Source organism: Castor canadensis, chromosome X (assembly GCF_047511655.1).
Source record: "Castor canadensis chromosome X, mCasCan1.hap1v2, whole genome shotgun sequence".
Classification (NCBI taxonomy): Eukaryota; Metazoa; Chordata; class Mammalia; order Rodentia; family Castoridae; genus Castor; species Castor canadensis.
This window is the reverse complement of record NC_133405.1, coordinates 100,894,952-101,039,130: the sequence shown is the minus strand read 5'-3', so window position 1 is coordinate 101,039,130 and position 144,179 is coordinate 100,894,952. Positions and strand designations below refer to the sequence as shown.

Here is a 144,179-nt window from a genome sequence, read left to right as displayed (position 1 = left end):
ATTTACTTCTAATCTTTTATTCAGTTCATTCACTTCTCTTCAAACACACTTACAATGGATATTGGTCTTAATACTCCCATGACCCTGTATTTAAGAAGATAAGAAATTAAATTTGCCTTCCAAATATGCTTACCGAACTTAGAGAAAACATTTTCCTACAGTTTATTTGTGAAAAACTTATTGCCTCTTAAAATTTGATAGTGAACAAAAGTACTATGAGCAAATTCCTCTTCCAGCCAAGATGGAGTAACAGGAAGATTCTCCCTCCCATCTTAAAGAACTGGACAAAACACATGAAACAACACGGTTTTCAAGACATTGAATACCAGGCAGAGACAGTGATTCCTGTGAGGCAGGAAACAAAAGAGATGAGCCCAACACTTACCCTCCAACTTCATGCCTGGAGAGAGTGTCTAGTTCCCATTGTAGAGAAAGGGAACTCCAGGGGACACAGCAGACTCCTTGTGTTGAAGAAATGGAGATAAGAATCTGGGGAGACCAACATAGAGTTTGTAGCATAGGGAAGAGAAAAAAGGATCGCCACAGAGGCTTCTCTTTGAGTATTCAGAATATCAATCAGCAAGTGCATGAGGAAACTATGTAAAGCTAGGGAAAGAGTCACCTGAAAGGTCACAGACAACAGTACTTACAGAGCCAGGAATAATAAATGGGACCTGTTCCTACCTGCCTGGGGATGGGTAAGAAAGGGGGTGGGAGAAAAGGAAGGATTATAAAAGGGCAGAGTGTCAGGAATGTTGGTACATACCTGCAATGTCAGCACTTCAGAGGTAAAAGCAAGAGGATTCCAAGTTCAAGGCCAGCCTAGACTACATGGCAAGACCCTATATCAAAAATAAATGAATGAATGAAAGAATGAATCAATCAAGGCAGGAAGAATGTTTGAGAGGTGATGCAACTGTTCATTTTCTTGATTGTGGAGATGATTTCATGGTTATGCAGATATGAGAAAACTTGTCAATTTGTCCATTCTACATATGTGTTGTATATTTTATGTCAGTTATGCCTCAATAAAGCTATTAAAATACAGTGATTTTACCATACTAGTATAGAAGGGTTTTTTTTCTTTTGGTGGTACTGGGGTTTGAACTCAGGGCTTCACAATTCCTAGGCAGGCACTCTACCACTTGAGCCACTCCTCCACCTCCAGTATAGATTTTTTATAGATAATTATTTTCTGTTTTGCTTGGAATTAATGGTTTATGATAAATAATTCTCATAGCTGGACATCCACCTGTTAATTGTAAAAGTGTTTGATACAAATAAAAATAACTATAATTTTTTTTTAAAAAATCAAACAGCTAACAAAAAAAGAAAAAAATTACATACCAAAGTAAAACAGGAACAACGTCTTAGTCCACTTTGGCTGCTAGAGCAAAATATCATTATCTGGGTGACTTATAAACAGCAGACATTTATTTCTCAGTTTTCCAGGCTGGGAAATCCAAGATCAAGGCACTGGCAAATTTGGTGTCTAGTAAGTATCCCCTTCGTCATAGATGGGGCCTTCTTGCTGTATCCTCACATGGTGGGACAGGCCTCTATTTTAAGGTCTCAAATCCTAATCATGACCTAATCCCCTCCCAAAGTCTCCACCTCCTAACACCATCACCCTGTGAGTTAGAATTTCAACATAGGAATTTGGGGGAGACCTAAGCATTCAATCCATTGTAGGCAGTAAGACACGAATAATCCAGAAGGAAGATAGAAAGTGGGCTCCTTCTGCCCCAGAGAGAACACTGGGGTATAGGATACTACCTTTCTACAAGTTCCTCTTAGCCTATAAGAATGGAAGAGTCCTAAAATCAAGACTCAAGCTGGGTCATCTCCAAAAAGAAAATCTCAGCATTTTTCACAGATTCTCTTTTTTATGTGAAATAGCCCAATTTTATAGACAAGCAGATTGAGAAGCTCAGCTAATTCCCCAAATCACAAGTAGGGCTGAAAAAAGGGAGAAATCAAAGCTGCATGAATATCCAATTTATTTGGGTGGATAATATACTTGAACTTATCTAAAAATGCTTTGCCTTCGAATGAGCAGGTGCTATTCACCAGAGTGGAGGGAGCTGTGACAAGCACATCTAAGAGAGAAAGACTGCATCTGAATTAGGAGTGAGTGCATTGACACACATTTTTCGGCTGAAGGTGGGTCATGAGGCAGCACTGGAATCAAGCAGAACAGAGCTGGAAAGCTACATTTTTTCCTAATGGTATCGATATATTTTACAGTTACTAAAAGCTGGGAGAGGGGGACAGAGGGATGTGTGTGGCTGGGCATTGCTATGCAAGCCTTTTCTCTTTCATTAGTTTTTAATGGTGTTTTCTCATTTTACAATATTGAAGTTCCATTCCTTTGTGTTTTTCAAAAAAATTATTGTGTTTTCAAAAAAAGTTTTGATTCTAATTCTCATTTCTTTTTCACATATCTACTAAGTACTTGGCCTTCCTTGGGCTGCTCTTATGAGTCTAACCACAGGCATAGATGTCAGATGAAGGATGGCTTTCACCTGTGTGAAACAGTGCAGTTCTAAACAAAGAATAGTTTTTAGGAATTCTCTAGGGGTTTTCAGTATTGTTTCATTTGCTTTTTTTCTTGAATAATAGAAAGATAATCAGAAATAATTATTGGGGCCAATCATACAGAAAAGGTCAATCAAAATTGGAGATGCTCAATTTGAATCACCTTTTATTGAAGCTGCCAGGTACATTGGACTGTGCTTGGCACTGTTGGAATATACAGGTATAAGACGTAGGCCTTACTTTGAAAACATCAGTGGCCTCTTTGGGAAGAAATGACTAGTAGAACACAAAACAATAGAGACTTAAGATTAGAACAACAGATTTAAGCTGGGGAAGAATTCTGAGTTCTATCCAAGTCTTACAGGCCATAGTCAAATTACTTTAACGTGAACTCCAGGGCCACCATGACAGATAGCCAGCCACAAAATAGCTTCAAGGGATGTATGTGGAAGAGCAAAGGGAAGGCTTGGCTGCTGGAGCCTGCTGGTAGGAGTTGTGTAGATTGTTTCACATGTCCTTCCATAAATCATGTCTTCCTGTGTTCACGTCCCTTTGCAAAATGACTTTGCTGCTTCTCCCATCAAAAGGTGGAGTTATTTCCCCTCCTCTTGCATATGGGCTGGTTTTATGACTTGTTTTGATTAATGGAATGGTCAAATTTACATCCCATGAGCAGAACTTGTTCACCATAATATTTCCTGAATCCAGGCTTTATGAATCCAGAGAAATACATATGTTCAATGCTTAAGGACTGGGGCTGTAGCTCAGTGGTAGAGTACTTACCTATCATATATGAGGCCCTAGGTTCCAACCCCAGTGCTGCAAAAACAATTGCTCAACCTTCCACCCCTTTAAGGTGTTACTTCCTCTGCTACCGTCAAATATTTGCTGCCTCTCTCATATCTATGTGGGGCCTTGTGATTATTCTCATTTCTGAAAGTGTGTGGAAGTGATGTTTCACTTTTGGGTTGAAGCAGTCAAGAGGTGATGGGCCTTCTCTGTGTTTTCTCCACCCACACCCTGTCTGTGAGTAGATATTCCAAGGTGACTATGAAGCCTTGTGAAGATAGTGGAGCCCCACAATTGAAAGGAGTTTTATCCCTGATTTATTGGCCATAGTGGAGTTCCCCTTTCAGATGGCATTGCACTGTGATACGGGGGAGAAATAACTGTTTTTGGCAGTACTAGGGGTGGAACGAAGGGCCTCACACTTGCTAGGCAGGTACTCCACCACTTGAGTCATTCCATCAGGACTTTTTTGTGTTGGGTATTTTCGAGATAGGGTCTCATAAACTATTTGCATGGGGCTGGCTTTGAACCTTGATCTGCTGATCCCTGCCTCCTGAGTAGCTAGGATTACAGGCATGAGCCACTGGCACACAGTTTGCATTGGTTATTTTTGAGATAGAGTCCTGATTTATGCCTGAACCAGTCTGGCAGTGAACCTCCAATTTGTGCCTCCCCATATAGCTGGGATGACAGGTGCATACCATCACATCCAGCCATTGGTTAAGATGGGGGTCTCATGAACTTTTTGTCCACGCTGGCCTCAAACTGTGATCCTCACAATCTCCACCTCCCAAGTAGCTAGGATTATAGGCTTGAACCACCATGCCAGGATGAAAATTAAGAATTTAATATATGAAGTCACTGGGGCACTGGGATTGTTTGTAACAACATCTCATTTAAAGAGTTATGTGCAAGAAAATGTTTAGCACCAGGATCTTCATATGAAACAAAACAAAATATAAAGCTCTAATTTTTAGTGTTTTCTGATTTCTGTAGTGTAAATACACCCTGGCTTATTTTAAACTATCAAAAGTGATGTGACTGGACTTTGGGAAGAGATGCTAACTGTTTGCTTTTGTGTGCCTGTACAAACCAGCCCCAGCACACCACTGTGCATGTATAACTTACCATGACTAATTTACTCTGCTATCTTTAACTCTGGCTGGGGTTGGTGAGAAGCTAACCAGTCTATCACATGGAGCCCTAGATTGAAAAAGGCCCAGGTCATTCCTTGGCCCTACCTACACTTGCTGACTACATTGGACTGTGACTTAAGTGTTTAGTTACTGAGATTTGGGGATTGTTAAAAAAAATTTAATATCTTCTTAGCACTTCACACTGTGCCTTGCAGGCGTGACTGAAAGTCTACAGAACTGAATTCACAAAACTAGTTCTTCACATAATTTGGGAAGCATTTGAGCCTCATATCTAATTTTTGTTATCACTCTTAAGACTGTAGACTAGCTAGGTGCCAGTAGCTCATGCCTTTAATCCTAGCTTCTAGGGAAGCACAGATCTGGAGGACCGCAGTTAGAGGCCAGCCTGGGCAAAAGGTGAGACCCTATCTCAAAAATACCTAACATGAAAAAAGAGTGGTGAAGTGGCTCAAGTGGTAGAGCACCTCCTTAGCAAGTGTGAGGCCCTGAGTTCAAACTCCAGTACCACCAAAACCAAAAAAGATTATAAACTAAAAATTTCAGAATCCAAATAGTCCAACTATTCTCTTCTGAAATTTGAATATATACACAGACATGCAGTATAGATAGGGAAGAGAACTGTCTCCCGGACCCCTGTGAATATCAAAGTCTGTGGATGCTCAAGTTCCTTATAAAATGGTGTAGTGTCTGCATAAAACACACACACATCATCTCTTATCCTTCAAATTATCTCTGGGTTATTTATAATAGCTAATACAACATAAATGCTGTGCAAATAGCTGCTATCCTGTATTATTTAGGGAATGACAAGAAAAAAAGAGTCTGTACATGCTCAGATACTATTTTTTCTGAATATTTTGATACATGGTTGGTTAAATCTATGGATCCAGAACTAGTGGGTATGGAGGACTGACTGCATTATATATATATATATATATATATATATATATATATATCAAGACATCTTGATTTGCTAGCTGCAACTCAGTACCTGCCCCTGTAAAGTGAAAGCGATTCTATATTACAAATCTACATTCTCAAGTTGCTGGCATCTCTGGACCTGTAAGAGTTGAGAAGGAAGAATTTATTAAAAATAATTTATACAATATACTCTTGGCTTAATTTTCTAATTTTTTTTTGTTTCTTCCAATCTATGAGGTTGTTTTGGAAATGGGACCTTAAAAAAAATACAGAAACCAACAAAACTGGGCCCTTGAGATATTGGAAAGAAGCCCAAAGGCTTTAAACATACCCTAACATGCACAATTCAGAACAGAGGGAAAATAGATTGTCAAATTCCCAAAGAGGGATTTTTTTAAGCCATAAATCTTCCTGCAAATGGCATCAGGGTTAGGATTTTCTTTCATTCAAATCTACTCCTTAATCTGATATGCAACTTTGCAAGTTCCTATCACCAGCTGAGATATATATGCTAGAGCTTAAAATTTTCTTCAATTCTATGTTTAGTCTTGTAAGTAATTAAAATGTGAATATGGATGCATTGCAGGGTGTATGTAGATTTAGTCATTGAAAAGTGGGAGAAGGACATTTCTACAAGAGATCAAGTACAAATCTGAAGGCTAATTTTGACCAGAGGCCATGTAAGTCACATAACAGACAAAGACATAGGAAATTACAAGATAGCTTCCTACAAAGCTGCAGAAAATGTAGCTTGAACAGTTTGTTCAAAAATGTCACCTTAAATTTTGAGTCTGGGTTTATTCTGTTTTAAAAGTTTGAAAAACATGGACTTGAGGATGTTTTCTTGCATTTCTGAAGCAAGCTCCTAAAACATATAATACTAGTTGCTAAATAAAAAATGGTATTAACTCAGTAATAGCCATCCTTTAGGAAAGAACAGTGTGAGAATGAACTTTGTTTATTCCTTAATACAATAACATTGAATCTGACAAAACTCCTTGCATCTGAGATGAAAATACAAATGAGAAATCCAATGGGCCAAAAGGACTTAAGAATTCATAAAACTTATTGAACTTTGACTCAACTGTTAAACATTCAGGACACATAAACTTGCTACAGAGAATTTCAGGGCATGAAACAAAATTCATAGCACGTGAGCAAAGCCTTTCTTGGCTAATGGGTGAAACCCTCTCTGGTGGCAGCTTTCATGATGGCTCTGGCTCACCAACATCTGCTAGGGCAAAATTGTCTTGGTGTATCTTCTCTGCACCAAAGGGGAAAGAAAGTTTTTATTCACATAGCAATTTGAAGTCACAAGTTTTTTAAATGGAGAATAATCGATATAATCCATTTGGTCATACTTATTCTATTCCTTTAATTTGTGAGTGAATATGAATTATATAGCTATTTATATCTTGATAACATACTTTCTCTTTGTTTCTAATGATGGATCTTTTTTTAGAACTCATTTAAGTTTGCCAATTCAATGCTAAAGAAAAAAGTATTCTTTGCAAATAGACTTTCAACCAATCACTACTGTCCTTGCAGCACCCCCCATAAGACCATGTGATGGTCTTGAGCACTTTGTAATATTTTTTGAAGTTTCTGTAAATAAACAAAATCATACTAAACACAGTCCTACTGTGTTACATAAAACCAACATATATTCATTGAATAAAAACATTTTGGCAGTATGTGAATTTAGAGGACAGTCTCTTTTTTTAACCCTTTAAAAATATTTTTATTAGCATACATTAATAGTAAAAGGAGGTTTCATTGTGATAACACATAAATTTGTACAGTGTACTTTGAACAAGGTTATCCCCTCAATTATATTCCCTTAATCCCCCTCTCTCTTCACCACCTTTTTCAAACAGTTTGATGGTTTTCATTATGCTATCTTCATATTTATATGTAATAAATTTCAATCCTCTTCACCTTCTAGTACTCTCTTTTTTCCCCCCACATGGATTCCACCCCTCAGAAAATCTCCCTTTTACACTCATGTCCCATTATCACTATCATCATCATTTTAGGTCTAAATTCCACTTATGAGAGAAAACAGGAGATTTGGCTTTTTGAGCTTTGCTTATCTTGCTCAACATGATCTCCAGTTCCATCCATTTTCCTGCAAATGACAAAAATACACTCTTTTAATGGCTAAATAATACTCTGTGGTGTACCACATTTTCTTTTATCCATTCATCATCAGTTGTTAAGCACCTCAGCTGATTCCACAGCTTGGCTGTTGTGAATAGTGGTGTAATTAACATGGGTGTGCAGGTATGTCGCTTGTATATTGATTTATACTCCTTTGGATATATGCCCAAGAGTGGTATATCAAGGTCATGAAGTAGGTTTATTTTTAGTTTTTTGAGGAGCCTCCATGCTGATTTCCATAGTGGTTGTACTAATTTACATTCCCACCAACAGTGTATAGGATTGCTTATTCTCCTCATCCTCACCAGCATTTGATGTTTGTTTCCCTTCTGACTGGGGTGAGATGGAATGTCAAAGTAGTTTTGATTTGTATTTCCTTTAGGCTCAGGATGTTGGACACTTCTTCATGTATTTATTAGCCATTTGTACTTGTTCTGAGAATTGTCTGTTCAATTCGTTTGCCTATTTAATAATTGGATTATTTGTTCTTTTGCTGTTTAATTTTTTGAGCTCTTTATAGATTCTGAATATTAATCCTTTACTTGTTGAATAGCCAGTGAATATTTTCTTCAAATATGTGGGTTGTCTCTTGAATCTGGAAGTTGATTCCTTTCTTGTATAGAAGCTTTTTAATTTGATACAACCCCATTTGTAAATTCTTGCTATTATTTGATGGAGAATTGGAGTCCTAATCAGAAAATAATTGACTATGTCTGTATCTTCCAATGCTTTCCTTATATCTTCCTGTAGGAGTTTTAAAGTTTCAGATCTTCACGGGAGGGGCAGGGTAAAAGAAGGAAACTAAGTGAACATGGGTGATATATACTCTCTAAATGAAAAAGAATATAGAAATCTTAAACCAGCTGAAACCACCATAAGAAAGGGACTAAAGAAGAATGTAGATGCCGGGTGCTGGTGACTCACACCTGTAATCCTAGGTACTCAGGAGACAGAGATCAGGAGGATCGTGGTTCGAAGCCAGCCCAGGCAAATAGTTCTGTGACACCCTATCTTAAAAAATCCCTCCACAAAAATAGGGCTGGAGGAGTGGCTCAAGGTAAATGCCCTGAGGTCAAGCCCCATTATTGCAAAAAGAAGAAGAAGAAGAATGTAGATATGTAGATAATTAGAGGAGAAAAATCAATTGGGGGTATAACACATATATACCTGGAAATACCACAAGGAAACTCCCTGTGTAGCTACCTTTATCCCAAACAAACAAAACGTCATGTTTTTCTTTTTATCTTTTCTTTTCTGTAAAATTGGAGAAGAGGAGAGTGGAACAGGTCCTGCCCAGGCTGGGGAGGGTTGGCACCAGTGAGAGGGGGGAGGTGGTGGTGAAAGGGTACAGGAGGGTGAATATGGTTCAAAAGAAGTATACACATGCATGTAAATGCAATAATGATACCTGCTGCAACTATTTCATGAATCAGGGAAGGAGGAGATAAAGGAGAGCAGTGGAAGGGGTGAATCCAAGTATGATAAAGTTGATACATTGTAAGAACCTTTGTAAATGCCACAATGTACTCCCACCCACCACAACAATAAAGGGGAAAAAAGAAAGGAAAGAATGAAGAATGGAAACCATTAAAAAAAGTTTCAGATCTTACATTAATATTTTTGCTCCATTTTGAATTGATTTACAGGTCAAGAGATAAGGGGTCTAGTTTCAGTCCTCTGCATGTAGATAACCAGTTTTCCCAACACCATTTGTTGAAGAGGCTGTCTTTTCTCCACTGTATGTTTTGGACTCCTTTGTCAAAAATCAGATGGTTATAGTTGTGTAGGTTTATTTATGAGGTTTAGTGTCTGTTTTTATGGAAGAACCATGCTGTTTTGTAACTATGGCTCTGTGTATAATTTGAGGTCTGATATTGTGATACCTCCAGCATTGCCCTTTTTTGCCTAGGATTAATTACTTTGCTGTTTGGGGTCTTTTATGTTTCCATATGAATTTTAGGATTGGTTTTTCTATTTCTGTGAATAATGACATTGGGATTTTGATGGGTATTGCATGAATCTGTAAATAGTTTTTAGTATGGCTACTTTCACAATATAATTCTGCCACTCCATGAAAATGGGTGGATTTTCCATCTTCTGGTATCTTCTTCAATTTCCTTCTTCAAGGTTTTATAGTTTTCATCACAGAAAAGTTAAATATATTCCTTAGTTAAGTTTATCCCTAGATATTTTATTTTTTGAGGCTATTGTGAATGAAATTGTTTTCCTGATTTCTTTCTCAGTCTGCTTGCTCTTGGTGTATAGAAAAGCTACTGTTTTTTGTATGTTGACTTTATATATGTTTATATACTTTGCTGAAAGTGTTTATCAGATGTAGGAAGTTTTTTTTTGGTGGAGTCTTTGGGGTCTTTGAAGTATAGGATCATATCGTCTACAAATACGGATAATTTGACTAATTCCTTTCCTATTTGATTTCCTTTTATTTCTTCCTCTTGCCTTATTGCTCTAGTTAGGAATTTTAATATTATGTTAAGTAAAATTGGGGAGAGTGCATATCCTTCTCTCCTTCCTGACTTTAGAGGAAATGATTTCAATTTTCCCCCATTTCGTATGATGTTGGCCATATAGCCATTGTTATGTTGTTGTATGTTCCTTCTGTTCCTAGTATTTTCAGAGCTTTTTTTTTTTATCATGAAAGGATGTTGAATTTTGTCAAAGGCCTTTTATACATCCATTGTGATGATCATGTGGGGTTTTTTTTTGTTCTTGATTCTGTTATGTGCTGTATTGTATTTATTGATTTTTGTGTGTTGAATCTTCCTGCCATTCCTGGAATTAAACCAACTCAATCATGGTGTAGGATCTCTTTCACGTGCTGCTAAATTCAGTTTGCAAGTATGTTATTGAGAATTCTTGCATCTATGTTCATCAAAGAAAACAGTCTATAATTTTCCTTTTTTTGTTGTGTTTGTCTGATTTTGGTATCAGAATAATCCTAGCTTCATATAATAAGTTTGGTAGTGTTCCCTCCCTCTCTATTTCATGAAATAGCTTGAGGAGCCTTGGTATTAGTTCTTTCTTAAAGGTCTGGTAGAACTTGGCAGTGAATTCATCCGGTCCTGGGCTCTTCTTTTTTGGGAGACTCTTTATTACTATTTCAATATCATTGCTGTTATAGTTTAAGTGGTTTGTATCCTCTTAGTTCAATTTTGGTAGGTCAAATGCATCTATAAATTTATCCATTTCTTCTGGATTTTCCAGTTGATTAGAATGTAAGTTTTCAAATATTCCCTAATGACTCTCTGGATTTCATTGGCATTTGTTTTGCTATGCCTTTTTCATCTCTAATTTTATTAATTTAGTTCCTTTCTGTACTTCTTTTGGTCACTTTGGATATGAGTTTATCAATCTTATTCATCTTTTCAAATAACTAGCTTTCGTTCCAGTCTCTCTCTCTTTTTTTTTTTTTTTTGAACTCAGGGCCTCACGTTTGCTAGGCAGAAGCTTACTGCTTGAGCCACTCTGCCAGCCCTTTTTTGTAATGGGTTTTTTCAAGATAGGGTCGCATGCACTATTTGCCTGGGCTGGCTTTGAACCACAATCCTCTTGATCTCTGCCTCCTGAGTAGCTAGGATTACAGGCATGAGCCAACAGTGCCCACCTGTTTCATTAATTCTTTGTATTGTTTTTAAGTCTCCATTTCATTAATTTATGCCCTAATCTTTATTATTTCTTTCTGCCTGCTAATTTTGGATTTGACTTGTTCTTTTCTTGCTTTTCTAGGAATCTGAGGTGCATCATTAGGCTATTTATTTGACATCTCCCTGTTTTGTAAGGCATCATCTATAGGACAGACAGAATTAAACTTAAAAAGGATTCCAGGTAATCCCCTAAGAACCTCTCCTTCAAAACATCTTAGTTGCTTAAATTTGGCCCAAAGGGTCTTATTGGCAATGACTCCCAACTAACCAACTAACCTATCTCCCCTTCAATGTGGGATCAGAGCAAACCATCCAAGAAAAAGCTCATCTTGGTGATGAGTGACCATTAAAGCTAAACCACAGAGTGGCTAATTGGCAGAATCTGCAGAGAAAACTGTTCAGAGACAAACAATTTAAAATATTGTTCAGACAAGAGGGGATGTTATCAAAATCCAAATGAACTCACTGTGTTAACCCTTCCAAAAGTAACCACAGTTGAGAGATTGTTAAAACAAAAAAAAAAGCATATGCATGGATACCTAATACACCTGTGACAGAAGGCAAATTCATATTTTTGGTCAAGGCCTTCTATTTAAGTACAGACAAAAATAAGTCTTTGTATTGGCTCCAAATGACTTTTTAGTAATCTATACTCATGGAATTATTCAAACAAGGATCTCCTATGCAATTTCTTTAATTGGATGTCTTCTAATTTTCACTCCTTGCATTCTGCTTTATAATGGCATTTCTAGTTTTAGGCTTAAACAATGGGTTCTTTTGATTTATATACTCCAACTATTACAATTTTCCCCTTCTCATGTACTAATTTATCCCTGGCCAGAAAATCTGCAAGGCCAGATTGGCTGACACCCTAATTTCCTCAAGACTGGAATGTTCAAGCATAAAGGGGTATTTATAACAGGTACTTAAGCTGCCCTTACTGAAAAACACTGACTCCTTACTTTGGTCCGTGAATTAACTGAAAGCAGTAAAAAAGCTAGGCATCACATCCTCCATTTTGTATCTGTGCCCTTTGCTCTGAGCTATTCCCTCCTGCGGTCATTTTGCAACCATCTTGGAATCCAGGAAAACCACCTGCTAGATGTCAATGACTCTTACTATAAGAAGGCTCCACCTGACCAATCTTAAGACAATGAGCTGCCAGACCACCTGCCACTACCTGTGACCATCAGAACACATCTGTGACTGGGACTGTTTAATAATTATGCATACTTCTCCCCCTGCCCCTAATACTTCCTTCTATTTAAACCTGTAGCAAATGTCTCTTCAGGGAAGATGGGTTGAAATGCTATCTTTCTTTTTGTGCAGTGTAATAACCTTCCTTTCTTTGCCCTTCAAAAAATTGCACTTCTGTATTACTTGCATGGATCAATCATTGTGTAGGATTAACAGACTGTAATGTCATTAGTAATGAATGGCTTCTAAGACAAGAATAATTTAGATATCAATATTGTCATATTCCACCAACATGAAAGTCACACATTTTGGAGAATGTATGAAAATTTAGTGTTAGATGACCTTTTGACCATTCATAGTATTAGAGTCACCCCAGAAAAGAGGGAAATCTATGGAAGACTATAAGCAGATTAGCAAGGAAATAGGCTTTCCAGGACACTGGGAAGATGAGCACAGAGAATGTTCAAGGACACCTGAGCACTTTCTCAGTTTTATCTTTTATATGAGCATGAGTTGCTGAGTTTAGCTTAAGAATCACTTGGCCATCTACCCTCCAGCTTACATCTAATGTTCCAGGATATCTTTAAATATTTCCTTCTAAGGCATTATTCTATAAATGTTTTCTCAGTGGTAATGTGACATAGTTTAAAAATGAATTTCTCAGATCAAAAACAAAAATAAAATCAAAGTTTGCATGTTCAATGTCATTGGCAGCTTCTAAGAAATGCTAGAAGGAGGGAGGAAGACTCCTTGTTCCCAAGAATATTCTATTTTCTCATCTAAATAAAGTACAGGTTCAACCTAATTATTCTCTGTGTGTACAGGTACACATGCTCACACATATGGTTTATTCCTACAATTGCATGGCAGTTGGCAGCTGTCATTCAGAACATTATGTGGGCATTGTGAATGAAGTTTAACATTTGAGCATATGGCTAAACCGAGGGAAGAGAAGGAGCAATGGGAGAAAATAAATGTATCAGAAAACACATGGATATCATAATCTGATCAGTTTAAGGAAAAAAGATACTAGCATCAGAGACTTCCGAATAAATTAGATCAGGTATATTACTATGTAGTTTCTCCCACAGTTGAAAAGTTCTCTTGTATACACAAAGCTATATAATGTATTCACATTAGTTAAGGCAATCAAATAACAGAAATATGAACCAAAGGCAAAAACGAAGACCAGACAGAAAAAGCAGGAAACAGTCTTTACAGAGAAAAAGAAACTTTTTAAAAAGGATTATTCACATCCTCTGAGAGATATATCCCATGAAACAAGAACAAGATGGCATAAGAAAAGAACATTCAGAATATTCAAAGTTGAAGCGCTGTTGGGAATAAAATAAAAATGTGACAGAAGTTGAGAAAATATCTCATAAAACAGAACAAAAAGTATTAAGAATTGAAAACAGGAAAGAAAGGATCAATTCTGAAGATCCAAAGCGATTAACTTGTGTTAATTTTGCAGAAGGAAATCAAAGTATCTTAAATAGCCTGCTGATATATTCTTATGAGTTCTTAAGTTTTATAAATTGTTCCTTTTCATTTTTTCCTTATTTATAACTTGGTTTTCTTAAAGTTGTAGGGGGAATAGTTTAAAAGGATAATAGGTTGTTAAGATCTACAGAGAAGAGGCTGTCCCTTTCTCCTGTTCCTGTGTCTTCCACAAACAAACTAGGGAAAAACAGATGGAAAGACATCATCAACAAAATATTCCAGAATCTTCCTCCAAATTGAAAAACTGGAATCTCCAGTTTGAAAAGGCTCATCCCAAAGTAGGAAAATAGATCCACATCAAGATAGAGTTTTAAATCATTTAGGAAAAGGAAAGCTCTTTTAGAGAGAAAGAAATGGAAAAACAACGGGAAGAAATGCTTTTCATATAAAGGATCATAGATCATTACAGTATTTTATTTTTCCCCAGTAATATTTCCAAAACAATGGAAAAATGCCATCAAAACCTGAAGGAAAAATAATTCCCTACCTACAATTCCACATCCAGTAAAACTATGAATCAAGTATGAGGCAAAATAAAGATACATACAATCTGAAAAGGTTTCCTATGTCTTCATTATTGGAAAATGATTGGAGATGTACTCACCAAAAAAGATAGTAAAGCAAGAAAGAGGAAGATATAGGCCATAGGAGAAAAGTCAAGAAGAAGACAAGAGCTGACTGTTGAAGCACGCCTTTAATCCTAGCATTTGAAAGGCTGAGGCAGGAGTGTTGTAATTTGAGGCCAGGGTAGGTAACATAGTGAGACCCTGTCTGAAAAACACAAAAAAGAAAGGTAAAAAAGAATACCTAAGTTGATGAGGAAGAGCATCAGCAGGTCTATGAACAAGATGTCCATATTTAAGTAGTTCAGAAATCTTAGATTTCTCTGAAAAAAATGATGAAATTTATAGAACATACAATGTATTCAAACCTATTGAGAGAAGGGAAGGAGAAGAGTCTGGATTGAAGTATTTTTAGGCACACAGAAAACTAAGTAAATAAAAGAAACAAGAAAACTAATCTAGGGCAAACAAAAAGTTATGCAGTAAAGAAAAAGTGGTCATAGTGAGTAGAGGGGAGAGAAATATGGCTCTCAAATATCTATAGATTCTATGTAATCTCAATCAAAATCCCACTAGGTTGCTTTGTAGAAATGGAACATCTGGCTTTAAAATTTATAAGAAAATATAAAGAATTAAAGTAACCAAATAGAGAGCACACATACCTATCCCAGCTGTCCTCACTGGGAGGCCTCCACAGGACCAGGGACACAAAAGTGTCTCTAAATCCAGCACATCCACATTGAAGCACATTACAGAATTTAATGTGAAGCTTAGGAGCCGATAATGCCAATTAACAAGCAGAAGCTGGTCCACCTTTGGAGAGAGGAGCAGCATTTCTTTCTTTCACTGCCACCAAGATGGCAGAAATTACTTGAATTCAGTATGAAATGAATACACTAAAATGGTCAGTCAGCCAATGAGGGTCTCAGAAAAATTAGGAGAATCACCATCAAATGCTGACCTGGAATAAGAATTCCAAGGATTCCAAATGCTAATGTAATGATGCGGGTTCCAGAGGGTTGTCATGGTAGGAAACAAGAACATTCCGTTTTCAAGAACAACAGATCCTTATCTTATTTAGTTAACTACCTTTAGGCCTTAGCACTCCAACACAACTTCATGTCCTTACAATAGTGAAAGATCACTAGATTTCTGGATTTAGAAAGACTTCTAAATGAAGAAATCCACGCAGTAGGAAGCTAAAAAGAGAGGACTTTCTGTGTTGAAATGGATCATTAGTCATCAGTCATTCCACCATACCACCATTACCCAGGAAGCTCTGGGCTGTCTTCTCCAGATGTTACCGGGAGATAGAGCTAATCTTTCCTCTGCTTGTGGCATTTTCTCACTTATCCAGTCTTCTACTCATCGGGCTTACCACCATATCATCAATGTGCTAGATGAAAATCATAGACCAGTGTTGGGTGGTGGGTTTCCCGCTGCCACTTCTAATGCCCAACATGACAATCTGAGGTATGGCAATTCAAACACAGATACAGCAATCGAAGGGATTCCAGATGACATGACTGTTATAGATGCAGCTTCATTAAGACGACAGATAATCAAACTAAATAGACGCCTGCAACTTCTAGAAGAGGAGAACAAAGGACGTGCCAGAAGAGAAGCGGTCATGTCTTCAATTACTGTAGCGTTCTGGCTGCTTAACATCTGGTATTGGTTGCGTTGCTGGAGGTAATCTCAGCTCTCAAAAAAAAAATCACTCAACACCTAGAAATACAAAATTTGCAAGCTTATTTGTTTCTGGTTTTGCTTTGTATGCCATTTTGTAGGCCATGCCCCAATAATTTCTTCTGGAAGGTGTGAGGAGGGGGCAGTAATGGTGTATCTTGTCACTCAGCTATATTCACTTTTAACAAATTCTGTAGTAATACCTACTTAAAATTCTCTTTTTGCACCTTTTGTAAATAGACTCTAGTCTGTTTTGTTTGTTTTTTGAGAAAGGTCTCACTGTGTAGTCCAGGCTGACCTGGAACTGAAGATCCTTTTGTCTCAGCTTTCCAATTGCTGTTATTACAGGCATACACCCCAATTCCTGGTTCTAGTCTTGTTTTTAAAGAATTTAACTAATAAAGAATTTAACTAGAAAATTTAACTAATTCACTAATTCTCTGAATGGGAGAGAGAGATCAGAGAGAATGGATTTAGAAGTGTCCATAAAAGAAAAGTAATATTTTGTCCTGTTTGTCAAACACTATTAGACTTCATAGTTTTCTTATTTTTTGCATCCACATTCCGACATCAACAGGAAATCATCACCTAATAATTCATGAGCACCTATGCAGATCAAATTAAAATAATTCCTAACATTTCAGCAGTTTATTTAATATATGTGTTCATATTTTCACTTTAGTTTTACAGCCAATTTTCTATAAGACACATTTTTACTAATCCTGTGTATGAATGATTTTTAAATCTACAAAATAAGGTACAAATGTGGTGTATTTAATTGATTGTCAGCCAAAACATAAAATATGAAATAGATTTTGAAAGAGAAGAATAAAGTTGATAACTATCCATAGAACACAATAGAAAGCAAAGAAAGATCCATGCTTATATGGTAAACTGATTTTTTTAAAAATAGAAGTCAATGTGAATAAATATAGTCTTTTCAGAAAATGGTGTTCAAAAATTTATGTGGAAATAAAAAATCTTAATCCTTATTTCATGTCATACACAAAAATTAATTAGAACTAAATCATAAAACCTAAAAGTTTAAAATTATAAACATTCTGTAATGAAACACAAGAAAATATTTCTTTAGTAGGATACATAAGGCTCTTAAAGAAATGTGAATGGATAAAGAAAATATATATGTACACAATGGAATACTATTCAGCTTTTGAAAAGGAGAGAGTCTGCCATTTTCAAAATGTAGATGAACACTGGAGGCCATAATAATGCTAAGTGAAATAAGTCAGGCACAGAAAGATAAATATTACATGATCTCACTCATATGTAGAATATAAAAAGTTGAACAGAAGTACAGAGTAGAATGATGGTTATTGGAGGCTGGGAGAGAAGGTAGTTATGGAAAAGGAAGGGTTTTTTTTGAGATAGGTTCTCACTATACAGCTTAGGCTCAGCTCAAACTCATGATCCTCCTGTCTCAGCTTCTAGAGTGCCAGAATTACAGGCATGAACCACCATGCCCCATTCTGAAAGGGAAGGTTTTGATCAAAGGGTACATCTGATAGATGGGAGGAATAAGCTTTAGTAATCTATTGCACAGAAAATACTGACTGTGATAAATAATAATGTGTATTTCAGCATCACTAAAAGTAAAATTTAAGTGTATTCACAAAAATAAACATAAGTATGGGGGGTGATAGACTTGTTAATTAGCCAGATTTAATCATTCCATGTTGTAAACAAAAATCAAAACATCACATTGTACCTTATGAATATATAATTATCATTTGTCAATTAAAAACAAAACATAAAAAGAAATCTAAGTAACAAAAAGAAAAGTGCATATATTGAACATCAAAACTTAAAACTTCTGTTTTTTTTAACATTACTGCTAAGAAAAAGAAAGGGATGGAACTGAGCGGGAGAAAACACTTATCTAATAAAGAATCTATATCCAAAACATATGAAGAACTCTTAAAACCCAATATTGAGAAGACAAACAATCCAATTAGAAATGGGAAAAAGATATAAAAAGACATTTAATAAAAAGATATATGAATGACAGATAAACATACAAAAGAAAGTCAGCATCATTAGTCATTAGGGAAGTATAACTTAAAATCACAGTGAGATACAACTCACACCCACTGGTTTAGCTAAAATTTTAAAAGGACTGCTAATACCAAGAGTCAGCAAGAATGTAAATCCAATAGATTGCTCATAAAGATTAGGTGAGAACATAAAGTGATATAATCATTTTTGAAAACAGTTTAGCAGTTTCTTATAAAATTAAAAATACGCCTGCCTATGACTCATAGGTATTTTCCCAAGAGAAAAGGAAATATATGTCCACACAAAGATTGAAGTTCATGAAAGCATTATTCTTAATAGTCAAAACCTGAAAACAACCCAAATGTTACTAAAAGAATAATGAATAAGCAAATTGTGGTAGATCCACACAATACAATTCTACTCAACAATAAGAAAGAATAAGCCACTAACACATGCAATACTATGCCAAGCCAAAGAAGACTGGTGTAAAACGTTACATATTGTATGACTGCACTTACAGAAAATGCTAGAAAAGGGAACTCAATCTGTAGTTATAGAAAGCAGATCAGTGTGTACCGTGTGTGTGTGTGTGTGTGTGTGTGTGTGTGTGTGTGTGTGTATGTGTGTAGAGGGGATTGGGAATTGACCTAAAAGAGGCAGAAGAGAGATTTCTAGGGTGGTAGAATGCTTTATATCTTGATCGGGATGATTGTTTGTCAAACCCCTTCAAATTATATATTTAAAATGGATGCATTTTATTATATATAAACTACACCTCATGAAGTTGGTTTTTTTTTTAAAAAACCAATGAAATTCACCACATGAACTAAATAAAGGAGACAAAAACCAGATGATCATCTCAATAAATGCAGAGAAAGCATTAGATAAAATTCACTATTGACTTATGATAAAAATCTTAACCTCAGAAGAGTTATACTTCACTAAACAGCTTTGCTTTAGAGAGAATCTAGGGCAAACATCAATAATCACTGATGAGATGTTGAAAACTTTGCCTTTGAGACTGAGAATAAGACAAGGATGCCTTCTCTTCACTATTCTATTTAACACTGTACTACATGTTCTAGTCAGTACAATTTGTAGGTAAAAAATAAATAAGTGTGAGAATAGAAAAGAAAGAAAACTTACTTATAGATATATTTGTGTTCATAGGCGAGTTCAAAAGAATTCACAGTTGATGTTAGAATTAAACAAGGGAGTTTAGCAAAGTTGTTGAATACAAAGTGAAAAAGTCTCTGCATTTTTATATAGCAGAAAAAATCCATTATAAAGTGAAATTTTAAGAAAATTCCATTTGTAGTAGCAGCACACAAAAAATTGATCTAATGTATGATATGAAAGAGTTCTGCAACAAAGGCACCTGCATACCCATGCTTATTGCAGCACTATTCACAATAGCTAAGCTATGGAAACAGCCAAGATATCCCACTACTGATGAATGGATTAAGAAAATGTGGTATTTATACACAATGGAATTTCATTCAGCAACAAAGAAGAATGAAATTTTGTCATTTGCAAGTAAATGAATGGAATTGGAGAACATCATCTTAAGTGAAGTTAGCCAGGCTCAGAAGGCCAAAGGTCACATGTTTTCTCTCACATGTGGAATATAGACCTAATAGAAATACAAGCAATATTATGAAAAACAGGTCATGCCAAGGGGAGGTCACTTAGGAGAGAGAGTAAAGAAGGAAGTTAAGAAGGTGAATATGGTTGATGTACTCTCTGTACAAAAATGAATATAGAAATTTTAAACCTGTTGAAATCACCATAAGAAGGAAACTAAGATAGAAAGAAGAAAAATAGAGGAGATGAACCAATTCGGGTTATAATACATATATACATGGAAATGTCACAAGAATATAACTCCCTGTATAGCTATCTTAAACAAGCAAAAAAGTCATTTTTTTTCCTTTACAAAATTGGAGAACAGGAGGGTGGAACAGGTCCTGTCTGGGGGGGATGGTACTAGTGGGAATGGGGGAGAAGGTGGGGACAGGGTGTAGGAGGGTGAATATGGTGCAAATACTGTGTACACATGTTATGTAAATGGAAAAATTAGACCTGATGAAACTATTCCAGGAATGGGGTAGGAGGGGGTGAATTCAAGTATGATATATTTGACATATTATAAGAACTTTTGCAAATGCCACAATGTAGCCCCAGCACAATAAGAAAAGCAAAAAAAGATCATTCTTGCACAGAAAGTTATGAAAAATAGTGAGAAATTAAAGACCTAAACCAATGGAGAGATCCCAATTTTCATGTATCAGAAGATTCAATAAAGTATAAATATCAATTCTCCCCAAATTGATTAACTACAATTCCAATTAAAATCCTAATTTTTTCTTCAAAATTGACAGTGGATTCTAAAACTTGTAACATGAATGCAAAGAGCCTAAATTATCTAATGCATATCAAAGAACAATGACTCTACTGCACGTCAAAACTTGTGTAGCTACAGTATTAAGAACAATGTGGTACTGGCACAAGAATGATCAGATAGATCAATAAGAGAATAGATATCCCAGAAATAGACATAAACATCTAAAGACATTTGATTTATTATGAAAGCTATACTGCGGAGCAGTGGGGAATGTCTTTTCAACAATATTGGATATGTTGTAAATCCTTATATTTGAAAATTAAATTTATTTTCTAATACATCCAATTTACAAAACTCAATTCCAGGAAAAATATTGATTTAAATGTGAGATGCAATACAATAACTTTTGAAGTGAGGAAAGATTCTTAATCATTCTTAAGGAATGATTGATAGATTGGAATGCACTCAAATTAAAAATAATTTGGTGTTGCTGTAGTTTGAACTCAGTGCCTCACCTTTGCAAGGCAAGTGCTCTACCACTTGAGCCACTCTGCCAGCCTTTTTATGTGTTTGCTATTTTTGAGATAGGGGGTTGTGAACTATTTGCCTGGGGCTGGTTTTGAACCATGATACTCCTGATCTCTGCCTCCTAAATATCTAGGATTATAGGTATGAGCCACTGGTGCCCAGCTTCAAATTAAAAATTTTGATCATTGAAACCATTGAGATCATGAAAGACAAATCATAGAGTAAAAGATATTTGCAATAAAATAACAAAAACTTACATCCAGAAGATATGAAGAATTCCTGTAAATCAGTAAGTAGCACTACCCAATATAAAAATGAGCAAGATTTGAACAAGCATATCACCAAAGTGGATGCCAAAACAGTCAATAAACATATTTTAAAAGTTCTCAACTACATTAGTCATTGAATTCAAAGCACCATGACACCAGTACATATTTCAGAGTGGCTAAGATTATAAAAGGTTTGCAATATTAAGTGTTGATGGGAATGGGGAGCAACAGGAACTCCCACATATAGTTCCTAAACTATATCAGTCACCATGTAAAACTGTTAGGTATTACCTACTAGGGTTGACTTGTCCATATCCTATGACCTAACAATTTTACCCCACAGGTATACATCCCACAGAATGAGTGTGTATGTGCCATCGAGTTACAAGTGAAAGAACAATCACAGCAAGATTACTCAAAAGAAGCACACAAATGAAAACATGTGAATGTTTACTAACATGGGGCTCAGGGTATGGCTCAGAGGTACAGCATTCAATCCCCAGCACCACCAAATAAATAAATAAATAAAATAAGTATTCGCTAATGTGTATTAAAGTATAGGAATGAAAATAAGCAAATTTCACTTACACACAGCAAAATAAGTCAAACACAAGATTATGTACTTCTGCTTATGGAACTTTCATTAACAAGGAAAACTATGCCATAATGTCAAAAGTAAGATGGTAATTATCTTTGTGGAAAGAGGATAAAGACTGGGAAAACACATAGAAGCTGAGTTCAAGATACTGTTTATATCCCATTTCTTGACCTGGGTGGCAGTTACACAAATCCACTTAGTGAGATTTTCACTCGTTTATTTTACCTGCATTTCCCACATGCTTAATACACTTTTAAAGTAAAAATATTGGGAAAAAAGACATTAACAGGCAAGTTAAAAGAAAACCCAAAAAGTTCAAATCCATGTGAAAAGATGTTCATAATCACTAGTAAGCAGGGAAATGAAATATATCACTTCACATATTTGACTGACAGGAACAGCTTCATTATATGAATTATTGGCAGGGCTTGCATAGCAAACCTTATTGACTACTGTTAGAAATAGAGTATCTCGTATGACCTAACAACTTTAGTCCTCATTATATATTTCATATCATTTCCACACAACTTCATAAGGAAATTAGAATGATCACTACAGTGTTGTTTGTGGTGGCAAGGAATTGGCTCCCATTTGAGGTCCAGCACTGGAAATGACATAGGTGAGATGTGATATACACTCTATGCATTAAGAAGCCAAATTAGAAGTAACATAGTTGAGCTTTCAAAACAGTGCTTAATTTTTAGAAATAGAATGAGATACAACACAGTATCGCTTATGTAAATTAAACAAATGTAGATACCAAAACAAAGTACACTTTCAAGAACACATAGAATCAAAATGAGGTAACTACATATATATATATATATATATATATATATATGTATATCATATGTAGATTAAACATAGGTGACTATGTGTAGGAAGTGAGAAATTAAGTGCACAATGGTGATAAAAGGAAAACTTGGGGGACTGGGGCATAGCTCAGTGGTAGAGTGCTTGCCTAGCATGTGTGAGGCCCTGGATTCAATACCCACTATTGCAATTATTTTTCTATAAATAAGAAAGTAAAGAATGGTTAGGATCAGAAATCATCTTAAGGAAAAGATCAAATAACATCACCAATAGTGAGAAAGATTGGCCTCCTGACATGATGCACTAGAAAGGACATAACTTTGGTATTAACAAACATGTGTAACTCAAACTTGGACAGAAGGAACCATCTGAGAAATCCAAATTGGGGGATATCCTACAAAAAACCTCGCCTGTAGTCAAATAGTATCAAAGTCATGAAAGACAACAAAAGGCTGTGAAACTGTTCCAGGTTAAAGACATGCTAGAAACATGCTAACTAAGAGTGGGGTATTAGACTGGATCCTAAACCAGAAACAGGACAATAGTGAGACAAGCGGCAAAATCTGAACAAGATATGTACATTATACCATGTCAATGTTAAGTTACTGATTTTTATAATGTACACAATATTAAGATACTAAACTGGGTGCTGGTGGCTCATGCCTGTAATCCTAGCTACTTGGGAGGCTAAGATCAGGAGGATTAAAACTAGGTGGATCAAAGTTTGAGATCAGCCTGGGCAAATAGTTTGTGAGATCCCATCTCCAAAAATAACCAGAGCAAAATGAACTGGAGGTGTGGCTCAAGTGGTAGAGCAAAGTGTGAAGCCCTGAATTCAAATCCCAATCCCACATAAAGAAAGATACTAACATTAGGGAAATTCAGAGTGTGTAGGCACTATCTCCATTATTTAAAATATAATCTATATATCATGAAGCTCACCCATTTAAAATGTACGGTTCAGTGCTCTTAGTTTACGCAGTATGTGGCTTTTTGTGTTTGGCTTCCTTCATTGAGCATACCATTTTGAGGTTCATCCACATTGTAGACTAAATATTCCATTTATAGCTGTATAATACTAAACTGTATGGGAATAACACATTTTGTTCATCGTTCACCAGTTGAGGCACTTTGGGGTTGTTTCCATCTTTTGGCTATCTATTGTGAGTAGGAATAGGGCTGCTGTGAATATGCGTATTACATGTGTCCAGTTTTTGTTTTCAAGTCTTTCAGGTATATGCCCAGGAGTTAAAATTCTCAAATGGTAACTGTCAAACTTTTTGAAGACTTGGAAAAGTTTTGCAAAGAAGCTGCACCATTTTAAGTCTCCACCAGAACTTTGCAAATTATTTTAAATGAAAAGTTAAAAAAAATATACCCAGGTGGCTATGCCACTCTCTTCTAAAAAGAGCCCAAAACGAATGTTCACCCTTTCCTGGATCCCACAAGAGTGACAAGAAATAAAGTGGAGAGAAAGTGAGAATGCCAGTCTCTGCTCATTTGCACTCTTTTTTTTATTTTTCATTTATTCATATGTGCATACATTGTTTGGGTCATTTCTCCCCCCTACCCCCTGCTCCCTCCCTCTCCCTCCCACCCCCCCCACTTCCAGACAGAACCTGTTCTGCCCTCTTCTCCAATTTTGTTGAAGAGAAAACATAAGCGATACTAAGAAAGATATAGGATTTTTGCTAGCTTGAGATAAAGATAGCTATACAGAGAGATTCCTAGCATTGCTTCCATGCATATGTGTATTACAACCCAAATTGGTTCCATCTCTACCAAACCTCTTCACTATTTCCTGGTCGCCTTCCCATAGTGGCCTCTGTCAGTTTAAGATTACTTTTTTCGCTCCTCTACAGCAGGCACATGAAATACTTTCAAGTTTTGGGTTTCCTACCTTTCCCTATTCCTCCTGTATGCGTTCTCCCCTTAGTGTGTGACCCATGTCTAATAATATCACTGCATTTGTTTTAGGTCTAAAGTCTGCATATGAGGGAGAACGTATGATTCTTGGCCTTCTGAGCCTGGCTAACTTCACTTGAGATGATGTTCTCCAGTTCTATCCATTTACTTGTGAATGACAAAATTTCATTCTTCTTTGTGGCTGAATAAAATTCCATTGTGTAAAAGTACCACATTTTCTTAATCCATTCATCAGTAGTAGGGCATCTTGGTTGTTTCCATAACCTGGCTATTGTGAATAGTGCTGCAATAAACATGGGTGTGCAGGTGCCTTCGGAATAACCTGAGTCGCATTCCTTTGGGTATATCCCTAGAAAATATTCACTGGCTACACATCAAAGGACTGATAACCAGAATATACAGGGAGCTCAAAAAACTAAACTCCCCCCGAATCAATGAACAAATAAAGAAGTGGGGAACTGAACTACCCAGAACTTTTTCAAAGGAAGAAATCTAAATGGCAAAAAAATAAATAAATAAACACATGAAAAAATGCTCACCATCTCTGGCCATAAAGGAAATCCAAATCAAAACACTAAAATTCCACCTCACTCCTGTTAGACTAGCTATCATCAAAACCACCAACAACAAATGTTGGCAAGGATGTAGGGAAAAAGGAACCCTCATATACTGCTGGTGGGAATGTAAGCTAGTATAACCATTTTGGAAAACAATATGGAGGCTTCTTAAAAAACTAAACATAGATCTGCCATATGATCTAGCAATGCCACTCCTAGGGATATACCCAAAGGAATACACCTTATTTCTGACACCAAATGTGTAGGGTTTTTACACCAGCTGGATTACTACAACTCTGGAATTACATTCATATTGTACACAAGTTAAGGGTTCAGTTCCACAAGACCGGCCCTACTTTGCTAGTTCTGGGTCCTTTGTACTTGTCTGACTGCCACAAATCAAGTTCCCAAGAAACCTCGTGCTTGATAATTTGCTTCAACCCTTACAGAACCTAGTGTAACAGTTTACTTTTACTAGATTATGAAGGATTCAAGTCAAGCAACAGCAAATGGAAGAAATGTATAGGGCAAGTTATGTAGGAAGGGGACACTGCTTCCATTCCTTTCCAGGTCATTCTACCCTCCCAGTACCTCCCACTTAGCAACACAGAGGCTATCTGAACCTCATAGTTTGGAGGGGTTTATGTAAGTTTCATGACATACACAATAAATCATTAGCCACTGGTGATTACTATGGTCCAAATGTGTCCTTCCTCCCCTAAACTTATGTTGAAACTTAAATCATAAATGAAATAGTATTAAAAGGTAGAGCTTTGTGAAGGTGATCTGCTGGACTTTTATGTCACTGGAACAAGATTTTGGAGGTTACTAATATAATGAATGCATTTTTCACATGAAAAGGACATGAATTTGAGGGGGTGGTCAGGGGTGCAGTACCATGGCCTGTAAGTGCCCTTTCAAAGACCCATGTTGAAACTGCAGCAATGTGAAGAACCAAGAAGTGGGGCCTTTAGGACTTAATTAAGTCACAAGTGGAATTAAGGCCCTTTTAAAAGGGCTTGATGGAAGGGATTCTCTAGTCTGCTCTTCCACTATGAGAACACACATTCAGCTTTTTTTTTGCCCTTCTACCATGTAAGCTCACACCAAGAAAATCCTCACCCATATAATGAATGCCAATGTCTTGGTCATTGAGTTCCCACCCCTCAGAACTGAGAAAATGCTGGTTTTATAAATTACTACGTCTTAGGTACTTTGTGATAGTAGCAGAAATGGACTCAGATCATGGTTAATGGGCTGCCGGGTCTCAGTGGTAGAGCACTTGCTTGGCATACCTGAAGCACTGGGCTCCATCCCTGGTACTGAAAAATAATTAAGATAGTACTAACAACTCAGTCTCTGGAAGTCAGGGAGCAGGGCTGAAGTTCCAACCCTCAAATCTTATTTTAGTCTTTCTGGTACGCAGTCCCATTCCTGAAACTAAACAAGGGTTCCCAGACACGTCATCTCATTACCATACCAGTAACGCCAGAGATCTCAAGGATCTTAGATGCTCCTGTCAGGAAGCACGACTAAAGCCAAACACTAAAAAAAATGTTCCTAACATCCTTATCCTCAGGAAAACACAAAGATTTTAGAAGTTGTGTCAGGAACTGAGGACAAAGTCCAAATATGGATTTCCTATTGTATCACAATCTTCAGCCTTACTTTGGAGAATCAATCCAGTATTGGTACATCAGACTGGAGAGGGAAATGAAAACTTGACTATGGACTTAGGGAATCTTCTTTGCACCCAGCACCACAGTCAACACCATTTCTAAAAGAAATTTTTTTATTTTTAAAAATTTTTTAAATTGTGCTGGGTGGGGCTACGTTGTGGCATTTACAAAAAATCTTACAAACTTACTTATAGATATATTTGTGTTCATAGGCGAGTTCAAAAGAATTCACAGTTGATGTTAGAATTAAACAAGGGAGTTTAACAAAGTTGTTGAATACAAAGTGAAAAAGTCTCTGCATTTTTATATAGCAGAAAAAATCCATTATAAAGTGAAATTTTAAGAAAATTCCATTTGTAGTAGCAGCACACAAAAAATTGATCTAATGTATGATATGAAAGAGTTCTGCAACAAAGGCACCTGCATATATCAAATATACCATACTTGAATTCACCCCCCCATCATTCTCCTTTGCCCCCCTCCCCTCATTCCTGGAATAGTTTCAACAGGTCTCATTTTTCCATTTACATACATGTGTATATGGTATTTGTGCTATATTCACTCTCCCACACCCTTTTCCAACCTCCTCTCTCCTCCCACTAGTACCAACACCGCCAGACAGGACCTGTTCAGCCCTCCTGTTCTCTGATTTTGTAAAAAAAAAAATGTTGTTTTTTAAGATAGCTATGCAGGGAGTTTCCTTGTGACACCTTCTTCCTTAATGATATGCATAGGGATTCAAAGAACTTTTCTTATGGGAGTGGAGATGGGAGAAGAGAAACACTGTCCCTTTGATAGCTATGATTTATTAAATATAACTATGCTGCACAGAATCATTTATCACCCTTCAATGGCTGTGAAATACCTCCAGAAGAATGACTTTCTCTTCCCAGGACATGAAAGCCAGTGACTCAGTTACAGAATAGATGATGGAACTGAACGGTAGGAAGCCAAAAGACACAGACAAAATTTCCAACTCATTACCTTTATTTTTATTGAATTTATCATGGTGTGACAGAAACACATTACTATAAGTGACTATTACATACAAGTATTGATCTTTGCATTCCTTATACTCACTTTATGCCTTAAATCTGTTAATCCATATTAATTGAAAAATACATGACTTCTTACAAATCCCCAGTTCATGTAACTTACAGTTAACAAATTCTCTTTAAAACATTTTTCTTTATTGAGAATTAGAGCAAGAAAACAAACCATATCGCAAAACTTGGGTTTTCTAGAAGCTATTTTCATTCTTCTCTTCCTTTTACCCTGCAAACTGATGTTTTGCGCTTTACAAGTTTTCTGTCATTCTGTAAGAAAGCTGTTCTTCCTTACCCAAATTCCAGAATTAATTTTTAGGAATGAACAGTGGAGTGTGATGTTAGGGCAGAGGGAAAGATACAGATCTTATGAAACTGAGGGTCATTCATAAAAGTTACAGGGTGATGGTAAAGGGGGAACAAAAATAGACCAGGTTCCTGCAGGTGAATGAGAAGCCAAAATGAGGAAGAATGGTAAGGTAGGAAGGAAGTGTGATTAGGCTCATGGGTGTTACACTTTCTGATAGTAATTACAAATAGAAAGCAAATAACAATTCATAACATGTGAGTGATCAATCTTTAAGAGTTGAGAGAGGGGCTTGGGCTGCTTTCCTCCAGCCCCTCCCATACAGGAGTCCCTGCTTTCCTAATAAAACTTTCAAAAAAAAAAGAGCTGAGATAGGAAAAAGGATCATTCCATTTATGAACAGGTATGCAAAACCATTTTGGGCAAAATCATTCTTTACTAAGGTAATCAGCTTTCAATGGAGTCTTTCTCTTTACTCTGTCCAATGAGAAATTCCACTGATTTATGGCTCCTGGAAAAAGAGTTATTCAAAAACATGATAGGTAAAGCTTGATGAGACAGATGGCCAATGGAGAACATGATTCCAGGTAGCCTGAAACCCAGCAGACAATGTAGCTGTTGCCTAACAAACACAGAAATCTACATTGTATGCCAGGTTCATGCCCCAGACCTGGATGTTTGGCCTGCAAGTCATTCCTACATGTGATTAACACAATTGCCTGCTGCATTCAAGATATCAAAATTTGTCTTTTCTATCACAAGGAAAAAGATAGGTAAAAGTTAGAAATGCTGGGATTCATTCTACTACAAATGAAATTTTCTTAAACTTCTGTATCAAGTTGTCACTATTTAATCAATGTGTTATTTTGAGAATGCCATCTAAAGTCGATGGTTAGGTAGCTAGGTAGGTGGGTGGGTATCAAATTAGATAGACAGACACCAAGTGATACTTTTCATAGGAGGAAATGAGGGGAGGGAATCCATAGATAAAATACACAGATGTTAAACCCTTACAGTATTGAAAGCAAATAGACTTTATTCGCAAAATCTCCGTGGTTCCCAAAACCCATTAATGGAGGACTTAACACCTCATAGAATTCTCTGTGTGTAACTCCCAGTGAAGCTTTCATTATTAGAAAATGCCCCCAAACCTTTCTCAGGACACCATGACAAAAGCAAGAAGATGCCATCAGAGACCCAGTAGCCAGATGTAGCTGCTGATTACAAAAGACAGGATCTACACTGGCTACTGAGCCATTGAGGGCACCTACATCTTCCAGCAGCTGGACAATCTGTGGTCTTCATGGGAGGGACTCTGTGGAAAGAAAGTAAAGATGTTAATTTGATAAACAATGCCTACAGATTTCAGTTAAATGTTTTCTTTGGGCTATGAATACACACTTTAATGATGAGTCCATGAGTGCAGTTTTAAATAACCTCCAGATTCATTTACTTATTCAACAAATGCCAATTAAGTGATATTGAGTAAAGTGCCTGATATTCTCTCAGGTGCTGGCAATCCAGCAGCAAACAAAAAAGATGGCCATCTAAGAGTATACACTACAAGCCCAGAAAATCTACAATTGATTATTTTAGATATTTCACAGTAAAATATAAATATATACAGAAGAAAAAATAAACAAGTAAACAAACAAAAATGCCAATCCACCATTTTATTGTGACCATGGAATATTTTTGTTGGTTTATAACACTTTAGCTTGGGTAAGTTAGCAATGATGTACATCTGTAATTTAAAAATTTACATGTTAATTGTATAACAATTATTTCCTATCTAAATGGAAGATGATATAGTTATTTGTACTAAATGTCTAAAACATCAAAGAAAATTACTAAGTACTCAAAGCTCACCCTTGTATGTCAGCTCCACATTTCTTACCCATAATTCAAATGCAGGTATAAAATAAGTAAATGAATAAGTGCCCACCCTGTTGATCCATTCATTTATTCATCTACCCAGAAATACTTACTGAGTCCCTTCTCTGTATTTTATTGCAGACATTGGAGATGCACCACTGAACAAAGTCCTGGTACTGGTGGAACTGAGACCATGAGGGTGGGAAAGACAATACCTCCCAATAGATATAGTCACTTCACAGAGCAATAGATATGTAGAGTCATTTCACAGAGTACTAAACAGTTAAGAGGAATGCTACTGTTCCTAAAGTGGTCAGATAAAGCCTCCTTGAGGGCCTGACATTTGAGCAGCCTGAAGGAGGAAGAGGAGAATCATACACATACCTGGGGAGGGAAAGGATACCATGAGGAGAGGCAAGGGTCAGAACAAAGTCACCAAAGCAGGAAAATGTCTGATGTCTCGGACAAGGCATTTTGACATTAGCATATGGCCACTGTGGCTAATTATTGGTTTCTCCTTTTAGGATTATTCTTGAATGAATACAAATTTGCTCTAAGTACAGACATCTTAGAAGCCAACCTACTTATAAATTTAAAATGCTTCAGTGACCGCTTAGAAAAATATTAGGAGAGTTATCATCAATCATAAGAAAGTTCTCCAAGGATTTGGAACTTTCTATTAGTACGATTTGACTGGACATGCAGCTGGGCCACAGAATGACAATCAAATGTCTACAATGGATTTTAAAAATGTGTTTGCTATAAGAAAAGATAAGTAGGCTTTCTAGAAGATTTAAAGATATTCAATATTTAGGAAATGATTTAACTAATCACAGATGCCTAACTTTAAGAGGCTACCAACCACTTATCAAGTTACAGTAACAGTTTCACCAAAGTGTTGATTGTTTGGGATTTCTTCTTTTAATAATTTAAAAACCAACTTCATCTATGAAGTATAATTTAGCATTACCTACAAACTACAGCATACATACTGAAGTGGGAGAAAAAGAGGTGTTCAGGTCTGCCTGTATCTTAGGGTTAATATAAAATAAAACATTTAGTGAGCACACAAATTTACATTTTACATACGGTAACAACTATTCCTAACTTGATTTTTATGAATAAAACTAACAAAGTGAGGCAAGTGTTTGATTTGGTTAGTTGCAATGCCAAAATCCAAAAGATTGAGTTTTATAAATCTGGTCTGTCTTTAAAAGTAGTATTTTTAATTCTCCCAGTTTGCCCTATCTATCCTCTGAATCTTACTAAATTTAAGGAAATAAAATTAGGGTGGTCTGTCCTTCTTCTTTCACAATAGGAAAAACTGTACATAAAATCTTACTGAAGGTTATTCCATTACTGTTGACCACAAAAAAATCTAAAAATCTAATAAATGGTATACATTTTTCAAGGTTAGTAAAAACAGAATAGAACATACAGAAAATACACTGACATGGATTATTAGCCAATAACACATTTTCAAGGTTTCTAAATAAAAGCCAAAGGAAAAAAAGTAGTATTAAACTAGAAAGTTGAGTTATATAATTCTATTATCTAATAATTAAGCCTCAGTGTGGCAGAAAGAACAGTAATGAAGGAACTTGGTGCCAAAACAAAAACAACAAAAAAATCACCATCCATTATAGCTAAAGACCATGTATTTGAGGTGGGCAAAGAGTTTAAAAAGGAAAGCCTGCTACCTGCTGTCAGGAAGCCTGCTTTGAACTGAGATGAAGCCCATTACTTGAAAAGTTACCCCTGGATTTGAAGAGCCCATGCTCAACAGTTAGAACAGGGTGACCTACATGCCAAACCAAGAAGTCTCTTATGTTTAAAGTCAAGGTGCCAGACAGAAAATGACATTCCCATCAAAGTTTTCCTAGAAATGAAAGAAATGCACTTAACTAAAGGGAGAGTAGAATTACCCAATCTTTTTGAAGGATTACCCGGACAGTTCTATTTTGCCTTCAAAAAGCATCCCTAACTTTAGAAATTATAGTTCTGGAAGGAAACTTTGATCCCAAGGACTATATGTGGAAATACAGTCCCTAAGTCAAAACTGTCCCAATGATTTTTTTTAAACTAAAATTGAAAGTTTTAAATAAGCAAATTCTACATGATTTCCAATTCCATGAGTTTCTATAATCCCAAGAAGTTTGGTCCCACATGTCCTCCTAAGCCCCACTCCTGACAATTCACGTAATTCAGTTCATGTGCCAGCAGCCTTCTGTTAATTACAGAAGAATACAATCAATTTCTATTAGAAACATATTTATATGGATTTCAAAAAGAGCACAAGCCAGTCCATTATTCTGACAGAAGCCAAGAGTTTACTTTAAAAGGGAACAAAAACTGCCTCTCACTGGACAGGTTTCATGCTAAGTGTTGTCTCAAAACAACCCCAAAAACACACAAAGGGACAAAAGGAAACTTTGGGAGGTACTAGGCATTCTATTATCTTGAACGTAGTGATGACATCACAGGTGTTTGTGTATGTTCAAACTCATTAAATCGTCCATATCAAACGTGTGTGATTCTTTATCAATTATACTTCAATAAACCTATCTTTAAAAAACTGCCTCTTACATGGTTAAAAACAAGAAATCTAATGATTAACTCAAAGTATAGACCAGGAAAGATATGCACCCATGTATATACAGTGCACCACGGGATGAAACTAACCTTTTAAATACAGGTATCTAAAGTACATTCTTGTGAACTTGGATTCCTTCTGTGCTACGTTAGAGTACTTGAGCCAGGGTATCACCATAACTATGCACGTGGTTGCAGCCTGTCCAACTTTTGCATACCTGCGATCCTGTGACTACACTGACCAAAAACATTTATACCAGCTGATGGTCACTTGATCCTCACATCTCTCTATTTAGTAAATTGCTCTGCAAGTCAACTTCAAGATTAAGCTGAATATTTTCTGGGACGTTCCTGTTCAAAACACTTTAAAAGACATTCTCTGCCAAATAATTCTAGTCTGAACAGGTCTGGGTTGGCACAAGAAACTAAAACAAGTTTCTAAGCGCAAAACTGCTCACAGCCCATAAAGACAGACTCAGACCAGTTTGTCAAAAATAATATTTAGCAATTAGGTACAAGTCTATAATCCTTTTCATTGAAAATCAATTTTTTTCAACAATCACTGGATAAAAAAATGAGTAATTTTGCTCAATGAAAACACTGAAAGAAAAAAGATTGTTTTAACCTAAGTAACACATGGCCTTTTGGTGGACTAGTTTCAGAAATTAATTGTCCGTGTACACCCCTGTGCATCTCCACCCCCCACCTCCATCTCTGGAAGAAATCCCTAAGGCTAAGGCACTCTCTTCATACAATGTCAGCAGTGTGTAACACAGTGAAAAATTCTTGTCATTAAAAAAGGTAAAAAAATTTGCATTCCATCAATGATAACAAAAATTAAGGCTATCAAGTAACTTTTTCTGAACCCATAGGTAAGAAAAACACCAGTAAGTTCCTCCAAAAATTCATAATTTAGACTTTGATTTAGTCGTACTTAACCCATTTCTATTACTGGGATCATTCTATAGTTGGTCTTGTACTATTTTCTAAAGGCACATGTCTAATATTATAGGACTCATTTACAAATCACCACCCTCAGCTTTTGTCATTGTACACAGCTCCTTTTGTCACCCAGGGTTTTCATGTACAGAACTCTTTGTTTGGTCTTCCCTAACTCTTACCAGTAAGTTCCACTCAGCTCTGACAGAGTGAGGAGAAGCAAATATTAGGCCTCTGCATGCTGCCTAACTCCTCTCTCTGCTGAGCCCACCTCAAAGACTCTTCTAAGATGCTAAGGGGCCTTTCTGGAACCTCTGGAAAGTTAGCTGGTACGCTACTCAAGGGTGGCTCCCAGATCACTCAGCTTTCATCACGGCCAGAAACATAAGCCACATTGCTCTTCTATTATTCACTTAAAAAGGAGCTTCCCTAAAAGAATGAGGGCTCTCTGAGGGTAACAACCAAGTCTTGTTCTTTTCAGATTCCACTGGTACCAGGAGAGAACCCTAGAGCAGAGTAATCTTTTAGTAAACGTTTGTCAACTAAAGTAATGAGTCAATAGACTGTAAAATGACTGGCACCTATACTGACACACTTCAAAAAACCAAGAACAGTGGAAGAATATCTCCATTTCAGGAAAACTCTTGTATTTAAGTATTTGTTAGCTTTTTGTGTGTGTGTGTTGGGGGTCTTCTAGCTATATAGCCCAGGCTGTCCTTGAACCTGATATCCTCCTTTCTTAGCCTCCTAAGTGCTGCTGGGATTATGGTTGTGTACCAATCACACCTGGCTTCGTCTTAGCTTTATCATACCTTTTAAGATTTGTGGGTGCTTATGGGATGAAGCTATTTGTAAAGTAATGTATGTTCCTTTTAATAGTGAAAGTATTGTCTTAGAGTGAATGTATATACACAGCACAGAGACTTGTAGTACCAAAGATAGTCCTTAGGGCTCAAAAAGGCTATCCTAACCTCCTCCATTTCATACAATGAGGAAATAAGACCTACTCTGGTGAGACAACTGAACAGGTAGCTAAGTGGTAGGGGAAAAGGAGAACACTCACATATGCAACTTCTTTTGCTTGTGATCATTATAAGACAAACAATATTATAATCACACAAGGTCTCTTCCAAAAACCACAGACGTCTACCAGAAGCCAAAGTTCTATGATCATATGTCAATTTTTTAAGTCAGATGGTTTGTATAGAACATTTCCACCACAAAGGGAGAAAAAGGAAGGTAAGCTAACAGATGAAGTCTGAAGATTTGGAAGGACTAATAAAAGGTGACATAAATAATGAAGGGCTAAATCTATATATTTACAGATACCAACTACAGCACACTTAAAACATTCAGCAAAGAGGAACAGGAGGAAAATGTGGATTCTACCTGCGTAACAAGGAGAAATTTGTAAAGTTAATTAACACTTCAAAGAAAGACCAGTCCAAAATGTGTTAAATGAAGGGAAAGGAGGAGGGTAAGCTAAGTATTTTTAAACTTCTAGAGAATGGAAGACAGACAGTAGTAATTGCAGTATCAAGTATCTGCTCCCAGAGTAGTTGACACAGAGTACATGTTTGTGCTCAGTTCTTCTACTGGTTGTAAGGAAATCAAAAGTATTTTGATGGACATAAGTACAGTACAAACCAAGACCCACACCAAGGCTTCACAACAGTTGTCTTATCCTTCATCTATCCTTAGTTTAGTGGTAGGTACTGGTTTGTGCCTATGCTGACAGCAGAAGGGTTTTGACATTATGTGGCCACTTCTGTAGAGCAAATTCAAGTGCTTAAAGAAACACTATCAATTCAATTAAAAAAACAGAATAAAAGTTAAGACTTCAAAAACATAACAGAGGAAAATATCAAAAGATCAAGAGGTTAGCCTGGCCCAAAAGACCAAAAATCGTATGTTCTCTCTTATATGCGGACATTAGATCAAGGGCAAACACAACAAGGGGATTGGACTTTGATCACATGATAAAGCGAGAGCACACAAGGGAGGTATGAGGATAGGTAAGACACCTAAAAAGCTAGATAGCATTTGTTGCCCTCAACGCAGAGAAACTAAAGCAGATACTTTAAAGCAACTGAGGCCAATAGGAGAAGGGGACCAGGAACTAGAGAAAAGGTTAGTTCAAGAATTAACTTAGAAGGTAACACACATGCACAGGAAATCAATGCGAGTCAACTCCCTGTATAGCTATCCTTATCTCAACTAGCAAAAACCCTTGGTCCTTCCTATTATTGCTTATACTCTCTCTTCAACAAAATTAGAGATAGGGGCAAAATAGTTTCTGCCGGGTATCAAGGGGGTGGGGGGCAAGAAGGAGGGGGTGGGGGGGTAAGAGAGGGGAGGTAATGGGGGAGAAATGACCCAAACATTTTATGCACACATGAATAAAATAAAAATTAAAAAAAAACATAACAAAGGAAAATATCAAAAGATCAAGAACTCAGCTTACAGTTGAAGATGGTCTATAAGGGTATGCCCTTGTAGTCTATAATATAAAAATGAAGAGGGATACTGAAGCGGGAAGGCCACTATAAGTAACAAAGAATAGGGATAAGAGATGTTAGTTACTGCAGCCAAAGCAGAAAGGGCTGTAAGAGAAGCCCAACACCCATCCAGAACACCTGGGCACTCCTCAATGGGGCAACAGCTTCATGGGTGGCAACTGTTATCTACATAGAAAACAAAGTTTATCAAATAGAGAAAAACAGAAGATTGAGAGGGAAAAGGGAGTAAAAAAAATGTTATAAAAGGTGAAAGTCCAGAATCCACAAGAAAGGGAAGATTATTCATAGGCCTGGGCAAGGGCAAAAGATGAAGGAAGGAAGTCTTTCTTCCTGTGCAGGGAGTGGGGAGCAGCAGTGGCCAACATCATCACTCAGTTGAAAGGGGAAATAACAGAAACAAAATTGCTGTTTATATCGATGGTAAGTAACAGGGAAAATCTGGTTCCTCTTTCTATGAGAGGAGAAAGAGGTCAGGAGAGGTACGCCCTGAAAGGACTAGCTAGAATTCCCAGTCAAAAGGGAATAGCATGTCTGGGGATAAGAGCTCAGTGTAGCACACTTTCCTAGCATGTGCAAGGCCCTGAGTTCTATCTCTAGTAGCGCCTTCCCCCACCACCACCAAAAAGGGAGGAGTAGCAAAACCCTCTCATCTGGAAAAAATGGCAGGGTGTAAGGAGCTCACAAATGAAGGATAACCTTCAACTTCTAACGATAACACACCAGATGTAATTCAAATGGCAATACTGGAACACTGAGCCTCAGGGCCAGGAACCTTCCTGGAGCATCCAGCCTATGACTTGTCGACATGTTTTATGTAGATGTGGCAAGCCAGGAAGCATTCCAGTTCACCTAGGTCTGTCTGCAATAGCCTGATCTGGCTCAATGGCCCTAACCTCACGTTTGTTCTCCTGCTGTCCATTCCCAGCTGGCACATCATGGCACCAAGACTGTTCAAATTTCTCACAATCACTATTCATTCTGACATTATCTCTCCTCTAAGTCTTATTCTGGTTATCAAACTCTCTGTAGTCTCAGGAACAAAATTTTTTTAAAAATCCCTAATATGATCATTCTTTTCACGCTGAGAAGTAAAAATCACTAGTAATAAATGTAAACCCTACATAGGTAAGAGAGAGCTGTAGGGTACATGAAAAAGTCAAAGTTTCCTTTGACTTTTACCTTCAAACAAAACCTTACTTTTTTGTGCTCCAGTATTATTACATCCACTAATTTTTTAAGGCTAAAATACACCTGAATGGGTTTCTAAACCATGAATAAAAAGTTTAGAAACTGGAACTTTCAAGATCCAGTCAAGAAAACATGACTTTGTTTAAGTCATGTTTTGTTTTAGATGTGCCAGTGGGGACAGATAGAAAGCTCTTAGGAAAACTGTCATTTTACCAATATATCAAACAATATGCTACAAAACAGCATTTCCCAAAGTGTGTTTTTTGGAGCATTCAATCAGCAGATGTTCCACAAAAAACTGTTCTTTTAACCTATTAAATCTGAGAAATGCCTATGTACGATATGCTCTTCTTAAACCTTCACTACAAATATAAAGGGCACTGAAAAATCCTGTAGGAAAGAAAACCTATTTGATTTTGTTTGGCTCAGCTTTTCTTAAACTTATATAATCACCAAACTCTTTTTCCTGCCTCTTGAAAATGTGTTTTGTTAAATGTTGTCCTAGAGTACTGAAAGCTATAACTGGTCTCCATGTAGTTCATCACATAAGCTAGGGAGAAGTTTGGGTGGGTAAAGATTAAGGAATTCTCTAAAGGCAGCTGCCTCCAAACCATGAATGTAAAGGAAGAGCTAAGCGAGAAGGCCATTGAAAGTGACAAGAATAAGAGAAGAGTTGTACTATCAATACAATCAAAGAGGAAAGAGGAGTGCCGGGCATGGGCCAATCTTCTAGTCTAAGAAATCTCAATGAGACCTGCCTTTGCCTTCATTTTGTGAGTCACTGGGAACCAACTACTGATTATTTAGTCTCCTTTAAAGAAAAATTTAAAATAATCCAGCATACTGAATTCATTTATTGTGCTGTGAAGGAAGGTGTAGGGCAACTAACAGAATTAAACTCCCATGTGTCCCTGTTGGGTATATAGGGCCACACACTAAGTACCATGCTATCAGTAATCCAGGCTCAATGTACGTGATCACACACAGTCAACATCAATGCTTGATGGGGCTGTTCACTTTCCATGGCTTTTTGATGCTTAAAACAACCATGGAAAGCTGGTGGTTGTGTTACTATCCGTTTACAGATAGGGAAACTAAGTGTGAGGGGATCATTGCCTTGAATACCATATATACAAATTGAAGGTAGTCCGACAAACTGATGAAGTCAAGAGTCTTGGCCAAAGACTCAATAACATGAGTTTGGGGAAGCAGATGAATGCAGTAGGGTAAATGGTGACCTTTCTCCTGAGATGAAGGGACATGAGGTCTCTGTGGTCCAGGCAAGCAGCTTGGCTTCTCTGGATCTCAGTTTGCTCCTCAAGCAAATGAGAGTACTACTGTCTCCCTGCCTCTAACAGGACTATGAAGAGGATCGCACACCATTAGATTTATCCAAGTACTTTATAGTTAGTAATACTTGTAAACCTACTGTATACCTGAAATTTGTTGAGTACATCTTCAACTGATAACACTGTGGAGTGACGTGGATACTATGAGCTTGGCTGCGGCAATCATTTCACAATGCATACACATATCAAGACATCCCATAAATATATACAATTCTTATTTTTCAATTATATCTCAATAAAGCTGAAAAATTAAATCAACAATATTTCACATGCTCTGCAAACACAAGAGCTTTATTTCTAATAAGGGCAGAACCTGAGAGTGAGCGTTTTCAGGTCTTCACTTTGCAATCTCAAGCCAGCTTCCGATGTTCATTGTACAGGAGTATGACAACAGCAGTGTGTAAGTGCAAATGCTTATCACTCAGGCAGGCAGTCAGCCCCATCGAGATAGAAAAGTTACTGCCTGAACCACTTGTTTAAATGCCTTGTAAACAGTAGAAGCTGAAAATATCATATTTACTATGTTCACTGTTTCAAGCTCTGCATTTCTAGCTGTAAACCATTAAAACTCTCATTAGTTTTTTTCCTCCAAGAAATGCTTACTTTTATTTTGCCAAATAAGGGCATCATTAAACCACCTGTCATACTCATACTCTCTCATCTACTACAATGGTTTATTTTATTTTTTTAATTTGAGGAATAGCCAACATACAATAAACACATTGAAGGTATATGATCCTTAACCAACAAATGGATCAAGAAAATGTGGTATTTATACCCAATGGAATTTTACTTAGTCACAAAGAAGAATGAAATTTTGTCATTTGCAAGTAAATGGATGGAACTGGAGAACATCATCTTAAGCGAAGTTAGCCAGGCTCAGAAGGCCAAAAAACTTATGATCTCCCTCATATGCAGATTATAGACTCAAAACAAATGCAGTAATATTATTGGACATGGGTCACACACTAAGGGAAGAACACGCATGGGAGAAATAGGGAAAGGGAAGGAAACCTAAGACTTGAATGTGGTTGATGTGCTGACTGTAGAGGAGCGAGTACAGTAATCTTAAACTGGCAGAGGCCACTATGGGAAGGGGACCAGGAAGTAGCAAAGAGGTCTGGTAGAGATGAACCAATGTGGGTTGCAATGCACAAGTGCATGCAAGCAATGCTAGGAATCTCTCTGTATATCTATCTTTATCCCAAACCAGCAAAAACGATATGTCTGTCTTATTATCTCTTATGTTTTCTCTTCAATAAAACTGGAGAAGAGGGTGGAACAGGTTCTGCCTGGAAGTGGGGGTGGTGGGGAGAAGTGGCCTAAACAACATATACCCATGTAAGTAAATGTAAAAATGATAAAATAAAAGGAGAAAAAAAAGAAAGTATATGATCTGGTAACTTTTGACACACACATACATTTGTGAAACTATCACAATAACGCAGAAAGTAAAATTATCCAGCAACCCCAAAGTTTCTTTGTGCCTCTTTGTAATCTCTCCGTTACCATCTCTACATCTCCCTCCCCAGACAACCACTAATCTGCTTTCTGTCATTACAGATTTCTTTGTGTTTTCTAAAATTTTATGCAAATGGAATCATACAGTATGTGTTCTCATAGGTAGGAATCACTCATGTTATTGAAGACAGCAATAGTTCATTGATTTTCATCATTGAGTAGTATCCATCATGTGGATTCATTAAAATTTACATATCCTATCCATTTACCTGCTATTGGATATTTAGGATTATTTCCACTTCTTAGCCATAAAGAATAAAACTGCTCTAACCATCTCTGTGAAGTGGGACATCTGAATCACAAGGTAAGTTATGTTCAGCATTTGAAGAAACCGCCAACTTTGTCTTTCAAATGTTTGTATCATTTTACACTTCTTGTTCTCTACATTCTCAGCCAACACTTGATGTAGTCAGCCTTTTTAATGTCAGTCATTCAAATAGGTATGTAGTCTCTCTCATTGTTTTGATTTGTTATTTCTCTAAGGACTAACGATGTTGAATACTTTTTCATGTAATTATCTGTCATTTGTCTATCTTCTTTGGTGAAGCATCTGTTCAGATCCTTTGTCCACTTTTTAACTTTGCTGTTTGTCTTATTATTGAAAATTCAAGGCTCAATGAGTGGTGCCAAAATGGTAACTACGAACTCAATCAAAGCTTTATGTAACTCACAGTATCCATGAAGATTAAAAAAAGTCCCAGATTATTTTCTAAAACCAATGCTATAATTATTCTCTAAATGTTACAGCTTGAATCTCTTTTTAAAGCATGAAAAGGACTTAATTATTTACATCAATATTACTGCTAAGTCTACATACAGTCAGAACTTAATCAGTAATCCATGTCCATGTGCTTTGTTAAGTACATGAACCACTACCTTGGTTATTCCTTAGTGTATTAGTTAAGTTAGCAAAGTTTCTACCCCTAAGCCACATTCCATACCTCCTACTAATTATACTCTAGTCCTACAGATTCCATTTTACAAAAATAATTTCTTATGTCAAACTTGGGCCCACATTCAAAAATGATGAAGGTCAAAACTCTACCATGTTGTTTGTGCAAACAGTAGCAGATAAAACGTGATGTGCAAACATGAAGCTGAATTCCCCTTTGGGATGTATAGAGAAGGTTAGATTGGAGCACAGCTCCCATCTTTGCTTTGAGGAAAAGCAGGCCTGGTTCTGTTGTATAGCACCATCAGTTCGCAGCTCAATTGTTACAGTTGATGTGGGTTTCCTTTTAGATGCCTGGAAAATGACTCTGCTGACCACATCCACATTCTGAAATACTTTTTGAGAACTTGTAACCGAACTGCAGGAACTGACTCATTTTGCAGTGCCCAGCCACCACACAATCGTTTCAGAAGAGACTCCAGTCAAAGGCAGAAATAGCAAGGTTTCAGAACACAGGCAGCAAATTGTCTACATTTATATGGGGGGAGGGGAGGGGAAGTCCCCAGGCATAGGAGGCAAAATGGCTCAAACTCTGGTAGACCAAGACTGACCCACCTTAGAGGAAGGGTCAAAGAGAACACACTACTTCATGGGTAATACACATAATGCCCTCAGGCAAGACAGAAGCTACTGGGAAAGAAATCTTAATGCCTACCTCAATATTACACTTAGAAAATAGATTTAGGAGAGGGAGATGAATTTACATTACATGGTGCCTTAAAAGGTAATTCCCAGTTCTGCCTGGAAGTTGGGGGTGGTGGGGAGAGATGGCCCAAACAATGTATGTGCATATGAATAAATGAATAAATAAACAATAAAAAGGTAATTCCTGAATTCTTTGTCCTCCCTGGCTCCTAGGCAAAGGTTATGTTCAGTAAGTCATAAGCCTGACCTTGTCTCATACGACATAGTCAGGGATGCGGCAGCAAGTCTAGTACTAAAGGTTGACATCTAGGCTTAGGACCAGAGATTTATTGATAATTATAGGCCCCCCCTACATCCTCCCTTGTTTATTTCTATATCTTCCTCAGCTTCCAATGCAGCTCATCCAAGGAGTAAATTTCCTAATAGTCCCAACACAGAGGACCACACTCTTTCAACAGAGTTCCTGCCTCAGGCCAAACTCAGCCCTCCTCCCCACCACACTTCTGTTCCCAAGTACTCATTTCTCCTCCCCACAAGTGAAACTGATTCAGTCAGTCAGTTTCAGCCAGAGGCTGTGAGGAAATCCGGTCCAGTTGAACTAAACTATAAATGACAAAACCAGTAATTCGTTCTGCAGGTGGGTCCCCAGCTAAAAAGAATATGAGGGTTAACTTCCATGTACCACTAACTAGTAGAAAGTCAAGCTAGATGGAAGAAGTAAAAGGCTCAAGTGGTGTGAAGTATGACAAACCCAGACAAGACCTACAAAGAGCCATCAAGCTCCTGCTAAGCCTCATATGTTGTCAGGTCTGGTCACATGGTCACATAATAAGTATTTTATGTCTATTCTCACTCATGTCATGTAAACTCCTAGATGATAGAAATTGAAGAAAAAAAAAACAACCTGTCCCTTACACAAAAAGTAGGGACTTTTAGTATCTAATTATTAAGACAAGAGAATGACAAGGAACTTGAATCCCTTTATGGCAATCAACTGCACATTTAAAGAAATTACAAATATGTCCTCAACACAAACTTAAAAGAGAAAAAGTACATACAATTCCACCTTTCTGCCCCCAATTGTAAAATGAGCACTATGTAACACAACTTTCTGACTTGTATAACACAGTAAAATTTCCTACAGAATTAGAGGAAACTTCTCAATTGAATATTAAACTGAAGATTACAAAAACTACATTTTAACATAGAATAACTTAAAATTCAAGCAGCTCTAATTTTTAAACAGCTTATTACTAAGTATGAAATGAGCAAAGATTGCTCTGTGGAAGATGAGTTTTTGAGAAATCAAGTCAAATCCAAACAGTCCACTACTAGATTCTTGGGTACCTCACATCTCTTAGTAGCCATGATAGGAAGAATTATCCACTTGGAGCTCCTTAGCTGCATCTGTGTTTCAAATAGTTCAACTTTATCTGTCTTTACCAAGGTCTCATATCATTATAATTTAAATTACACAAGTAGCACTGTACCAAAAAAAAAAAAACTCTACAAAATTTGTATGCCTTCTGGTTATGAGGCACGAAGGGCTCAACTCTCTAGGCCCTTACATGAATCTCACCTATACCCTTAATACCCCTGCCCCTGCCTTGTAATTTTTACCTCCTACCTTCCAGCAGATTCTTACTATAGCCAATGGAATCCTACATGATCTGGTATGACGTGTTTCTTGAACATACCAAACTTGCTCCCACCTCTGTTTATTTTCTCTGCCTGGAATCCTCTTCCTCCAGGTACTCCCATGGCTGGCTCCTCACTTTCCATGAGTGTCTAAGCAAATGTTATGACATCACAGGGGCCTTCCTGCCAGCCCTGGATAAAGCAGCTCCATACTGACTCCTTGGAACTCCCTGTGTCCAAGCTGGTTTTGTTCTTCTCCATAGCATTTACTAACACTAGCACACACATATTTGTTTACCCCTTCCATATGAGCAGGGACTTCGTTCACTGCTATATTTACAGGCCCAGAACACTGTGAAGCAAACATTTCTCCACGTGGCATCCTTATCCATTGTTCCTCTACAAACTTAGGAAGTCCAGTTGGCAGCTAAGACAATTTTTGTTAACACCTTAGCAAGATTCCATGTGCTTTAAGGGCCAAGTGGACAGGAGCTGTAGGAAAACAACTCACTTTCCCAGCATTAAGAGAAATCTTGCATGGGTGACAAAAGAATAATCTTCCTGTCACATTAAGTAGAAAAATAAGGAGGGGGGGTTCCTTTTGTTGAACTGCAGGTATCAAACCCAATAGGAAGAAAAGTAGAAATTGACTGTCTTTACCAATCAAACTTGTTCCAAACAGTCCTTATTTGATCTTGCTCAGAGACAAGAACAACTATTGAGGACTTTTAGAGTATGTGTGATTTTGTTTGCTTTTAAATGTACATAGGATTTTCTTCCTCTGGGCCATATATGCCCACTCGTTTGGAGAGTTCACATTTAAGGCTGGAAGACATAACATTTTCACAGCCTTTGTTTCTGGAGTCAAACCATATAGATGAAGTCTATGCCATTTAAAACAATTCAATGGTTGCACAGTTTTCAAAAACTATGGGAAATGACATCAAGTTTTAGCTCACTACTGAGCTATGAATAAGGTAACAACTCCATCTTTGGGAAGAGTGTTCCCAACTACATATGGTGACAACACTGTTTGAAGTGGTTGTAGTATAAAGCCTCTCCATTTCCCCCAAAAGGGAAACTATTCCCCATTTTTCACATTTTAGAGATATTTTCAAAACTTGTAATAAATTTGAGTGGAATCAGAATAAGAGTTCTTACCTTCAACTTAGTTTAAACTCTATTTTAAAATTACTTTCCAAGATAATCTCATACAGGCATCTTTCTCTTGATTTCCTTTAGGGAAATGATTTGAAAGTTCAGGAATTCCCCAATCATATTTACTGACACACATTAGCCCTTCTTAACATCTTAGGAAAGAAAGGAAGAAGGAGCATTTCTTTGCATTGTTTTCTCCTCACAAAACATTTTAAGAAAGGAATCTGGCTGCCAAAGGAAGATGCTTAAAGACTGTAAAATGTACACTACCTCAACAATAGTATATGATCAAGTAAAAGGCACAGTTACTGAGGTAAAAGGAACCTCATTGAGAGTTTATAGCTACTCATCCTTTTCCCTCTCCCAATGGACCTCCTTTCTTTCACTTGTCTGTAGGTAGGTGGTGAATTAGTTATTATGAAAATATAGATAAATGAATGAATTTACAAATAAATGAAGGCAGGTCTAAAGTAGTATTATCTTCCTAGGGTCAGGTTCAATCCAACCCAGGGAAAAGTTTTGCACACTTCTAAGCACTATGAACCCATGGCCTAGGGTAGCCTGCCCTTGCCTTTTCAGTCCAATTCTTGACCTTCATTTGAAATACGAGGAAGTTGTTAATGTGCCCATAGTCTGAAAATGAACTCCTTACCCAAACACAAGTTTTGATGTGCATCAACACAAGTTTTGGCGGCTTCTTCTAATTCTTTACTTAGAAGCTTTGCTCTTGCAGAGTGCCTCCAGAAGTAGATGGAGATAAAGAAGAAAATATTAGTAAAAGCAGATTTTCTCATTTTACCTTTCTTCGAATTAACTCTATCACAGAGAAGAATCTCCAGAAATGTTGCTGAAAATGCATCCTGAAGGCTCACATACTTCTCCCTTACACCCTCATTTTCAAGTGAAAACATTAGAGGAAAATTATAGGGGAAGTTACATGAGTAAATCTGTTAGTATATGAGATCAACTGAAAATAAGGAATTCCCCTCCTGGACTTCAGTGGCATAATTAAAACTCATAAAACACAAATGACTAAGACCGCTCCCATTGATATGTGAAATAAGAAGCAGAAAAAGTCAATTTTGCATCTCAGTACCGAGAGGACCAGGCCTGGAAGATGTGACACTTTATAGAATAGAAATGAGAAGACCATTACTGAGAGTTTCAGGTTCAGTCAACTTTTATTCTGCTTTTCTGCCCAAAGTACTTATCATCTGAACTGGCAACAGCCTACTTAAATTCAGATTCTGTTTCCACAATAGATCAGTGACCCTAATTTCTTTTGCCTCTTTGTGCCTCAGTATCCTCTTCTATGAAGTGGTCATGGTGACTGTACCAACAGGTTGTCATGAGGATTAAATGGGTCAACGCAGGTAGGGTATTTACATTATCTACCCAAGCACACAGCAAGTGTAGGATAAATGGCAGCCACCATCACTGTTGCTGGTCATATAACTTGGCATGGACCCACAGCCTTGGGAATAAACTGAAAGGATTCGTGAAAGGAACACAAGTGGGTTAAGCACTACTGCTCACATGCTTCACATGTGTGATCTCACGCAACTACCCCAGACACTCATTCTGATACTCCTGTCTCTGGGACTTGGGGAAACAAATGGACTCTAGCATTAGGTAAAGTGAACTAAAAGCATTATTCTACCAGAAGCTGCAAACAGGCAACTCCATGGGTCCAGGAGAACCAGTGTTGTAACCTTGATGCTAAACAGAACTTGCCTAGAGGTTTGGAGATTTTCCCCCCAGGTAATCAATACTAGGTATTTTCTCTGCCAAGCTTTACTAGACCTGTACAAATTCATTACATTTTTCAATTTTAAAAACGCTAGTCTCATATATATCACATACTGACTGTGAAAGAGAACCAGTGAATTTTCATTTTAAAAGTATTTTATATATCTCGGCCTGGGGTATGGCTCAAGTGTTAGAGTGAGGCACAAGGTCCTGAGTTCAAACCCCAATACTGAAAAAAAATTTTTATATATCTCTTTTTAAGAAAGGCAGAAAAACTCCAGTAACACTACTGACAGGAAACTTTCAGCAGAACAGACACTTCAGGGCAATTAAACTTTTCCACAGCAGAAAAGGCGGGGGATCCTGGAAATAAAACCTTAGCTTGCTTGCCCTTCATCATCATTGACTTCATGCTGTATCTTAGAATAACTACTTACACTGCTTTTAAAAGCAAGTTGCCATTTTACTAGATTAAACATTTAAAAGAAAGTGATTTAGAAGTGAAATACTTTGCTATTTACTACAGCTAAGGAAAACAACTCAATCATTATACAGACTTACAAAAGTATATGAAATTCAACTTTTATATCCATCTATTCTGTTCCTTTAAAAAATTAAAAGTAAATGAACCATAATGATGTATTTACATAGCCACATAGTTTACAGTTAATAATATGTGTGTGCATGTTATGCTTTATGTTTTAGATTAGCCTAAATACTTTGGAATGTATAAATTAGAATAAATATAGCAGTGAAAGATAATAGGTTACAGTTGAGAATTTCGAGAACTTGAGCCAGAGATGCCAAGATTAAATCACATTCTTTATATAATATGTAGAGCTTTGTTTTATATGGACATTTTTTTTTACTTTTCAAAGAAAAAGGGGTAGTAAGTAGGTGGTTTTAAAATGTTTTAGCTGAAACAGATGGTCAAATACAGTTGCCCAGTTCTATATAAATTGAAGGTAGTTCATAAAATTTAAGTTGTGACTTTGCATGTACTCCTTACTAATTTAAAATCTTCCTAATGTCAATAAAACACCAGTTCTTCCCATTTCTATAATTATATTCAAATCTGGCTCAGTTTCCACCCCTGAATGAAGACTTCCATTCTCTAAATTCTGACTATACAGTCAGAAGTTTGAGAGAAAAGTTCCTATAGCTATGAATAGAAAAATAATAACTAATAATAAGAAAAATCCAGTGGGAAGTTTTCTTTACTTACAGCAGTCTGAAATTGACAGGAAGAATTGAATCTAGAACCTTTAAACTTGTTCAAACATAACAATACTAGTAGTATTTATCTAAAATGTCAAACAAATAAATAAGCAAAATATACAGTTATGTCAGAAAGAAACAAGTGCTTAGAAAAATTAACCAGGGAAGGAGGGAGTAAAATGGGGAGGCTGCCATTGGTTTGGAATGAACTTTTTTAATCCCTAGAAACATATATATGCTTTTTTGAGAACTACAATTAAAAATGTCGTTTCATGGATTCAGTCATACAGCTCAATTTCAGTGAACTGCCTGATTTCTCCCAAGGGCCCATGCTATGCCACAGTGTGACTCCCACACCAGAGTCACCCCCTCCAAGGTAATCTGCTGCACCTTGAAAGCTCAGACCTCTTGCTGTGGAAAGGACCCAGAAAATGTCTATGAAAAGACGTCTTCTAACTATGCAAGAAAATTCCCCTGAAGTTAAGGAAAGAGTTACTGGCTATGTCTTAATTTTTCAAGGTTCAATAAGTTAGGCTGATTCACTGGTGGAGGTCAAATCCCCGGAAGATCCATAATCCCACTTAGGAGGACCTGTTGTAAGCAAGAAAATGCAGGGCTCTGGTAATGACCACTGTGGTGAGATAATCAGTTTCTGATGACACCATGCACAGGGTGACCAGAAAAAGGAACTAGCTGAAACACCCTTCTGATTCAGTCAGGAGTTCAGTGTCTTGTGCTTATCTGAATTGGACTCATTAAGGGGAGACTGCAGCCAGACTGCTGGCTTTCCGATCTTGGCTTCATTCCTTCCACTGTCATTTTGGGCAATTTGTTTCACCTCTCCGTGCATTAGATTCTCTATGTAAAATGGGAATAATAATCATATTGGCCATATACAGGTTTTTTCATAAATAAGTTAATACATGGAAAGCATTTTATACCAAAACGTATCTACTGAGGACCTACTATGTGTCGGGCACTGTTCTAGATGCCAATAACACATTTAGAACAATGCCTGGCATATAATATGAACTCACAATGTATGTTACTAATTGGAGGGCCACAAACCCTTATCTGACGCTCAGATGATGATAATTAAGATTATTAATTTTATAGAGATAAGAGGGTGACCAGTCTCACTCTTTCTATTATACATATGTAACTCCAGGGAGGTTTAGTACAGTACTCCATAATCAAACACAATATTTCTATGATAAAACATATAAAGACTCATACTTAGGAGGTAAATAAAGACTACAACTAGCCTTACATAAATTCAGGTCAGATTTGCTATCAATTTGTTATATGAAAAAATTTTGATTTTTCAGGACTTTCTGGATTTCACAAGAAATGGCATACCTGTATGTATTAAGGGGCAAACCCCATAAAATCTTTTCCTTGCTGACTTTCTGAAGGTACTGGTTACAAAATAAATAGTCAAAACCACTTAGGAGCAAAAAATAGGAAGCCATTCAGGCATGGAAAATCCACAACTGCATAATTAACCTATGCTACTTATTAGTCTAACGAATCCTTCCCCTCTAATACACTATTTCATAGATCCTCATTCAATCAGTTAATTCTTACAAACAGGTCTCAAAGAATCTTTAAGGATTTCTTCAAAGTAACTTTTGAATATAAACTTAAGCTTTCTCACTATTTAGTAGTATAACCTTGTCTTTGCCACAACAAAAAAAAAAAAAAAGAGGACAAAGGCTATTAAATGATAAACAAAGGATTGGTTTAAAAACACATGTCTTGCAAAAACACAGTACCCTCAGTAGTCAGCCTAGGGGAGATGAATAAATGCTGTGCAAAAGTGGTAAACCATCCTGCTGCTACCAAAGGAATTTTCTCCACATTGCATTTTAAAGAACTATTGAAGAGATATGCAGTAACTGGTTCAAGATGTTCTCACTGCTGGTCAGTACTAGATAAAGGATTTGCACAAACCCAGGGAGGCTGACTTCTCCACCTCTTTATTAGCCCCTTATGTTATTTATCTTCTCCAACTTTTCTGACCCCTTTCCATTGATTTTACCCTGAAGTATTGCTTTGATCAAGACCTATGTTTACCACTCCCATGGCGATCCTGTACACAAAGGCAAAGTCAGGAAGATATGAAACGAATGGAGATACTTATGTTGCTTCATGGTTTTTCCCCTTCTCATTATCCTCCTACTCAATGAGACTGTAGTGGGAGGTCTGAATGACATTTCCAAACCGAGAACTTAAAGCTACATTTCAACACCCAACCACTCAGTTGTCATAGGAACAACACTGTAAGGCTTATCTGGGTTCTAACAAACAGCCACTTGTTTCGCTAGCGATTAAAGCACCCCTTCCAATCAAATATATGCACACATACATAGACATAGTCCCAAAAGAATAACTGAATTGGGTGAAAGTGTGTACCACACCAAAAACTGAAGAAAAGAAGCCCACAGGAAGTGTTTCTATTCCTAACAATTATCAAAAACTATTAGAGATATATTATTTGGAGGTCTGTCTCTTGACCCTATTCCCTTCAGTTTGCTGCTTTACATATTCACAAAGATAAATGCATGTCATTAATATCTTTTTACAGAGTATACCAAAAATGCTAATATTTTCAGTGACCCCCCCAGGGAGAATTCAGGGCAATGCTATGTCATTCATTTTAGATGTACATTTAAAAATTAATAAATTGAGAACAGAGCATGGCAAATAGAATTAAAAACATGAAACTCAAGTAATTCTTCTGGCTTATACTTTTTAGCATTTACTGTTCCAACTGTACTTCCATTACATTTCTTATCACTGAAAACGATGGTTTCTAAATGTATGAAAATTATCTAGAGGTTTTTTAATTCTATCAAGCATAGCAGTATTTAGTCAAATTATTAAAACACCATGTTTCACCCAAGTATTTACATGAAATATAGAGCTCAAAATAATTGTTAGTCACTGAACACATGCTAGCAGTAGGATATAAATTATCTGGAAACACCTTCATGCTTCATGCTTCATCACCATTTTTCGGTCTTCAAGACTTGAAAACCTATAAATTCATGGGCTTGAGTGGGGGGACACCTTAATCGAGCTAAATGACTTGTGATACTCACAAATTTGCATCACTAATTTCCTGGTTTATTGGTAGTCCTGCCCTTCACAGTCATGCTTCTCTGGTCTTTTTATCTTTTGCTTTGAAAATAAATACTTAAACATAAGTCTTGACAGCTATTAGTCTAAGAAAACTGGTCTTTAAAACCCTCAGTATTAAAAGGGGGGGAAGAAAACCAATTAATAGATCCACTAGACTTGACTTCCTCCCCCCAGCTTTCACCCCACTCTATTGCCAACAGAAAGAAACTGCAACACTGTTTTCCTGTTTGATTGTATATTTTTTCCTTTTCAAATTAATGATTTTAAGATTCCAAAAGCAACAGAATGAGAACCAAAAGTCGGAAATGTAGATTCAACTTTTAATTTGGTTTAAAGTACTTAAAAAGAAATAATATTACATCCTATATGATCCAAAACATAATTCTGTTAATAAGCGTTCATTATATATTCACATTCATAAATGAAGACTGCCCAAATTGCCCACAAAATTGCTGGAAGTTAAAGACAAATTATTTTTCCATCTAATTCTATAAGCAGAAATCACATGATTACTTCTATTGACCAATAAGGAACTGGTAAAATCAGGTAGCAATCTCCCATTCCAATACTCTTTTCTTATTTAACCTTTTGGGCAAAATCATTCTTATGGTATCAGACATCCATGACTAATATAAAATTGTGTTACTTTACAATTCATGAAAAAGAACATAAAACCAGGTATTCAAAGCTTTATTGCATTTTTCTGGAAACCTTAAACATGGGAGCAGCTCAGATTCAAAATTAGAAAACTGAATTTAAGGTTTCAGAAAAAGAGGGACAGACACATGAAACCAGTAAGAACTGCTAATCAGGATCTCCCAAAATGGAATGGACCATATAAAAATAACCATTTGCTTTATAATATAATAAAATAGAACAATCTTAAAATCCATGACACACACATGCAAAAAAAATCACTATCATATTCTGCCCTTTACAGTCAGGAAAAGATGTTTCCCATGTATTACTTAATTCAACTTTCATTCTGTGAAATTCTAATCACATAAATTCTTGACATCCGGAATAGAGGGAGGCAAAGAGAGAAAGCCGACTAATTCTGAAAGCATGCCTTCAAATTTTGTACATGCTATTTAGACTAAATGCAAATCTATATCCATGGCAAGTTAATGGCACAACTCCACCAAACAGCCCATTTTGATTTTTATGCTCCCCCTACCCCCAACAACGTTTAGAAAGTAAGATCTACTTGTATTACGTGTGTTTAGCTAAACTGGTAACACAAAGATCAATTTTTGTTCATTACCTGGTTTCTCAGCCACCATGCTATACTACTGGGCCACTCCTTTTCAGAATTCCTTGCTGTTTTATGTGTTCTCTGGTCTACATAGTTGTTAGGGGTCTGTGAACAATTTTGCAATTCACACACACACACCATATGATATCTATTAGGGAGCAATGCCACTTTTCACTTACCAATTCTGGATAAAGCAGTGTTTCCTGGTGACACAATGCTGCTGCTTCCGTTCGCTAAAACTCCCTCTTCGCAGCTTGAAAAATCTGATTATAAAACGTCTTTGTTCCAGATCACACAAGGCGCTTTTCCTACAAAAGTTTTCTAAAGAGTTATCTGTATTTCATTCCTGTGACAAAACGAATCAGAACAAGGGGGAGAGGGGTAAGTCCACACAAGCTCCTGGCAAAGATTTTCAGCTGCATTTTTCTGAGTTTAATCAGTAAGCTATATTAAAGTGACAGTTACCAGTTCAGGAAGCCAGAGTTTGATCAAGTCAGCCACAATCAGTGAGTGTCTTCCACTGGTGTGAGGACCCCAAGGAAGCAGTCACTTGGTCATCTATCACATGTGGCTGAATCACTGGACAGACCCACCCCCCCCCCATCCCGTCCCTGTTGAGGAGCAGCTAAGGCCTGGACAGATGCCTAACCGGGACTTCTTATAGGGACCCGCCAATTAGCTGCTGACCAATTGCAGCCAGCACCTAGTACCTAAGTCACATGACAGGGCAGTCCCTATGACTGCAGGATTTCTGAATTACTGGGGTTACACAAAGGACACTCATTCAGGAAAAAAAGAAAGAAAGAAAAAAAAAAAAGCCCTAAGCTGAAACAGAAAACGCCCCGGCTGTGACAAGTCCAGCTTTAAAACAAGGAACACCCTAGCTTCACACAGACAGAGAAAGAGCCACAACCAAGCCAGGATAGAAATCGGAAGAATGTCTGGCACCTATTTAAAAAATAGTCCCAAAGCAGAGCCTGAGTTTACAAACCCACTTCAGCTATAAATCTACTCCTCACTCCCCTTCTTCTAGTTTCCCAATTTTACATTCTAAATTTTATTTTAAAAAGCTAAGCCACTGTCGGAAAATGGCAAAGCACATAAGAATCTCTTCCCATCCCCTCAAAATACCCCTAAAGGAGATTTGAATTTGCCACTTTTCGTGGTTCCTAAATGAAACATATTTCTTTAAAAATAGCTGGGTAAATTAGGCAAAATTAAACATCATCAAGACAAATTTTTATGGTAACTACCAAATCATACTTTCTCTCTCTCTCTCTCTCTCTCTCTCTCTCTCTCTCTCTCTCTCTCTCACACACACACACACACACACACAAAATCATTTGACTGTCCACATCAAGAACATTCTTAAGTAAACAAGCTCACTTCATCAACTAGCTGCCAATTTATTTTAACACTCACAATTTATCTCTTAAATACCTCTTATGTCCTAGGAAGAAAATTTAATCATGAATACCCAGACCTCCAAAACACAGTACTTACAAAATGTTCTTTGTTTGGATCTCTAGGTTCCTTCTCCCCCTCCCCTGACATCTGAAGTCAAAACATGGGCTCAGCTTCATCCTTCCAACCTAGAGGTCCTATTTTGATCGTGTGAGGCTGCAGCAGTTCCTTCTCCAAGGCAAGTCTGGAACACTGTGCTGCTTTGCCATTCCCAATTTATGGAAGGAAGCGTATGTCACACAAACCAGGTGATGACTCAGATTGCCTCCCCCGGCCACATTTTCCCTAGAATGGGAGGATAGTGTAAGAGCAGCCCATTTGGATGTGACTCAGTTTTATTAGACTGGTGGTTGTAGTTGATCTGACAAGCTCACGTTTTTCTTCTATAACTTGTACATTTAAGGATCAGAAGGTACGTATGAATGAGTTTCAAAGCACTGGGCAACATAAACAAAAAAAAGTTGCACGATTATCCTTTAAGCTTCTGCAAGACTACGGTCCCATTCCCTCATATGTAACATTTCAGAATTGTGCACTGGAAATTTTACAACTGAGCCAACCAAACACTTGAGTTCACATTAACAGCAGTAAACAGGTTTTACACATTTAGGATTGCCTAATGTCTTACCATAGGGGACATAAGACAGTATCTATCCTGAACACCTAAGTTTGAGACTCAAGTCTGGGGCCCACGTGGCGGGTTCTTCAGGAAGTGGTCAGGGACATGAGAGCCATGTCGCAGTTTTCACTTTTGCATTTACTGCAATTTGCACTTGAACCTGGGCTACTCACACACAAGCACATTACACACAAAAATCTCTAGAGACTTTTAGTGTCAACCTGCCTAAAAGCTGTAGACAAAAACTTGAAAATCAACAAATGGCCTCTGTGAAAATTCCAATTAAGTAAATTGACATGGCCTAAAAGTCTTCCTCTTCAGTAAAAAAGTTTACTATCAAGATAGGAGTGGTGTTACATGGGGTAAATTGTTCTCAGGTATTATGCACACAGGAAGAATCCAATAATAAGAGTGCAATTCCCCACATGAAAAATCTGGAAGGCTCGGCCTGAGCAATTTAACTACAGTTATCTCTTTTCAGCATACTTCCTTTAACCTTGAGCAAAGTCAGCAACTGGCTCTGACCAAGGCTTGGCATTTATTGTTGATTGTGCCTTGATGGATAACTGGTTTTGTTACAATGTAGAATATACATTCTATCTTTACAACATAGGAAAATCCTCAAATATTGAATTCTCAAACTCAGAGATGAAGGCAGAGAAAAGGTATACATACTAAAACCTTACAAAACAGTTAATTCAGGAGTTGACTATTCACTTTTCACAAAGAGTCCCTGTAGGGTTTTACTGGAATAAACACATTAAATTTACATATAGAACTGGTTTTCAGAAACTGAATTTACATAGAACTATTTGGAAGTGCATTTCCAAATTACATTTTTGAAGTCTTTCTATTTTAACAACGTGCACATATTTCTCACCCAGTTATTAAAACTTATTCATACTTCAACAGGGATGTATTAATCTAGCCACTGGCTTTTTCTGAGTAAAATTTTATTGGCTTAAAGACAGTTACCTTCCTATGACACACAGAGAACATAAAATCTGTAATTTTATGGCTTTCAATAGAAATAAACGCAGGCTATAAAAACAGAATGATAATAAAATCAAGCAACTAAAACTCTGACATCTAAAAGGACCTATAATATATTTTTAAAGTCTGGCTTCTGGAGCCAAACTTGCTGCGGTTTGAATTCTAGTTCTGCCATTCCTACCTGCGGCCCCTGGATTAAAAAGTTATGACATGTAAAGGCTGAGAATAGTGCTTGACAGATAATTCTGGAGTCAGACACAGTCTTAGTATTACCTAAATAAGATTTCTGAATAAGAAAATCAAAATTCCACCACTTTTGAGGGAAAAAATTGTGACTACTTTACCAATGAAAAAACACCTAGCCAATCCATATTTTCCTCCCAATGTTCCAGTGGTTGAAATTCTCCTGCAGGTTTACATCTGAGATCTGTTTGGGCTCTTCCCTCTCAACTTTAGAGTATACTAAGGCCAGTGCAGAATGGAGCAGGACCCAGCCAGAGAGGACACTGAACAACTCCCACTGGGTCCAATGTCTCAGACAGATGGGTCAAGACATTGGAATTGTCATTAACCAGGAAAGAAGGTGATTAGGTCAGAGACTGGGAGGAACATTATAGTCCTGTTGGGGGCAGAGCACTGCCAGTGAGACCCATATGGACCCCCCCAATCATAGACATGAGGAGTGGGGTACACAACCAGAAAAAAAGTACCTGGGGTCCATTGTTTCTTTTCTCTGCAAGGTCCTGACATAAAACCCCAGCACATTTTTCCTAAGGAGAGCCCTGGGAATTGGGTTGGGACCTCAGAATACATTTTCCTCTACACTGTCTTTCATTAAGAAATTTCACTTCCTAAAGGAGCAAACAGCACAAATTTCCATCTGAAAACTATATGATGCCATTCAAGCATCTTACAAACCCTTGGGTAACAAACGCTAATCGTTTCCAGTCAGCCTATAACATATTTGAAAAATGATAAAAAGGACAGTAACCAGACATTGCTGAGGCGCAGGCAAGCTTTATAAATATGCAACTCCTCAAATATGGTGCTCAGCACTGCTCTGGGGGAGAAGAGAAGCACTGTGTTTTGAGGGCGAGCAACTGCTCCAACTTGTCTTTACCCAGGCAATATGTTTCAGAGACAGATGGTAACAAATTGGGGGGTGGGGAGGAGCCAGAAAAATGGAGAGAGGGTGGTTATGATTCCACATGAGTGTTGGGGGAAGGCTCAGTGCTCATTCTCTGTGTGGGAGCTTGGTTCAAGGATGCACACAGACCTGATTCAACAGTTCAGTTAAAGATGGGTTAGAGATCCAGCATAGAGCTTCCTCTCCACAGGCAATCTCTAAAATACCAAATGATCCAATTGTGTCAGGTTCCTAGAACCTAAATGACTGATCAAGGTGTAGACAGACATGGGTTCCAATACTGCCTCTGAGACTACTATGGGGACCTAGAAGAATTATTTCCCTTCTCTTTTACTTCATCTGGAAAATGGGAATAAGAGGGAAAATGTGAGAAAGAATCAGAAATTGCTGCCTCAATAATGTTCATTATTTCTATCAGCTCACTAAGAATGAGCAGTCCAACCATTCCAACATTAATTTTCTGCTGGGGGATAAGGGGGAGACACGACATAGTCCCAGGTTTCCAAGTCACACTGCTGATTTGAAGGTAGTATCAGTTATGTTTTATAGCAATCAAAAATATTTGGAGAAACTGGGCACGGTGGTGCGCACCTGTAATCCCAGCACTTGGAAAGCTAAGGCAGGAGAATCATGAGTTGGAGGCCAGCCTCGACCCGGGCTACATAAGAAGACTCTGTCTCTAAAATTAACAAAAACATCTTTGGAGAACTTCACTTCTGGATTACAGCCAAGTACCACCTACTCTGAAAATAGGTTAGCTTTGTATGTAGTCTATATAAGACTCTTGATAGAATTTTCTCATAGAAACCTGCCTCCGCGACTATGTGAACGCCTCTACAGACAGGCACACAAACTACATCTAGATTTATATAAGATGCTGGGAACATTTCTTTATGAGGACTGGCCTCTGTTCCAAACTTTTCATGTTATATAAGTGAGCTGCCTTGCCTGTCTTCCTTGCCTGTCTTGCAATGCTTTCAGATCTAAGCCGTATCCTTCACTTACAAAGTTTTTATTAGTTGTCTTCTTTCCCCACCCATTTTAAAGAACGAACTGACTCAGTTTTTTGATGGCAACACCACTGGGTGGGAGTGAATATGGGAGTGGGCAGGGTGGGAGAAAGGAAGGAGGAAGAAGAGGAGGAGGAAGAGGAGGAAGAGGAGGAGGAGGAGGAGGAGGAGGGAGCCAAGAGCTGAATCACAGCCATGTGAGTAATCTTAGGCTTTTTTTTTTCTTCCTAAGGGTATGAATCAAATTAAGCTTGTTTTGCTGTGGGTGAAGGAAGGAGAATATAATAATAGTGTGAATCAGAGCAATTATCAAATATGCGGCATTCACTAAAAATTAATTACAATCACTGCTTTCTCTCACAAGTCTGCCAGAGAGCATTTATTAATCGATATAATCCTTGACAAAAATTCCTGGAGTTTAAACTCAATTATCACCCTCTTCCCTTTAAAAATTTCCTTTTACATGTGAATTTCTGAAGCAGGAATTATTTCGGAGCTTCTGGGCAATAATCTTTGGCCCTTGGAGATAAGTAGGAAAACAATGAGAGTAATACCAGGTAGAAACCAAGTTATATATTATCTACCCAAAAGCAATGCAAGCAAAATACTAGATTCATGAAAAAAACTGTTCAGAAAAATGAGTTTCACCTCTCAAAAGCATTTCAATGGGAATGCTGCATCCAACAATGAACCCTCAGGGGGAAAAGTGGGCATTCCTGTCCTAACAGTTTGTGGTGAGAATAAAGGGATCATGATAGGCATAGGCTCAAATAGTGACTCTTCATAAATTTAGGAATTTACTAGGAGTAGTATGGATCAAAACATACCCCCCAAAAAAACCAGGCAGCTTGACTTTATATACAGATACCATTTGGGAAAAAAAAAAAAACCAACCAACCAAAACCTGGCTAGCTAAAAAAGGGGAAAAGTTCAAAAAGCCAAGTTTTATATTAAGACATTTTCTTTTTTTGGAGGGGACATGGTAGTGCTGGGGATGGAATCCAGGGCCTTGCATGTGCTGGACAAGTGCTGTGTCACTCAGATCCATTCCCAGCCTAAGAAGGCATATTTTGAATTCCACTGACACTGTGACATTTTTTGCTTTTTTATCTTTTTAGTGTCGTTATAGATATTCTATAGGTAGAATCACTTACATGCAGGAGCTCAAAGAAAATAGTGTCACTATTCAGGTTTTCCAAAGTTAATTTCTATTTGTAGGACATTAATTTTGTGCTGTACCTTTACTAGGATCCCCACATAAATTATTTCAAATAATTTACTCTAAATAAGCTAAGATTTTGAAATTTCTCAGTTTATAGGTATCTCTCAATTGGGAAATTGCTCTTTGCAGATGACAATTTCATTGCCCAAATTTACATATCTCCTAATCTGCCCATATAACATTAACATTTGGAAATCTTACATCTTTAATTGGGTTCATATAAAATAGGCAAGATCTATTTTCAGACTGGGTAACTTGGGTATCTCTACCCCCAGACTTCAAGTTGTCTGCACCCCATCTTAGCCAAATTAATATCTTGTTGTATTTGATTTTCTTTTTTTTTTTTTTTTGGTGGCGGTGGTACTGGGGTTTGCAGGGCCTTGCGCTCACTAAGCAGGTACTCTATCACATGGGCCATACCCCCAGCCCTTTTTTGCTTTAGTTATTTTTCTGGTACAGTCTCTTTTTTATGCCCAGGGGTGGCCTCAGATTCCTACCTCAGGTCTCCCACATAGCTGTGACTATAGCCGTTTTCTACTACTGCCTAGCTTCTTTGTTGAGACAGGGTCTCTCTTTTTGCTTGGGTTAACCTCAAACCATGATCCTCCCAATCTCTAACTCCCAAGTAGCTGGGATTATAAGTATGAGCACCACATCCAGCTGACTTTCTTCTTTTTAAGTCAGTATTCTCTATGTAGTGGAAACAATATTCTCAAGTCCAATTTTATTACAGTCTGATTTGTGTCTGATTTAGGCCAAAGGAAATTTCAAATTCAGAGTTTGGTTCCCTTGTTCCCTTTTTTAAATTGTTCTAAATAGTAATTGCAGGGAAGACACTGAAAATTAAATTTCATCAAGTCTCAGAATTCCAGTCCAGTCTTCATGAGTTGTTTTCTGTTCTCAAATATGACAAATGTTTGAGGCTGGGTAGAGGGGTAAGGGTGAAGGGCTGCCATTCCAATATTTTAAGTGAAGAGAATCAGAAGTTTCAAAGGCATCATTGAAGACAAGTGGAAATGAATTAAAAACTTTGTTTTTTCTCTCACTCTTTTTCATTATTGTTGTCCTTGGGGTACATTGTGACATTTACAAAAGTTCTTACAACATATAGTTGAATTCACTCCCAATTAAAGACTTTACAATCAGTCACTAAGTATGCTAACATGACGGTCCTCACTTAATAATAAAAACCAGCCCCTAAGACAACCTGGACACCAGGCATCTGAGCAAGGACAGTGGTTGCGCAGGTAGAGGAGGTCCTTGGCTGGGAGGTGACAAAGAGTCAGTGGATTTGGACTATGGAGATACACATCAGGGTCTCTCATAATGCAGACCACACCCTAAAGTCTGGCTTTGAGGGATAGAAGACAATACAGAGTGTCCAAAAAGGCAAAGGAAAGGGAATGGATAATATAAATGGGAAAGAGGAACAAGAAAAGTAAGGTATTACCTCATTTGAAGAATTCAATTTTAATAATGAGCTTTCATTTCTAACCTTGAACCTACCAAATACCTGCTGTCATAGTTTTCCTGTAATGTACCTTTCAACTCACCCCATAATTTACCTGGATCCATCATTATCCTCTCTCCAGGATGCAGCCAAGCTATGAAAAATGACAGCCAAGCTATGAAAAATGGCAGCCTGCAGAGAGGCAGCAAGCAGGATGATGGCGGGGCCTGAAACTACCACAGGATTAAAGGACCTGAAAGGAGGAAGGAAAAGCACTGAGGTACCTGTGTGTCGCCTAATGTGTGCGTCAGAAAAGTCCAAGCATGGAAATCAGACTGAGGCCCTAAGCAGCAGAGAGGCTTGAGAAGTGCTAGATGAGGGATCAGGCAGAGATTTTAAGGGGGGAGTCACCCTATCCAGTGAATGGTTGACCTTATGATCCCTCCAACTGTAATTTTACAATTCCACACTGCCCTATTTCAAGTTTCTTAAGAGCATTTTAAAAATCACTCTTAAAATGACTCCTTCAAAAGAAAGCTATGCTAAAACAAAAACAAGTCAACGAAGAGTCCTTGTGTTGGGGAGGTTCAGGTCACAAATTTTTTCTTTTTTTTTTGAAATTATTTTGTGGTACTGGGGATTGAACACAGGGCCTTGCACATGGTAGGCAAGCACTTTACCACTGAGCAACACCCCCAGCCCTTTTTATTTCTGAAACAAGATATTGCTAAGTTGCCCCAACTGGCCTCAAACTCCTGGGCTCAAGTGATTAGCCTCCTGAGTAGCTGGGACTACATTCATGCACCACTGTGCCCAGCTCTACAAAGAAATTCTCAAATATGTTTTAACCTGCAGTGTTCTTTACTCAATGCTGTGACAACCAATGTTTGAATTCCTCTATAGCCCCCTACCCCACCGCTGGTCTCACATTCTATGACAAGAAATCCCCTAAACTAAGGTGGTAGGAATAGAGAGAAAATGCCTTTTCTTTTCTCTCTATTCCTACCCCAACAGGTCATTGGAAGAGAACAAGATAATCTGTTAACAACCACAGCTGCATTATGGTCTGTGAGATGTCCCCATGGGAAGAAACTGGGTAATGGACACTTGAGATCTCTTTGCAAAGCTTCTTGGGAGCCTATAATTATTTCAGAAGAAAAAAAATTGAAAAGCAAAACCTGCATCTGTCTGAAAAAGTTATCCTCAAACTAACCACAATAAACAAAAGTCAAATCTCACTACTGGATAATTAGTCCCAAAGCTGCCAGTTCTCTACTTAATGCCAGGCAAAACTATTCAATGGGGAAACCAAGAAAGCCTAACACAAATGCCTGGCTAAGCCTCTCCTTTCCTTGTTTAATTCACATGGAAAAGTAACATGTGTTATCTTAGAAACTAAAACGTAAACTCATAACAAGAAATGACAAAATTAAGATGTATAAATTAATCTTATGATACTAAGATCTAGAAAAGGCATCTAAGCTGAAACACTATCGACTTTAAAACACTCCATTATTTTAGGTACCATTAGGAAAGATACAACCTTTGCCAATTAATTATGACACAACACCTTAAAGACAGTCTTGGGTGACAGTCAAACTAGTTTTTCATTGCTTTGTTCTAGGGAGCTTGGTAATTTCTTCTGCCTGAATTCATTGTACAGTTGGTCATATGATCAGTCCTTCCGCATGTAATGTGGTAACAAAACATCACATGGCTTCAACTTCCTCTGTCTTCCTAGTTGTTGCTTTGAAAGGTGAAATTTCAGTCATTCCCAACAGTGAACATTCACATCCCTAATACTAAATTCAAGCCCTGCTGTACGCCTTTCTGTATACAAAATAACATGCCAATAAAATTTTCATTAAGAGTACTTTTACTGAGAGTTTATTAAATGACTCGGTATACAGAGAACCAACAATAGAAGCAACTCAATTAAACTATTAGTGATGTGAATACCTAGGGCCAACGTTGGGGGGATGCCTGGGCAACACCAATATTTAGATGGCAGATGACACTGAAAGGCCCTGTCCATCCCAATATGCATCCCAATTTTAGAAATGGTTAAATATCAGGGAATGGACAAGGAGGTGCCTTGGAATGCATGAAATATCACAGATGCTGTAACTTCTCCTCCAGCCTGGGCAAACCCACCTTCCCTCTAATCTATTTCTGACCATTTTGCCCAAGAAATCACTCAGTCATTGAAAAACTTACCGAGTACTTACTAACTTCCAGGCACTGTGCTAGGTTCAGAAGATGCAGCAATGAGCAAGAGACAAAGTCCCTGCTCTAAACTGAGCTTCCAGTTGACAGGGGAAGGCAATATAATCAAAGCAATGCAGAATATACTAGTTGGTAATGAGTGTTCAGGCAGCTAGAGAAGGTAGGTAATCCCAGGGTACAGATCAGGATAGAGATGGGATGGCTGTTATTTTGTGCAGAGTGACCAGTGAAAGATGACTTTTCTGACTGAGCAGGCATGGAAGCAGGTTCCATCAATACCTGGGCAACTCATAAATGAGAAGGGGAAGGCAGAGAGAAGAACTTGTGTAGGTGCACTGAGGTAGAGTGTACCTCATCAGTTACAGGGAAGGTAGAGAGGCTAGTGTAACCACAACGAGCAAGGATAAAGAAGGAAATGGGATTGATTAGGCTGGGCAGGCACCGAGAAGCCAATCACACAGGACTTCCTTCTCCCTTGTCTTTACAAGGGTTATGAGTCTTTACTCTGTGAAACAGAAAACCATATGAGACTTCTGAACGGGACAGTGGAATGAATGTTCTAAGGATCTCTGGAGGGTATGTTAGACAGCTTTCCACTACTGTAACAAAATACCTGACATAATCAACTTATAAAGGGAAACAACGCTTACTTTGGCTACTTATTAGGTTTTAGTCTATCATCAGTTGGCCCTATTGCTTTTGGCCAGTGGTGGCACATCATGGTAGCAGAAGCACATGGTAGAACAAAACTGATCTCTTTGTGGCCAGGGTTTCACAATCCCTTTGAAAGGCATGCTGTCAATGACCTAAAAATCCTTCACTAGACCTCACCTCCTAAAAGGTTCTGCCACCTTCCCAATGGCACCAAGTTGGGAACCAAACCTTTAACACGTGGGCCTTTTGGGACCAACATCCAAACTACAGCAGAGGATAACTCCAAAGGCCAGGGTGGACTAGGCCACTCACTTGATTAACCTGGATGACAGGTGACAGTGGCCTGGGCTAGGTAGTAGAAAGTAACTGGTCAGATTCTGGATGTAGTTGAAAGGAAGAATAGACAAGATTTGCTGAGGTGAGGCATAAGCTAAAGAGGCATCTACAGCAACTCCAGGGTTTCTGGCCTGGGCAACTGAAAGACAGGGCAGGCTGGGCATGACAGGTGGGAAGGTGTGGAGAGGGAATTAAGGAGTTGGGTTTTAGACATGCCGGGTTTGAAGTGGCCATTAGACATCCAAGCAGAAATGCTGAAAAGGCCACTGAAACTGAGCAGAGTTCCAAGATGAAATCATCAGCAGCAGTGTTTAAGTGGCATTTAACACTGAGAGATGAGATCATTTAACTTTGGGAGTGAGGACAGTTAAAGAAGTGGTAGAAGGACCAAGACACTTGAATATCAAGAGGGTAAGGCAATGCCAGGGTGATCAACAAAAGATCCGAAAAGGAATAGCTTTCAGGGAGGCAGGCACTGAGTGCAGCCTCAAGAGACCAAGTGATGAATGATTTCAAGAGGACATGATTAGCTCAGGCAGACCCTGCAGTAGGCTGAATGAGACAAGGACTGTGGTCTTCTCATTGAATTTGAAATGTGGAGATACTGAGCACTCTTGTAGGGGTAGGGGGACAAAAAGCCTAACTAGAGTGAGGCTTACAAAACATTGAGAAGCATGCAAGGCAATACTGAGATAACTCTCTCAGGAAGAAATCACACAGCAGCTGGAGTGAGAACAGACAACATTAGAGAACACAAAGCCAAATGGGGGAGCCTGGATTAACAGATAGAGGATGACATTCATTGTACCATGAAGATGCTGGCCCTCAGTGGGACGGGACACAAAAATAATTCACGAGCACCCATGGAGCTACTCCAGGAGCTACAACATGTGGGTGTTTCTATGTCATATGTCTGTTTAAGATCTTCTCTTTAGGGGCTGGAAGTGAGGCTTAAGCAGTAGAGTACCTGCCTAGCAAGCACAAAGCCCTGAATTCAAACCCCAGGACTGGAAAAAAAGGAGTGATAGAAAGAGAAAGAGAAAGATCTTCTCTTTGGACACAGGTTACTTTGTAATGCTCTGTGACTTCTTATTATTGCTGTTGCCACACTGGATATGGTAAGGCCATGGTCCTAATCCACATTTTTATTCTTTGGGGTGGGGGGCAGTATTAGGCAAGTGTTCCACCACCTGAGCTCCACCGCTCCCCCTTCCCCAGACCTCAATCCACAATTTTCAAGATAACTGAACAGAAAGACTTTGTTGTTGATGTCACCCAGAGTAATCTGTGGCTATATACTGAAATATGTGGCAAACATTAAGACCACAAGCATTCAACAGAGTGGTATTTGTTTTTTCTTTACACAGCTAAGAAACAAAATGAGCTCAAAGCAAAGTACATCAATACTAATTAATACTACAAAGACAGTTATCTATTCCGTTTGTATCTTAGTCACCTTGTTTAAAACCATGTAAACATGTGGCTGATTTAGATCTGTCATCTGAGGGACCTCAATTGCTCCAATCTGTGGCAAACCCCTAGTGGCGCCTTTCAGAAAGCTGGGAATTGGGCAAGCACTAGGTGGAGTCCACCTGTGGACACAACAGAAGCTGGCCTTAGTTCGTGGAAACTGAGGACATCAGACTCTACCAGTGAGCTTCTTCAGTTCTAGACAACTGAGTAAAGAACACAGATTGGCAGGTCTAATTCCAGCTCTACAATTTATAAGCTGTATTAACCATAGACAATTTACTGAACCTTTTGTGCCTCAGTTTTCTGTCTCTACAATGAAGGTGGCCAAGAGTACATATTTCATAGGGCCATGAGGGAGGTTTAAGTCAATTATGATACACAACAATTATGGTAAATTTTAATAAATTTTAATTAATCTTCTGCCATCTTGGAATTTAAAACTTCCCTCCAAAAGAATTAGCTAGGAGTAGCATAAGGACCATTTAGAAAATTTGAAAAACTGTAGGATAAGGGTGCTACATATCCTTGGAGCATCAATTGTACTACAAGATCTGAGGACAATAAATAATTCATTTGCAAAACTAATTTTTAAATTGCTTTAATGTGTAAACATAGCCATAGTCAAAAACAGAATAAAAAACTCCCATTTTAGGATAAGGCAGAGACTGGAATTAAATTTTATACTTGCCTCAGATCCTTTTGCCCTCATCCCCACTGATCTTTAGTGATCTCGTGGAACTTGGAATGCTGGCATAACACACTGTCTACTGAGTCAGAAAGGAGAGTCCAATCTACAGGAAAATTGTCCCATATGGAATCCCTACAACTACAAACAGATCTAGAAAAGTTCAGTGCTCTGCCCAAGGTTACATAAAGAGCAAGGAGTGGGGTTAGCAAGTAAAAAGGGCAACCAATACCCAGTCCAGACACCATTTCTCCTTGGAATCTCTCCTAAATGGTACTTAGCTGCCCAATGACAGGCACCAGGTTAAAAAGTAGTTTATTTTCTTTTTATTTTTGCTGTGCTGTGGATGGAACCCAGGATGTCATGAATGCTAGGCAAGCAATCTAGCACTGAGTTACAACCTAGAACTAAAAGAACACTTTCTTAGTGGAGTATCCTCAGGATATTTTTCTGAGGACTGTAGTCTCTACCCTAAATCTTGTACAAGTACCCAATCCTCCCTGATTTCTCTAATTTCAGGTGAATCAGAGCTCCCAGGGATGCTCCAGCAAGCCCTGTCCCCACCTTTCCCATATCATCAGCCCCAGATTTAAGAGGCAAGTGATGGGAGCCTGATGGACAAGTGAAACGAAGACAAGATGGTATGGATAGCTCCTATCTTCAAAACTACACCTGTTGTGGAAGGAACAAGGAATAAATAGATGTACCCTCAAAAGGGGAGTAGTCTCAGGGTCTAAAAATGTAAATTTGTATCACCTACAGTCTCTGTGCTATGAAGATCAGTAAATATTAGCTTGCTCCTGGCAAAAGATGTTTATTTTAAACCTTATGATATATGGTGCCATGCTTGAGGCTCTAAAACAATAGAGACATACAATGACAGAGACCTATCCCTCCAGAATTAATGAAGATTAGGAAAGATTGGGCTGGGGGCATAGCTCTAGGGTAGGATGCTTGCCAAGTATGTACAATACCTTAGGTTCCATCCCCACCACTATTACAAAAAAAAAACCCTACAAAGAAAATGAAAGACAATGAACAACCCCAGAAAACACATAGGCTTCAAATTAATGGTACAAACACAATACCTTACGCTTTGCAATGCCTTCTTCAGGCGAAAATTATGATAAAGTACAACATATAAAACAAATAGAGGCAAGTATTCTGGTAGAAGACAGAGGAGCCCCTGTAGGCAGCTCTTGTTCTCTCTGGTGCCTGTCCCCAGCCTCACACCTCCCACAGTGCCCAACCTTCAGAACATTCAAGAAGGAGAGACAGAGTGTGTACATTCAAAGATGAGCAACACTCCAATGAGTAAACAAAGGACCCAATTAGCAGAAAAGACCATTAAGACACAGGAGCAGGACAGGCGCAATACTCCAGGTGGACTTGGGAAACAGCAACAGAGCACAGCTGTCAGAAATGAAAACGTTTTTAAGGCTTTCTTTTTCTTCACCCCCCTTGCCCCTGCCTTTGCTCTGAGCTGTATAGCAGTGGCCTGGGAAAGACTGGGTGAAGAACACAGCTAAGAGACATTGCTCACCAGCAGGGATTCCCCACCTCCCACCCCAACCCAGCTTCTTGGCCCAGTTCTCGCCCAAGGCTCCCCATCCCACAGGATGATCCCTGTGAAGACAAATATGTGAAATAGGGGGATACCAACCAAGATACTACAAGATAATAATGCAGATAAAAGGGAGAGGGAGGCCAGGGCAGGGTATAGAACCTCAGCAGGCATTTCTTGGCACCCTCCCACCACCTTCCTAACTTTGTCATGTGGGGACACAGGTCCAGAGGACCAAATCTGCTAGTTCATCAAGAGGAAAAAACACTGCAATGTTTTATCACTGTGTAGCCCAAAAGAAAATGCCTATAGGCCAGTGTGCAGTTTCTACATTAGAGAGGCATCTATGTCTGCCTTGCCTACTGCACTGACCCCAGCATCTTGCCCAGGGTCTAATAGAGATATGTGCTGGATACATAACTATTAAAACCAGCACATGAGAACCAGGTGTTACATTAGATAGCAGTAGAGAACATGCCACTTAGGAGTGGTAGATGGAGTAGTAGGTTCTAAGTAATGGAAAACCTGTAAGTAAATCACTCATCAAGTCATTATGAACAGTGACAGAGTACAGTATTTGCTGTCCACACCACAGTTCTTTAAGCTCTTAAATTGTGCTGTTATGTTTACCTCAATCTTAATCTAATCCATTCCATTCTCTTCTCCCTTTTCACTTTCTTCAAAGACCTCACTCAGGGTTCTACCAATGGAAAAGAAGGTGAATATGGTTGATGTACTCTCTATACAAGAATGAATATAGAATTTTTAAACCTGTTGAAACCACCAAAAGAAGGGGACTAAGGTAGAAAGAAGAAAAACAGAGGACATGAACCCATTCAGCTCATAATACATATATACATGAAAATGTCACAAGGAAACTCCCTGTGTAGCTATCTTAAACAAACAAGGTCAGGTTGGGGACAGGGTATAACTCAGTAGCAAGGCAGTCATCTAACATGTGCAAGGACTTGGTAGCACTCTAAACTAACAAACACACACAAGGGCAATGGGGAATGTATGTGCACTTGCATGTCAGGGAACACTACATCTATCTCCATGCCTCTAAAGGGATTGGACTCTCTCTACCCTTCAAAACCCTGGTCCTTGCCAGAGAATTGGAAAAACTATACACCTATGCCTGGGGTTGCTAGAAGCAAATCTTTGTAACTCCTCTGCCAATTTGTATTTGGAGATGTATCCCGAGTCTCTGCTCTCTGAAGCTCTGGTTGGAGGGGTTGCTCTGAAATGGAAAGGCCCACAGTTCTACCCAAGGTAGATCCTATGTCAGAATGAAACAATGCTCCAAAGTTAAGGGGAAGTAATAAGAAGACTCCAAATAATCCAACCACTGAAGTAAGATACATAATCACAGCTTTAGGACAAAGACCAAAACAAGCAGACCCTAGAGTTGCCAGGAGTCTTGTTCAATTAGTTGAGAGCACACATGACTTTGGAGATGATACTATAGCTGGTGGCCATGCAGGACAACTTTTACAGGAGAGGAGAAAAAATGGGGTTGAAGTGGATGAATAGGGAACAGCTACATAGAACAAGTTCCTTCAGTGGAGGGAGCCAGGTCCTAGTGAGTCAGGACTCACGCACCACAGTACTTCTATGTGCATCCCTCTGCAAACTCTCATTCTTACTCCGTTTTCTACTCATGCCACACAGGACCTGAGCCCACCCCACACCCTGCTGGCCAAAGTACTCAGAGAATATTCAGATCTATCCCATGACCTTTCTGAAGTATAAGACAGATAGTCCTGGTACAGTTTTAACTATTTCTGATGCCTCTTTTAAAAACATTTACTTGTAGAAAATTTCAAAGCATAGACAAAAATAAAGAGAATATAATGAACCCCATGTAAATCTTCAATCAATTTCAAAATTTTTCCTCATTTTGGTAATCTTGTTTTATCTGCTCCCATTGGATTTTCTCCTTCATTTTGAAAGTTAATAAAATTATAATTAAGAAGGTAAGTGCCTCACTCTGAACCACCTTTTTATAAGCATATAAGATTATAATTCAGACCAAGTTTAAAAAATTGTGTGCAACAAGGTGTATCTATTCTAACATTCCTGTGTTGTACACTTAGAAAGGGTCAGATGATAAATTTTATGTTATGTGTTTCTGACTGTAATTCAAAGAAAATTGTTAAAAGGTCATTTTGAAAGATTAAAATTCAGGAAAAACAAAATTAAAAATACCCTAGTGAAAGCCACTTGCCACCCTTCAAAATAGATTCTCTTACCCCAGGAAGTTAAACATATCAGCAGAAAAGCAGATAAGCAAATTGAATATGTAAATCTTTCTCAGGTCAAGAGCTGACTTTTTAATGATGATTGATTTGATTTAATCATTTCATATTGTACACATATATCAAAACATCACAATATTCTCCATGAATATATACAGTTATTGCTTCAGGTGAGGATTCTCCTGTGAGTAATGTATTAAGGGAAGGCTCTAAGAAGACACCCTCAGGGGAGCAGGACAGGGGAGGGAGTGAAGCTGGCCACCCACGTGGGCTATAGAAGTTCAGCTTACTTAGCTGTCACCCTCCTGCACCTGTCAGAATTTTTTCTTAGGCAGGTGAAACAGCTGAGCAATGAATACACCAACTTTGTGAAACAGATAGGAGGTAACTAACGTGGCCACTACCTCACCCCTGTTACCTGATCAGGTATGCAATAATCATGAACTGATGCAGATAAAGCCCCAGGAGGTTACTGGGATTTCCTTATTACATAACCACTGCAATCTTTGGAATTCAGGAAAACACGAACCCTGAATGGATGAGTGAAAGTCTCATGGCTAGATTTCAAAGCCAAGAGATTTTAAGACATCATTTTCAATGAATAATTAGGTTGTTTTATAGGCTTCTGTACAATTTAAAGTGTTCACAAATGAAAGGTTACTATTCAATGAACCCTAACAACAGCAAAAATCTTTATGCCCATGTTCCACATTTTTTAAAAAGGGGATTTATGAGGGGAAAACTGCAGTTTTAAATATTAAACTTGAATGTTGATAACTGAGAAGATGACTCCATTAGTGATATTTTATATCCTCCTATATATACTTTTTTGTTGGAAGTGGTGACAACCTCTTTTTAAGTATAATTTTAAGAGGACACAGGTCACTTCTTTACCAGGTAACTAAAGCACATATCACAATTAAAATTGAGAAGCGAGCATCTGGTCTTCTTCCAGGACTAGGATAAAATGTCTTATTTTATAAAATCAGCAGAAGCGATTGAGGTATTTGCAGTTTGCTCTGTCTGCCCTTTGAGTTCTGACTAAATCCCATCCGTTCTCTCAAATATCACCTTCCTTCAAGTTCCTGACTTTATCTCCCTCATTCACCTACCACTGCCAGGTACAGTTCTCCCTCTTCTCGTTTCTAACACAATGTAATGCTATGTAAATAGTTGTAGTGCTATGTAAATAGTGAATTGTTTAGGGAATAGTGAAAAGAGAAGAAAGGGTATATGTTCAGTACAGGTACAGTGTTTTCCCAAATATTTCAACATTCAGTTGGTTGAATCCACGGATGCAGAACACCCAGATATGAAGGACAGGCTATACTCTCTATGGAGATTTCCTCCATCTTGAATGTAAGTTCTATATATGGGCCTTGCTCTCTGCTGCATCCCAGTGCCTAAAGCACCCCCAATCACTCAATGCTCCAAACTATTTCTGGCATGCAAAATGAACTTGTGCTGGCCTGTGTGACAGTTCCACACAAGGCCATCTTCCTAAACCTTACCTTTCTTTGCTTTCTAGGTTTCTTCTTTCCTACCAGCTCCACCCACCCCATCTCTTCACTGACTTTAGCATCTGACATTTTAAATGATGACAATCCTTCTGAAATGTCTAAGAATGATGGAATGCACCAGATGCTATGGTTAAGTTACCTTTTACAAGTCCATGGCCACTTGGAATGCTGTAGGAGGGAAACTGTTGGGATGGCAGATGGACCACAGTGCCTCTAAACTGCGAAGGCCTTGCAACTCAAAATGAATCTTGAGGAGCAATTTAAACTTTTGGGTGGGGAGGTGGTACTGGGGCTTGGATTCAGGAACTCAAATTTGCTATGCCAGTGCTTTCTATCAATCACTTGAGTCACATCACCAGCCCTAAATGTTTAAAGGTAGAACTTAAGAGTGTTTTATTAACAACCCGTATTAATGCCATTTGATGCTAACAAATCACTATCCTATGGTATACTACATTCTGCCTTTGCCAACCCACTAATTTTGAAATACTGCTAATACAATGAAGCCCTCCTTGCTGATTGATGTGATTTAAAGCTCTGGAACAATTTTACAGTGATTTCTATATACCTTGTACAATGTATACCTCATGCAGAATGGACATTAGCTTATTATTACTTCTATGACAAAGAGATCAAGTAGAAGAAGCCCAAATGATACTATGAGAAATTCAGGCTTGAGGTGGGCACTGGTGACTCACATCTGTAATTCTAGCAACTCAGAAGCTAAGATCAGGAGGATAGTGGTCTAAGACCACGCCAGGCAAAAAGTAGTGGGATTTCAACTCAACCAATACCTGGGTGTATTGGTATGCACTTGTCATCCCAGTTATGGTGGGAAGCATAAAACTGAAGGATTGCAGTCCAGACTGGCCTGGGCAAAAGTGACACTCTGTGTCAAAATAGCCAGAGGAAACAGGGCTAGAGGCATGTCTTAAGCAGGAGAATCCCTGCCTAGCAAGCATGAAGACCTGAGTTCAAACCCTAGTACCACCAAAAAAGAAAAAAATTCAGGCTTGAGAGAAAGAAATAAATCTTAAAAATGAAAACCTAAAATCACATGTAAAACCTTATTGTTAGTAAACCATACTTTTTATTTCTTGAGACAACTAGAAATAATATTTAGGCATACTTGCTAGACAGGCGCTCTATCACTTGAGCCATTCCTTCAGCCCTTAATTTCTTTTCTGCGTTAACTTTATAACATTGGTTGTTAATTTTATATCATTGGTTGGCTCAACGTCACCACTGTTGGCATTTGGGGCCAGCACGTTCTTTGCTAGAGGCTAAGGGGAACTGACCTGTGTGACATTGAGTGTTTAGTAGCCACTAGATGCCAGTAGCATTGCCACTCCCCAGTCATGACAACCAAAAACATCCATCACCCAACATGTCCCCGGTGAACAAAGTCCACCCCAACTGGCAACCACTGTTTAACCCCACTGGCAAACATACCTATCTGTGTGCCCTTTCCTCCTTATTATCACCAGCCTGACAAAAGCCAAACCCACCAACCTATGAATTAACTATCTCTCAAATCTACACATTGACTCAGCAAACAGTTGTGAAAACACAGGCAATATGGGTAACCTGCTTCATGGGGCACTCAAGAAATGTTTCCTGCTCCTTCTTCCAGACATCTTATTTCCAAGGTAAGCTCACATATGTCAAATATGATACTGCATTCAAAATAATACAACAAAAGATCATGATTCCTTCTATTGTCTCTTTCCACAGCAGGAATGTAATTCTTAAGTTTTAGGGCGACCCTGTACTAAATAAATACCTGAAATGCTTTTACACTTCAATGAATTCTTGCCTGGCAAAGTCTTAAAAACTCAACACCTTCAACAATGATGTCTAATAATAACAGCTTCTATACCCCACAGTACTTATAGCCTCCCACCCAAGTTTCTATGGTGACTCTCATTCTTTTCCCTCATTCCTTCAAGCAAATTTTGTAATTTGTTGGGGGAGGGAAAAGACTAAAACCCTTTAATTTATTATGATTTCATAACAATTTTTTCTTTCTAAATTAAGAAATTAAAATCTTTCATCTGAGACCTTCTCAAATCCCAGGATAAGAATTCTAGGCTGCTTTTCTAAGACTCTTCTACTTTTTTTACAGACAGAAAACACTAGAAATTTTTCAAGTTGAGGCAGAGTTTAAGCATGCCATGTAGCTGAAAAATCATCAGCAAAATATTAATCATACCCGAAACCTGACACTCTCCCATGTTCCTTACGTATAATACATTCCAGTGATTAAAAATACATTCCATTTCCTCTAAGTGCAAATTCAATCTGTCAAACTGCATGACAACACCACAAAGCCGCTGACATTCTGGAACCCAACCTGCTAAACATCCTAAACAGCCCTTCTCCTAAATTGAAAGGCATACAATGTATCCTTCTCAGATGTGGAAAGGTCTTAAAATTACATAAAATTTCAAAATAACCCCCTAATAAACTGCCAAATAGGAATGGTACTGCAAATTCTCAAATTAATTTTAAATCTCCTTATTTTTTGTTAATGGTACCCAAATAACAATTTTCCTTGTGTTCCTAAGAATGCTGAGGGTTTTTAAAATCTACTGCAAGATCCCTCTAAGCAGACATTGGTATAAACCCTTGAAAAACTGTGGGTTGTATCTTTAAAAGGTGTCAAAGGAAAAGCAGATGAAATGCTATAATCTCCACCCACTGTCACTTAAGATTCACTACCCACGCTCTGCACAGACCCAGTCAGCATCCTGCATCCACCCTTTCTTTCAAGCCCACTCCATTAGACCATGGAAACTCAGGATGTGTGGCCACAGCAGCCTCTGCTCTGGATCCAGCTGGCCCACCACGTGGCAGGGCCTTGACCTTAGTCACACTTCCCCCTGACATCCTGTGAGTGGGCTCAAGCTGGAGCCAGACCTTCCCAGTGTGCATCCCGCCCTGCTCCTGGAAATGACAAACCCCCACTCCCAAAAACATTCCATTCTCGCTTCCCTGACAGAACTTCCTGCTCCCCACCCCTCCTGAACAACAGGTCTTTGAATATTGGTCACCACCCTGGGAACACCTTTAACCATTTCTCCATTCTTGTTACTAAGGGCAGCATTTCCAACTTCCAATCATCATAGAAGTGGTTTCTCTGATTTTCACTAATAGATTTTAACTACTATAACAATAATCCGTTCTACTGGAATTCTAAGTACATTGAACATTCAAAATCCCAAGTGTGGCACTCCAAAATTTGCACAACAAAGCTCTCTTCATTAAAGAAATTACCTCTTTATTTAGGAGAGAAGAGGACCTGCAGCGTTGGATTTACATAAGCATTATCTTCCCGGTCCTTTAAAAAATTGGACTGAAAGGATTTCAGAAATCTTTGAAATTCTTTTTTGTAGTGCTGGACACAAACATGGGACCAGGTGTGGGGCCTTTCACAGGCTAGACAAGGGTTCCACCAATGAATGTCGCTCCCAGTCCCCTCATTATAACAAATAGGTTAATGAGAAAGAAAAAAACGGAAAAGCCTCCCAATTTCATTTTAGTTTGAGTCAAGAAAAAGCAAGTTTCGTTTCATGGGTTGATGAAGACAGCACTGTTTACTGGCAATATTTACCAGGCCTTCCTCCTACAATTTGTAGGTGATTCCTAAGGATGGTTTTGTTTTTTCAAGGGAAGATACAAAAGTGTGGGGAGGACACTACAGAGGCGGCCAATGTACCCATTGCTTAGCCTCACACTATTCTTGGAATTGAATCAGACATGGAAGTTGCAATTCTGCATAGGATGGAGTTGGTATCTTCCACCCTGTCTTTCCCAGCACCCACAACTATAAAACCTAGAGCAGCTATGTGAGGACTCTACAAAGTAAACAGTAGCAGGCAGATTAGGCAAGATGACCACAACTTGAAATACCAGCAAACCAGCAGTGTTTTTTTCATTCCTTTTACTCCAGTGTGTCCAAGCTTGGGCTCAACAAACTGTCACCAGACACTGGGTGCTGGCAGAGACAGAAGCAGGAGATGCCTAGAGCTCTGGCTTAAACAGCAGGAAAGAGAACTCTTGCTGCTCAGAGACAGTGGGAAAAATTCTCCACTTTACCCTTCTCTCTTCTCTCAGGCCATAGTCCCCAAGTAACCTCTGCAATAGAGATGGCAGCCAACAGCAAGGGCAGCCTGTAGACCAGAACTCTAAGGGGAGATAGTCTTCCTCTAGTTCCAAGGAGGTGGGGGCTGAATGCTACCGTGTTTAGTGTCTCTGTCATCCAGACCTTTGGCTCCAAGGACATGGGCACAACTATGGAAATACATGGCAAAGAAAAGTAAATGAAGTCCAAAGTTTCCTGGCTAAATGACCAAAAAGAGAAGCCCCATGGAGCTGGAAGGTACTAGAAGAATTGTGGAGGAAGACAAGCTTCAGAAAGAGAAACCACTCAAAAAAAAAGTTTTTTTTAATGAACTCCCAGGCCCACCGCCCCTCTCCCAGGGTTTGCATATGTGGATCTCATCCTAAATGGCCTACCAAAGAGTAGTTTGAAAATTAAAGTGCTGAGGTTCCAGATTGGCCAGCAGTGAGGCACATACACAAATGGGGCATACTGGTAAGGGGTGACACTGAGATGACAGGTCATGGTAAGTGGATTGGTACTTGCTCCCTGGACATAATCAGGTCAACTGCCTGCTAAAATGACAATATTAGCATTTTCCATAGGATTTGAACAAGATCTAGAGTCTCACAACATAGTATTCAAAATATTCTGGATAGAATCCAAAACTACTCAGCATGGGAAAAGACAAGTGACAGATGCCAATGCCAAAAAGACACAGAGGTCTGAATTGTCTGACAAAGTAGTGATTATAAAAATGACCCAGCCACCAGTTATAAGCAATCTTAAACTCTGTGAAAGAGGAAGTCTGAGCAAGAAAATAAAAAAGATATAAACAAGTACTGCTGGAAATTTTAAAACAAAATAACAACAAAATAAAAACTTGAAGATATGTCCATAGAAATTAGCCAATCTGAACAACAGAGATAAAAGGTTTATAACAAAATAAAACAGAACTTCTCTCTGATGCCAAGAGGACAGCGCCATGGGAGAGGAGAAATACTGCTGGGCAGTTCAGAAAAAAATATTTGACAAAATCATGGCTGAAAACTTGGTATGTCTCACAAGCCTTAAATCTACAAATTCAAGAAAAGCAAAGTGAACCTCATGGAGAATAAATTCTGCTCTCCCCCTTAAAAAAAAAACACCCATACGGAAAACTAGAAATGAAGCAGACAATTATGAATGCAGTAAAGGGGGAAATGACACTATAAGGGTACAAAAGGTCAAATCGCTCTAGGTTTCTCACTAGAAACCATGGAGGGCAGAGAAAAGTGGCACAATGTTTTCTTTATTTTTAAGTACCGAAGGAAAAGCACTGTAACACACTATGGGCGCTATGCCCAGAGAATAGTTCCTTTAGAAATTAAGCTCAAATAAGATATCCTTAGATTCAGAGAAAAAAAACTAAGATAATTCATTATCAGCTGATTTTCCTCTAAAGTAAGTAATAGCTAAAGATATTTTTTTAGGCAAAAAGGAAATGATACTGGGAACATCATCAGGAAAGAAGGAAGAACAACGGAAATGGTAGATACCTAGATAGATACAAAACACCAAAACCCGTATGTTGCTTATGATGGGATAAACTTTAAGAAATATGTATTTAAGTGATTTACTCATTGTTTAAACATCATAGAGTATGCTTACACAAACTAAGATGGTTACTAGGTCACTAGGTCATATCCTATGAAAACCACCATCATATACATGATCCATCATCACTGAAATGTCATTATGTGAAGCATGACTACTTCTGTTGAGTTCTTTGGCAAAAGCAAACTTTATTAACATTACTATGGAACTGTCAGTGTATGTAGTTGTAACACACAAAAAAATTGTAACAAAAGAGGAAGACAAAGAAACCTGTTAGATGGTAAGATTTTAACAGTTCACTTAAACTGATAAAATATCAATTCTAAGTCATTCTAAATCAATGTGAATAAAAGATACAGTAATGCCTATGGTAGCCACCAAAAAAAATAAACACAAGAGATAAAATAAAAACACTATAAAATATTCAAAAGACAGAATATGAAAAACAGGAACAAAAATAGAAGGAATAAATAGAAGGCATAAATTTCAACAGATCAACAATCACCTTAAATTCAATTGGTCTAAAAATAAGAATGAAATAAAGGCAAAGACTGTGAGAATGAGTAAAAGAATATGAGCTCACGTACATGCAATTCTAACAAAAACTCACTCGAAATATAATATATGCAAGTAGGTTAAAACCAAAAGTATGGAAAGAGATACAGCATGCAAACACATTCAAAAGAAAGCTAGTGTGCTTGTATTTATATCACACAAGTCTTCAAAACAAAGATATTATATAATAAATGGATCAATTTACCAAAAGGACATGACAATCCTAAATACATATACACCCAACAACAGATCTCTAAAATGCAGGAAGCAAGTGGGGCTTGGTAGTGGCCCAAGCCTGTAATCCCAGCACTCGGGAGGCTAAGGAAAAAGAATTAGGAATTTAAGGCCAGTCTGGACTACCCTGCAAGTTCCAGGCTAGCCTGAGCCACACAGTGAGTCCTTGTCTCAAAAGAAAAAAAAGCAAAAACTGACAATTCAAAGAACTGGGTAAAGCAACAGCTATATTTGGAGGCTTCAATACTCTTATCTCAATAATATGCAGACAAAAAAACACCATCAACTAATTGAAGCTAATATTTATAAAACATTTTAACAGAATATGCATTCTTTCCAAAGAGCACATAAAATATTCATCAAGACAAGCTATACCCTGAAGTATAAGCCTTAAGTAAATTTAGAAGAATTAAAATAATACAAAGTATGTCTTTTAGAAATGATAAAATTAATCTAGAAATTAACAACAAAAGAAATGAGAAATACCCAAATACTTGAAAACTTTACAACATACTTCTAAATAATCGATGGGTCAAAGAAAGCCTTAGGCAAAAAAAGATTTTGAATTGAACAAAATAAAAATAAAACATATCAAATTTTGATTCAGCTAAAATGGTGCTCATAGGGAAATTTATAACATTAAATATTTGTATTCGAAACAAAGGAAAGTCCTTAATCAATGATTCAAATATCCACCTAAGGAAACTAGAAAACAAAGAGCAAAACACCATCAAAGCCAGTACAGAGGAACAAAAATTAGAGCAGACAGCAAAGAAACTACAGAGAAAAATAAGGGGGGGAAGAGAAATCAATGAAACAAAAGCTGATTCTTTGACAAGTTAACAATGCAACTGTTAAACGCCCAGCAAAAATGATAAAGGAACAAAAAATACAGAGCACACAACTTACTAAAATCAGGAATGAAAGAAAAAAATCATTACAGAACCTAGACATTAAAAAGATAAGGGAATGTTATGATCAGTGACTTTATACACATAAATTCAAGACCTAATACCGATGATTTTCTCATAGACATGAAAGCTATTGGTCTGTAGTGCTACTGTCACTGTTCTGTTGGTTTTGGCTAACCATGATTGGTATCAGGGTAATGCTAGCCTCATATGATATGGAATGTTTCCCTTCTTCTTATGAGAGACTGTCTTAAAACTGTTGTTATTAATTCTTTAAATGTTAGGATTTACCAGTAAAATCATGTAGGTGTGGAGATGCCCTTTTCATGAGGTTTTAAACTACAAATCCAGTTTTATTTAAGATTATAGGACTGTTTGGGTTATCTGTTTCATCCCAGGTGAATTTTGGTAGGTTGTAGTTTTATTCAGGAGTTTGAGCTGTAAGAAATTCTTATTGAATTCTTGAAATTGATTCAGTTACATGATCCTCTTGATCAAAGAGACCCTCTGGCCTTGGGTCTTCCAGACTGTCACAGAGAGGTTTCCAATCTTTGTAGCAGTAAACAGACAGTAGTAGTAGGGGTTGGAGCACACTTGGGGTTCAGGGGAGGCTGTTGATGAGGTAAATTTTAGTCTCCTGGCTTCAAAAACTGGGCTGTCCTGCACCACTGTGCTCACCACCATCCAAATCCCTATTATGTGGCCAAGGCAAAGGATTCAAATGTCCTAGAAATGTGCTGAGAACTTGGGACTGGAGGTCGGGCAGAGGGTAGAGGTGAAGGAGGGGCCAGGTCTAAGAGTAAAGCAGGCAGGGAAAGGCCAGGGAGTTCTGTCCACTCCCTCTCCAACCAGAGCAACTTCCTTCCATACTGCCTTCTGGGAGTCTCCTTTTTGGAATTCACTATCTTCCGGCACAGGTTAAATGTTCACATGGCTACGGTCCACACATAACAAGGATTTTAATTCTTTATTCTTTTGAAGGGAATTCAGCTGCTACAGAAGTTGTCTGAAAAAACATTGCCCTCAGATGTCCCAAAGGAGGTGACTCGAATTCTGGCATGGGCTCCTCAGGAAAGCAATGAGCCAGCTATTCCCAACCCAAGGCAGGGCACTTTTGTGGAGTCAGCTTGAGTTTGGAAACAAAGTTGTGGCCATCCAACTGACTGGCTGCAATTCTTCCGCCATTTAGTCAGATACAAACTGAGACTCATAAAGCTGAAAGTGACCTCATAAATCTCCCTGCCCATGCCCTTATTTCACAGATGAGGAGACTGTGGTCAAGATACAGGAAGTGACTGGCCCAAGATCATATACCTTGTTGAGGCAAAAAAAAAGGGACTGAGCCCAAGTCCCAGGTCCCAACACAGTACTCTTTACACTACAAATACAAACAAGCATTGATTGGAAAGCTACTACATGTGAAGAAATGGACTGAGGGTTCCTATTAGCATGGAATTTGAACTCTGATGAATACAGATGTTAAATTATTTCACTGATAACTAATATGGAAATGAGTGTTAGTTATTAAGGAGAAATACAGAGTATAAATATCCTGTCTTCAGTCCAAGACTCAGCTTACCCCACCACCATAACCACAGTTACACTGATCCCAAAGGGAAAATTTCATCTTGGAAAATCAGAGACTCCTGTGATCCTTTGTTGATGAAGTAAAATTTCATGCTGATTAAATCACAATCTACAGAGTACTTTTGTCCTACATCTGAAGCACAATCTCAGACAGGCAGATGGAAGAAGATGTTGCATTAGTATACTGAGGAGCTAGGCTGCACCCCTCTCCCCAAAAAAAAGGGTATAAAATGAAGTCATGATTCTAGGCATGGACGTTTTGTTAGACCAAGATTAGGAGCCACTATGCAGTGATTCAAGTCAAGCATGACCCAGATACCATCTGGGAGATAACCATGGAACCAAGAAGGCTTTGCAACAGGCCTCAGCAACCAGCATGATATACTCTGGAGAGCAGGAGCTCTCTTCTTGGTAAACCAGGTAGTTCTGCAGAGCAGGCAATGAATTAATCCAACACTCCACATTTCAACACCATAATAGCAGAGAAGGACATGATGAAATATGCACAGATAAGGCTTGTTATTTTTATCTCAGAACCTGATATAAATAACTTCTAGTGGGAAATGTCTATCAAGGTTTAACAAGTCATTTTTCTAGACGTTTCCTCCCCAGCTGGCACCCTCATGATAGGAAGCATTCTAACCATCTCTGACGTTTCCTTATGTTTTCAAGAAATAAACACATCACAAAATCTGAAACTTGAGTTGCAAGTGGCTACCATTTAAGCTTTACACATAGCAAATTGTCACACGGGAGATTTAATAAAACAAGACTCCAGTCTACAGTCCATGAATTGACAATTCTAGTAAAACATTAACTCTGCTAACCATAATGATGAACAGACAAACAAAAACTTGGTACACAATTACATATAAAGCACAGAACTTTCTGGAAGAATAAAGAAAATGAAGTACCCTACAAGGTGGCTGAGATAACTACTAAAAGAGACCTTCCCAGAAGCTTCTAAACCACACTGTAAACTCACAGTTTGGAACAAAAAAAAAAGGCAAGAAATAATGTCAGGTATTGTCACCACAGTAGATAGGACTCAGGCCAGAACAGTACCAAATGTGTCCACCTGCCTGGGGTCTTTGCTTGCCATCTCTTAATCTCTAAAGGTGCTTATTTTGGTTAAAAGCATAGAATTAAAAGAATTTTTAAACTGTTTTTCACATATTCAGCTGAAAGATCACATTTGCTCCAGCCAACTCTAATGGGGCAGAAATAATTTATCATTACATCAGGTTGTAAGAGTCTAAAAGCAGCAGCTACCACAAAGCCTTAATGAAATCCACCCCCTATCAAAAATTATTAATAATGGTTTAGGTTGGCATTCCCCCAACACCCTCAGAAGCTGGCTTAGTAACAGAAGTACTCTGCTAGTTTAGTATTCTGTGGGGAAAAAGTGGAAAAATTAGAACAATTAATCTTGGGATCTATGTTTCAATGTCTTACTAGTGGAGAAAGGACATGATGAAATATGCACACATAAAGCTTTTAGTTTTATTGCAGAATTTGATAAACACTAATTTTTATGTATGCTCTCTGCTACATCCCCAGTGTCTAGAATAGGGTCTGGCACATAGTGAGATCTCCATAAATGTTTTCTAAATATATATATGTAATTCCAGTATTGAATAATAATTTTGCAAAAGTAAAAATATCTGCCTTGTCAAGCATCGTGGCGTACATCTGTAGATTCAGCTGCTCAGAAGGCTGAGGTGAGACAATCACTCAAGCCCAGGAGTTTGAGGCCAAACTGGATAGGGTAGCACAATGAAACCTCTGTCTCTTAAAAAGTAAAAACAGGTTCCTTAAAAAATCTTTTTTAAAAACTTGGACTGAGCATGGTGGTACACATCATAATCCCAACTACTTAAGAGGTCAAGGAGGATCATGATTCAAGGACAGCCCAGGCAAAAAAAAGTTAGCAAGACCCTGTCTCAAAGTAAAAGCTAGACATGGTGACACACACTAGTAATCCCAGCTATGTGGGATGTGAAGGAAGGAGGATCACAATCATAGGCTGGCCCAGGTAAAAGTGAGAGACCCTGTATGAAAAATAACTAGTAAAAAAAATTTTTTTTAATAGAATGATTGCATAGTAAGCATGAGGTCCTATGTTCAAATCCCAGAACCATCAAAAAAATTTTTTAAATGTATATTGATATACAAATAAAAAAGGAAATACCAAACCCAGTATCTATTTTACAGTATATTTTCTTGGTATGGGTATGCAAAATCAGACAAGTGAAGGCAATGTACGGCTTCTACTGTTTACTAGCTATGTGACCTTGGGCAAATGACTTGAATGCCTCTTTTAACTACCTATGACCTCACATCTAAAATAAGACCAATCATCTCTTTCTCCTGGGTAAAGATATGAATGAAATGTGGTCATATTGTTTTAGAGCCCAGCACATACCAGATATTCAACCACTGTAACACCCACGAAAGACTATGTTCAAACTTTTTATGTTCTCCATTGACCTCAAGCCTGGATTCTAAATAGAGATTTTTATCACTCATGTTGCTCTGAATTTCTTCCCAAAGAGATGAGTCCTTTGTCACTGTAGCAATATTCTCCACCTGCCTGTGATCAGAGGCCCCAGGGGAGCTTTCTAGCCAGGTGACATGCTGACTATGACTCTCCAGGGATAAGTGGGAACAGAGGGACTGCCTGGTCCTCCGCCTGACCCTGGGCACTTGGACTCTAGCTCTGGGCACTTGGACTCTAGCTCTAGGCCCTTCAGAAGCTCATGTACTTAGGGAGTACCAAAAGGAAGGCCAGCTCAAAATGAAAAAATAGAAGGTGCACTGCACAGAAGCAGCATTCATTTACTTAGTAAATAAAAAGAAGTTTGGAGATGGCTTCGCCAAGCTGTGATTTGACAGAAAGTTCAAGTGAATCTATATCTAAGATTTCCAAAAAAATAGTTCTGAACCTGGCTGGTTAATTTGGCCAAGTCCATAACATATGGATAGATCAAATTGCTGCTGAAAACCCTCCATTTTAAAAGCCAGCATATCTATTTTTTTCAATACAGGTTTAACATTTAAAAATAAATCATGAATGATGTAATCAGAAGGTTGATACTCACAAAGCTGAGTAGAACCATTGATACCAATCAAATACAAGCCTTGTCTTGACCTCCACAATAAGCTCCATGCTACTTTAGTTTCTGGGTGTAACTTCAAGGATGGTGCAATCTTTCAGGACTCAGTTTCACCATCTGTTTAAAAAAAGCAGGCAGGGATGGATCTAACTCTAAAACATTATACTTCTCTTTTGAAAACAGAAATCACTGTTACCCCCCTCTAGGTGAGATGTTTCATTATAGGTGTTATATGCCTGTCTTTGAATATGTTATTCCTGAGAAAAGGGAACTAGTTTAAAAGCTAACATGAGTTAACAGGCTTCAAAGGAAATTTTTTTAGATACCTTGTTCACCCAAAGCAGGACAGCCCACCACAATACTCACCCCTCCAATCCTTTTAATCAAATTTCCATAACTCCATCCCAATTGTCACAAACCTCTGTTACATCAGCCAAGGCTTTTCTTAAGATAGAATACATCTACTTACTGGCTCAGAACTCTCTTACTAAGTATATAGTTGTCATAATCACATAAGATGAATATAGCATTGAGTCAACAGCTTCATACTGTGGATGGTAGGAAAAGCATCCTGGGTCCAATGCCATGTGCTAATCAACAGCCCTCCTCAGCCATAGCAAGAAGTGTGAGATAAAGACAATGAGAATTTGCTTCACCTTAGTATTGGCGATGGGCAATTCACATATATTTTAGGATATATGCAAATCATAATCAAGTTAACATACTAACAAACATCCCATTCTGTAACATTCTCAAATAATAATGGAGGAAAGGTCACAAAAACCATTTATAGCCAAAACTGACTTATTTTTAAAGTATGGGGGATTTAGAGTAAGAATACATAAGAAAACTAATTTACAGCACATAAGGGAAAACACTGAGGGTTGGGGATACAACACAAGTAGTAGAGCACTTACCTGGTAAGAGCAAGGCCTTGAGTTCAAATCTCTACTACCAAATTAAATATAAATACTGCACTAATTCTTCCATCAGGCCTTAATATTACATGCTTTGGAAATCCAAACTAATTACAGAATATTTAACTAAATACTAAAAGTTACTGAGTACATAGTGAGACTTGCTCTCTTACAGAACATAGGGGTTCAAAGACATATAAAAACAACCTATCTAGTCAATAGTTTAATTTGTTACAAGTCATATTCTATAACCACTTACAGTGCTCTTGGTTTACAGTAACAACAGTCTATTTTTAAGGACTGGAGAACTACTATAACCAAAGGTTAACAAAGCACCTATGTTGAGAGTCAATAAAAGAAAACTAATTTGGAGTAAGATGATTTGTACTAATGATTTGTATCAAGTATCTGAAAGGTAAAATTTCATCTCTTAATATTTTTAAAGGGAGCATTACCTCTCTTTTCTCACTCCAATTCATCTCTTAATATTATGTATAAAATGTCTAATATATCATTTTGAAAGCGTTGTCCTAAAAATATGAAGCAAATTTTAATTATAGACAACCAAAAGAATAAAAATGTTCAACTTACTATAAGAGGAAAAATGTATAAAGGGAGCCAAAATTTTATTCAAAATGTTTAATAATAAACTCAAACTGTCAAAAGAAAAAGGAGGTTCATGAAAAATAAGCATAGTCCTCCTAAACATTAATGAAAAAATGATCTCTTAAGAATCTAGTCTCCAGTAAAAATATAAAGTTCTAGAAGTATAGAGCTGAATAGGCAAATTCTTGATTTCTTCCATTTCCTTCAGAAAATGTTCATATTGCTCTTACAGTTCAGTTCACAAGATGTAATATGATCTAACACATTGTGTAAATGGATTCATTTGGAAAGCCTCCATTCATTCAGAGGCCTGAAAAAATGCTTGCTTCCTGTGTTCCAGGAGGGAATATTTATAATTAGGAATTTTTTTCAGGTTTACTTTGTATGCTTCCCATGTGATTAGACACTGGCGGGATTGGCCCTGATGTGGAAGTAGCAAAATGCTTACTTGTGTGAAAGTCTCCAATGATCAAACCTTGGCCTTCAGTTATAACCTCCCCAAGGCTTCTGACTGGCCTCCCTAAAGCTTCAGTTAAGTTTCAAGAATCCTATCTAAAAGGAATCGCAGGAGAATTTATTCCTGTCAACTAAAAGAGGGCATCAGGTGGCAAGAAACTTTAAAGTCCTCCATGGCCCACTTGGGTTGCCTGGGTGGCAAAAAAATGAAAGAGAAGGGGAAAGTTCCTAATAGTAGACCAGAAACCAGAAAGATTAATATCCCTACTTCTCCAGCTTGCCTTAAACGTAAGCAATTCTGTTTTGTGTTTGTTTTTACTTAAAAACAACACATTTCTCCCAGTCAAGAAAAGCATCCTGGGAAAGCAGCCAGCCTCTGCAACTTAGCTACTTCATGGCTGACCAGAGCTCAAAGGCCTGTTGGCATCTTGGAACCAGGGCACATTCACCCTTCCCTCTTGCCAACATCAACCTGATAGCAAGTTTTCCAAAGAAGTTGTCTTCCTCTGTATCTGGAAGGCAGTTTCATTTCATATAGCATCACCACATTTAATGGAGCTGATCTGGGAAAGGTAGGTGTGGAACAGCAATAAAGGAAAACACTATATCCTCTGGAAATTCCAGGCCTTTCCACTGCTTTAGGTCACATACCACGGTTTCTGTGGTCATTACATTCAGGAGACTTACACAGAGCGAGACTTACACAGAGCAAAAGGCAATATTCTGGAGAACAAAGCCATAAACCAGTAAAATAACCAAGACTGTTTCCCTGATTTATTATTCTAATCTCTCAAATACAGCCATGTTACCTAGGGGCAACAAAACCAAAAAGTTGTTTAACGATCAAAAATCATTTCTATTTAATAATTTGTAATATTTCTTCCGATCACAAGGCAGCAAAAAGTCATCTCTTAAAAGAGATGCTCCAGACTATAACTTTAAAAAACTAGATAAATATGTATGATGTTTAAATGTGTCAAGTATTTTGAAAGCACTTGAAAGGCAATTGTTGGTATTAAAAAGATGAACTTACAAGGAAGAAAATTTTTATTAGGTTGTGTGATTTTAGAAAATGACTTATTTTCAAAAGTCAGTTACTATCAGAATAAGAAATGCTGGGAGAATGAAGTTTACTTTTCAATTGCTTTGAGATTTGTCACCCTTTCCTCTACCTGTTGGTATGCATGGGATTGCTATCCAGAAGGCAAAACATAAAACTCTCCTATGGTTCAACTTCCGTTTAAGTTACATGAGAAAACTGTCAAAGATTAGTTCCTAATTCTTAACTTTTCAGAACAAGAAAAACTCAAAAGCACTTTCCAAATATTTTTTTAAAGCTACTTTAAAAGATACAAGGTAAGGGGAGATATACAAACAGGATAAATATTTCTAAATCAAATTTCTTACTTCATGATTACCTTTTAATTTTCTAAGTCTTTTATATTTTCAAATGGACTGTACAAAAGCCACAATCCCTAGAGGAGTTTCTTTGAACTGAGGAAGAATTGCCTCAGATTTGGAGCCTAAGGAGACATGAGTAAAAACACTGTGGGATCCAGGATAGGCTCTTAGAACAAAAAAAGACATAAGTGGAAAACTGGTGAAATCTGAACCAAGTCAGGAGGTTAGTTAGCAGTTTTGCACCAATGTTAATTTCCTGATCTTGAAAAGTACGTATACCAACTTAAACAAAGGAAACTGGGCCAATACAGAAACTCTATTATTTTTTGCAAATCTTCTCAAATGAAAAATCAATTCAAAATAAAGTTTTTAAAAAACTAAACACTCTGAGAAAGAAAATCAATTGTTACATGTTGTATTAAGACCTATATTGTGTTTACTGCAATACACATTTGTGAAATGATTCCACTAGATGGCACTCTATTTTCTTCAGTGACCAGAGAGACACCTCTTCATTTATTCATCATCCATCAGCTGATGTAAATTTGTTTTTTGTGCTTATGACCTAGCTCCAATGGGAACATTTTTTTCTGCAATAGATTCTATGTTTCACTCTTATTGTATAGTGTTTATTTTGTTGAAATCTCTTCTTTCAGGATTCAAGCTTCATTATCATTCTGAAACATTAAGATAAGGTTTATGAATCCAGTCATTCAATAAATTCATTAAGGCCTTACTTTGTGCCGTCTACAGTATGAAGGAACCCATTCTCTTTAGCACTGGTCAACATTAAAAACTTTCCGTCCTCCCATACACAAAGAAAAACTACACACAATCCAAACAAATTTCAGTAAAGAACAATTAAATGAGATTCCACCTTGTTTTCACTACTCTTTGATGATGTAGGACACATCCCATTGATCTCTACTCCTCAAAACAAAGAGTTAGGTATTCAGTAACACCATCTAGATTTCTTTATATCAAAGACTATTTAAGTTAAAAAAAATAGCTAAGAGTCCTCAAGTTCTTGGACTTCTCCATTGTACATATCCATAGCATTTTCTGACCATCCATTCAATAACCTCCTTATAAAACATATGATCACTATTGCTCCCTACTCAAAAAGAAAAAAAACTAATAAATCCAAGACTCTAAGTTCCAGTCAGAACTCAAGTTTCATTTCAGTAAAGATATTTCAAATGCCACCAATGCAAATTTAAAATAACAAAAAAATTGAACCCACTCTCAAGGTGTTTATGTGTAAAAATGAAAACAGAGCTATGCTATTTACTAACCTATTCCCAAGGATCTAGGCTTAGGTGAGATGGGAAAATGTTCAATCTCTTAATTTTATAGAATAAGCACTTATAGTACTTAAAAGTCAACTGCAAGATGGACATGATGGATGGACACCTGTAATTCCAGCATTTAAGAGGCTGAGGCAGAAGGAGAACAAGTTAGAGGCCAGCCTGAGCTACAAAGTGAGACCCTGTTCACCCCAAAAAAGAATTGGCGATAACAATTCCACATGAGACAATGCTTAGACTATCTTTAGAATATCTGGTCCTGGCTAAAACCAGAAGATACAGAAACAGGAGATACCAGTAATTTGGAGTAAGATGTCAGGCAAAGGCCTAAGGCAATTCTTAAACTAAATGTCCATATAAATGCCTCCCTCTGCATTCATTTTTCATTCTCATATACCAACAACACCTGTGAAGAGCAAAATACAATAACCAAATTGGATTTTTAAAACTCTTTCCTTTTAAAACCAATTTGCTCTAATTATGAAAACAAAATTCTTAAATGAAACTTTTCCTAAATATAACACTAAGTGCTACAGTTTGATTTCTCTGGAGCTCTAAAGCTCATCTAAATTTACCACCAATTTTGAAGGAATGGTATTAAGTTGATCTGTTCTAGCATCTCTAACTGAACAATGAGCTTGTTAAATTGAAGACAAAATTATTTAAATTATGTCCAACTTTGAAAACAAAGACATATACTTCCTCATGCTGAAAGTGAAATTAAACTGAAGGAAACTCATAATACATACTTTAATAGGAATTTCATTTCATTATTTCTAAACCACTAGATTTCTCTACAACAAAGCAAAACTGTGCATCAACTTGCCTATGGACTCATTTATTCAAATAAATGTCCCATTCAATTGTTCAACAATCTTCAGATACTATCTTCACCAAGAAAACCTAAAGTTTTGTCCTCCTTATTCATGCCATTAAAACTCATTTAGGATCATTTTCTATTTATCATATTAAAGGGGAAAGTGATTTATCCAAATTATTACTCAAATAAAAAATGGGGTTGCCTTCCAATTTTATACACACACACACACACACACACACACACAGATTTTTAAAAAATCAGTGAGAGGTCTCTAGAAATCCTAAATAATGAAGGGAAAAACTAAACATAAAGAACAATGAAAATAAGCTCAATTAAAGGTTTTAGGTAAAAACTGAATACCCAATCATGTCCAAGGTTCAGCTGAATTTGCTATATTTCTTAGGAAAAAAAACATCAGAAATGACATCATAATCCCCAAGACACCACTTGATAAATTCATCTTTCATGTACGATTCATAATCTTATTTCTTTGAATGAATTGTAAGTACCTGCTACATGCCAGGTACTGGGTTAGGTGGGTACCAGTAATGACTAATATGGTATCCTTAGAAGTTTAAGTCTAATGGCGACAAGACACCAGTCAATAATCAGTATCAATAAAAATAAGACAGATGCTATGGTAGGAGAAGACAGTAAAATCCCTTAACTAGCCTAGGGTCAAGTAGAGTTAGGGAAAAAAACGTTTCAGAGAAATTAGTAAATACTCAAAATTATTTTCAGTAAGGATGAAAACAAAACAGAATGCAGTGGAAATATTAAGTACTCATGTATGTAAAAAGAAAAACGAGAACTGTTGCAACTATTCCAGGAATGGGTAAGGGGGGATAAAGGAGAATGATGGAGGGGGAGATATGATATATTGTAAGAACTTTTATAAATGTCACAATGTACCCCTAGTACAACAATAATATAATAAAAATAATAAATAAAATGCAAGTTCAAATGATGGTGAACCATAAGAAAACACCCAGATTGAAAATTCAACAGACTAACTACCCTATATTTACACCTTTTGGCCAGCTATATGTTTGCTCTATTTATATGCTATAATATTTTATTTTTAAAATATCACATCTATTTTTGTGAAAAGGATGATCAGTTCTTATACTTTTATACCATGGTAAGAAAATAATAACCTAAGAAGATAAATTCAAGCAGACCTTTTGTGTTTCCAGTTCAGACATCACTACCAACCTTGTTTCAATCAATTACATCTTTGGTATTTCTTCAATGTGAAACTGCAAGCAAGACCATTTGCCAAGAATTCCTCCCAGAAAACAAGTGGAAAAGGAGCTACACTTCAAAGAATTCTAAAGGAGACAGAACTTTGTAGGGGTGAACTGAACTACTTCCGAATCTCCCAAAGGGAATCCTTACTTGTGACCAACAATTCAGCTGCCTTTTGTACTAAAACAACCTTTAAATAGCTCTCCTTCTACTTATATCCCTTCTAAATTCACTATTGTTACTCATTATGAGTTGACCAATATTAGTCAGCACAAGTTGGTTAATCACCCTATTTTTTGAACCACCAACCACTCTACCCCTTTTCTGGTTTTCCTTTCCCTTCAATATTTTGCAACATTTGAGATGAGTAACTATACCCAAGAACTGCTGCTGGGCTTTTCTTGTTTGTTTGTGGTCTATACATACAGAGAGCAGCTCCCCATTAAAAAAAGGGGTGTTAATTCTTCATGGTCACATTGCTTCTGCGAAAAGGGGACATCTAGGTTTTAGGGAGTTACCTTCTGATTCAGAAGTTTATTCCACATGTTTTGTTTTGACCACTGTTTCTCAAACTTACACAAATATAGATGGCATAGTCAAATTCTTTGTCTCTTCATTCAAATAATAGGTGCTGTTCTTCATTCTTTCTTTTGACAAAAAAAGCCCTAATTTTTTTTTGGTGTAGTACCAGAATTTGAACTCAGGACTTTCATGCCCTGAAAAAGGCTACAGTTTAGTAGAGGATCTCTGTCAACCACAGGTAAGGAATGAAAACCGACCTTTCAAAAATGTCTGTCAATTAAAGCCCTGCAAAAAACCTCCAACTCATCTTTTCTTACTTGCCAAGACTTCCCCAGGGCTGAGAGCATAGCTCAAATGGCAGAGCACTCTAGCATGAGGCCCTGAGTTCAATTTTCAGTATGGCCAAAAAATAAGAAGACCCCCAAATCTGCCATCATAACATGCTTGCTACACTGAAAGAAAAGGCATCCTTACTGTGAGCTATCCACAGAGCCCATGAAGGCTCCCCTCCTCCCCTCTGTCTATCAGTCTTAAAGCAGATGTGTCCCCAGAAATGGAAAATTCCCCTACCACTGTGGCTGTCAACCCCTCCCTGCTCTCTGGGCTCACAGAACATTTAAATCCTCATCTTACCTGACCCATTTCTTCTCTTCCCAAGGAAACTGTTTGTACCTTTTAGAGACTTTCCTTAAGGTTAGCTGTTGTCCTCACAGCACCTGGCATTTGGATGCACACACTAAATATCTGCAAAGCTGAACTGCCTCCACCACCACCACCACCTTTTTTAAGGCAGGATATCACAGAGACCCAGAGGAAATTCTTGTCCTTACACATATTTAGGGTTCCTTTTACATCATTCAAAACAGCTTGGCATAGCAGGGATGTAACATGTAAAAAAATATGCAAGTAAGGCTTTCCCAGTGAACCACTAATAAAAACAAACATCAACATCTCCCCATTTTCTTAATGATCATAAAAATTGTGTCCTTCATAATACTAAGGTAATCTGCCATTTCAGAGGCTACGGAATTCCACATGGACAACCGGCAACAATGAATTGCCATGGAACTGTCTGTTGGGCTTTACAGAAATACTACATTCAATCAAGGGAGGGGTTTATTTGTAATGAAGTATTGTATAACAACAAGACAATTTCTGGGTGTGTTTTTTTGGGGAGTACTGGAGAGGGTTTGAACTCAGAGCCTCACACTTGACAGGCAGGTATTCTACCACTTGAGTTACTCCACCAGCCCTTTTATGTGTTGGCTATTTTCAAGATAGGGTCTCACGAACTATTTGCGCAGGCTGGCCTGGAACCACCATCCTCCTGATCTCTGCCTTCCAAGTAGCTAGGATTACAGGTGTGAGCTACCTGTGATCAGGTGAGTGAATTTCTTAAGGAAAAGAAAAATGGAAGAAAATGGCTGCTAATGTGCAAATGGCAGAAGCTAGAAGTCACTTTTTAGCTAGTCCTTCACATTTAGATCCTGAGAAAACCTTCACCAATTAATTGCTAGGCTTTCTCCTGAAAGGGGGGCGGTGAGTGGGCACCCATAGCCAGGAGTGTTAAGAAAATGAACCTGGGTTAGAGTAAACATGACCTTTCCAATATGTTAGTAATAGTGTATCATTCTCTACTACCTTACAAACTGTATTTCTGAAATAATTTAAAGAAATCTGTGACCAGCTAGCAGCTTAGTTTTGTAACACGGAAAGCAAAGTAAGGTTTTACAAAATTGGACAGAATGATAAAAATACAGCATTACAAAGAAAAAGAATGCTCACTTGAGACTTATGCATTAAATTATATGTAAATTTTACTTCAAAAGAAAAAATTTTAAAATAAATACTAAACTTACAAGGCAGAAGCATTTAGAGGAAAGTGGGCATTTTATTTTAATTTTTACTTTTGGTGCTGGAGGCCCCAAGCACACTAAGCACCTGCTCTACCACAGTGAGCTACACCCCAGGCTGGGAAAGTATTGCTTAAATGCATCAGAAAATAAGCTGGGTTAATGGATGGCTAGATGGACAACTAGATAGTTAGACATTTGATAAAGCAAGTATATTAAAATGCTAGTCCTCTAGGTAATAGGCATATCTGTGCTCATTATAAAATTCTTTTAGCTTTGCTGGAGACTGTCAGTGGGAAAAAAAACATGTAAACTTATTTTTAAAGTCATACACACATTCAAAAGGGTTTGATAAAAATTTCTTTAAACTGGGCATGGTGGCATACACCTATAATCCCAGCACTCAGGAGGCTGCTAGAGGAGGATCTCAAGTTTAAGGCCAGCCTGGGCTATGTAGCCAGACCTTGCCTCAAAAAAAAAAAAAACCTCTTTCAAATATTCTTCTGGGGCTAGTGGAGTGGCTCAAGTGGTAAGAATATCTGCCTAGCAAGCATGAGGCCCTGAGTTCAAACTCCAGAGCCACCAAAAATTAAAAAGAAAAAAACCTAAGTATTTCTTCTGGTACCCAAATTGGCATCACTGAACAAGGTACCATTGGCTTCCACCTGCATTCTTTTTTTTTTTTGCTTACCACAATGTACTTTTTTTTTCTTTTATTATTCATATGTGCATACAAGGCTTGGTTCATTTCTCCCCCCTGCCCCCATCCCCTCCCTTACCACCCACTCCACCCCCTCCCGCTCCCCCCCCCTCAATACCCAGCAGAAACTATTTTGCCCTTATCTCTAATTTTGTTGTAGAGAGAGTATAAGCAATTCTTAAAAGGACCCCTCACTTTGGGGAAAGATCATTCCAGGTGCTCATCTGACTCACGCCTGAGAATCAGATGACTATCCTGTCAATTGGCAGGGTTTAAGTGTATGCTTCTGCCCCAGCATTCTGTCCTTCCTAGCCTTCTGTCACATGAGGCAAGACTAAACCAGCTGCCACTGCCACAGAATGTTGCACCTAGTTTGAAGGCATACCATTCTCATATCCATAACTGAAGCATCCAAGGACATACGGTTGCCAGGAAGCCATGTTCTACAGCATATAAATATTTCCCCAGGCCCCTTAGGTGTGTCTGTCAGCTCTGGGCCCTTCTCAAAGCTTTTCTCCCCTCACCCACTCAGGGACACATGCCTTACTTTCCTAGGAGGACATCAAAGAAGACACACAGAAAGGCAAGGCATCTCCCTGCTCCAAGTCCAGGCAGGAAGGATGGAGGGAGGCCAGTGCTAGAGCAGAGACCACAGGACATGTAATCCCAACTCATAGATGGGTCTCAGCAACCTGTAGGGCACAGAAAAAGAGGGACTCCCACACCCTTGTTGCTTCCCATACTTTTCCCCAATCATAAAAGGGACAAAGAGGGGAAAAGGGCTCTTTCTCATAGTTTCTACCTGCCAAAGACAGGTAATCAAAGACATTGGGCACCTGTGGAACCAGAGACTCTAGCCACTATTCGAATCTAGCCTCCAGCCTATCACGTGGCCTCATCATTTTCCTCATAGGAAGCAATAGACTCAAGAAAAAAAGTGAAAGTAACACTGTGATTCTGATCCTTCCCTACCAAGTGTTCTTCCAAGTCAAACCTTTGCCGGCAATATGTCTCAGACCACAGAGCATACTGCTGGTGTGGTTTTGCTTGAGCCTGGGCTGCTTCAACTCTGAGTTTGGGCTGGAATCTATATAGATAATGATCTATGAGAAAAACTCACAGTGTCCAACGTGAAAACCCATTACAAACCCTAATGATCTCATAGGTCATCCATCCTTTCCTGGCCATAAGAGCCCCATTCCTGCCCTGCCCCCTCATTCCCCTTATCTTACCCCTCTAGACATTCTATTGAACCCCAGACAACTTCAGGAGAAAATGCTATTTACCATGCTTTCCAGCTAGCAGTTGAGCACGTGCCATCATGTGCCCCCTGAGGGATAGTCTAAGGAACTATAATTCTAAGAAGGAGCCCAATGGGGCATGTGGGGAGGGGGTTCTTGGAGGAGTGTGAACCTAAACCACTTATACTAGAATGTCAGCCGAGGAAATTCCATGTTTTGCAAGTATGAAAGTCTGATATTAAATAGTAAAAACAAAAATTCCATTTCTTAACATTAATGACTCAGATTTGGTTTTTCTGAGTTCTCTGTGGTTTGACTGTTTTACTTCCCAAGAAAAGCTTTCATGGGAACACTTTACAAAAAGACACAATACCTTCACAGATGAATGGAAAAGGAAAATGTGGTGTGTACACAGATACATAATGGAATAGTATTCAGCCTTAAAAACAAGGAAATCTTATCATCTGTGACAAAATGGATGAACCTGGAGGTTATTATGCTAAATAAAATAAGTCAGAGACACAAAAGGGCAAATACTGCAGGATTCCACTTATACTGAGCGTCTAAAGTAGTCAAACTCAGACACAGAAAGTAGAACGGTGGTTACTGGGGGCAGTGGGGAGGGGAAATGGGGAAGCTGTTCCAAGTATATACTTTCAGTCCTGCAAACTGAAAAAGTTCTAGAGATCCGTGGCATTACAATGTGAAAATAGTTAACACTGTTACACTGTATACTCAAAACGGTTAAGATGATAAATTTTATGTTATGGTGTTTTTGCCACAATTAAAGATAAATGCACCATCATTCTTTACTACAGATACTCTAAATCTCCAATCTGACATTTTGAAATTTAAAAATAAAACAAATATCTGGGCAATTTTTCTTCCTGAAAAAAATACCTCTAAAGTTAAATTGCTCTAAAGACTCAAAACAAGAAAAAAAGAGTAATTACAAAACACTTGCAACCATTACTCAGGACAAACTTTGTCATTTTAAGCATGCGTGACATTTTCATAGCAGGAAGCATCCAGACATTCTTCTTAAATGGTATGTGTGGTATGCTGAATTGGCTTCTAAATCAAATGAGGCTGCTGATATGTAGCCATTTAGCAAAAGAAAGATATATCACAAGACAGTGTTGGAGACTGAACACTGTGCCTATTATAACAAAAGCATCAAAATGAACCATTCATGCGTAGAGAGGAAGGCGTGTACAAGCATTACTAGCTATAGTTCAACTTTCTCAATGGCTCCAGCACTGGCTCCCTCTCGACTGAAGGTCTCTTTACTTTCTCATTACTCTAAACACTGATCCATCATCCATTCCTCTGAAATGTACAAGTTACTCTAAGGAAAGAACATTTGTAAGAACAATAAACTTAAGCTGACAGATCAAAAAGGCAGAGTAAACTTATTCACCCAGCCTTCCTTTCAAGAAAATACTAAACTCAAAGGAAACGGCACACTTTTTGAAGCTCATGATTCCAACTTTTCACTATAAAAAATATTATATAAGGGAATGAATTGGAATTCCCAAGAGTATTTCTCTTGTAACAGAAAAGTAATGAACATCTCTGTATCTTGGCCTTAGAGCTTTAAAAACAAGTACTATAGAACTAAACTTCCCTATAGCTCAAGACTCCTTGGCTTTTCAGATCTATGATTCAGAGGAACAATCTTCATTTGCATTTTGCCAGAAGCATTATTCAGGTATACGAAATCATGAACATGATGGAAAATATATTTGCTTAGTTTCTATGTGAATTGCATACTCCTCCATGTACTATTAGTTTATTGAAAAACAAAACAAAAAAGGTAAAAGTTTGTAAAATGCAAAAAGGCATGCCATGAATTTTCTTGCTTCTGAATTTGTACCTGGTGCCACTCTCACACATAGGGCACCACCCCAGAGGTATAGGAGATGAAAGACAAGCCTGTGAGACTTTTTCCTGTGCAAGCCCTCAGTGGAGACACTGGCCTAGCAAAGACTGCAGGAGATGCATGCCCAGGGATATGCTGGAAAGGGTTTGAGGAATAAAGGAGAAGAGATCAAACAGTACAAAACACTCATAAGCTCAAACTGAAATGAACATTCTCTCCATAGTCTCCAAATTCACCTGATGTTAAGCATACCAGGGGATGCAACTATGAAGTATCGAAGGCCTAACCCCACCCATCTCATCTCTCCTTATCCAAAGGCTTTCTCCTTGCTTATGCTTGTAGCCTATCTGTTCCCCTCTAGCCATAGAAGCTACTAATACATAAATGACCCTTGCCAGGGTACTTAACTTGTTTGGGGAGTCTGACATTCTCTTCCTCTTAGGGGTGTTGTTGTTTTAACAGAAAGTATCAAAGACATTCCATCAAGAAAGCACCAAACTGGGGATATTGCTCAGTGGTACAGCTCATGTTTAGCATGCAGAAGACCCTGGATTCCATCCCCAGCACCAGAGAAAAAAGAAGAAAGTGCCAAAAGGAGCACTGGGCACTCTGGAGGCTTGCAATAAACAAAGCCTGTCCAGCAGTCTTGATGCACTGGCAGTGGGATCCCTGTATATGCTGCTATCGAGGAGCCTCCCCTTGGGGCTAAAGCCATTATCTAATCAGGCAGAGTGGGCCAGAGGGTAACCTGACCAAGGGATCTGGAATCTTCAACCCAGCGGTTCAAATTTAGCACCAAAGTAGACAGCAGCATCTCCTCAAACCAGCCTTCTCTCATCCCCAGTCCCTGTCTAAATAAAGAACCCAAGAAGCACATTTCACAGCTCCTACATCTGGCCCCTCTGGCTTTCTAGTGACCCGACACCAGTACAGGGCCTCCTTAAAAACAGTTCCAGAATTAGAATCAGGGTCTATACCTAGAAGCTGCAAAGAGAAAAAGGATGCTCTACTTGTGTGTACTTTGGGACATTATTTAGATCTAAGTGGTCAGGAAGAGGCATACTGTACACATAAAAGTGACTGGAAAAATTAGGGACAATTCCTAAGTAAATAAAAGGAGAAGAATTGGTAGAGGTAATAATAATTCCCCATCAACTTGGAGAATTCACGGGTTATCTGGAAGAGGACTTACTTCTCTTTTATCTTTTTTTAATTTTTAAGTCTTTTAAACTGACAGATAAAAGTTGTATTTATCCTGTACAACATGATGCTTTGAAATAAACATACTGCAGAATGGTTAGATCTTTTTTAATTTAATTAAAAAATCCATTGTTTCACATAGCCATCACTTTTGTGGTGAGAACATTTAACACCCAATCTCTGCATTTTTCAAGAACATAGTGTCATCATTAACTATAGTCATCATGCAGTACAGTAGACTCCTGACCTTATTCATCTATTCCTCTTGTCTAACTATATCCTTTAATCAACATTGCCCAAGTTCCCCTTCCCCTTAGCCAATCAGCCTCAAGTAGCCACCATTCTCCTCTCCACTTCAATGAAGCCGACTGACTGTTCATGCCGGGTGAGTCAAGACTTACAGACACAATCTCCAAGACAAACTCTTAACTGTAGTAACCCACTCCAACCCATTTTCTCTTCCCTTCTTACCTGCCAAGAAGAACAAACCCCACCATGAGACAAATGAAAAAGACACAATGAGAAAAGAAGAACAAAGAAAATTATGGTCAAACCACAGATGACAGGGACAGACACTTTCAAGAGATGCACATGGAGGAAACCAACAGAAAGGAAGGAAGGCTGGGTGCTGGTAGTTCATGCTTGTAATCCTAGCTATTTGTGAGGCTGAGATTGGCAGGATCACAGTTTCAAGTCAGTCTGAGCAGCAAATAGTTCTTCTGATCCTCATCTTCAAAACAATTGGAATAAAATGGACTGGAAGTGTGGCTCAAGAAGTAGAGAGTGTGCTTTGCAAGCATGAAGCCCTAAGTTCAAGTCCCAGTTCCACCAAAAAAAAGGAAAGAAAAGACAAAAGAAAAACAAGAAATCAACATGGGTGAGGCTACATGAGGGACATGGACATATAGGTAACCTCCTCATCTTGAATAAAAAGAATAGCTGGACTATTTTATGGGCAATCCTACTTACCACATGCTCTTTCTCATGTTCTTCCACATGCAAAAGTGAAAAACAAAGACAAAAAAGGCATTCAGAATGAATTACAAAGGTCTGGGACAGGAAAAAGTATAGGAAGAAAGTAAGGGATTCAGTTTCCAAAGCCAGGTCATAATAATCCATGCGTCCCTATATTCATACCCTTACACAATTCACACACACATACATTAAAACTGGGTTAGCTATTAATTAAAAGCTTTTGATAGCATTAACTAAACAAATTCAGCAAAAATGACACTGTGCCAGTTCTGGGCCTATGTCTTAAGAAAGGCAGGCAGTTTCCATTTTTCTGGAAGACCTTTTGGGAACCCTGCTGGAGAGATCACATGGAGAAGTCATGTTGAGACCATTTGGAAAAAAGACAGTCTTAAGACTGAGATGCTACGTTATCCCTATTAAGATCAGCCTTCCCAGTTGTCCTCTTCAAGGGCATCAGATATGTAAGTAAAAGCTTCTTCCATACTTCTGATTGCAGCCTCAAGATAGATCCCAGCAAGACAAGCAGAAGAACCATCCAGCTGAGCCCCAGTCTATGCACAACAGCACAAGAAACAATAAAATGCTTATTGTTTTAAGCCACTAAATTTTGGAGTGGTTTGTATGCAATAAGAGGTAACTAGAACAAGAGAAGACAAAGGGTACATTAAAAATATTTAATGCTTTTAACTGGAGTACCAGTAATAGAGAAATGACACTATGAGCTAGAGACAATATGGAAAAAAATGGCTACAATTTTTCCAAAATTCATTAGACATATCCTCATACTCAAGAAATCCTAGTAACTTCAAAAAGGAAAACAAATAATCTGCCATATGTACACCACAGTAAAAGTACAAAAAACTAAAGACGCAAATAAAAATTTTAAAGTAGCCAGTGAAAAAAGGCAAATTACATTCAAAGGAACAACAGTTAGGCTGACAGATGACTTCCCAAAGACATTACTAAAGCCAGAAGTCAATAATATTTTCAAAGGGCTAAAAGAAGCTATCTGCTAACATAAAATTCTATAGTTGGCGAATAAATCCACAAAAAGAATGGAAGTGAGAAAGACACTTTCAGACTAATGAAAATTGGAAGAAATTGTGGCTAGCAGACACTAAAGGAAACAGTAAATGATGCTTGCCAAGCAGAACCAAATAAACCCCAATATGTTCAAAATATACATTCAAAATTTAATTAACATATCTAAGTAACCCATAGGTCAAAGGAGAAATCAATGAAATTTTAAAATATTATAAACTAAATAGCAAATTTGCTATGTATTAAACTTGTGGGATAGAGCCAAAGCCATTTAGAATAACAAATACATGTTACAAAATGAAAACTAAAAAGCTAAGTACATCCCAAGGCAGTAAGAGAAAAATAAACCCAAAGAGAATATAAAGAAGGAAATATTAGTAACATAGAAATGCAAGACAAAACAGAGATGATCACAAAGGCATTATTAGATATTTAAGGTTAATAAAATATGCCAAACCTTTGGTGAATCAGTGACATAACTGCACATTGTAAAGATAATTAAAGAGCATATTCAATCAATCTTATACCAAAAAAGTTTAAACTTTTGAACAAAATGGAAACATTTTTCAAAATAGTACAACTGAAACAAAACTGTCATAAGACATATAAACCATAAATAGTTCTATAAGAAACTCAATCAGTAATTTAAAACTTTCCCATAGCAAAAATAAACTGTGTGCCCAGATGGCTTCACTGACAAGTCCTAGCATAAATTTAAGGAAACTAACATTTCACACAAAAAGTTAAGGATAAATTATACAAATGCTGCCAGAACAGAAGCAAAGTGTACCTTCCCCGGCTTGGAGTTTAGAATGAGTCAAAAAAAAAAATGAAAACTGTACAAGAACTAAAAACCAATCTTAAGATTAAAACTAAAGACCAATCTTATTTATGATCATTGATACAAAAAACTAACAGAAATTACTAACATATCCAATCCACATTGTTTAAAAAGGATAATACACCCTGATAAAAACTGGATTTAAGTCAGGAATCTATGCCTACTTTAAAATTTTTAAGTCAATATAACGTACCATATTAACACACTTAAGAAAGAAAATCACATACCTCAACTGATGTATAAAAAGTGACACCTATCGATTGATTTTCTTTTAAATGTAAGCAATCAGAGCTGGGGATGTAGCTCAGTGGTAAACACTGGCTAGCAGGGGTTCATCCTTGGCACCACAAAAAATAAAAAAGAAAAAGAAAAATGTAAGCAATCAGAGGTTTGAAACCTCATACTCTGAAAAAACACAAATACCAAAAACCTATAACACATGCCTTATACTTAATAGCAAACCATTAAAAGAATTCCCTTTTAAAAAAAGGAAATGGCCCTGGATGCCTATTTCCTTTACTTAATACTGTACTAAATATCCTGGCCATTGCAGTAAGGCAAGAAAAAAAATAGGAGGAAAAAAAATCATCAACAGATGAGAAGATTATGTTCTCAGAAAAAAAATCGAAAGTATCGTTATTATAACAATTTTAAAGGATTTACCAAGTCTGCTGATAGAACATCAAAATTGCACACCTAAGGTCAGGTATAGTAGCCCATGCCTATAATCCCACCTACTCAAGAGGCAGAAACAGGAGGATTGCAGTCCCTAGCCAGAGCAAAAGCATGAAACCCTACCTAAAACACACACTAAAGAGCAAAAGGACTGCAGGTATGGCTCAAGTGTAAGTCCTAAGTTCAGTTCCCAGTACAGCCAAAAAAAAAAACTGCACACCTGTAATCTTGTAATCCCAGTTGTAGGATCACAAGTTTGAGGCCAGCCTGGGCTACATGTCTAATTCAAAGCTAGATTGAGCTAAAAGAATTTATGTTTGTATATTAGCAATGTCAGATATTAAATTTAAAAGACATACCATTTCTGCAATATCAAAAAGAAACAAATACTTGGAATAAATCAACAAAATATGTGTAAGACATTACTGATATAAAAGCATATACTAAATTAATTTTTGCCTGTTGCTCAACAATTGGAAATCTAGAGGTATTTAGGTAATGAAGTAAAAACAAAATAAGGCTGGCATGGTGGTACCCACCTATAATCCCAATACTTGGGAGGCTGAGACAGGAAGATCCCACATTCAATGCCAGCCTGTGATACAAAGCAAGATCACGTATCTCTAAACAAACAAATTTTTAAAAAGATTCTAAAAATTCCCAAAGAAGCAACTACAAAATAGGGAGAGAAATCCATACGGTAACTGAATCTTTAAGACACAAAGATAACTAATGTTGAACAAAAACTTTGAGGAAAATACCTTTAGTAAGGCCTTTTTTTTCCAGTTAGAAGGAATAAATTCTAGTGCTTCTATTGCACAGCCTGGTAACTGTACGCAACAACAATACACTGTATATTCAAAATAGCTAGAAGAGAAAATTTATTTATTTGATACAGGGTCTTGCTATACAGTCTGGCCTGGCCTGGAACATGCAATCCTTCTGTCTCAGGCTCCCAGGTGTGAGTGCTGGAATTGTAAGGATTACAGATGTACATAACTGTCCCCCCACCCCTCTACTGGAAGAGAAAAATTTAGAATGTTCTTACCACGAAGAAATGACAAATTTTTATAGTGATGGATATATGAATCACCCTGATTTAATCCTTATGCAAAGTATACATGATTCAGAATATATTATACTCAATAAACACATATAATTATTGTCAGTCAAAAATCAAACTTAAGAAATGAAAAAATAGATAAATAAAACAAAAGGACTAACAAAGAGACAGTCTCCCGACTAAGACAGCAAAGACATGGGTTTTAGAGACAAAAAACTTGGACTTCAATTTTAGTTCCACCACTTTCTCACACTGCAGTCTTGGGAGAGTTTTAGCTAAGTCTAGTTTCCCACTGCAAAATGAGAATTCCACTTTAACTTATGAGGATAAGAGAGGACATATTCTAAAGTGTCTTGCCACAGTAAGACACAGTAAATGCAAACTGCTTTTGTAAATTATCACCGCTGTAAGTAGAAGGTGGGCACCTTCCCATTTGTATTAAGTTTACAGTCTTGAACTGACATACAAAGTTCCGAGCAAAGGTATTACCAGGCACTTAGTTAATAAAAATTGATCACCAGGAACAATACTACTTGAAATCATTAAAAGGTGACAAGTTCTACAGAACCCTCAATGAATTACATTTAACACATTCAATAAATAAGTGATTTTCCTAGGCTGTTCCAATAGCTCCTTTCCGAAAAGAATTACAAGAGCCCCTTTTACATTCATATGTAAGAGGACCACAGTATAACTTTTACATTAAAAAAGAAAAAACAAAGAACCAGGTGCAGTGGTACACACCTGTAGTTCCAGTACTCTGGAGGCTGAGGCAGGAAGACTACAAATTCCAGGCCAATCTGGGCTACATAGAGAGACCCTGTCTCAAAAACAAACAAAACATTAAGACATATGTGGGAGCTGAGGGTGTACCTCAGTGGTAGAGCACATGCTTTGCATTTGTGAGGCTCTAGGTTCCATCCCTAACACCAAAATAAATAAATTAAAAAAGAGAGAGAGAGAGAGAGAAAGAAAAGGAAGAGATATCACCCATCTACAATGACCACTGAATTCATATTAATCCAAATGTGTTCAAACACCTTTAGCACATTAGCACTAGCTCTCAATTCTCCTGGGCCATCTTAGTCCTATATACTTATAGCACAAGTGACCAAAGAGCATGGAGGATCCATTCAATGTTTAGTGTGGTAAGATGGGAAAAGAATGTGTCTAAGATTCTCACAAATCTGCCTTCAAAACCTGGCTCTAATTAAGCCTCAGTGTCCGAAACTGCCCAACTGGAATAAAACCAACCTCACAATTGTTTTATGGCAAGTCTTCACTTCAAGATGGTGGGGCCATCCTTCTCAGACACTCTACCTCACCAGAACAAGCCTACTTCCTCACACAGGTGATTCCTTGCTAAGTGTTTCATCCGGGCAGCCAATACAGCCATGAATGAGCCACCTCCTATAGTATATGGATTATAATCCCAGGAACTCAGACCTGGAGAGGAACCTGAAACTAAAACTTTACAGATCCTCCACTCACAACCTGCTGCATCACTTTCCAGATCATCAGTATAAGGTGACTAACTGTCAAGGATTTGATCAGTGCAAAGAATACAGGATTTTTAAATTCAAATACAAATCCATTTCAGGTTGGACATTCCAAGGGTAAACATTTCATCATTATTAGCAAGTATGCATAACTGTCCAGCCAGAACAGCACTGCTTCCTCAGTTAATTCTGACTCAAGTCACTCATTCAACTCTCCTGCACTACGGCTTTCAAATCTAATGCTGAGAATTTCAGCAATCAAACTGGAAATTGGTTTCATAACTATAATCAAGTTTTCAATTTTCCAATTTTTTTCCCACCTACATGGTAGCTAGGTATCCTAGAGCAGGGATTGGCCAACTTTCTCTGTAAAGGGTCAGAAGTATTTTTGGCTTAGCTGGCCACCAGGTCCCTGTTGCAACTACTCATCTCTGCCCTTGAAGCACAAAAGCAGTCAGAGACAATACACAAAAGAATGACTATGGCTGTTTTTCAATAAACCTTTATTTACAGGGCTAGAGGCATAGTTTAAGTGCTAGAGTGCTTGCCTAGTGCAAAGGGAGGCCCTGGGTACTATCCCTGGTACTGCAAAAATATAAATAAATAAATAAATAAATAAAATGAACCCTTATTTAGAAAAACAAGCATTAAGTCCAGATTCAGCCCCACTCAAGTGCCTTAGTTTGCCTGCTGCTCCCCTACAGCAGTGTAGAGACTACATTTTAAATAGAAAGTCTAGAAGACGGACTTTCATTCCTGACTGCTTATTATGATAGGACACATTAAACATGCTTACACATACATGTACATGTATATGCACACATGTGCACCTACCCCCCACACACAAAGGCCTATGCCACCTTGGATCAACTTAATCAGAAATTCAACACAGCACAGAGGCATCTATATTTTATAAAAACACCTCATTGTGATCCTAATTGTACAGCTAGGCTTGAGACTAGCACATTAGAAGATGTTAAAGAAACACTGAGGACTGGAAATGTAGCTCAGTGGCAGAGTACTTGCTTAGCATGCATGCGTGAGGCCCTAGGTTTAATCCCCAACTCTGTAAAAAAAGAAATATAATTTTCAGTACTTTGTAATCAAGATTGCTTTAATAATGTGGTCTTTTTTCCTATCCTACTAAAAAGAAAATGAAAACTCAAGTGAAGGGCAACCCAAGAGATTTGCACTGTTATTTAAAGAATTTCATGATCAGGAGTTATTTGATATAAAAGAATTAAAGAAGACATCCAATTAACTTCTCTAGAACACTGTATTTCATTTGAAGAGTATATTAGGGAATTGTCATGCTAGAAAAAGAAATGGAACTCAGGGCTTTGCAATTTCTCTTGTGATTTTTTCCAAACTTAACAGTGCATTAGAAAGTCACTCAAAACTGGAAGTGGTGGCATATGCCTATAATCCTAGAACTTAGGAGGCCAAGGCAGGAGAATCACAAGTTCTAGGCCAGCCTAGGCTACATAGTGATACCCCAGCTTAAAAAAAGCACTCAAAAATGTAACATTTTAAATTACTTCATATCATAAAGAAACATATCCCTAATAAAAAATGCAGTACCAGAAGTATGACTTTTGTTTTTCTGTATTCTCCATTTTATATAAAAATTATTTTTACCAAGCTCCAGGACTTCTTACTTTATTTCCCAATGTTTCCTACGGAAAATAAGTTGTTACTATAACAATATTTTTCCATCCTGATATTATTTCCCACTCGTTTATTCTAGGGTTTTCTTGCACGTAGCAACCACACAAATCTGTTACAAAGCTGCTCACAGCATTAGGATCCTTGGTAACATCTAGGGATGAATATATCTTAAAAGTATGGGAACATTTAGCTGAATACCATCGTTTCAAACGTCTCCAAAGTGCTATTTATGTTCTATGTATCCCAGATCTGTCAATTCTTATGAATAATACATCTCTCTTTATTCTCATTCAGGCAGACTAGGGGAAGCTATAGCAGAGTAAATTGGCTCACAAGTTTATTATTATTACTGGATATTGAAGCTAAAACATTAATTCCCTGTATGTATAGCTAAACAACTGATCATCTATACTTTTAGATCCTGACAATAGGTGCAAATAAATGGTAGAATTCTTACTAGGATTTTGAAACTATCTGACAGTCTAACAGCTAGTTTTAGCTGTTACTATCACAGCTATTTGAACCAATGGACTATTGGTAGATTGCTGTGCTTTATCACCATACTTTATCTACAAATACATGGAAATTAACACAACGGATGTGACTCTTTGAGTATAGGTTCCCCTAATTCTTGACTAATTCATAAGTGAATTAGTCACTTTTCTAAATTTCAAATACAGAAAGTGCTCATCATAAAGGAAGAATTATAGTCCCTTCTCTTAACCTTTCAGTAATGAGGCTTACCAGAAATGAAAATTATTCATACATATGGATACATACACATACTATTTAAAATCACATAAAACCATATAGAACAAAGTATGAAGTACAATAAATGAACTAGTATGTAACTTAAGACTAAATGCCCCCAAAACCCTAATGAGCTACTTCTTTATTCTTGTTTTAATGCTTACTCTGGAGCCTACTGAAAATGGAAGGTGGAAAGTAAAGTTGATGGTCCAAGTTGTATCCATCAGCATGTTGCGCCAGTCTAATGATCCATGATCTCTTAGGTATATGATGGGGTTTCTCACTCTGAGCAGGGTTTGCGATGAGTCACCCTATAACAGATTCAATTTCCTGGATGAGGAGTCTGTGAAGGGCTTACAGTCTACCACAAGGCGGCACCCCAGGGAAGGAAGTGCCTAAGGTTGGAGAGTTCCCAGAGAAAATACTCATTGGGCTGTCTCCGGGAGCAGCATGCATCCACAAGATATATAAAAATATATACTGGGAAAGGGTGTGGCTGAGTAGTAGAGGACAGGCTTAGAATAAGCAAGGTCCTGGGTTCAATTCCCAGCACACACATACACACACACTGAAAAAAATACAGTTTGTGGATGAAACACTGCACTTGTGTGGTAAAGTATCTGGTAAAGTACCTCCAGTAATTCTTTTTTTTTTCCTTTGGCAATACAGGGGTTTGGACTCAGGGCCCCACATTTGCTAGGCAGGTACTCTACCACTTGAACTACTCTGCCAGCCCATTACTTTGAAAAGGTATTCCAACAGTTTAGAATCTGGATTAAACCTTCTAGGAGTCTCTCAGGAGTTCAGTCCTTGGTTTTTTGAGACAGGATCTCACTATGCAGCCCAATAAGGCCTTGAACTATCCATCCTCAGTCCTCCTGCCTTTGCTTCCTTCCTGCCTCCCTCACGCCTAACTCCTGCCAAAATTACAGACGTGAGCCACTATGCCTGTTAACTATACCTATTTTTACATACAGTATATATTTTTTAAGCTTTTTTAAAAATTTAGGTATTATTGATTTATTCATTACAGTCATATTAAAAGGCAAATAACAGATCGAGACATGGTGGCACCACCTATATGTAGGGGAGTTTTTAGCCTCGGTTACTTAGCCAGACTCATCTCACAAAAAAATGGCAAGCAGTAATTCAAAATGAAAACTTTAGTAGACAACATGCTTAGTATGTACAAAACCATGGGTTCAAATTCCAGTACCAAAAAGAAAAAAAATTCCTTTCAAAACATCATTTCATAAGGACTCTCTATACCAATGTTAAGACTTTCCTGGGGATGCTGTTAAAATGCAGAATCTTACTCAGTAGATATGAGGTGGGGCCCAAGGTGCTGCAGCAAGCTCCAGGGTGATTTGGCACTGATGGTCCTCTAAACCACACTTTACTAACAGATTTTGTAATAATCATCTGAGATACAGTTTGAATGTTGTATGACCCTCCAAAAACTGTGCTGAGACTTAACCTCCAATGCAACGGTATTAAGGGGTAGAAACTTTGGGCTGAGAGTGTGGCTCAAGTGGTAGAGTTCCTGCCTAACAAGCACGAGGCACTGAGTACAAACCCCAGTACCACTAAAAAAGAAAAAAAAAGAGGTAGAACCTTTGGAGGTGACTAGGTCATGAAGGCTCTGCCTTCATGAATGGGATTTGTGCTCTTATAAAAGGGCTTGAGCGAGATTGCTTGGCCCTTTATGCCCTTCTGCCATGTAGGGATGCAAAGACAAGATGCCATCTATGGAGCAGAGAGTAAGCCCTCACCGGACAATGAATCTGTTGGCTCCTTGATCTTGGACTTCTGTAAATTTCTGTTACATTTATAACAAATTATCGAGTCAAGGTATTTTCTCATAGAAGCCCTTATAATGCAGGGCCAGGACTTATGAATTTGCTCCTCAGTAATTATTGTGCACTTTAAAGATCTGGTCTAAAAATATAAGCTTGGTGATAGAACACTTGCCTAGCATGCACAAAGCCGTGAATATGATCCCCAGCACAGAAAAAAAATAAAACTTTTAAAGGATTTAAAGAGTTTAATTCATGAATTTAGCCTAATTTTCTTTAATGACTAGAAAAACCCACAGTGTTGCATACATTGAGTTAAAACCCAAGAAAAGTCAAGTTCCACAGAAACAGCACTACCAAAGTAGCACATTTAGTACCATGGCAAATTTATATCTTTAGAGGGAACTAGCATTTGCTGTTGTAAGTCGGGAAATGTGTATCATGCTTTCCATAGATCATTTCTTTTAATCCTTCTATTTCAGAGGCAGCACCTGAAGACAAAGCCCCTTGCCCAAGGTCAAAATTAAAATTCAAAAATCTACCAGCCTGAGCCAAATGTGGTGGTACATGCCTGTAGTCCCAGCTACTCAAGAGGCTGAGGAAGGAGATCTCTTTAGCCCAGGAGTTTGCGGCCAGTCTGGGGAACACAGTAAGACTCTGTCTCAAAAACTAAACAAAAAGTCCGACCAGCTTGTCTATACCTTCTATTCTTTTTTATTTATATTTTTATGTTCTACTTTTGACCATCTCACCTCCATCCCCAAATAGTAGATGGGATTATTATTCCCAATTATTCCTCCCTCCCTACAATTGGATTATATAACTCTATCTATTATCATGGGGGGAAATGTCTATTTCCACATCATTGACTTTGGATTTGACATTGACCCCCATGACACACTCTGACCTATGAAACTGAGCAAGTCTGATGCTGACCACCCTCCAAGCAGAGTTTTTAACTGTGTTGCCTGCTTTGGATTGGGCCTTCTTCTTTCCCTTCCTCTCCAACAAATGGCACATCCAAAATAAGAACTGTTTTTCTTTCAATAAAAAAAAAAAACTTAGAAACAACCTGTAGTCTGTTAAAGATAATTACAAAGACACATAATGACATGACATTATATACATAATACATAATATAAAATGAAAAAAGCAGAATATGATTACTGCTATGAGAAAGTACAACATACATATACACAGAAGAAAAGACTGAAATATATGCCAAAATATAATCAAGATTTTGTTGGAATTACCATTATTAATTTTTTTCCTCTTCTCTAAGTGTGTTAGTGTCATACTGCTTTAATAATATACAAATTCATCTTCAACTTCCAAATTCAAAGGAAGACTTCGTAAAACATTGCTTTAGAGAGTATAAACCACAAGTCTGTCTTTGCAGAAGTGCAAATACCACTCCTCAGAATTTTGCTCTTTATTGTGCAATAAAACCTCAGGGTCATCAGTTACTAGCAACATGACCTTGTGTAAGTTAACCACTCTGCACATTTCCTCATCCATAAAAGGATTTAATAACTACTTCTTGGCCTATTTAGCACATTAAATAAGGTCATATATATATATATATATATATATATATATATATATATATATATATAAAGCACCTGACTCAGTGAAAGATCCTTTCTTTCATTACAGCCCATATCACAGAAAAACAGAAAACAGATGCAATTATATACTTTATGGACAGGACTACATCAATAAGGCATTACCTAGAGATAATATTCAATGCAATTTAAGATCCTCAGCAGTGTTAAGACTCAGCAATAGGGACTGCTCTGGCACAGACTACTTTAAGGACCCTGGTGATTACATTGGGCCCACCTTGGTAATCTAGGAAGTAGAAACCTTAATTCCATCCGAAAACCTCAATTCCCCCTCATCACGTAACATATTCACAGGTTCCAAGGATTGGGACATAAACATCTGTGCAAAGACATCATTCAGCCTACCATACTATGGTATTCATATAAAATAATTCAGTACTTAGAATTTGACTGATACCCTAGATTCTCACAACTCGGATCTTCCCTATGGCTGTTCAACCAACATTAGGTATCTTGAAGAAAAGTACCTATTGGCTGGAGATGTGGCTCAAGTGCAAGCATAAGGCCCTGAGTTTAAACCCCAGTACCACCAAAAAAAAGCACCTATTGCAGCCAGGTGTAGTGGCACATGCCTGTAATCTTGGGTCGGTAATTCCAGCACTAGGGAGGCTGAGGCAAGATGACTCCAAGTTCCAGGCCAGCCTGGGATACACGGTGAGTGGAGTATGAGCACTGAAATCAGGGTTGTTAGAGGGACCTTCAAAGTTTGTAGAGCTACAGGTGAAGTTTGTAGTAGAAGCTTCCCTAAAGACCATGTTTGGGCTGGGCTAATGTTTATAGATGATAAGCAATGGTGATGGGCTGAAAGCACAAGAGTCTGTATGATTTGAAGATGTGAGCAAACAGCCTGCCATGCTGACAAGCACAGAGGGAGGTAGAGTGGGGAGGTGACCACAGGTTGTCACTGAATTCCACTAGAGAACAGTGTCATGGGGGTGGGGGTATCCCCCTCTAGGGCTCACAGATAGATGCCTGCTAATGTGTATGAGGCCCTGGTTTCAATCCCCAGAATCACAAAAATCTACATGGGGAAGAAGCCAACCTAGATCCTGAGAAATCACAGAGGCTAAAGAAGCAAAAGGTGCCCAGAAACCAGGGAGTGAGGTAAAGGAAAGACAGATGCCATTAAGTATTGAGCACTACAGTTCAACATTAGGTCACTGATAAGGGGATCCAGTCATTTTGTATTGGACCCCAAGAGAAGCCAGAATACAAAACAACAACAAATGGTGGGGAGGGGAGCGGAGGACAAGAAAGCGGCAGGGGACAAGAAGGGGTAAGTAGGAAGAGGAGTGTAAAACAGAGGCAGGGGATGAGAGAGGGGCATGGGAAGATGGGAGGGAGGGAACTAACCAGCACCAATCACCATGCTTGTATATGGCAATGTAAGGAAGGACTGGAGGTTGAAAGGCTGAGTTTCTCTTTCCAGCAGTAAGTAAAGTATTTAAAAGAAGCAGTATATAAGATGAAGTAAAAGTTCTACAGCAAGCTTCACACACATTTATAGACCAAGGAGAAGAGCCAATAGAAAGGGAAAGAAAGACATTATAGGACACAGATAGAATGACAGGGTTTGTAATGACAGCTGAGGTTTGTACTGGAGTAGGCAAAACAGAACAGAATCAAAAACACAGGTGGGGGTCAGCTTTGGGTGGGAGATGGAGGACCCTCTTCTCTGGAGTGGGGAGAAGTACCACTATCAGAGTGGGAGAGGGACTGTGAAGTAGGATCAAAGTGGAGAACCCCAATATTTGAAAACCAAAGAAATCTTCATTTATTCCTGTTCTTGACTAAAACTACAAAAGTAACTGCACAGATGCGGGTTTAAACCAGGAACAGTAACTCGTCTTAATTGTGGTTTTACCTTGAAGTGCAGCTGTTACCATCATCAGTAAGTTAGTTAAACTTCCTATGTTAAAAGAGGAAGATTTGGTAAGATGACCCCACTGTCCCTTCTAGCTCTACATTTCAATGGCTTCAAAGAGACAGCTCATACCTTGAACAGAGTCAGCTCAACAACAACAACAAAAAAATGACTCAAACAAAAGTTAAGGAATATATAATTTAAATACCTTTCAACCATTGCTTTTGACAGTGACAGACACAACAAACAGATGGTTTGTGATGCTGACAAGGACTACATCATTATTCCTAATGATAACTGATGTTTTTATAGCTCTTTACTGCTTAGAAAAGAGTCTTCATACATGAAGCAGTTTTACTTGAACCCCACAATAGCCCTATGAGATAAATAAGGCTACCATACTATTCTACCCATTTCTGATTGAGGAAACTGAGTCTTAAAGGGGCTGATGATTTGCCCAACACCCCGAAGCACATAAAATGATAAACCTGGGACTTGAATCCAGATACTCAGGATTACAAATTACTATTTCTTTTTATTCATTTTCATGCTGATTCTTAAGACATTGACACCCAGCACCTTGTTTTCCTATTAGGTCCCACAAACACACAAAATGTAAAAGAATCAAAAGAAATTTGCATGCTTTTATTCTTTTACTTGACCCTGGCAAAATAGTTTATTGAAATCCAAGTACAACCTTAATTTCCAAGTGATGAATGATTCATTGAAACCCAAAGGGCAGAGACAGAAAGGATTAGAATTCAAATGCAGTCATGAACCACCTAAGGATGTTTCTGTCAATCATGGGAGGTGAAAAATTCCTACCAGTCTTAACTGTAACACAATGCATTACCCTCATGTTCATGGTGAGGCTGGTATAAACAAACCACTGTGCTGCCAGTCATATAAAAATATAGCATACACAATTCTGTACAGTACATAATACTTGGCTATACCACCTAGGTTTTTGTAAGTATAGTCTATGATTATTGGCACAATGACAAAACCACCTACACATTTCCCAGAACGTATCCATTCCATTAGGGGATGCATGACTGTGTTGGCTTGTGGGAAGCACAGCCAACACTAAAACTCAGGACCTCCACCAGTCCTTGGACTATTAACCCAGCCAAGTATTACCCAGCTTCAAATAAAAGTGAACCACAGAGTTGGTAGAATAGCTCAGGTGGCAGGGCACCTGCTTAGCAAGCATGAGGTCTGGAGTTCGAACCCCAGTACCACAAAAAAAAAGTGAGCCACAGAAATGATCCTTTACTGCCAGGCATGGTAGTGCATAAGGCAGGCAGGAAGACCAAGCTCAAGGCTAGCCTGAGCTACATTTACATAGCTGGACCCTGTGTCTCAAGAAAAAAATGCTCCTTAATAATGAAATGGTTCAATTTTAAGTCATTTTAGGGGCTTGTTCTCTTGTTTTTACACGTGTAGACCATATGGGCATTGTCTATTTTAGTGGTACTAGAATTCTCTGGAGCAAATCTTCCTCCCAAATGGGAGGGCTTGTAATAACAGTCATGCCTCATTTTACTACAAAAGAGAAGTAATGTGCCCAATAAGAATTCATCTGAGAGAGCTTTAAACCAACTGAAACTGCCTCCATTACCATCTTCTACCTACAAAGTATTTGAAAAGCTGAAAAAAAATACATGGAAAATATTTTGAACAGAACCATAGTGTCTAAATATTCCCATTTTCCTCCTTTGGAAATGCTGTAATGAGTCAGCAGGTGCTTACCACCAAAATTACTTTTTATCATAAAGCTAAAAAATGTGTAATGTTTAAACAGAAGACTCCGTGAGAATAGAGGACATGCAAATGATGCACATTAATTAGGAAACTTCAAATCCCACCTCACATGATTTATGCAGAAAAGTACTATGAGGTTTCCATTAAACTAGGAGAGACTAGAAGACAAGAATGCCAGGGGAAAGGAGCCCTTCTGAGATAAACTGATAATCAGATTTCCTGCCCTCAGGGCATCTGGGAACTCTACTCATACTGCTGAGACTTGCTAAGAGAAAAGGATTTCTAAGTGAAGAAAAGAGAACCAGCAGCACTTTATGGTGAACACACAAAGGCTACAGTGACAGACAGGAAATACTCCCATTTGCTAAGTTCTGGGGCTGGGAGAGGGTGTCTGGGATATTAGGCTGAGGGTTTCTAGAAGGCAGAGAAGTCTTCTACAGATCCACTGTTTCAGAGACAACGTTTTACTAAAGTAAGAGTGTTTCCCCCAAATCCGTGACCAGTTGCAAGAATTTGAAATTAACGAAGAAGGAGGCTAAGGTCAAGATCTCCAAATAGCAGTAAATCAGCCAGTGTTTCAGGGATAAGAAGGCAAAGATCCCCCAGCATTCCTGAAAAGCCCAGGAGAAGCTGTTTATAGTGATGTACTTCTGTAATCCCAGCCCTCTGAAGGCTGAAGCAGAAAGGTCATGAGTTAGAGGCCAACCTAGACTACAAAGCAAGAGCCTGTCTCAAAAAGTCAATAAAGTAAAACTGCAACCTGGCTGTGACTTAGCTCATTCTCAATGGAATAATCAACTCCTAACTATATTTCCTGAGGGGGGGTGGAGAAGAAATCTATTGTGGAAAAAGATAAAATCTATAGAGCTACTGAGGTTCTTTCAGATGCAATGTCTGGTATAAAATATATTATGAAAACTGTAAGAAAACATAACCAATGTTCAAGAGAAAAAAGATTCATATGCTCCAGATACTGGATTTAGTAGACAAGACCTTTAAAATAAACCATGATTAATTGGTTAAAGAAATAAAAGAGGAATAGATGAAAAGATGGAGAATTTCAACAAACAATTAGGATTCCATTGTTTTAAAAAATTCAAATGGATATCCTAGAAAAATATCTGAAATTAAGAAAAATACAGGGGTTACCCTGGGTTCAATCCCAGCACCACAAAAAAAAATACAGTATTTGAAATTAACTCATTGAATGGGATTAACAACAAACTGGACATTGCAAAAGATGGGATTAGTAAACATGATAGAGGTTAATGGAAAATACCTATATTAAAACCCAAATACTAAGAGAGGAACACCACAAAAAACATCGAAGCACCTCATAATTGGAGCGCCAAAGGAAGTAAGAGGCAGAATAGGGCAGAAGTAATATTCAAAGAGACAATGACAGAATTTTCCAATACTGATGTCAACCTTCAAATTTAAGAAGACCAAGAGCCCAAAGCAGGATGGATAGATACAGAAAATCACATTTTGACTTGTGAATGTCAAATGCTTACTACAAAAACATGGCAAGAACCCAGGAAGTCATATAGCAGCCCCTCACTTTGCCTCCTCTTCATAGAAAAGTGGTGGGGGGATGCTCACCATAACTCAGTTATACTCTTTGCCCTAACTCAACAAGTTATACTCTTTGGTAGTAGGGTTGTAACCACTCTACTCTTGACCAAGTACAGGAAAAAAATCCACACTAACAAATTTGAATATACTGCAGTAGATGATTGTATCCTGATTTCTACTTGGCCACTGACACCATTTCATTAACATAATAATGCAACTATACCTTATGCAATCAAATTTATTGAACCCACATAATAGTTCTATGGTGGAAATAAACAAAACCACAGTATTAAAACTACAGTGTCAGAATAACATGGAACTTTAGAGATCAATAGTCTAACCCTTATGTTAGCACTGACAATCCTATGCCCAGAGCAGTGAAAATGGAGAGCCTACCTGACTGGGGACCAGAGCGGCAGCCTCCTGACTTCTAGTCCTGCCTTTTGAGTCCAGCACCAACTCAGTCCAAGGTCATATATACTTCCAGGCCAAAGTTCTGGGTAAAATATTTTTAGTTTTATGAATATATACATTTTTCACCAATACTGATGCAAAATAAAGCACATTAGGTACTCATTCAAGCAGTCAGGTTATTTCTCTGAGTCTTGGAACCTCCCTCCATAATGTGGGTAAGAATATGTATAATAAATATCACACATGATAGTGACAAGAGGAAAAGAGACCACATTGCCATCCCTAAAGGTAAAGGCAAGGACAACAGCTAATCCTCTTTACATGGATTCTTTTGTTACCAGGACACAAGGTGTTCCCCCAGTGCACATTGCATTTGACTTTACACAGCTGTTCCAAGGAAAAATATCATCTTCACTTTCAATCCTGCATAAATCTGAGGCATTGGGATTAGGTGAAACTACAACACCCCTTCCTCATTAAGACTCTATTGTCTTCCTCCATTATATTGCCCTGGTCAAGTATCTGCCAGATTTTGTTTTTGTTTTCATTGCCAAAACACTCTTGTATGTACAGCTGGGCTACTGGATAAGCAAAGCAGTTTTTGCAGCCATGGATGCCAACCTCAAGGTACAAGCCTACGTCCATAAACCAAGCACACCAACAATCCCAGAACAATAAAAAAAAACTCTGCTAGCACCATTAATCAGAACATGCATAACACTTTAAACATTTTCCAATGTACAGATTAGGTGGTCAAAGGACAGGACAATGATTGATCACATTTAGTCCATCTTAAATGTGTGTATTTTAAAATCTCTATATAAAAGTCAAGAGTGGGCCCATTAATCTCATTCAGTGTGGCACTGAAGACTCCTTCTAAAACTACCATCTTGAATTTCTAAGTCTTTTCTCTACCTTCCCTCAAAGTAAATATAATATTCATAACTAGTAATCCCTGATAAAACTCAGTCAATGTCCTCCACGGGTGTGTCAACAAACATCAGCTCTACACTTACTAATGATTTGCACATAGCTACTGCTAGTATTTTAACCTTACAGAGAAAGATGTAGACACGGTACTGTACGTAGACACACTCATATATTGTACTGTGTATATCCATAATACATAAGTGAGTGTCCATATGTACATATATACTGTGTATTTATACATCCGTGAATATAACTTAGTAAGAGTTCCCATTAATATAACAGGTCAAGAAATGCTCTTTCAGAAGAACAAAGCCTGAGTACCCATAAGTGCCTCAATTAGCACCCTATTTCAATCTGTTAACATACCTTGATTTGATAAAGTATTTAATAATCAGATAAAAATATTGACTTGCTAATTCAAATTGTTGTAGTTGTCTAAAATCTTGAACTATGGCCCTCTTAAGTTTATGGTGACATTTTAAATAAAACATGTTACAGAGATCCGGTATCTCTAAATGACTATGGTGAGAAAAGGTCTAAATTTTTTGTTCTCTAAAAAATAAAATGAAAAGCATGCCATAAGAAAAAATTTGTAGATACTTTTTAACATGTTAAAATTCTGTTTTTTCTCCCTTTCTTTGATTTTTTTGAGACAGGATCTCATTGGGTAGTCCAGGGTAGCCTTGAACTTGCTATGTTATATGTGTAGCCCTGGCTCTCGTCTCAAACTTACCATCCCCGCCCCCACCACCGCTTCAGCCTCCTAAGTTATAAGGCTGCAGGTATGCACCACCATGCCAGCTAAAATTCTGTTTTCATCCACAAATTGAGCAGCTTATTATTTTGGTAGAGAATTATTCAGACTGAGAATTTTTCATGCCTGAAGCTGTGAGTGGCCAATATAAGAGTGATATGCAGCAGTAAGAGGTTACTAAGTGGTCATGATGGAGTCTAAAGTCCCTTCAAAGTACCTCCCATTCCTTTATACCTTTTGCTCACTGCATAGTTCACCTACATACGTAGGATTATTAGAAATGGGTATGAATGAGTAAAACTCATTGAGGTAACTGCCTTCTTTTGCTTTGTGGTACTCTAGATGGAACCCAGAAACTCCAGCATGCTAGGCAACCACTACAATACACTACACTGCACTACAATCTACCACTGAACTACAATCCCTCCCCCCACAGTTCTCTATCTGCTTTCTTTTAACTACTTAAACAACTCTACTAAAATACACAGATGTGTACTAAAGCCAAGACCTGCCAGGTGAGGTGGTTCACATCTATAATCCCAGCACTCAGGAGGTGGAGATTGGGAGGATGGTGGCTCCAGGCTAGCCTAGGTAGAAAGTTAATGAGACTCCACCCCAACCAGTAGGCCAGGTGTGATGAGACAGTCCTGTCATGCCAGCTATGTGAGAGGCTGTAGGTAGGAAAATCTGAGCCTAGCCCTGGGTAGAAACAGGAGACCCTATCTGAAAAATAATTAGAACGAGAAGTTAGGAGTGTGGCTCAAGTGGCAGAGTGCCTGCCTAGCAAGCATGAGGCCCTATGTTCAAACCTCAGTACCACAAAAAAAATAAATAAAATAATTTTAAAAAATAAATAAAGTCCTGGTTGAAAACTGGGGTTACATCATGTATGTTTTATCACATTTCAACTACTAGACTTATTCCTGATATACCCTTGAATGGGAGGCAAATCAGAAACATTTAAATTCACATTTCTACTTTGAGCAGTGTGCAACAGCTGGAAAAGCTCACAAACATTTAAGACTGGGTAAACTACTACTGCTTCTCAGGAGATGGGTATCTTCAATTCTCACACATGGTGTGGGAGACCGCAGATGAACAACCTCAATCGACCCGATCTCTTTTCATTTCCTGACACTCTTCCAGAAAATGCCTTTTAAATGAAATCCAAGAGACAAATCAATGGCAAACACTTGCGGGTGCTTCACCATGAGAAGGTCCCTTTTGCCCAGGGCTGTTCACAGCAGCTTCCAGAATGAAAAGGCAAGAGAGACAGTTCCCTTTTCCCCCAATACTAAAGAGCTCTTCCCACAACCCACAGCACCAGTGATATTTCTACTTGGCCAGCCCAGAACATCAAGGCCAAAAGGAGACTGGGGCTGCCTTAAATATGTTTCAGATAAAAAGGGTAAGGGCTATACTGGAGGCAGGACTCAAGTAGTAGAGCACTTGCCTTGCAAGCATGAGGCAGAGTTCAAACTCCAGTAATGCAAAAAAACAAAAGCAAAACGAAAATGAATCAATAAAAAGATAAGGACTGAGGGATTAAGAGGGTCACCAGAAGAAGCTTGGAACCATGAAGCCATCTTGTACTCATCTTAGGTACAAGTGGACCCATGAGTCAAGTCAGAACTGCCCACACTGCTGGTGGCCTAGTGGAATTAACCTTGTGGACCCAGCCTAGCTTAAACTCCTATTCTTGATCCCAGATTGCTTGCAGAAATTGTTGCAATTATCTCCCTCTCTCTACCTGTGTTTCTTGCAATCTGACTGCAGCTTCTCCCCTCAAGAGATGGCATCTATTTCCTCACCTCCTAAATCAGGGCTAGCTTTGGCTAACAGAATTCATTCAGCTGGAGTAACCTTTTGCCAATTCCAAGTCTAGGCATTGTGTACAGGAGTCCTTGTATGCATCAGCACTCTGCCAGCCAAAATGTGAACTGGCCTGCATAACCTGGTTATTCACTAGAGACCACATGGAGCAGAGAGGAGATGAAGACATCCTAGAAGAGCCAAGCTCCCAACTATCCAGATCATAGACACAAGTGATCTGCCCAGATCCAAAGAACCCCTATGCTCAATACTGCCCAAACTGCCAACCCACAAATATCAGGAGCTAAATAAGTAGTAGTAGTTCAAATTCACTTACTAAAATGATACAGTGATAAGTTTGTTAGGCAGTAAATATAGCTAGTATAGTAAGGAATGGATTCTTCATCAATTCATTCATTCTATAAGCATTTATTAAGTACTTTCTATATTTCAAGTACTGCCCCACTAGTTACTGGGGATACAAAGACTAATACACAACAGTGCCTACAGTTATAATCATTTTCCCTATCCACACTAAAAGAGCAATGACTAACAAGATCTACTGAGGACAGAAAGGCTCAAAGATGCCATTAGGCCAGGTATGTTGGTGCACAACAGTAGTCCCAACACTCCAGAGACTGAGACAGGAAGACTGCAGATTTTAGGCCAGCCTGGGGTACATAGCAAGACCCTGACTCAAAAAAAAAGGGCCACATTTAAGTTGGGCTTTAAAGGAAAAACAGTAATTTGCCAGGTTGAAAGGTCTGAACATCACAAGTAGAAGAAATGGATTGGGGATGTAGCTCAGTGGTAGAGCGCTTGCCTAGCATGCTGAAGGCCCTGGGTTCAATCCCCAGCACTGCAAACCTAAAGAAAGAAAAAAGGAGAGGAAACGGCATGTGTGAGAGCATAGGTGCAAGAAAGAACTCAAAGAATGTTCAGGGAAAGGAAAATAGTTTAGGACAGATGGAGTGTAGGGAGGAGATGGCAGATGATGGGAGCAGGAAAAACAGATGGAAAGCAAATAACGAAGGGTCCCATATTGCAAATCATGCTATGGGATTTGAATGCCTCTTGTAGGCAGTGAAGAGCTACAAACTGTCTTTAAGAAGGAAATGGCATGATTAAATCTGTTTTAAGAAAAGAAAAGCTGATGACAAGTAGAAGATGGATTAGAGACAAGAGTACAAATCAGGGAGACCAGTTGGGAGGCTATTACTACATCCTAAAGGGGTAGAAGCCAGAACCACAAGAGAGTGAATACAGGAAAGCAAAGGTGGCTTTGAAAAATGTTTCGGGGACAAGAGAAAAGCTCAAAAGCCTTGACGACCAATTAAATATGGGCTGTGAGGGTGAGAAAAGGTGTGTGGGAGGACTGAAGGTTGTGCCAAGATTCTACTTTGGAACCCTAGATGCATGGTAAATAGATTAATTAAGGCAGAAGAGCAGACTGGAGAGAAACCACCCATGTTTCTTTCCTATAAAGGCACCTGTGGGACATCCACAGGGAAATGCCCACGAGGTAGTTAAGAATATAGATCTGAACCCCGAGTTAGGAAAACGGAAGATAAAGAATTGGGGGACCTTTTTTTTTCTCTTTTGAGGTAAGGTCTCATTGTGGAACCCAGGCTAGCCTTGAACTCAAAGATCCTCCTGCCTCAATCTCCCCATTACTGGAATTAGCCTCCAAGTAACTGGCATGTACCACCAAGATGGGTGGAGGGGAGGGACTCAAGAATATGGGGGAGGAGAAGAGGGCCAGTTCAAAACATGAAAATGAAAGTAAATCTTCAAGGGAAAGATATAGATGGAGAAGAGAAAAAGCTAATGAATGGCAGAATCCTTAGGGGATATTAAAATTTCAGGAGCTGAAGAAAAGTAATTCCAAACAGCAGCAGTGGTCTGTGGGATGCAAGAAGGCAGGGAAAGAATCCCTCACCAAGTATGAATTACAAATAGAGACAAGTATAGACACCATCCATTTTGCCATTCTTTCCTATAGCTAAGTCATCACCACACGCTTGTGGTTCCTTCCTCTAGAGGGATGCTGCGTACATATATAATCAGTGACAAGACAACATGGGGGCCACTACTTGAGTAACGGCATCTATCGCCATGGATCCTATGGAAAAAATACATTTTTCAAATCTCTTTCATGTAACCTGCTGCAGCAAAGAATACCAAACTTTCATTCTTAAGGCACATATTTGAAATATGTTTACATAAGTTGAGCATCTTTAATCCAATATCTAAAAAATTCTGCATCTTACTTCATGTTATGGGTCACAGTCAAAACAGATACACTAAAAGTAGTTTAAGATCACCTCCAGGCTATGTGTGTAAGATATATGGACAAATATCCTAAAACCTAAAAAGTTGAGAATCTGAACCATTTCTGGTCACAACCATTTCAGACAAGATGTAACTAATTTACTACATCTTCCAAACGAAGTGTCTTCATATGCTTTCCTTAATTTAAAAAGAAGTTTTACAGAATAACCCTAGGGGCTCCATGACAGCAGTAGACACCCCAGGCTCAGAAGGTGCAGGCTCTGGGTGGCAGATGGCACCTATGGGGACAGGTTCTGCTAGGATATACTTTATCACCTTGGAGGACTGCCTCCTGCCCAAGGACAACCTCTACTCCAGTCCATGTGGAGCAATGTTGACAATGAATGAAAATAGACCTGTGTGGTCAGCTCATCCAGGCAAAGATCTCCTAAATAGAACAAAAGGCAATAGCCATAAAAGAAAAAAAGAAAAAAAAGGCAATTAGGCTTCACTAAAAATATCAAAAGATACCAGATAAGACAATGAAGAGGCAAAACACAGATTAAGAGAAAATATTTTTTGTGAAGCAGTCTGTCACTGTGTAGCCCAGGTTGGCCTCAGCTTCTGAAGTGCTGGGATTATAGGCATGAACCATCATGCCCAGCAATACATACACATCCACACATATATCATAATACATATGTATTCAACAAAGGACTTATATATAGAATATAGAAGAATTCTTACAAAAGAAAAAATTCAAAAGTGGGGAAAATCTGGGCATGGTGGTACACACCTATAATGCTAGCACTCAGAAGGCTAGGACAGAAGGATTCCAGGTTCCAAACCAATCTAGGCAACACAGTGAAACTGTTAAAAAAAAAAGTTGCCAAAAGACTTGAACAAGTACTCACAAAAAGATCTCCAAATGCCAGTGAGCATATGAAACAGAATGGCATTCACCACCATTATTCACTAGGAAATGCATATGAAAACCACAAGGCCTATCTCACCTTATCAAAGGAGGGGTATGACTCAAGTGGTAGAGCACCTGCTAGAGAGGAGTCCAAACCCCAGTACTGACAATAAATAAATATAGAATGACTGCTATTAAATAAAAAATAGAAATTAATAAGTAAGGATTTAGAAAATTAGAAACATCCCCCCCAATACACACATACTGCTGCTAAGAGTCAGTATAGCAGTTCCTCAAAAACTTAAAAACAGAATTCTCCCAGGAATTCTACTTTGGGTATATACCCAAAAGAACTGAAAGCAGGGTATCAAAGCCGTATCTTCTCAGATTCTCGGCAAGCTGAGGCAGGAGAATCTTTAACTTTAGCCCATGAGTTTCAGACCACCCCTAGCAACACAGACAGCCTGGCTTGAAGAAGGAAAAAAAAAAGACTGACAAAACAAAGTTAATTAAAAACATAAAGGAGCTAGAACTCCTTTATGGAATTCCAGAATGTAAATTGGTACAGCCACTTTGGAAAAGTGTTTGGCAGTATCTCCTAGAGCAAAATACTATGGCCCCCACAATCCCCCCCCCAGGTTACGCCCAGAGAAATGAGCAGGAATGTGCATCAAAACACACAAACAAGAATTTCAGAGCTGCTTTATTTGTGTTAGCAAAAAAACGGACAGTATTCAAAGGTATAACAAGGAAACAGATAAACAAATTTTAGCATATCCACACAACTGAATTACTACTCACAACCACATGGATGAATCTCATAGATGTGTTACATGAAAGACATACACAAGAGTTCCTACTATATGATATTATTTATGTGGAGCCTAAAAGCAAACAAAACTAGTGGATGGAATTTTGTTCTTTAAAAAAAAAAATCACAACGTGGTTACCTTCACGTTGGAGGTGAGAAGGGGCAAGAAGAAATCTTCTGAGGTGCTGGAAGTATTCTCTACTCTTGACCTGTCACCTGGTGTATATGAACATAAACTTTAAGTGTCCTATTTGATATTTTTAACCTTCAAGAATAGCTTTTACACTCTTTATTAGGAAGGGCTAAACAAATCCCTCTCCAGCTATAAAGGCAGGATATCAAGTATCACAAGGTAGGGCTGGTAGCTCAGAGGCAAAGCACTTGCCTGGCATTCACAAAGCAAAAAAATGAAAAAAGAGAGAGGAAAGAAAAAACTCTTTCTTTCCTTTTTTTTTAAATTAACAAATTATCATATTCCTGCATTGTGATGAACATGCATAACCACCCTCCACACACACAATAGAAACCATCATTCCTTTTAGTAGTCATTTTGATGTCTGACCCTACACAGCCAACAAGAACTTCAGGTTCTCAGTGAAAGTGTCACTTTCAGGAAAAAAAAATCCACAAAAAGGTGAACTTCTCCCCTCTTCCACCTTTTGTCATTCATAATAATGTGCATATTGAAAACCTTAATATACAAAACCTTACACTTTAATGATAATCAGGCAAATCCTTTTGGTGTCACAATGAATAACTTTACAAAATTGATTGTCTCTGATCTGCATATAACCTGTCCTTATTTCAGTGAAGTGGGCAAATAATGAAAAGCAGCCAGGTAGCAGAAAAAGTGCCAAGGTTACAAATGCTAAGCCTGGTGTAAAAAAAGCCACCTGATCAGTGTGACATCAAGTTAACAGAGGTGCAGTTTTATTAAAGGCAGATATCGTTGTATTGGCTCAACAGGGTGACTGCTAACAGAACCCCAAAGACAATCCACAGTTTTCTAGTTTCCTGAAGTGTTTTTAAAAGCAAATGTCAAACAACAACTGGCTAAAAACAAAGCCACTTGGTCACTGTAGGAAAATTGCTTCTCTTTTAGAAAGGCAGAGTCAGGTAATACAATGGTATGCAGTATTTTCATTTAAATACATTGTCTAAAATAGATTAGTCTTGTTTTCTCCTCTGAGATTACTTCAAAATGTGTTTCACCACATAAATGTCAAAATATTGAGCATAAAAGCAAATGGGATAGCACTACTGGAATGCAATAATTATTATAAAGCCAGATAGGTGGATTAATTGTCCTACATACCTGTGGTTTTTCGGATTCCTGTGCTTGTGCATTCAACTCTTATTTTTCAGAAACCACTTCTGGAAGCTCCTGTTTTGGCTTCTACACTGCCACCTGTAGACATAAGAGAGAAATAGACCATGCAGTTATTCATCAACAATGCATCCTAGGCTTAGAACAAGGACAACTGGGGGGGGAGAGCAAAATATTTGCTCTAAAAGACAAAGTATTCTTTTTTCCTCTGTGTGGAAAATTTCTAAGAAATCTTTCTCCCTCAATGGTTTGATATACTATTTGATTAGAATATGAAACATATAAGACCCAGGTCATCAACTATACAGCACTCTCATCAGTTCATTAAAAAGAAATGGAGTCACAAAACCCAACTTACAGCCATTTCAAGACCTGTCGTTCAGAATTAAAAGACAAACAGTCCCACTTTATTAATTCAGGAATTAAGAATTCTGTAAATTACTCCAATGATAAAACAGAGGAGGAACCCAGGGTAAGGTTACTGTACCACAAGGTTAGGTAAGATGTCTACTTAAAATGATAAAATTCTAACCTGAACTAGAGCTTTGTCCAATCTAAACAGCAGTTTTAGTGCGGGATTTTTTTTTTATCATAATGCCTTATTGTTTCTGATCTGAATACAGATGAGTGCTGAAAGGTCATTCCTGACACCCCATGGATTTAAATACAGGTAGATCTTTTTTCTTTCCCTTAAAAAAAAAAGTCAAGAAAAGAGAAATAAAAATCCATAAGCAACTACCAGAGAGTCCAAGCAGCCATGAGATAGATAAAAGAGAGGGCTGTGTGTCAGAGGGAAAGAGAGAGAGACGAAGACAGACACTGAAATTCTGGAGTTAACTGAGAATAACAGACCACGCCACGCTGCCGAGCTTTTTACCTCCTCCTACTCCCACAGTCAGGACAAGCGCCCGGGCTCCAGCACCTAAAACCAAAGACACAAGGGCACCCCCACCCCCACCACCTGGATGAAACAGCTCCAGAAGCCATCAAGCGAGCACGCCAGCCCGGCCCGCTACCCCGCAAACCCCGGGGTTCTTTTACCAACACCAGAATGCGTCCCACTTACCCGTAATTTACTTTAACGCCCGGAAAGCCTGTTTGGGTTTATGCAATTGCAGCAAATCAAGTCTCCTTGAGACACACTCCTCCTCCTCCTCCTCCTCCTCCTTCTCCTCCTCCTCCTCCTCTTCCTCCTCCTCCTCCTCCTCCCTAGGACGGACATTCACACAAAACACTCTCCCTTCCCTCCCAACCCTGAACACAAGCTGGCCGTCCCAAGAGGGTTTGGGGGGACGCGCCAGTGACCAATACTGCTCCCACGTGCCTCTATTAAACCTTCGTCCAAACGTGCACAAGCGCCAAGGGCACGTGCACAGGCCACCCTCAGAGAGAAGTTCAGCACACCCATCCCCCCCAACCCTCACCCTGGCCCCGAATGCGTGGCGAGCCCCTGGGCGCTGGCACCAGCGAGAGCACACAATACTAGAGCAACTCCAGCCTTCTCCGTACACGCCCCGGCCGGTCCTACCACCAGGCTGTGCCCCCACTGTCCCTACAGTTCCGCGGGCCGGGGGCCAGGGGGCATCGTGGTGGTTGCTGGGTGAGGATTGTGAAGAAGGGGGCGACCTACACACACCAGGGAGAATGCGGCAGGGAAGGGGATTCGCGCCCCTCCAAAGCCGCACGAGTGCTCAGCTCCTCAGAAGGGGACAGGGTGGGGGTGGGGACAAGGAGACTCGAGGGACCGGATCCTAAAAGGGGTAGCTTTCCTTCACCTAGCACAAGCGCACACACCATGGGGCCGTGCACCTTCCTCCCGCCGCCGGACATGCCTGGCCCTCGTCCCTGGGCGCGGTGGCCTGAAGGAGGGCAGCCTGGGCGCGGCGCCCGGGGAACCCACCTGCGCGCAGGGTCGCCGCTGTCACCGGTGCGCCCGCCAGGGTGCCGTCTTTCGCTGCTGGAGCTGGCGGCGACGGCCGGACCCCTGGACTCCTTGCGCCTCCAAAGGAGCGGCGGTCCTCGTCCCCGCGGGCGAGTCGCCCAGCTTCCCCGCAGGTTCTGCCACCGTCCTTCGGCCCGCCAGAGCCAGAGCTGTGCTCCCCGCCCCTTTCCCACCGCCCAGCGCTGCGCTGCGCTCCGCCCCTCGCCCGCCCATCCCTGCGGGGGGCCCAGCCCCGAGCTGAGGGCCCCGCGCCTCGTGCCGCAGTTCCCGGGCCCGCGGCAGGGGGAGGGCAGGAGGCGGCCCTGGGATCCGCCCCGAACCCTGAGTTCCTAACCCGCCCCCCACACACACACACTCCAAGGGCCCGCGGCGGCCGCACGCACGCACCCCGCTGCCAAGGGTGTGGGCACCGCGCGCTCTGCCCGGGCTCTTCCGGCCTCGCTGCACTCCCCGCAAGGCACCTTCCCGGGCCCCGAGGATGCCTCGTGTCTTGGGGCAGGGGGTCTGGGAAGCGGGGTGGAGAGAGCCAAAAAGAGTAGGGGAAGAAATTACCATGTCAACTGCCAGGGGATGCAAGTTGCTGCCTGTGCTCTGTTTCTCATACATTAACTACCTGGATATGCTGCTGTCCTTGTTCCAACCGTAGTAATACTCAGAGGCATGAATAGCAATATTTCCAAGCTACTTGGTGTAAGGTTGTTGGTTTGGTTTGCTTTGGTTGTTTTTCATTTAATGATGGCAAAAGACAGCAGACTCACTCTTTTTAAAAAGTTGCTTTCCCTATATATATTACATATATAAAGCCACATTTCTAATTTTGAAAAATTGCGAAATATAAATAACAGAACAGCTGTGTTTTATAGAAACAGATCCAGTGTGTGTGCGTTATTTAAACCCACTGTAATTATATTAATTGGTTAGTTTTAAAGTGTATTTTAGGTATTTTCTAAAACAGGCTCTGAATTTAGGGATTAGGAACCCTTGAGTTTTAATTTGGCTTTTTGCCATAGTTCTAAAATGTGAATTTCATGGAAATTACTAAATGTAGTTATTTAGAAAAAAAAAATGAATCCTTTCTCTTCCAGGTTGGCAGCATTTTTAGATCTGGCAAAGGACAGATTTTTTTTTAAGGCAAGAAATAATGAAATTCTCATTCATTTTTCTGGTGATGAAATACCTGGTTTGGTAGCTTTTTATTTAGGGTTTTTCTCTTTGAGGCAAACCTCCTTCTGTTTCCTGTTACATTTTTCTTCCAAAATGTCTCCCTAAATATAATTAAAAGTATAGATACCATTATTTTTGAGCCTTTGTTTTCTTAAAGGGGATAGGAAAGTCAATTATAATTAATCAAAAATCAACCAGAGACTTGTGATACTAAATTTCATATTGATCAATCCTGTTTTTCAATTCTGCATTTAGTCATTTAACCTAACATTTGAGAATCAAAACGGGTGTTTTTTTATTTTGTTTTTGTTTTGAGGCAGGGTCTCCTCTATGTATCCCTGGCTGGGCTCAAACTCTGGATCCTACTGCCTCAGCCTCCCTAGAGAACCAAGATGATTTTAAGTTTCATCCTTATAAGAATAAAATGTACACTTTTTAATTAACATTTTGAACCAAAATTAAATTCATTAAATTGACTAATGAAAAGTATATTAGTACTGTACATGTTGCTGGGTAAATGAGGAGAATGTGGATGATAAACACTTCTCAAGATGAGACTCTGAAGCAGAGAAAACAGTCTTTAGAAAAACTGATGATCCCTTTTTCAAGGGAAGGATGACAAATGCCAGTAATTATGCAAAGAATGACTGCTGCCTCTTTTCTCTTTGCTTTGGTTTTGTGGCTAGGGCTGCATTTATCTCTTCTGATCATCATAATAAAAATAAAGTAATTCAGCATTCCAGTGACATTGCTTAGTAAATTAGCAATTTGAAAATACTTTTATTACCTAATTAATCCAAGCAAATGCCTCTGATAAATCCGGTTTTACTCTTACATTTTCTTGTACCTCCAGAGAAACTCTTGCAAGATATGAAAAAACAACTAAGGCAAGCTGAACAACTGCAAGCCAGATTCTTTGGGTGTATGTGTGTTGCAAAAGAGTTAATACTAAGTGACCTTTGGATCTTAAATTATATTTTAGATATTGGTTATGAATTGCTCATTGGCTGCTTCTTTAATGAGTTCTAGTGTGTTTGCTTTGTACTCCCCAGAAGTGCATTTCGTTTCTTTCTGTCTGCCTTATTGAATCTATCTTTACCTAAACTTATCTTCATTGAGTTTCCAAGAATCAGACCCTAATCCATAACTCACTTAACAATCATCTTTGTCCTTCAAGTTGAGCCTCCCTTGAGGTCTTTGGTAAGAATCCAACATGATTAAACATTCAAATTTGGAAAGAATATTTCAACAGGCATGATTCTAACTAAAAGATAACAATCAGATTTCTCAAAACCAGGAGGGTGTGACCCATTTGAATAAAAAGAAGAAACAAAAACAGCAAATTCCATTTTGTTCAGGACAAAACTAAGGCATCAATATCTCAGTTAAAATTCCTTCTAAGCCAGAATTGTGCTACAAGATACGTTAAAAAGTACAACTCGAATAATTTTATCTGTATTATCTTTCACCACTGCAAATCCTTTGCTCCACTACCAGGCACCATTACAGTTTATATTTAGTTCCTGTGCTTTTGAGAATTTTTCACTGATCTTTAAGTAAGAAAGTGCACTGGACACTCCCATTGTCCCCAGGGAATCCTGTATCACCCTCCATTCGCTTTCAAAAATTCTCTTGACATGCCTGTGACATTGATGAGGGCAGATCTGAGCATACCAAATATACCTCTGAAAATGGAGCTCTCATGACTTGTCCATGCTCAAAACTGAGATTAAAACAAAACATGAGTTTTTGTACTAAGAGTTTAATCCTATTGGTGTCTCCCATTCTGATTTGGGGAGAGTCCCAGCAAAATGTTTCTTAATGTGTTAGTTTTCTCCTCTTGAGAAATTGATAATTATTTTAGTAGTTTTTGGTCCATAACTTACCCTTTAGGCTGTGAGCCTAAACATTATACAGGTTCTTTTTTTTTTCCTTTCCCTTGATAACTGAGAATTGATTTACAGGGAAACAATGGTACAGCTCTTTTGCCATTTTCCTCTTCCGACTCTAAGAAAAGTATGAACTCAGTTTCTTTACTTTGGCTGATTAGGATTAGTGAGCAGCATCATTGATTCAAATTTTCAGAGTGTCAATTATTTTAATTGGTCTCTTCCTTGTGTTAGGGAAATATGTCACCAGTTATCTCACAAGACAATGAGGGTAAAAAAGAGTACCACCCATATAATGCTCAGATTGAAATGTTAATGCTCTAAACTAAGTAACTTAAAAATAAGTATGTATATGTAGGTGTGTGTGTTGTGTATCTATATATAGATATATGTATATATATATGAAGTCACATTAGAGTAGAATGGTCCCCCGATCCAGTATGATTGGTATCCTTACAAGAAGAAGAGACAGAGACACACAGGAAAGCGAATGATGTCAAGGCAGAGGGAGATTGGAGTTATGCTTGCACAAGCTAAGGAACACCTGGGACTACCAAAAGCCTGAGAGACCTGAAAAATTCTCCTGTAGAGGCTTCAGAAGGCACATGATTCTTCCTACACCTTGAGTTTGGACTTCTAGCCTCCAGAACTGTGAAGCAATACATTTCTGTTGTTTTCAGCCACCTAATTTGAGGTATTTTGTTGCCCTAGGAAATCAAAACTCCAGGGAATCATCACCAACTCTTGGTGATGCCAGCTTATTGTCTTCTACCCAGTGCACAGTAGATGCTCAAGTTAGAGTGTTTAAATATGATAGGCAGTCATTTTTGTACACAAAGGACAATAGAAGGGTAAAGTCATCCAGGAATCAGATGGAATCTTGAGAATTTACCTACTCTAATGACTCCTCCAAGATGAGACCTATTACAATATGGAGTCATAATGTCACAGAGTTTTAACATAGTCAAAGAAAGCTTGGAGAGTTTTCTTTTCCTTTGAGATTATTTGGTATGTAGGTAGTATGAATTTAAAAGGTATAAAGTTGGGTCCTTTGCATATATTGTGCACCTTGAATAAGCCTCAGCAATTCAATTCCACTTTAGGTTGTAATAGCTTCCTCCCTTTAAGTATTGAAACTTTTGGTCTTCAGTATTCCCAAGTTAAAATATAAATCTGGAAGACTTCCCAACTTGAACACTTCCCAGTTCATCATTATATCCCCCCATTGCCTAGTCGAATGTTGAACTCATAGAGTCTCCTCCATAAATATTTGCCAAACTGAGAAGCAAAAATTAGCAAAAACTGATGAAGAATGTGATAGGGCAGTGCCTTAGTCTGTTCATGCTGCTATAACAAAATATTTGAAACTGAGTAACTTGTTAGAACAGACACAAATTTCACAGAAAGTTATTTTTTGTAAGCTGGGAAGCCTAAGATAGAGGTGCTATCTGATTCTGTATCTGTTCTTCATACCTGGCCTTCTTGCTGTGTCTTCAAAAGATGGAAGATGGAAGTGCAAAAGGGCTATTTCCCTCCAGTCCCATCCACGAATGCAAAGCCTTCCTCGCTTAATCACCTCCTAAAGGCCTCCTCTCTTGATACCATTGCATTGTGGATTATGTCTCAACATGAATTTTTTAGGGAATACCATCATGCAAGCCATAGCAGGTGCATAGAGAAGAGACAAAGAAGTCAAAGAAAGTGAACCCAAGACAAGCTTAGTCTTAGAGCTTTATGAAAAAGAAGTCACATAAAGAAGTCCTGCCCTATTCTAATGGCAACATAGGACTATTAGGAGCAAAAAAATCTCCCGGAGGCCTTTTTCTCCTTGCTTCTTCCAGTCCAGTTTGTAGCCCTAAAGAGTAGTACAGGGGTCAGGGAAGAGGTCTTTACCCTGTCTAGTAAGCAGCTTAGAGCATGACACTCTCTGAGTACAGGCCCCCCCCCACCTCTGAATTCCAATTAGATGCAGTCTCTTTGCCCTGTGTCCTTCTTTAATCGAAATGCTGGAACTGCCACTGCTCGTGAAGAACTCATTTCGAAATGTGTGGCTGGGACGATCCCAATATAAACCCACAAGCAATATCAGAAATCCGTCCCCTTTGTATATTAGCCATAAAAGAGAACCAAATGCTTTTGAGAGAAGTCTGTACCACTTGAAGGTGAATAGAGTGGCTCTTCAGTCAGAAGTGCCAGGAGAAATAGAAAGTGTCAATTCTCTGAAGAAAGGGAAGCTGGAAATAATTCTCTGTGTGTCTATTGTTGGATCTTGATACCTAGACTCTAAAAACTTTTGAAAATGTTCCAAATAGTCAGGAGCTGCTCAGAGCTTCACCGGATTTATTCCTTCATGAAAACGTGCAGAATATTCCAGCTAAAACCTGCAAACTGAATCAACGTGTTACAGTACAATGAAATTTTTTTATTAGATTATTTTAAAAAATCAGGCCCAAGAAGAAATGTAAAGAATTTAAAATTCAGTGGTCTGCTCTTGTTTTTTGTTTTTGTTGTTGTTGTTGTTATATCCTCAGTAAAGGGCCCCTTTTCTTTATAATGCATTTGAATTCTACCAACCATTAAGCCTTTTGATGGTATAAAGAGGGTATCTATCTCCATCTCTGGAGATGCTGCCAGGCAATTGGGTCCCCTAGCACCAAACGTTCTCTGGCCCTTTAGAGTAGTGGCAGCCAATCCCATCCAAGAAGGAGGACGAAACTTCTCCAGAGTGATTGTTTAGTCCCTGAACTTCAGCCTCCAATTCCTACGGAATGTCAAGGACCAACAGCTCACATTACTACACTTTAGTTTTATGTAGCATGCATTCCCATCAAGCACCCTTTATCTCTTGTTTATTTTTATTGTCCTCTTCTCCCCCACTAGACTATACATTCCCTGATGACAAGAATTGTTAGTTGTTTGTTTTAACTGCTATGGTTCCAGCACCTAGAATGGTGTCTGGCACATTGTAGGTACTGGACAAACATTTATTGAAAGAATTGATGCAAGCATTACTACTTCATATAGTACACTGAATAGTACTGAAAAATGTTCAAAGTATTCACCCACTTATTGATAGAAAGCCAATTCATTTTTGACTAATTTTATTTTATTAAAACAAAGAATTGATAACAATGGACAGCATACATGGCAAAAACCTTCATGATGAGCATTTTGTATTCTCTTTCTCTTCATTATTTTAGTTTTTATTTGTGAATATATTAACATGGATCCACCTGATAATTTCTGAATCATAGTATTTGCCCACCCAAGACATTCCTTTTGCATAATTTGGGCTCTTCCCCTGGTTTTTGTGCAGTAATCCAAATGTTTCAATGACAGAGATTGAAAGAGGGTCTTTGACTCAAAGAACATAGATTCAGCTGAAAAGGGGGGCAGTGTGTATGTGGGGGAGTGGTGCAGCATACAAACACTAAAACCATAGCCCTGGGCACCTAGCTCAAAGGAAACCCTAACAGTGGCTCCCCCTCTCTCATCTACACAGAGGCACGAAGTAAACCACCCCCTCAGCCTATTTAGGTGAAGAGCACTGGGCCAGGTAAAGCACAGTGCCTATCTGTTTGTCTAAGCCTGGATCTTAGGGCTAGATGTTGCAGATGTGGTGGTGGCGCCTTCCTCAGTATGGTTCCAGTATGGCGAGTCTCCATTGAGGCAGGGCGGGACCAAAGGATCCTCTGAGAAGGCAGCGCCTAGGAGCCCTAGGGTGGAACAAACGCTAGTCTTTGGAAGTTCCAAGTTCTATCATCCAGCAGGCAGTGTGCACTTTTTACTGGCAGCCAGATTCAAGGTTTCCTCATTAGTGCACAGAAATCACCTGGGAAGCTTAAACAACACCACCACCACAAAAAAAAAAAATGCCCAAAACCAGGACTTGCTTTATAATTTGCAGGGCCTGGTGAAAGATGAAAAATGCAAGCCCACTTGTTAAAAAATCACTATGAATTTCAAGACGCCAGAGCATAAAACTCAATGCAGGGCCCCTTCTAAGCACTGCCCTTGTGCACCTACACAGGCCGCCCGCACATGAAGCTGGCCCTGTTCACCCCCAGAAATATGGATTTTATAGGGCTTGAGTTAGGTCCAGGCATTGGAGTAACTTTAAAGCTCGCTAAATATTTTTCATATGCGGTTAGGGCTAAAAACCCTGATTCTAGCTCAGGGAAAAATAAAATACAAAAGATTCTTACAATTACAGTTGACACCTGCATACAAACTCATCTGTAATGCAATAACTCAGAACCCCCACTCTGGAACATTTTCAGCTTACCCAGGGTGAAATCATCATGACAACATTCTTTAGAAAATGTTTCAACCCATACATAAGTTATAAGCTGTAGTCATGAATCACCTTTTGATTTCCTTTTTAAAAAACAAAAATGGCATGAAAATGGCATATTTTCTCATATAGAAAATTGATATAATTTGAAGTGTTATTACTCATCATTCACATAAAACTTGAAATAAAGCTAAACAAGAATATTGCTAAATGGAAATTTATTATCACATCAATAGAATTCACAATGACACTTTAAAAAATTCAAGCTAGTGTCAGACAGCTTTCCTCTTCTCTCCATGCTGGAGAATAAGAAGCAAGTTTGCACTGTTTTGAGAATTTCATCTCTGAGAAAGGTTCCAGCAAAGGTCCAGGGAGAGTCTCTGACCCTCAACTGATTCCCAGAGCCTCTCTAAAGAATCTAGATACCCTCTCCCAGCCCTTAGATCCAAGGCCTTCTTCAGAATTTGTGTATCTTGAAAACTATGCTCCCTGCTTCCCTGAATTATGAAGCCCATGACTGTACCTGAAAGATAATCAAACACTGGAGCCCTCTCCCATCCTCTTCTGCAGTCTCCACACCCCTCAAGGAAACTCAGTTTCTTCCCAGAAAAAAAAGGACTCATGCTCTCAATGCAGCTCTGCAAACCAATGTGTGCCACATCAGGGAAGGTTCACTACCTTTCTTCACTCAACTGATTCTGCTTCACTTAATTGTCCATGAAATGACCTGGTCTTTTTGTTTGTGTTTGTTTTTGTTTTGTTTTGTTTTTGAGGCAAGGTTTTGCTATACAGCTCAGACTGTCCTCAAAACTTACTATGTTGCCCAGGGCAGCCTCAGACTCTCAATCCCCCTGCCTCAGTCTTTTAAATGCTGGGATTACAGGCATGTACCACTTTGCCCAGTGACCTAATAGTGACAATTTGTTATGGAATGGCCTTTCAGATACAGAAAGGTTAGTGACCAAGCTTCCCAGTTTAACCAGGACCCTCTGGGTTTTAGCACTGAAAATCCAGCACCCTTGGATATCATTACTTACCTCAGAGGATCTCATTCCTAGTCACTTCTTTAAGACTCCAGAACCTAAAAATGGGAATAAGAAAAAAGTTTCATTTTTCCCCCTAGGATTTTGTTTTAATGTGTGTTAACCAACTACAGATGTGCTTCTGGAAAGACTGCAGTGGCTGTTGCTGCTGCTGCTGCTCTGGCCGCCCTCCCCCCACAATACACGCACAAACACTCTCCTTTATGGGTTCTGCGCACCACACCTGCAACTTTCTTTAAAGAAGTTCCCTTGGGCTACTGGATCCACTTCACTGGAGTTGCCAAAAGCCTGGTGGGCTAGTGTCCCTAACCATGCCACCTCCCATCCTAGGCAGCTCAAAAGAATACCTAGCTGGTACAGAATTACAAGAGTTCCCCCTCGTCACAAGAGAAAGAAGATCTGAGATGTACTTTACATTTCCAAGCTAAGATGGGATCAAATGGAGGCTAGATCATCACTCTGACTCACACCCTGTCTTCTTCCTTTGCCTTGTCCTACTTCCTCCACTACCTTACTGGTTTCTTTTGAGAGCACTTCCTTCAGAAACAGCTAATATCAAAATCCCTACCCCAGTCTGTATTCTAAGGAACAACACCCAAGACAGGTTTGATTCAAGAAGGGCTTAAGTAATGAAGATGTAACAAACATTGATAAGTAAGGTGAGTCTTTGCTGAGATGCTTACCAAGGAGGAAAGGAGATCCCTGGCTTTATAGACAAGGGATGATGATAGATCATCAATCCAGCAGTGATTCTTCTTCATGCTGCCAATATAGAATATATATTCAGGAATATATATTCCTGAAAACCCCAAGTGAACCTAGGTAATTCTTCCACTCTTCCATTACATGTACAGCAATATGGCAATTCATTCACGCTGTTAGGATATTTAATGTGCTTAATCTGCCTTGGCATATTATAAGCCATGAAAGGCAGGTACAAAGCATTTTTTTCCTGAATTATAAGTTTTACACAATAGCACAGAAGACATGCTTACATAGTAGATTACAACACCATTCAGAAATGTTCAGAATTTCTGCAAACTCTAGGAAATATCCATTTTATTGACTCATGCACTTGGTTGGGGTTCCAGCAACAGGAAGTAAAAAGCACATCTGAACGCATTTCTAATGAAAATTCGACAAGGTAAAGGCAGAGAAATGAGAACCAACAAAATGGTGGAGCATCCTGGAACTAGTAAGTGTGGGAAGCTGGTATTATCCTTAGGTCCAAGGGGCAAGTGGGAGGGAGAAATTATGGGAAATTAATAACACCTGCAACTGTTGGAAAGTGCCACTAGACAGGAGCCAAGGACTCCAGTAGAACACAATCACTGCTAATCTGCAAGTGACAGCGTCGAAGTCTGGACAAATACTCTTGATCTCTCTCTCTCCTCTTGCCCGCAGATCTCTTCCAGGTGCCTTCCATTGGGCAAACCCAACCAAAAGCCAGACAGTAAGGGAACTGGTGATATGATCTAAAGGAGTCCAAACCAGAGTAGAGAAGCCTGGAGAATGATTTGGAAGGACAAACCTGAACACTGAGCAATGCTTTAAACCACAGACCATGTCTAACACTTGACCGAAAGTAAAAGCAAGCCATGTGCAATAGCACCTGTTCTAAGGTGTTTGCTCCACTGTACTCTGTATTTACTATTTACCATCCACTTCTTTCCTTCCTATCTCTCTGCATCTTAGGTTCCTGGCTCTGTACTTATTCCTGCTTTTAGTTTTGACATTCATGACACTCTTTGGATTTTTATTGGTTTCGCCATCTCTCCCTGCTGCCCCCTGCCCCCCACCCTCCTCGCTTTCAGGCAGAACCTTTTCTGCTCTCTTCTCCAATTATGTTGAAGAGAAAACATAAGAGATAATAAGAAAGACATAGAATTCTGCTAGCTTGAGACAAAGATAGCTATACAAAGAGATTCCTAGCATTGCTTCCATGCACGTGTGTATTATAACCTGAATTGGTTCATCTCTACCAGACTTGTTCACTACTTCCCTGTCACCTACCCATACTGGCTGTTTAAGATTATTTTATTAGCTCCTCTACAGTGGGCACATAAAACACTTTGAAGTTTTAGGTTTCCTTCCCTTTCCCTATTCCTCCTGTACGCATTCTCCCCTTAGTGTGTGACCCATGTCCAATAATATTACTGCATTTGTTTTGGGTCTATAATCCACATATGAGAGAGAACATACAATTTTTGGCCTTCTGAGCCTGGCTAACTTCGCTTAAGATGGTGTTCTACAATTCCATCCATTTACTTGCAAATGACAAAATTTCATTCTTCTTTGTGGCTGAGTAAAATTCCATTGTGTATAAATACCACATTTTCTTAATCCATTCGTCGGTTGTGGGGCATCCTGGCTATTTCCATAGCTTGGGTATTGTGCAATAAACATGGGGGTGCAGGTGCCCCCCCATGAGTATATCCCTGAGAGTGGTATTGCTGGATCATATGGCAGATCTATGTTTAGTTTTTTAAGAAGCCTCCATATTGTTTTCCAAAGTGGTTGTACTAGCTTGCATTCCAAACAGCAGTGTATGAGGGTTCCTTTTTCCCCACATCCTTGCCAACATTTGTTGTTGGTGGTGTTGCTAATTATGGCTATTCTAACAGGAGTGAGGTGAAATCTTAGTGTGGTTTTGATTTGCATTTCCTTTATGGCCAGGGATGGTGAGCATTTTTTCATGAGGTTTTTGACCATTTGGATTTCTTCCTTTGAAAAAGTTCTGTTTGGTTCAGTTGCCCACTTCTTTACTGGTTCATTGATTTTGGGGGAGTTTAGTTTTGTGAGCTCCCTGTATATTCTGGTTATCAGTCCTTTATCTGATGTATGGCCAGCAGATATTTTCTACCACTCTGTGGGTGGTCTCTTCAGTTTAGAGACCACTTCTTTTGTTGTACAGAAGCTTTTTAATTTTATGTATTCCCATTTGTCCATTCTTTCTCTTAATTACTAGACTGCAGGAGTTCTATTGAGGAAGTCCTTGCCTATACCTATTACTTCCAGAGTATTCCTTCTCTTTCCTGTACTAACTTCAGAGTTTCTGGTTTGATATTAAGGTTCTTAATCCACTTTGAGTTGATACTAGTACTAGGCATGGATCTAGTTTCAGTTTTCTACAGGCAGATAACCACTTTTCCTAGCAACTTTGGTGAAGAGGCTGTCTATTCTCCATTGTATGTTTTTGGTACCTTTGTCAAAACTAAGGTGGGCATGATTGTGTGGATTCATATCCAGGTCCTCTATTCTATTCCACTGATCTTCATGTCTGTTTTTGTGCCAGTACCATGCTGTTTTTATTGTTATTGCTTTGTAATATAGTTTGAAGTCAGGTATTGTGATACCTCCAGCATTGTTCTTTTGACTGAGTATTGCCTTGGTTATTCGTGGCCTCTTGTGTTTCCATATAAATTTCACAGTAGATTTTTCAATCTCTTTAATGAATGTCATTGGAATTTTGATGGGAATTGCATTGAACATGTAGATTGCATTTGGTAATATAGTCATTTTTAGTATTGTTTTCATATATTCTTTCTCAACTTGTTCATTGTTGGTGTATAGAAAGGCTACTGATTTTTGTAAGTTGATTTTTGTATCCTGCTACATTGCTGAAGCTGTTTATGGTGTCTAGGAGTTTTGGGGTAGAGTTTTTTGGGTCTTTGAGGTATAGGATCATGTCGTCTGCAAATAGGGATAATTTGAAAGCTTCTTTACCTATTTGTATTCCTTTTATTTCTTCTTCTTGCCTTATTGCTCTGGCCGGGAATTCCAGGACTATGTTGAATAGGAATGGGAAGAGTGGGCATCCTTGTCTTGTTCCTGATTTTAGGGGAAATGGTTTCAGTTTTTCTCCATTAAATATGATGTTGGCTGTAGGTTTGTCATATATAGCTTTTATAATGTTGAGATACATTCCTTCTATTCCTAGTTTTCTTAAAGATTTTTTTATGAAGTGGTGTTGAATCTTATCAAAGGCTTTTTCTGCATCTATTGAGATGATCAGTGGTTTTTGTCTTTGCTTCTATTAATATGGTGTGTTACATTTATAGATTTTCGTATGTTGAACCACCCCTGCATCCCTGGGATGAAGGCAACTTGATCATGGTGAATGATATTTCTGATATGTTGTTGGATTTGGTTTGCCATTATTTTATTGAGGATTTTTGCATCGATGTTCATTCAGGAGATTGGCCTATAGTCCTCCTTTTTGGATGTGTCTTTGCCCGGTTTTGGGATGAGTGTAATACTGGCTTCATACAATGAGTTAGGCAGTGTTCCTTCCCTTTCTATTTCATGGAACAGTTTAAGGAGGGTTGGTATTAGTTCTTCTTTAAAGGTCTGATAGAATTCAGCAGAGAATCCATCAGGTCCTGGACTTTTCTTTTTTGGGAGACTCTTTATTGCTGCTTCAATTTCATTTTGTGTTATAGATCTATTCAGGTGATTAATATCCTCTTGGTTCAGTTTTGAATGGTTGTAAGTATCTAGAAATTTGTCCATTTCTTTAAGATTTTCAAATTTATTGGAATATAGGTTCTCAAAGTAGTCTCTGATGATTCCCTGAATTTCCTTTGTTTTTTGTTATCTCCCCTTTTGAGTTTCTGATTTTACTGATTTCGGTCTTTTCCCTCATCATTTTAGTCAGATTTGCCAGGGGCTTGTCAATCTTGTTTATTTTTTCAAAGAATCAGCTTTTTGTTTCATTGATTCTTTCTATGTTTTTTGGGGGGGTCTCTATTTCATTAATTTTTGCCCTTATTTTTATTATTTCTCTCCTGCTTGTTTTGGGTTTTGCTTGTTCTTGTTTTTCTAGGAGTTTGAGCTGTAGCATTAGGTCATTTATTTCAGATCTTTCTGTCCTTCTAATATATGCACGCATGGCTATAAACTTTCCTCTTAGGACTGCCTTTGCTATGTCCATAGGTTCTGGTAGGTCATGTTTTCATTTTCATTAACTTCTGGGAGCTTTTAATTTCCTCTTTTATTTCATCTATGATCCATTGATCAATGAGCAATGTGTTGTTCAGCTTTTAATTGTTTGCATATTCTCTGCTATTGTTTTTTGTTGTTGAGTACTGGTTTTAATGCATTGTCATCAGATAAAATATTTCTATTTTCTATTTTCTTATATTTCCTGAGGCTTGTTTTGTGCCCTACAATATGATCAATTTTGGAGAAAGTCCCCTGGGCTGCAGATGTTGGATGAAATATTCTGTAGACATTAGTTAGGTCCATTTGATCTATAGTGTGATTTAGTTCTAGGATTTTTTAAAAATTTTTTTTGGATGACCTATCTATTGGTGATAAGGCAGTATTAAAGTCTCCCATTACCACTGTGTTGGAGTCTAAATGTGCTTTTAAGTCCTTCAGAGTATGTTTGATGGAATTGGGTGCACTGACATTGGGTGCATATAGGTTGATAATTGTTATTTCCCCTTTTATTAGTATGAAGTATCCTTCTTTATCTCATTTGATCAATGTAAGTTTGAAGTCTACTTTGTCTGATATATGTATTGCTACTTCTGCCTGTTTTTGGGAGCCATTGTCTTGGTAAATCTTCTTCCAGCCTTTTACCCTAAGCCAGTGTTTGTTTCTGTCAATGAGATGGGTCTCCTGTAAACAACAGATTATTGGATCTTCCTTTTTAATCCAGTTTGCCAAATGGTGTCTTTTGATGAGTAAGTTGAATCTGGTGACTTTCAGTGTTAATATTGATGGATATTTGGTGATTCTTATTATTTAGTTGTTTTTGTTGCTTAAGGGATAGATTGTGTGCAGCTGAATCAATGCTACTCTCTGATTCCTTGTCTTTTCTTCTCCCGTGGTTTGATACTACCCATTCTCTTTGGTTTTGTTTGCTTTCATCTTCTGTGCGCAGAATTCTTTTGTAGGGGTGATGTGGTGGTTATGTATTGTTTTAGTTTCTGCTTATTGTGGAAGATTTTTATTGCTCCATCTATTTTGACTGGTAGTTTTGCTGGTATCTTAATGTTAAAGTTATTTTCATTCAGTGCCCAAAATACCTGACTCCATGCCCTTCTTGTTTTTAAGGTTTCCATTGAGAAATCTGCTGTGATAATGGTTTACCTTTTTATGTTATTTACTTTTTCTCTTTTATAGCCTTCAGTATTCATTCTGTATTCTCTGTGCTTGTTGTTTTAATATTATGCTATGGGGAGGTTTTATTTTGGTGTCTGTCTGGTGTCCTGGAGGCTTCCTGTACCTGAATGGGCTTAACTTTCTTGAGATTTGAGAAATTTTCTGTTATTATTTTATTGAATAAATTATGAATCCTTTTTGCTTGGACCTCTTCTCCTTCAATGCCTTTGATTCTCTGGTTTGGTCTTTTGATGTAGTTGGCGAGTTCTTGCTTATTCCTTTCACAGCTCTTGAGTTGTTTGATGAAGATTTCTTCAGTTTTCCCTTTAATTTCTATTTTGTCTTCAAGGTCTGAGATTCTGTCTTCCACTTGTTCTAGTCTGCTGGAGTGGCCTTCCACTGTGTTTTGTGTTTCTGTTTTCTTCCTTTTTCTGAGGTTTTCCATATCTTGGGTCACTTCCCTTTTAATGTTTTTTATTTTCATCTTTAATTCATTTATCTCTCTAATTATAGTGTTCTGTGTTTCACTTTGGTGTTTATTTAGGGCACCTCTGAGTTCATTTATTTGTTTCTGTGTCTTCTCATGTTCTTTGGTGTCTTAAAATTTCTTGAGTGCATCTTGTACATTTTGATTAACCACATATAGTATCTTCTCCATGAAATTCTCAGTGATTTCTTGCAAGATTTCTTTGAGGATGTTTTTATGGGCATCGCTGGGTCCTTAGTGTCATTTATCATATTTTTGTTAAGATCAGGAACTGGGTATCTGTTTTCTTCATTTCCCTCTGAATCCTATATTAAATTTTTTTTTGAGGAGAGTGGTTTCCATCCCTTCTTCTTCCGATTGCTCCACTTGGTACTGTGCAACTATGCTCTTGATAGGCTAGTTGGAGGTTTTATTTGCTTGTTTTCTTTCCCTTGATTTAGTTTTTGTGTTATGGCTGTCTTGGTTGTTAGCTAGGTTGGTGTGCTATTTCTGTCCCTGGTCTGGAGGTGTAATTTAGCAATAACTAATTCACAGTTTCAATACCTGCCTAGTTGTTTATATATTATGTAGAAGACCCCTTGGTGGTAATATCTATAAACAGTGGGAGGTGGAGAGTTAACATTTGTTAGGCTAGCTATAAAATTTGGGGAACTGGTTAGAGTGGCACTAAAAAGGTGGGTGGGAAGTGAGGTGGGTGAGTGGTGGAAGATGTGTGGGGGCTGCTGTGTTTTGTGGTCCTTGTGTGTGTTTGGGTGTATTTCTGTTGTTGTAGTGTAGGGTGCTTGTGTCAGGGATTGCAGGAGGTTGGGGTTGTATAAAGTTGTTGTAGTAAGTTGGTCAGCAGGTGGTGAGTGTGTAGCAGGGAAGGATAGTCTGGTGACAGGTTGGGGGAGAATGGGAGGGGAAGGTGAGAGAAGGGGTAGAGAGTGGATGAGAAGGGGCAGAAAGAGTAGCTGGGAAGGAAAGGCATGGGTTTTAGCACAGGAGAAGGAGGGAGAGTAAAGGGGATGAGAGTAAGTAGGAGAAGATAGTGATGGTAAAGTTCATAGTACAGAAAGAAAATAGGAATAAAAATTAAAAAACCCACAATAATATAAAAAACAAACAAACAAACAACAACAAAACAATTTAAAAAAAACACCAGGTTCAGGAATAATAGAATTTCAGTCTTAGTTTAAGTTCTGGAGTTACTCCTCTGGCATCCAGTCCTGATATTGGCATATAAGCAGAAGCTCTGTCTTGGTCTCACCAAGTGAATGGCTTGTGAGTAGAGTTTTGTTTTTCTGTCTACCAGTTTAGTTGAAATTGTGAGGTGCAGTAGGTTTGTCAGATCACTCAGGGTGGTCAGAGCTATTGTTTTCCCCAGCTCATAGCTGTGTTATTCTTCACCTGCAGTTGTTTGGTTATCTCCTCCCCCAGCAAGGTGAGGCAGTTCAGTTTTGAATGCTGCCCTGTTGCTCAGGAGATCAGCTCTGCAATCCACTACCTGCCCTGCTTTGGAGGTGGCTTATCATTGTGTTTGTTTACTGAGAGTTCAGCACTGGTAGTTTAGTTGTCTGCCCCGCCCCCCTTCTCTGGGTTAGGTTCAGCATGCCACCCACCCCCTCCGCTGTCCATGCTAGATTACAGTTCATTGTCTTTCAGTTTTGTGGGGCAGTTCAGTTTTGGATGCTGTGCTGTGACTCAGGAGATCATTTCTGTGATCCACTCCCTGCCCTGCTTTGGGAGGCCTGCTCTCAGCCTTTGCTGTCTTTCATGTGTTCATTTACTGAGAGTTTGGCACTGAGTTTAGCTCCTTTTCCCCACCATCTTTATTCAGCATTCCACCCGCCCCCTCTGCCTCTGCTGTCTGTGTTTGATTACAGTTCACAGTTTGTTTTCCAGTTTTGTTGGGAGGATCAGTCTGCCCAGGGGCTGCACTAATTTATGTTCCTGGGGGTTGTTAAGGGATTCCCGTGTGGTATGTGGTTCTCACCTGTTTGTTCTTCCAATTGATGCACAGGAAGGTTTGGAGCCAGTGGTGGTGGCAGCGGCTAGAAATGGTGCCAAATTTTCTCAGTGAAGCATGGCATGAGAAGGCTTTCTACAGGCAAGGGGTTCAGAATGTTGAAAGTTTGATTCTGGTTGATGCTTTATTTCTGCTTGATGGAGGAAGGAGAAGAGAGGAAAGAAAAAAAATTTACCACAGGGGAGGATGGTTTCCCTAGGGCTGGACCTGCCTTGCTGGCTGTGTTGCAGTTCGCAGCTGTCAAGTGCAATAAAAGGCTGATTTGAGGGTCAGTCTTTGAATTTTTTCCTGCACCTAATGTGATGGCAGTTATTGTTTTGGCTAGAAGCAGTCAGAATTACCCAAGTGTGGCTGTAATATCTCACAATGGTTTTTGGAGTCACAGAGCTTAGGCTTTCTGCTTCTGTACCCTAGTCACCATCTTGGATCCTCCAGACTTTAGGTTTCTAGTAAGTTCTTGGCTCCCTATTAACAACTCTCATTTTAGCATCTCCTGGAGTTTCCACGGAGAAACTTCCCACCCTTGCTTCAGCTCTGTGGAGCCCCTATGGGCATGGCCATTTGTCTGACCAGTTGGAAACCCAGTGATCAAGGAAATGTAGCTTTTATGGCCACTAATAGACCAACATAAGATGGTGACTTTGACATGGAACACGTGCATAAATTACTTGGATTCTTAGCTTTGAAAGGGTCATTTATCAGAAAGGACTCAGCCTAAAAGTCATTTGTGTTTCTGTTGGACACAAAATTGATCCATAAGACTCTTTTCTGTGCAGACAGGAAGTGGTCATAATTTTTCCAAGAGGCAAATTAATGTGGAACAAAACTAAGTTTCCATTTTTGCACATACCTCTCTATTAGCAAGTGGAAATAGAGACAGAACCATCCATTGTATAGATGTTGTGATGTGAATTTTCAGCTCTGACTACTGACAAATAGAAAACAGAAATTCTCTACAACTCACTTCTCAGATCTGATGTGAATAAAATGAATAATGCCACATGGCTTACTATGAGGTAAGATAGGAATTGACTATCATGGACAATCAGTGGAAGGAAGGTGAAGACACGGACAAAATAAGCATAAAGACTTTGACTTTAGCCAGACCTGGTCAAGGGCTTCAGTGAGGTGATGTTGAAGGTAACATCAGAACTATATTGTAATTAACTGAGATATTTGCTTTTTTTTTCTTTTATAAATACTCTATTGGAAAAATTATTTTTATATGCAACAACTTTTATCATTTCTGATACAAAAGTATAAACAATACTACTTCGGAGGGAGGTCAGTGACAGATTACTGCTAATTGTCTGTACCTCTCTTTTATTTATTTGCCAGCCTTAACAAACATCATCTAACAACTTCACTAACCAAATGACTGTGCTCAGAAAGCAAATACTCCTTCAAGAAAACATGTTATGGATTGTTATTTTCAGATCAAGAGAGAATTCACACCCAATATTTTCTTTTTTTTTCTTTTATTATTCATATGTGCATACAAGGCTTGGGTCATTTCTCCCCCCTGCCCCCACCTCCTCCCTTACCACCCACTCTGCCCCTTCCCTCTCCCCCCCACCCCCTCAATATCCAGCAGAAACTATTTTGCCCTTATTTCTAATTTTGTTGTAGAGAGAGTATAAGCTATAATAGGAAGGAACAAGGGTTTTTGCTGGTTGAGATAAGGATAGCTATACAGGGCATTGACTCACATTGATTTCCTGTGCATGGGTGTTACCTTCTAGGTTAATTCTTTTTGATCTAACCTTTTCTCTAATTCCTGGTCCCCTTTTCCTCAGCAATTGGCCTCAGTTGCTTTTATGGTATCTGCTTTAGTTTCTCTGCGTTAAGGGCAACAAATGCTAGCTAGTTTTTTAGGTGTCTTACCTATCCTACCCCTCCCTTGTGTGCTAAAGCTTTTATCATGTGCTCAAAGTCCAATCCCATTGTTGTGTTTGCCCTTGATCTAATGTCCACATATGAGGGAGAACATACGA

The 144,179-nt window shown here is 38.5% G+C and overlaps 1 long non-coding RNA gene and 1 pseudogene across 13 annotated transcripts; one reads left to right on the top strand and one right to left on the bottom strand.

Annotated features, from left to right (window-relative positions):
• The first annotated feature begins 15,347 nt into the window (after positions 1-15,347).
• On the top strand, positions 15,348-16,186 carry LOC109675194 (mitochondrial fission factor pseudogene; annotated as a pseudogene).
• A 19,824-nt stretch (positions 16,187-36,010) lies between these two features.
• Positions 36,011-125,321, bottom strand: LOC141419780 (uncharacterized). 13 transcript variants are annotated; one of them, XR_012444503.1, is made up of 6 exons: positions 125,148-125,321; positions 123,236-123,328; positions 122,060-122,136; positions 114,409-114,508; positions 97,846-105,699; positions 36,011-82,840 (listed from the first exon to the last, which is right to left on the bottom strand). It is a non-coding gene; the product is annotated as an uncharacterized lncRNA (long non-coding RNA). The 13 variants fall into 13 exon arrangements; XR_012444504.1 differs by lacking the exon at positions 122,060-122,136 and having other exon boundaries at positions 36,011-52,347; positions 52,467-82,840; XR_012444510.1 differs by lacking the exon at positions 122,060-122,136 and having other exon boundaries at positions 36,011-52,347; positions 53,505-82,840.
• Positions 125,322-144,179: the final 18,858 nt, after the last annotated feature.